At 35.6% G+C, this 121,896-nt stretch overlaps 3 protein-coding genes across 12 annotated transcripts in view; 2 read left to right on the top strand and 1 right to left on the bottom strand.

The window, feature by feature from the left end:
- Positions 1-2,569: 2,569 nt before the first annotated feature.
- Positions 2,570-49,914, top strand: LOC106064969 (alpha-N-acetylglucosaminidase-like). Of its 8 annotated transcripts, none has more exons than XM_056029244.1 (22): positions 2,570-2,727; positions 9,201-9,255; positions 9,874-10,031; positions 10,807-10,988; positions 11,267-11,414; positions 11,878-11,948; positions 13,496-13,657; positions 13,811-13,876; positions 36,369-36,432; positions 38,116-38,186; positions 38,526-38,600; positions 39,554-39,635; positions 39,903-40,052; positions 40,801-40,943; positions 41,092-41,164; positions 41,869-41,958; positions 43,719-43,909; positions 44,201-44,384; positions 45,626-45,669; positions 45,939-45,996; positions 46,561-46,660; positions 47,856-49,914. In XM_056029244.1, the coding sequence occupies exons 1-22, from the start codon at positions 2,605-2,607 to the stop codon at positions 48,011-48,013; spliced, it is 2,448 nt and encodes an 815-aa protein (XP_055885219.1). In that variant the 5' UTR covers positions 2,570-2,604; the 3' UTR covers positions 48,014-49,914. The 8 variants fall into 8 exon arrangements, with proteins under 8 accessions (XP_055885219.1, XP_055885217.1, XP_055885218.1 ...); XM_056029242.1 differs by lacking the exon at positions 41,869-41,958 and adding an exon at positions 42,128-42,220 and having other exon boundaries at positions 2,571-2,727; XM_056029243.1 differs by lacking the exons at positions 36,369-36,432; positions 41,869-41,958 and adding exons at positions 14,005-14,068; positions 42,128-42,220 and having other exon boundaries at positions 2,571-2,727.
- A 1,985-nt stretch (positions 49,915-51,899) lies between these two features.
- LOC106064993 (neuropeptide-like protein 30) lies at positions 51,900-74,265 on the bottom strand. Of its 2 annotated transcripts, none has more exons than XM_056029284.1 (3): positions 74,173-74,265; positions 52,937-53,116; positions 51,900-51,996 (listed from the first exon to the last, which is right to left on the bottom strand). In XM_056029284.1, exons 1-3 carry the CDS (start codon positions 74,218-74,220, stop codon positions 51,958-51,960), a joined length of 267 nt encoding a protein of 88 aa, XP_055885259.1. In that variant the 5' UTR covers positions 74,221-74,265; the 3' UTR covers positions 51,900-51,957. The 2 variants fall into 2 exon arrangements, with proteins under 2 accessions (XP_055885259.1, XP_013079159.2); XM_013223705.2 differs by lacking the exon at positions 74,173-74,265 and adding an exon at positions 54,716-54,904.
- A 44,292-nt stretch (positions 74,266-118,557) lies between these two features.
- Positions 118,558-121,896, top strand: part of LOC106064992 (tetraspanin-18-like) — a 252,594-nt gene continuing 249,255 nt past the window's right edge. The window contains exon 1 of one of the 2 annotated variants that reach the window (XM_056029265.1): positions 118,558-118,874. In XM_056029265.1, coding sequence (XP_055885240.1) covers positions 118,815-118,874 — 60 coding nt within the window. In that variant the 5' untranslated portion in view covers positions 118,558-118,814. Of the gene's footprint in view, positions 118,875-120,896; positions 121,149-121,896 lie in introns of those variants that run through there. The other variant, XM_056029259.1, reaches the window with a different exon arrangement.

Genomic DNA, 121,896 nt, shown 5'->3' with positions numbered 1-121,896 from the left:
ACATTCGTTGTAAGTAGGAAAGCAGTCCTTTCTTGATCTTACTTTGCCACAAAGACAACTTTTCACCAAATGATTTCAGTTTTGAGGATGCAATGATGATGGTTTCCGATGGTCCTTGAAGACTTAAATTCAATGAATTTAATTTGTCAAATAAATCAGAGAGAAATGTCACCTTAACCCACCAGATCAGGTCATGAATAGAAAATCCAAAGTCTTTTTTTTCAGCCTCCAAGAATGAAACCAGCTCAGCCTTGAGTTGGATGACAAGCTTTAACAATTTTTCCCTGGAGAGCCAACAAATGTTGGTGTAATACAGGAGACATTTGTAGTCTGAATCCATTGCTTCACAAAGCCCGGAGAAAAGTCGGGATACAAGCGGTCGAGATTTGAGGAAGTTTACAACTTCAATCACTTGATCCAGAACAGACATCAAATCTTTCGGCAAAGACTTGAAGGCAAGAGCTTCTCTGTGGATCATGCAGTGAACAACTAATACATTTGGATTTTCTTGACGCACAAGAGTGACGAATCCCTTTCTATTTCCCTGCATGGAAGGACAGCCAACGGTGCAAACGCTTACAAAGTTTTTCTCCACTGTACTTTGAATAGCAAAATGTTTTCGTTCACCACTTAAAAATATCTTCGCCTTTGGTCGTAGTTGGTAAGTCTTTGCAAAATAAGAATTCGTTGACACATTTTTCATCCTTTATGAACCGAATAAAAGCTAGCAGCTGGGCTTTGCCACTAAAATTAGTGGATTCATCAACTTGAAGAGACCACAGCAGAGACACTTCATCGTCAGTCACGTCAAAGTGTTCGCAGATTTGAACTTGTAAATCTGACGATAAGTCTTCAATTTTGCGCAAGATAGTACCATTTGAAAAAGGAACTTTTTAAACTTTTTTTGGCGGCATCTGGTCCAAAGATAGTTTCAACAACTATTGCTAAAGCTGGTGCAATGACTGATTCAGCCTCTGTGTGCGCTTTCTTGCGTTTTACTAATAACTGAGCAACCTTATAACTTGCTATTAATCCCTTTTCTGTCAGCTTTAGGTAGTTCGTAAGTTTCTAAGCTTGTCTATTTTGTTAAGCCCTGATGTTTTCGACGTATTCCTTCGGTTGCGCTTTTACAGCTGGATGTTTTGTTTCCAAGTGTCTCTTCAATTTGCTTGAAACAAGCGCCTCATTCGACAGAATTGCATTGCAGATCAGACAGAATGGCAATGCAGCATCTTCAGGTCCAGAAGATATGAAACCATATCCAATGTAATCTTCTTTGTACCTTCGTTTGGTTCCTTGCTTTTCATTGAACACTTCCGCAGTTTCATTCTTACTAACGTATTTCTCCATGGATAACAATGAATAAGGCTTATTGATAATTTGTTATTATTAGCATACACCTAAACAATTTACATGAAACACATCGCTTACTATTATCGTTACCAATTCAAGAACTGCTGTGCGTCTGCTAAGGCGGCCTCCATTGAGTCATTATAATGATATATGTATAGTGGACAATTCCATAACCTGAAGAGCTAACACCCCTTTCCGTCAATATGGGGCGACCCACTACTATTACTGGTCGTTGCAAGTGGGGATGTCGTCGCAATGTAAAATAAACATTTAATAGTAGGCAGACCTGTGTAACGCTGCACGTGTGGCGTTCTGAAAACTCCCGCGGCACACCTGCAAATCTTCGGCGGCACACTAGTGTGCCGCGGCACACAGTTTGAGAAACACTGATATATAGGGAAGAAGGAGTATTTGTACAAATTTGTCCTAGCATATGGGACGAGGAATGTGCCTTTATCTTTGTGTCTTTCAGAGTATTTTATTAAATTTTGTTTTTGTATTTGAAGATTATGGTTCAGTGTTTTATGTATGATTGCTACTTTACTTTTGAGCCTTCTGTCCTGAAGACTTTCTAAATTTAGTGATTTTACTAAAGGTGTTACTCTAGTCAAATGTGAATATTCGTTTGTTATGAATCTTACTGCTCTATTTTGTGTCTGTTTCTTAATGTTTTCTTGAGTTGAGGGGTCCCAAACGGAGGATGCATATTCTATTATTGGTCTAACCAAGGTTAAATAACATTTTAGTTTTATGTTCTTATTTGATTTATAGAAATTTCTTTTAATAAATCCTAATGCTTTGTAATCGTGCAATGCATCACTTTTGCGCATGTGCATATAGGTAGATTTTTAAAGATTCCATGATATCTTTTCATTTATTATAGCAAACCATTTTGAGTTTTTACTCTGCATAACCCATCCGGATTACAAATTAATTACGAATCTTAATCACCAATTTTAGTTTTCTTTTAGTTACTCTTAATAATTTGCATTTTTCTGGTTGGAAGGACATACAGGACACAGTTTGTCGCTCCCATTCTTCTCCCTAGCCTAATGAGTTGGAAAAAACTACAAACTGCTACACTACAAGGTCTTTAGTCTATAGTAGGCCTACTATACGATTAGTCTATTACTATACCGATCCATGACATATGGAGAAACGCTGTTGTAAAGCCCCAGCCTTCAAAGTATTGGAAACCGCTTTCACTTAATCACATGACACTTAAATCATGTGACTTTAGATGCATTGAAAATGGCGACAGTTTTATTGTTGGATAGTTTTACATCTAGACCCCCTATATATAGGCCTACTATATATAGATTACATTTCATTGTTTTCAAAGAGAGATTCGTTTGTTGCAGGAAAAAAACAACAGTGAGTCACTGAACAGTGTCAACAGTTAAAAGTTAAGTTATCTAGATCTAGATAGTCATACTCATAGTTACTCAAAGTTTAGTCAAGTGATCATAGTCACTCAATTCACTCATAGATCTAGTGTCAGAATCATTCATACTCATACTCTCTGACTCATACTAACAATAACATAGTGACAGTCAGTAGTAATTACTTACTACTATTACTAGTAGTAGTAGTAGTAATAGATTTATAATAGTAGTAGTTATACTTATAGTACTACTAGTAAATAAGTAAATAGTAATACTTAATTTAATGATAATTAACTTAATACTAATTATAACTAATAGTCTACTAGTAAACTAATAGTATGTCATATACTATAGACTATAGTATAGTCTTAAAGTCATACTCATCATTACATATCATTTTTTTTAATCGGAGCATAGATCTAGTAAAGAAAGTAAAAAATATATCATGATGATATTGATACAGATTTACTCTAGATCTAAATCTAGATTCTAGTAGATTTAGTTGATATACACTAATATCACTTATTAGACTTAGTAGATCCATAATTTATTCTACATCTATATTTATTTATATATTGTTATGACATGATTAGAATTTAGTATTTGTTTCGGGAATAAGGGGAAAGTTAACTTTTACTTAGCGACAAGTGACGTGACAGATCTTTAAAAAATAAGAACGCTCTAAGTTACGCTACAAACAAGATGTTTTGTGTAGAACAGTAGGAATAACAGAATAATAGATACACGGCTTTACTGAAAGACATTGGACGGATCCCTTCTTAAGTATTAAAGTGTTTATTATTGTTTGATACTAGCGTCGACTACTTATATTGATTGTTTGGCATGTCGCCGGTGTTCCTGATTTAGTTGAAGGTTACCTCCTGTTTTACTGTTTATTTATTGATTGGATTCGACACTGCGGAAAAGCCATACCAATATATAGACTCATATACTCAACACTTATTCTATAGTTATACAGTTATATTATTACTGTACACACTGAGTGAATGAATAAAAGTAATCTTAATAAAAAAAAAAATATTTAATAATAATTTTAATAATTACAAAATTGTATAAATGAGTAAATAGACTTAGTTAGACTTAGCTTAGTTTAGAATAAAAATGATTAGATATACATCTATATTATATTATAATATAAAATAATATTAAATCTGTACAGAACTATTAACGACTAGATTTTTAACTAGATCCAGATACTAGTATAATATAGTGACAGTATAGACTATACTAGAATCTATAAAATCTTCAGTAACAGAATTAAACAGATCTAGATTCTATATATTTAATATTATAATAGAGAATAGAGACTATAATAATAATATAGATTGTCTAAATGTAGTCTATACACAATTATAATATATATATATATATATTATAGAGGGATAAATATAGATAGATATATATTATAGATAAATATAAATATAGAAATAATTCTGTTTTCTAGAATAGTCTGAGACATTCTAGAACTAAAAACTATCACTTGTATCAGTGTATCATGGTGTGGTGGAATAAGTCCGCCTATCGGTTCTTTTGTACTTCCCGATGGGGACGATGGCCTGCGACTCCTAGGGGTAAAGTCTTAGAGCCACAACGTGGTAAATATTTTGTTGGTATTATATAGGCACATAGACAGGCACAAGCAAAACGCAAAGCTTAATGATTTCGTAAAAGAACAAATATTTAATAAAGATTAATTAAGAGGAAATACAATCAGTGAGTGAGGGGGGGATGTACAGGAAGATTTAGGATTTATGATAACGTTTAAGATAATATCATCACTGGGATATTGCTCATAAAGATTCGTGTATGGTTTGCTTATTCGGTTGTCTCTCACTTATCTGTTATGCAAGGTTCTCCTTCGGGGTTGGATAAGTTGAAGCTCCGTTGTGTTGTAGCCAGTTGCTGGTGCCCTACAGGTAGGCAGGCACTAGTGTGATGAATATGAGGATGCCACGCGGTGAGCTTACTCCTGTGGTAGTTGCAGACCGGTCCTGGGACGTCAGCCTGGAATGCCTTCGGTTCGGGTCGAGGGTGATGAGTGACTCACCCTCAACGGGAATGTGTGGAGAGCTGCTGAGGTCTGCCTTCAGGCAACAAAACACGCCAGCCCTGGTGTAGGAGGCCGCTTTGCCTTACACAAGTTCCCAAATGAATCGTTGACTTGAGAGTCTTCTGACTTCTCAGTGATTCTGATCTAGAATGGCATTAACCTGAAACTTTCGTCTCCGGCTTTTATAGGTTTCCGAACGGTATGTTAAGCGTAGTGATGATCCAATGGCCAGCGAGTCTTTTGAGTTTAGAATTGTTAAATTGGACCAATCTTTTCATTTGGGGGTCATTCACCTGACTTCTTTAACCCGCGACCCGGGGGGGGGGGGGGACGAAGGAGGATGAAAGCGGAACCATACCATAATTATCAGGCTGGACCATCGCTCGACGGTACAGCGGACGGAAACGATTTGAATAGCCCTGGGCGTTAGGAGTGTCGACTCAAAGGGGACTTTACGGTTGCGTGCTTTTGTTTCGGCGTTTGGGGCGTAACTTTCAATTTTAATGTTCCTGAACTGAACGGCTGCGTACGTTTGTTTCGACGTCTGGGTGTAACTTGGGATGTGTGTTTATGGCCTATAATTTGGGGGTTGGATCTAACCTTGGTGTAATAGATTGTTTGTGTTCTACCCTGGTCAGTTTAGTGTAAAAGGGGCCATACAATGCTAACTAGTGGTTAAGAGGGGGGGGGTTTAGTTCCGCACTGGTCAGTTCTGTATTGAGAAGGGACGCGTTTCGTCACACATGGATACCAGCTCACATACAACTAGCAGGAAATGAGAAGGCTGACACACTCGCCAAGAGTGGGAGAACAAACTCACAAGTAAACTCTGCACTCTATCCAGAAGAAATGAAGAAATTAATTGTAGATAAAATAAATGAGAAATGGACGAGCTCCCATCCAAATCACAATACCAACGTCTAATCTTTCGACTCAGGACCGGACACAACAGAATGCGACAACACATGTTCCGGAAGCTCAAAATTGGAACCAGTGAAATCTGCCCATGTGGAGTATCACCAGAAAATGCCGACCACGTCCTCCAAAACTGCTCTCTCTACCAAGAGACCTGTATAAGACATTGGCCCCAAATCACCCCAATAGAAAGAAAACTATATGGAGAGCTCCCTGATTTGGAAACCACTGCGCAGTTCATCTCATGTATTGGTCTAGTCATATGAACACTCCAACATAACAATGAGAACGATGAAGAAGAAGAAGAAGTGTATCAGACTATGTTTGCTAAGAATTAGGAACAACTGTAATTGATAAGATCTATAATAGACAAAAACATTGTCAATAGAATTGGCCTTTTCAAATTAGGATGCCCTCCCAAACTACTGAAGTTCATTGAATGTTTTTATGAGAAAACAAAATGTAGAGTGAGATTTAATGAAGCTCAATTTAATGAACCTTTTGAGGTGAGCATAGGTGTCAAACATGGATGTATGCTCATACCTACTCTGTTTGGCATATTCTTGTCCTACCTACTGCATTATTCTTTCTTCATATAAGGTCGGGTAGAAAACTCTTCAATGTATCAAGAAGGAGGGCAAAAACCAAAGTTATAATGATACAAATCAGGGAACTCCTCTGACGCTGATGATCCTAGTGGACATGACTGTCTGCTGCATGCCAGATGTTTGGCTTAAATGTTAGTAAAAGCAAGACCAAAATAGTAGTCCAAAACACAAGCTCTCCCTCATGTGACCATTAATGGCAGTCTCTGGAAATAGTTGACCATATTTGTTATCTTGACTCCATCATCACAACCATGTCCAGCTGGATAAAGACATCCACAACAGGATAGCCAAGGCAATGTGCTCCATGTCACAGCTGCAGAAAAGAGTGTGTGGGACAATACCTTGCTGACTACCAATACCATAGCCCTAGTCTGCTGAACATGAATGATGAGCACTCTGCTATGTCCTTATTCCTTATACTCTTGACAGGAAAAAAAAAGCTGAATATCTTACACCTCTGATACTTAAGGCAAATTCTTAAAATAAGGTGGTGTGACAGGTTGGGGAAAGTGACATGTGTTTGGCGCGTTTAATGTCTAGGGGATAATTATTTTTAAAGCTATCACACAACAACCTGTCAGCATATAAATCGGGAGCAGGCACACAACGAGACAAGCAATAAAGAAAGATACAAAGTTAAAAACGAAGAATATTTATTTACCTAAATATTTACATAAAAGAATAAAAGGGGAGGGTTTGCATCTATCTCTAAGCTATAATGGATATAATCACCACTCTTGCACTTAATAAGAGAGTATGTCACTTTGTCCTCTGACTTAGCTGGTTGTCCTGTTGATGTCGCAGCTGGCTGTGTCCTGGCTTGAGGTTCTGCAGCTGGAGGTGGCGCTCTAGCGGATAGAGGGACGCCGGTGATTCAGTTCTTGTGGAGTCTCAATCCAAGTTCTGATATCTGTAGTGGGCACAGTAGGGCGAGTGGCCGGCTACCGTGGGCACAAGGTTACTGCGGGCAGAGCTGATCTGCCATGGGCAGCGTAATGAGCAGGATATGTCCAGTGAGTTGCAGAGGGTTGGCGTAGCTATGACGTCTCACACAGATCTGGGTCTATAGGGACGTCGCACCTAATAAGTTGACAGGTGGGCTGTCGAATAGGCGGGCAAGGCCGATAGCGCCAAGTAGTAGAGTTGAGTAGTGTCGAGTAGACACTGAACAGCAAATAGGCAAGTGCAGTGCTGAATAGCACTAAGCACAAAGGTAGTAGGGGATTCTCGATATCAAACAAATAGGCAGATCTCAGTAGGAAAGTGCAGTGCTGAAGAGCAGATACCTGAGGGAGGCACCAGGTATTCCTCTAGGAGGGAGAATAAATGATATAGTCCAGACTCGATTGCTCAGATAGAATGAGAAATGAGTGAGTGTCTATTCTGCCTTACTCTACCTTATATAGGCCTGGAAGATATGGGCGGAAACCGGAAATGTCCTAGGCTAAGAATTATCCTTCACGTGGGTGAATTAGATTTGAGATGGGAGTCGCACCTTGGAAATGTCAATGGGCGTGTTGGTCAGCGTGGTCTCCTAGATCAAAGAGAGACGTGGGAGAAGGGGGGGGGGGAAGATTGGTTGCGTTCCACCTAAGGTGGTGTCAACTGCGCCCGTCAGATATCCGGCCGGTACGATCAAAGAGAATGTGTCTATCTTTACCCCGATCAAGGGAAGATAAGTCGAAAGACGCGGCCTATGTGCTCAACTAAGTCTAGCCTGGAGAGGAAAAGGTGGTGCGGGTGAAGAATTTGGGGGTAGGATGGGGAAATAACTAAAATAAAATAAATAAATAATGAATAATAATAATTAATGCTGTGATAAATTTGAGTGACTCTGACAGCAAGCTTTTGACTTGTCACAGGTGGCAAGATAAAATAGACAACGAGGAAATGCTGTGAACATGGTACCAAGACTTCAACACTGTTTTCAATTAGAAACTTTATTAAAAATTCCAGAGCATCTACTTTTTAACCCAAAATATCACTTTTGAAGCCAAATGCCTAACCCAACTAGTTTTATGCAGAATGAATATAAATAAATAAAATTGCTTTACACCTTGAGTTCTTACTAGCTCTTATAGTTGAAATATTTACATTCTTTTGCCTTTAATTTTATACTTTATATTTAGTAAAAGTATTTATACTAGCTACTAAACTATAAAGTGCAGATTTGAGTTTTTAATTAAGAATTTTAAGATAAATAGACTTGACCCAGCTCTAAAAGGTATATAATTACCTGATATTGGTTAAGGGAAGTAAAGGGAGTTAAACATTTTTCTGGTCTCAAATATTTTTTAGATTCCTATGCATAGTCCCATACTAACCAATAGCTTTAGAAAGACTAGCATGCTAAATAGATAAATAAATATGCATTAGGAGAATAAGCATCTTGCCTTATTATAATCAAGTAGACAGCATGGGAGACATAAATGTTAAAAAAATAGGAATCAGAAGCTATTAACCAACTTAAAAACCAAGTACAGCTTCTGGATCAGATGACACCCTTGCTAGGCTATTCTAAGAACATTAATGTCTATGCAAAGTGTGCTTTGGACTGTCAGCACAATGATGTTTGAACCACCTCCAATGTATTCTTCTGCCATCCATCATGGGGTTTAAGCTAGGACATAAGAGTCTACATTTCAGAAGGAACATCCCAAACTTATAAAACAAAAAAAAAAACAAAGCAAGAAGTTATATAAAGTTGGACTAAAAGATTCAGAAGAAAACAATTTTAAACATGATTAAAGATTTAGGGATGAATATTTTTATACAATTTCTTTTTTGTGTTTTTTTTTATGATTTCATTACAATCATCTACTACTATAACTTCATTTAACTTTTAAATTTCAAAAATATTATTTCCAGATGCAACTCTTGATAGCTTTCATATTCTTGACTGTTTCTGTGAATGCTTTAGTGGGTAAATAATTTTGAATGAAATAGTCATCATCATCATCAAACTCCATTTAAGTGAGGGCTTGAGAGGCTCAAATCCTTTCTTGCAAAAGCCCTGAACAGACACCCTGCTGTCTTGCATAGTGCATACATGTCACCATACAGGTCAAGAATTTTTGTTTCCCAGAATATGATGCACAGTTTCCACTTCTTCCCCTCAGTGGGGGCACCGTGAATTGAAATTTGGCCATAGACGGCCGTGAAAAATATGAGCCAAACAGGACAGTGGCATGTCCTGCACTGTGCTATAATAGCTTGCTCAGGCCTGGACAGCCTCCACCACGGGGAAGTGTGCACATGCACTCCCAGACTCCACTGGCTTTTGGGACTTGTCCCAGCACTCAAACCACTTTTCCATTTCTGTTTTTTTAATTATAGAGAATAAAATAGTAGCTTTTACTATGTATATATGTTTCAAATTAACAGTCATTATTCATTTGAACTATTCAATTTAGGCTTGCATAAACATTTTTATGGCAATGGGAATGACATTTTTCAATGGAATGCTATATCTTTAAATGTCACAGTTCAGATACTTATTTTAAAATACTGCTATTTATAAATTGTGTTGTTTTGTTCCTAGAATTTCCTGAGCTCTCCCATTTGAAATCAAAAACATCTCCTAAAGTACAGGCTCAAGCTGTCAAAGATTTAATTCAACGTTTAATTAATAACAGATCTTCAGAGTTTGAAGTTTACATTGATGAAAGCATTGGACCTAAAAACAGAAACACATTTCAGGTTGCATTATCATTGTTTTTTTTATATATCTATATATTGACCATGAAAGCAAAAGATAAACAGTCATTAATTATACTTGAACTTCAAATAAATGTCAATGACCTTAGATAAACTTTTAAAAAAAAATTACATTGATATCTATTGATGGTTTGTTTATTCTGTTAACCTTATGATAAGAGTAGCTGATAACTTAAATGAGCATGTCAGCAAAAGAAAGTAACAAGTAGGCATGACTTTTGAAACAAACTTATTTTGAAAACATATAAATTATTAAATATTATTGTAGACAGTTATATATCAAGCTATTCTTTATCCAAATGTTTCTCACCAGATCTTCTTGTTCTGACTGGTCAGAGAAAAGTGTGTTCTTTTTTCACATTGTATTCCAGTTGATTTACAAAAAAAATCTTCTCCACCTATATGTTCTTTCTTTTTAATATAATGTCCAACAGTAGGCCTATCTTGATCTGAATTTGAATTTTTAAAGTCCCTATTCTCTACCATTAATCATTGGGCACAGAAATGGACACATTTTATTGCCATCTTAGAAATATTTTTTTGCTTAATTTCTTTTTACACCTCGGTCAACACAAGTGTCATGCAGTTAGTTAAAATGGAAGGAATATTTTCTAATGTAGGCATTGCTAGTGTCATCAAATCAGAGTAAAATTAGATAGAACTATAATTAGATAATCTTATCAAAGAACTATAATTATATAATCTTATCAATTAAAATATACTTTCTAACTACTTTCATGTATTTGTTGTTTTATAGTTAAGTTCTACAGAAAATGGGATACAAATTATTGGTACTAGTGGCGTGGCAGCCTCTATGGGTTTCTACTATTACCTCAAGTATTACTGTAACGGCCAGCGTACTTGGGCTGGACAGCAGACCGAATTGCCTCCACTTTTACCAGTGATTACAAAGCCAGTAAAGGTGACAACAAATGACCAGTAAGTTTCTTTTTAGACTTATTTAAATAAAAAAGCTAGAAATGTATTTCTTATAAATATAAATCACATGTTACTTTTGAATGAAATTAGTGTGAATGTACATTTTGTTTCTATAGTTATAATGTATTTTTTAATGCACAAATTGTAGGACAAATTTCCGCATGGATATTAAACATTAAAAAATGTAATTCATATAAATTATGTTAAGCATGAAAGTAACTTGTGCTAACCATAAATGAATTTTAATGGAAGATTTTACACAATTTTGTCCAACTCAGGTTTAGCTATTACCAGAATGTATGCACTTCAAGCTACACTATGGCATTCTGGAATTGGGACAGATGGGAAAAAGAAATTGATTGGATGGCACTTCAGGGAATAAATCTACCTCTTGCCTTTGTAGGACAGGAAGCCATTTTCCAAAGAGTAAATATAAACTATTTATAAATAATGATGTTTATTATTGACATAAATTTATTTAAAAGTCTTTTTTATTCTTCTATTACTACTTTGCCCACAGAATATGATATAAGACAATTAGACTAATGTAGAAATATTTAGAGTTTTCTAACACTAAAAACTAAGCTCTTTATATTCACAAGTATATTGAAGATAAATTGTTTATACTGTTTCTACAACTGTTGTTTTTTTTTTTAGTGTTTTATTTTTGTAATGTTCACAGACTTTTTCATACATACCATGTCTTATATTAAACACTTCAACAATATAGATAATGTTTCTGAACAGAAATAAAACTTATTCAATTTAATTATGTAGTTTTGATGTAACCATAACAATTTTCTTACTTTTGTTAGTAATTCTAGGAAACCTTTTGTTAAAGTTATCTGTACCTGATATGTGATAGAATTATTTTGATTCTATCTTGTAGGTCTACTTGAGTTTAGGATTCACTCAGGCTGATCTAGATGCACATTTTGGAGGTCCTGCTTTCTTAGCTTGGTAAAATGATAGAAGATATATAACTCTATATCTTATGTATAGAGACATTTTCTCCACAGTTAACCCTAGTGAAAATTGTGGCTTCAATTACATTCTGCTTTAGTTTTTAGTTTTGCCAGTTTTTGGGGGTTTAGATTTCTTAACAGCATTATTGGAGTGCCATCCTTAAAGCAAAACATATGAAGTGGTATCCCTGGTGGATCAAGAGTGTGCAGGAATTCCAGAAGGTAATAAACTGCATCATTCATTTCTACTACTGAAGCAATGAACACATATGCGGTTTCTGCTACAGGAAATTGTAGATCTAGTTTGCTGAGACATTTTTCTCAGCTTTGAGGCATTATCTGTCCAAGCACTTTCAATGTGTCACTGAGTTAAAGCAGTAAATGAGAAACGTTTAAGATAATCATGCGTGTTTACTGTGAAAGACAGAACTTTTCCTTGAGGCCATATGCAGGAAGACTTGAGACATGCCTAGACTTAATCAGCACATGTTCCTCCAGCCAAATTCACTTTTAAGTCCACCCATCAGATTTCACCTTATTTCCTACATAGTCCTATCCAGAGCCTATAACCCATTCTTGATTTTGTAACAGAGATGGAAGTCCTACTTCTGGCAGAGGTTTTCCTGACTTCAAAGTGACAATGTCCTTAGAAGAATTAGGTATTGATTATAAATAATTTCAAGGCTTGATCATCACCACCCCATTTGCCACCTAAAATCTTCCACAAAACTGTCTCAATATTTCTCCCATCACTTTAATAAGTATCCAACTTGTCAAAAACCAGAATGATTGCAAATATCTCACAACTTTTGCTAGGATTGTCTTAAGGCGTATTCCAATGTAAAGTCCCAGTTAACATTGTCCTCCAGCAAGCCAAGAGCTCTCTACACAGGCTGCAAATCATGGAGGGCTGGGTCTTTGTTAGGATCAATTATTTCAGCGATTTACAAATGGTCGAGCAATGTGTAAATAAGCATGTAAATATAAAAATATACCTATCTGGTTAACGATGAAACATAAACAAACTTTAGGAAAGTGTTCAATGTCCCGAAAATTTAAAAATGAAAATTTAAATCATGACATTTTGCTATTAAAAAGATATTTATTTTAGATATTTCTGCTTTATAAAAGCTTGAAAGCTGTCCTAGTTTTGACTGCCAAAAATAAAGAATGTTTTCATACAATGTCTACTAAAGATAGATTTGCACCAAGCAGTGCTGTTGAAAGTTCTACTTAAAAAGAGTTTCAATAATCCTAAAAAAACAGAAGGAAGTATAGTCTTGTACTTTTTACTATGTTGGCTATAAAACTAATATTGGGTCAAATTGCGAATAAAAAATCCAATCATTTTCGGTAAATTTAACCGCTGCTGTTTTGATCATGAAAATGGCTTAGTTGTTTAGATGCAAGGCAAGTAATAGCGTGTTAAATTGTGTTACATTTTTTTTGTCCATGGCAAGTGGGAGAATCAATGATAGGTATGTGTGTCTAGGCTTTTAGGAATATATATACCTGTATAACAGCATATCTTATAACACCTAGGGCAAGGATGGGCAACATTCAAGGTTGGGGTGGGCCTCTGCCTCAAATGTGGATTACTAACAAACTGGTCCTACAACACAAGATCCTCGCTCGCATGCGATCTTTAGGCATGATTCCAGTGCTTCCTGCATTTGCTGGACATGTTCCTAAAGCTATTACAAGGTTTGCTTTCATTTCCTTTAGTATTCTTTTTTTGGTAGCTAGTTCAGAACAAAAATATTATTAAAGTTGACATTACATTTTCCCTAATTTTATTACATTTGATGAAAATGTCCAATTATAATTGCCTCATTGTTTTACTTATCAATATTTTAGGGTATTTCCAAATGCTACAGTCACTCGTCTCAGTAACTGGAATAGCTTCAATGATACATACTCTGGGTAAAATACTTTTGTTCTAAATACTATTTTTGTTTTCATGTTTCCTTCATTTAAATTTTTAAAAAGTGAATCTTTTAATTTTATGTAGCCTTTTAGCTTAAAACTTATTCTTTTCATTGCCCACTTAGGCTATATCTACTAGATTTTCAAGATCCACTATTTCTTAAAATAGGCCAAGCCTTCATTGAAGCAGTAAGTTATGAAATTATGACTTTTCTGAAGATAATTTAAGATTTGTTTTTCTAAATGTGACAGTCTGCTTAATTAACATTTTATATTTGTGTTCAAATTTATGACTTCCTAATATTAAAATTGGTCACATTTTTAAATATCCAGTTCCAAAAATATGTTGCAGCATTTTTGCAAACCTTAAAGGTAAACTCTGATGGTTTTGACAATTTTTGATATAATATGTGTTTTGATTTATAGATAATGAATATATTCTTCTTTTTTTTTTATTTGCAAGAATAACTTAGTAATTGATGTTTTTGTGACATAATTTTTCTGCGCATCCAAAACAGTCAGATTTTCACTGAATTTCTGTGTGACGTCACGAGTGTGCACTCAAATCCTATAGATAGGGAGGCGAAAAAAAAAATTATCTTTGATAAAAAAAATTTTCTTTAGTACATCATTAAAATACTTTTAAAAAAATTTCGAATGGTGTATAAATTATGACTGTATGTTTGACCGTAAGAAAATTATGATTTTTTTGTGCCATTTTGACCTAACATTGGTTGACATGGAAAAAGTGATGAGAGAGCTTGACGCTGGCTCAGCCGGCGAGACACACCCCCAAGGTCAAAAGTTAAAAAGTTGGAATTGAGTTTCGTAGACGATAGATCTACTTATTAAATAAGAAATTTAATAGTAGATCTAGTATTCGTAGTAAATTTCTAGCTCACAAATCTGATTCAGTTATATTTATGAACTTCAGTTGTTTAAAATGTCTCAGTAGTATCATTAATTGAATTCTTTGGCCTGGAAATCCAATGTATTGTTGGTACTGCACCTGGTATTAACTTCAATTTTTTTCAAATTCCATTTCCACAGCAATGAAGTTGCTGAAACAGCTTCTCTCAAAATGGTTTGAGCATAAACAGGAATTAGCTAATGCCTTTGTAAAATATTTGCTCTTCAGGCGAATAAATTTTCCCCATTTTCCCATTAAAACTTCATCTCTTGGAAACAAATGAAAAGAGACACTAATTTCTGTATCAGCATACTTGCTGATTTTATCTTTGTGCAACAAGCTGAAGAACAATATTTAATTTTCATCAAGTAGAAATAGAGGTTTATATCTAGAATATTATTTAGAAACAATGACCGATTATAAATCAACGTGGAGACACTAGCTGTGAAGCGTAACATTAAATGCGATCCGATAGGTCTAGATCTAGACTAGAGAGTTTATCGGTTATATAGGTCTAGATCTATATTTAGCCAGCACCCTTGTGACGTCACGTTTTTAAAAACTAAAAACATCTCGCAGAACCCCGTTTTTTGGGGGCGTGGAGAATTTTCTGTCTAATTTATTAAATATAAAATTTTCCGAGCATTTAAATAAAAAATGATATAATGTTTACTATTACAACTTTTTACGCAGAATTTAAATATGTCAATAACTAAAATTTGAAAAACTATCGGAGTTTCCCTTTAATTAAATGGACTTAACAAAGTTTTAAAAAAACATAAAAGAATTTTAGCTTTATTTCCTTTTATGCTTGTCTTGGTGGTGCATAAAGTGCATAAAGAAAAAAGTATGACAGTAATTAGGAATAAAAAAAATTAAAGATTGCCTGGAGATATTTGAAGTGGTCAGTGAAAAGTTCATTCAATTTACAATTTACTTACATTTCACTTGTCTTGAAGCAAACTAATGAGTTTGGCACTGATCACATCTACAACACAGATACTTTTAATGAGATGAAACCAGCTTCCAGGTACTATATATACTTTTACTGGCACTAGGACAACTAACTTACTAGTAGTAGACTATTTATAGTTTGAAAATTGTGAAAAATTTTTAGGATGGAAAGGAATTTTTTTTTTTTTCAATTTTATCTATAGCTATAAACAATTTACAAAAAAAAAAAAATTCCTTTGATTTTTTAAGTATTGACTATAATTCTGGTGTTTCATTACAAAATTTAAAAACCTTTTCAAAACATAATAATTTTCTAAGTAAAAAAGATCATGTCATAATTTTGAAAGGATTAAACAGCAAATAAATGTTTATACAATCTTATCAAGTACATTTTTATTGAATAGAAAGTATACATTTACCAAATCCTAGTTTTAATATATAGCTTTATAAACATATAAAAAGGCTACTTGCTTGCTGAAACTTCCAGTTACATTTCTTTCAGTGACCCTTCTTACATTCGAGCTGCTGGTCAGACTGTGTTCAATGGAATGGTGGCTGCTGACCCTCAGGCTGTATGGTAGTTGTTTTATTTTTAAATTCTAGCACTTGTTTAGTTGAATAAGGCAGTCTATTTGATGATGATGTGCATAGGGACCTGGTAACATCAATAGCAGTAATAGAAGTAGGAATATGATAAAAACATTTTTTATTTTACTTGTTAGAATTAAAAGTTAAATTTTTAAAAATTTAAATAACTAGCAAACTTATAATTAAGAAAACTTCCATTAAGTCCTAATGGCTTTTTGGTACAATGGTTCTGGGTCATTAGGCAGGTCAAACAATTCCTTTGAATGAAGTTGACTTACAAACCATGTAAACCTAAGTTTTTATGAATGAAATTAATCTGATTTCGGCCTTTCTGTGTTTGTATATGTGTTAATGGTTTCATTTTAAGATAATATTCACAATACATTAGAAAAAGTTCAATACTATTTTGTTGATGATATTAAATTTAAATTTGATTATATTGACAGGTTGATGCAGGGTTGGCTGTTTTTAGATCAAGGCTACTGGAAACCTGAAATTGTCAAAGCTTTAGTGACTTCAGTACCACAGGTTTTAAGATTTTAAAATTTATTACTAAGAAAAGTTACATACATCTAGTAAATCTGAAGATTAAGTATTTAGGGATTGTTAAACATAAATTTACATTAAAAACAAATTTTCATTAACAATTATTGTTATAAAATACCATAGGTTAGTAATTAGTAATAACTGTTTTTGTACATTTTAAAATATTTTATGATTGTTTCATTAGTTAAATGTCTAAAGAACTTATGTTTATAATATATGTCATTTGAAACTTAACCATCACTGCTGACTCTACATAATGTTGCTTTACTATAGCTGCAGCAAAAATATATTCATTATTTTAGGGGCGTATGATTATCCTAGACTTGGCTTCAGATACACTCCCAATATACCAGAGGCTAGAGTCTTATTATGGACAACCCTTTATCTGGTGCATGCTTCACAACTTTGGTGGAACAATGGAGCTATATGGTGCAGTGGAACAGATAAACAAGGTCATTGAGGAAAAACTATCTATAGAAATATAGGTTACATTTTATTAATGTTCAAGGAGTAATCATTTCACGATCAGCTTTGTGTAGATAAAAAAAACTACCTCTACAATTGTTTGATTGCTACTGTTTAAAGAGAAATATTTTATTATATATTATGGCTCCATTTGTCTTGAAAGACAATGGATGCACTTCCAGTATAAATCCCTAGTGTAGATTGCTTCTCCTTAAGTTGGGCAGATTCTCCTGTGACGAAAGATGCCATTTCTGGAGTAACAGCTTTTGCCAAAGTTTCTGCATGAAAATGAATCAATCTTAGACTTCAGTAAAAGGTGGTGTAGTAAAAAGTAAGAAGAGGGGCAATAAATGCAGAAGATAAGCATAATAATAATAATCTTTATTGTCCGTAAGGAAATTTGTCTTACACTTTGTGCATTACACCCAACAAAACATTATAACTATAAAAAAAACAAAATGTACATTCACACCAGACTCACTCATAATTTACATGTGAAAAGTTTAATAGAATTCAATTTGAAAGCACAAACTGCATGTTGCCACAGTGCAGCGCCATTTTGATATATATTGAAATCATTATAATAAGTACAGTTAAAACAATTTTGAACATACTGATTAAGAAATCTCAGTTATTTTTAAAAGTGAAGTTTAACATAACAAAATAGGTTGTTTTTTTTTACAAATAAATACATTTATAAAGGTCATTATGTATATTGCTTAAACTTAGTTGTCAGCAATTTATTTAAAATATTTTGAAAAACAATTTGGTACATTTCACAGGGTCCATTCATTGGTCGTCAGTTTGCCAACTCTACAATAGTTGGTATTGGCATTACACCTGAGGGCATTCATCAAAATGAGGTCATGTATGAATTTATGTTGGAGAACTCTTGGAGATCACAGCCGCGGGATGTCAATGATTGGTTGAGTACACTTTCTATTTTATTAAATAACAAAGATAAAACTTCTGTTGATGTTTGTTTCTTTAATGTGACTGTTGATAGGATTTTATTTTCCTTTAAATTCTTTCTTTTTGAACATATCTTTTTTAGGATTGTGAAATATGCTAGACAACGTTACGGAGCAGACAGTCCATCAGCCATTACAGCTTGGAAACTCTTAATGGTTAGTGCAATTCAAACTTTAAGAAAAAACAAGTTAATTATTCTAAGGAATTTATTTTATTAAATATTTTTAAAATATTGATTTAATGATAGTTATGGACATTTAATTTATTACATCATTTATGTAATAAAGGAAAACATTTAATGCAGAGTATTGACATGTAAAATTGTATTCAACCTGGGAAAATAGCAGGTGAACCTCAAGCCTTCTAATTTGTTCTATTGAAAGTTTATATTATTGTTTCCTTGGCAAGAGAAAGTCTCATTAAAAGTGACAAAAGTTTAAAAAGTGAAATAATTGACTGAGAAACCTGACTACTGAAATGTTTACAGAGAAGTGTTTACAATGCAAGTGATAATCATAGGGATCACAACTTTATTGTCATTGCCAAACGGCCATCTTTGACTAATGAAGACCAGGATGTAAGACAAATTACCATGTTTGAAGTGAAAGGTCAAAGGGAATGCTGGGACATTCTGAAAAGGTGTCACAAAATTTCCAAAACTTATGACATATATCTCGCATAGTTAATTCATGCTTTCCTTCTACCTATTGCTTCAGACAAAAAGATGTTTTTTTATCTCATGGAATGTTGAAAGCCATCTTTGTGTGTTCTTTTACTATTAGAAAGGTGTATACAATTGTTCCACCAACATACGAGACTTCAATCATGTGCTAATTACAACCCGACCAACACCCACTTATAATATAAAGATTGATGTAAGTAAAAGATGAAATGTAATTTGCATTATTCTTAAGTATATTGTACATCATAAATAGTGTGTCAGTGTAAAATTGCACATCTAAGTTATTTTTTTTTTAAAGTCTGACTTCAAATGAAAAATATATTAATTTAGTTCATTTATAACATGGAAGAGATTTACAGTTGCAGCATCTCACATTGATTCAAAGCATTCTAAACATTAATGTCAACTATCTTAAGACAAAATAAAGATGAAAATAATGGTTACTTAATTTATTTACACAATGTTCTAAACTTTTTAAATAAAGATGAAAATAATGGTGGTAACTGGAATGGAGGATATGTTTCTGATGTTCTGAAATGCTTTTATCTTTATTAATTTAACATTTATTTACACAATGTTCTAAACTTTCTTAGACTTGAATCTCGTGATATCCATTCTTCCTGCCATCACCCATTGTGCTGACATAGAGGTTCAGGCTACAAGAAATAATTATTTACTTTAATAATTATTTGTTACTTAAAAAAAGTAATTAAATGTTTGACTCTGGTTTTGATATTTTGCATATAGACTTCAATGACTTGTCAATTTTCCCTAGGTTCATACTTTAGTTTCATTATAAGCTTCACATTTTGTACTAACTATTTTTTAGATTTGGTATGACCCTGAAGATCTATTTTCTGCCTGGGACAACATGCTGAATGCATCTTTTGACTTGAATGGCAGTGAGCTCTTTCTCTATGACATAACAGATGTTACACGTAACTCACTTCAGATTATAGCACTACAGTTTTATTCTGCCATGGTCACTGCTTTTCATAAAAAGGACATAAGTACTGTGAAGTACGTAAGGTTTATACATCTATTTAAACAATTATATGCCTCTTATATTTTAATTTTAAGGTGCTTATAAATTCATCCTAGTCATGTAACACACTCTGGACTTTCATCCAATTCAAGGTTCAAGATCATGCCTGTGGCCATTCACTGTTATCCTTTTGGAGTTTTGTTCTTTGATTTAATAACTTCATTTTTGAAGAAATGTCCAAAAAAAACAATGTAAAACAAAAACAATCCAGAAAATTTTCTGATCCAACTTTTAGAAGCTAAAATTTAAAATGTTTTCTTTTCAAGGTTGTTGTCAATTCAGTAGCTTTAATCCCTGTCAACGTAGGATCTGGAGGCACTGGGGGGGGGGGGGGGGGGGGAAGCTGTGATGATAACATACAGCTTCTCCTTTCTTCTTGGACAGGTGTTAACTAAACAAATCTTATCAAATGATAAATAATTTTTAGCTGTTTGCTGAATTTGATGTGTTTGCTGCTGCTTTACACAAGTTACCTTGTTGATTTATTTTCTATATAGTTTCATTTAAAACAAATAGTTACATCTTTTAAAAAAACAACAAATACCTACGCAAGTGCATAATACAGGAGACAGTTTTTTAATTGAACTTTTTAGTCATATTAAAGCCTTTAGAATAGACTCATATTATAAGCCTACTGACCTATCCAACTTTTAAATTGATTATTTAATAATACAACTGGTGTGACGAAAAATGAATCATTGCAGGGCAAATTTTTTTTATATTTTATTTTATTTACTATTAAATATTATAATAAATCATTCTGGTTTTAGGTATTTACTATTCTAATTACTAATAAGTTAATGAATTCTGTAGCTTAACTTTTTTTGTCAATGTGTGCAGAGAGGCTGGACAGAATATTACAAACTTGTTGGCTGACCTTGATCATTTGCTGAGTTCCAATGAGCGCTTCCTGTTGGGACCTTGGATAGCAGATGCCAAATCTTGGGCTACTGATGACAACGAGTCAAAACTTTATGAATACAATGCCAGGAACCAGATCACACTGTGGGGGCCTTCTGGGCAGGTGAGAAAAAAAAGTGAATAGGTTAGTCTCAATTGCATTTGCTCATCATTATTCTTTCATAGAGAGGATAACTTCAAATTTGAAACGTTTGTGAGTTTTATGGTGATAATATACAGGAAAGACTATTTATGAAATACGTCTGAATTGTTCTTTGATATAGTCATGGCATTTTTAAAAATGTGTTACCATATTCTCCAGATCCATGATTATGCCTCCAAGCAATGGGCAGGTGTTGTAGCAGAGTAAGTATATTGAAAGATACATTTTAGAATAAAATATAAAAAGAAAAAAAAACTCAGATTAACTGTGTGCGATAGTATATTTAGGTCAATCTATCAATTAGATCCAATTATACCTATAGGTATCATAACCTATAGCTTAGATCCCCCCAAAAATGTTAAGCACTGTCATATAATATATGGACTTATAAAGGGCTTCATATCTCAAATAGCTTAGGGCATTTTTCAAGTCTAAATTCAGCACTGCAATCAATACAGAGAAAATAAAACTAGCAGACTCTTATGCAACATATTTTCTTTCAAGGTTTGTGTGTTTGTGTGTGCATGCCTGGTAATTCATTACAATTTACCACCTGAACATTGCAGCAAAAACTGTTTATATTGTCATCTTTGTTTGTTTCACTTTGTTGTAGCTATTACAAGCCAAGATGGCAGTTTTTCACTAACTGGCTGGTACAACTTATACAAAATGTGAGCATAGATTTCATGTGTTTTGTAGTTTCTATATTTATTTATTAATACAATACATTTTTAATTAGGTTTTTGCTCTTAGTTAATACAACCTTTACATTGATACTTGTAAAGCTCATGCTTTTTTACATCAATACATTCTTTTTGATGGCAGTTTTGTCTCACAAAAAAAAAATCCAAATAGTGACAACTTCATTAAAGTCACATTCTCACTGGGAAAAAAACACATTTAGAACAATTAAAAACTTAAGCAGAATATTTTTTTGTAAAACTAAAACATCTCTTCTGTGTCTTATGCCAATTAAAAAAAAAACAAACAACTGATTATCATTGTATTTTTAAAAGCTGTAATGGTGCACATTTAGAACACATTTTAGAACAATTTAAAACTTAAGCAGAATATTTTTTTAAAACCTGGTTATCATTGTATTTTAAAAAGCTTTAGTGGTGCTGAGACAGAAAATGGTCAAAATGACATGAGTTTGTGCATTGGTGGGAGTATTTGAAATGTCAAAAGTGCATAGCTATTCCAAAAGCTATATATTTGTATAATTTTGATCTTTTTCCTTTTAGGACAGCCAGTGGGATTCAAATATATTTGAAGAAAACATTTTATCTACTGTAGAAATTCCATGGAACATTCAACGTTATCAGTATCCAACTACACCTACAGGTAGGCTATCAATATCCAACTACACCTACAGGTAGGCTATCAGTATCTAACTACACCTACAGGTAGGCTATCAGTATCCAACTACACCTACAGGTAGGCTATCAGTATCCAACTACACCTACAGGTAGGCTATCAGTATCCAACTACACCTACAGGTAGGCTATCAGTATCCAACTACACCTACAGGTAGGCTATCAGTATACAACTACACCTACAGGTAGGCTATCAGTATCCAACTGCACCTACAGGTTGGCTATCAGTATCCAACTACACCTACAGGTAGGCTATCAGTATCCAACTACACCTACAGGTAGGCTATCAGTATCCAACTACACCTACAGGTAGGCTATCAGTATCCAACTACACCTACAGGTAGGCTATCAGTATCCAACTGCACCTACAGGTAGGCTATCAGTATCCAACTGCACCTACAGGTAGGCTATCAGTATCCAACTACACCTACAGGTAGGCTATCAGTATCCAACTACACCTACAGGTAGGCTATCAGTATCCAACTACACCTACAGGTAGGCTATCAGTATCCAACTACACCTACAGGTAGGCTATCAGTATCCAACTACACCTACAGGTAGGCTATCAGTATACAACTACACCTACAGGTAGGCTATCAGTATCCAACTGCACCTACAGGTTGGCTATCAGTATCCAACTACACCTACAGGTAGGCTATCAGTATCCAACTACACCTACAGGTAGGCTATCAGTATCCAACTACACCTACAGGTAGGCTATCAGTATCCAACTACACCTACAGGTAGGCTATCAGTATCCAACTGCACCTACAGGTAGGCTATCAGTATCCAACTACACCTACAGGTAGGCTATCAGTATCCAACTACACCTACAGGTAGGCTATCAGTATCCAACTACACCTACAGGTAGGCTATCAGTATCCAACTACACCTACAGGTAGGCTATCAGTATCCAACTACACCTACAGGTAGGCTATCAGTATCCAACTACACCTACAGGTAGGCTATCAGTATCCAACTACACCTACAGGTAGGCTATCAGTATCCAACTACACCTACAGGTAGGCTATCAGTATCCAACTACACCTACAAGTAGGCAATCAGTTTCTATTCAACTGCTAGTAGTTGCTTATTATTTCTAATGTGTGCCATTAAACAGAAAAGTCAATGAATAAACATGTTTATTATAATATAAAAAAAACCTCTTGAACTTAAAGAGTTAATAGCTTTATGTTTATTTTTTTTAAAGGCCAAAAACTAGACTAACATTTGAAAATGTTAGGCCTTGACTATTGTATATCATTAGTAGTCAGGTAGAATCATTTTGTTTTAGCATACAGCTAAATTTAATTTTTTTGAGAATTGTTTGTTTATGAGAATTAAGATTAATTAATAAATAATGATAAAAATATACAAATATTGCCATGGTATCCAAGCAAAATATGTTGCACATGTGATCAGGGCACAATATTTTTAGCAAATCATGCATAGTTGGGAGGCAGGCAATAAATATTTTTTATTGTTTTTTTTTTCTAAAAACCTACAAAGACCTGTCCAGAAAGGTTTAAAAAAAAACAGCAAAATATATACCAATAACAAAATTGATTTTAAGAAGCTATAAGAGATATACACATAGAACGTTACTGTATACTAGAGTGAATGAAATACATTAATTAGTAATAATTTAAACTTATACATTTATTTTTGTATTCATTTCAGGCAATCCCATCGCCATTTCAAAGACATATCATGACAAATATCGGCCTCTTACTAAGGGTCTATTTTTTCGCAAACTGTGGAAGGAAGCTCAAACAATTGAAACAAACATCTGAAAGTTTGTATTACAGAAAAATGAAGATACTACAAAGACAGTAGTATTTGTTTGTACAACTAGCTCAACGGAAGTGCCTAGAATTACAACTAAAATTTTTTACATTAAAAATTGTATTCAGTGACTCTTTATATTGTTTACATTCCTTTAATAAAAGAAATTCTCTAATATTTATGAAATTTTCTAATATTTATGTAAAGTAAATCATTTAGTCATTTGTACATATTTAGTATGTTACATGGCTATTTCTATAAAATCTTGCTTAGCAATGCCATTGCTGCTAGGCAATTTTTGTTGACATGAATAACTATTTATGTCAATAATAAGGCTTGTCTTTGAGGGAAGATTAATGAGGAATGCAGTATTTCCCGTGGCTACACTCTAAATATAAAAAACAGCTAATTGATATTTATATTTTTGCAATTATGTTTAAGAAAAGTCAAAAGTATTAAAAATCTTATCCATGTTTTTATTAAATGATTTTGACTTTTAATTTATTTGATAAATTTGCTCTGCATAAGAATTAATAAATATTCAATGTCCTTGAAATTGTGAAGATTTCAGGGTTCTGAGATACAGAAATAATGCTCTTGTACTTTATATTGACTCTAGAATGCTTAGCAATGTTTACCAATATGATGACTATTTTAATGAATCCCCCACTCTCCCCCACCCCCTTGTGTCTTTGATGACTATTTAAGATGTAAAATAAAGCTCATCTGCATATACCTTATTGCAGGTGCTGTGGCTGAGCGGTAAAGCGCTTAATGCTGGAGGTCCCGGGTTTGAAGACTGGGTTTTTTTATTTTGGGATCTTTTGGGCGACTTTAGTCCACCCAGCTCTAATGTCTTTTTGTGTCATAAAAATTTCCAAGATTAAGACTTTTTCATTGATATTATTTGCACATGAACTCTTTTTCAATGTAAAACAAGAATAACATTCTACAAAAGAGCAGACACACAGATAAGGTCATTGTGTCGATCTTTTTCTTGTTCTCAAGTCAACGAATAGCGCTGGTATAGTATCACTAAGAAAAAACAACTAAAATTTCTTTCATTAATAATAATAATGAAACAGTAGCCTTGAGTCAAGTATATTTTATCATTAGCTTATAAAATCTAGATATCATGTTTCTCATTTTTTACTTATGATCTCCCACCACCAAACTAAAAATATAGTTGCCCCACCCCCCTTGGGGTTCTAAGCTGTTTCCTGCATTTGAACTGCAGAAATGTTTTTTCCAGAAGTCTGCAGCGAACATTTCAAAAAATAAATAAATAAAAAGATTGCAGTTTAATAGAAAGAAATAGGCGATACTGAAGTGTGATTCAAGGCAATGTAAAGGAGAAATATTCTGGCTTGCTAGCATGGGTCAGAAAGCACTGCTCATGTGTGTGCTAATACTGCTAAAAATAGTTTTTTTTTCTTACTGAATCCACTAACAAAATGTTACTGAATGATATGGCCAAGGTAATGCGACTACTAAGAAGAGGAAGGAACCACCTCACTAGATTGTGATACCAGATACACTGGTGGAGCGTTACGATGTGAAAACATGAACACATTGATTCTATTGTTTTGTTTTCACATGTTTTGGATTTCTCTTCAGATTTAAAGATTATTACAACCTAGACCAAACCTCCCAAAGGATGGGGGATGGTGGCGGGCACGGTCCCAACCCAGGATCAACGACATCATTGCTGGACAGTCCAGAGCGCAAGCCACACGACCAGGGAAACATGTATCATTTAACGTTTCAGCACTATCCAGTTTTAGGCCTTTGTTTCAAATATTGAAAGAATTCGTGACCGTCAAAGGAATTTTAGCCATTGATACAATGATAAAAGAACTTACCCCGCATACAACAACAGCCCATCATATCAATAACAGCCCATTATTAGAAAATACGAAAAACATGCATATATGTAACCCTGCCGGACTAAATTAAACAAAAGGACCCCTTTCGATTTCCCGCGCTTTTACACCAGCGTAGCCCATTTCTTTTCTGCCTCAATAGAGAACAACATCGGACAGATAAGTTAACTTAAGACTATTTTGTGTTAATTGTTTGTCATTTTTTTGTTTGTTTTGTAGCTGATGAAAGCCTCGTTGTCCAAACGTTCTTTGTTTTACTTGGTCCCGCAGGGTTACATATATGCATGTTTTTCGTATTTTCTATACAGTCGTTTACCCCTGCAGCAGTAAATCTTTGTTTTTTGAGTCTTTCAGCCCATCATTAGAGGAACTTTGTAATAACCTGTATGAGCTTACCTTACCTTTACCTATCCCTTAGTCTGTTGGACCGATGGGGCACCAGGCAAGATTTGTCGACCGTCTTTCTCCATTCCTCCCTTTTTTTTTGCTTTGTTTAGAACCTCTCTCAATGGCAGGCCCGTCCATTCTTTAATGTTGTCCTCCCATCGCTTTTTATGTCTGCCTCTTCTTCTTTTTCCCTGGCACTGTTCCCTGAAGGAAGGTCTTTGCGAGCCCCGTAGATCTTGTAATGTGGCCAAATGTTTTAAGCTTTCGTCTTTTTTACAATAGTTATCAGGTCGTCGTGGGCTCCGATCGCTTATACAGTAACCCTGTCTTTGATTTCTTGGTTTGTGATGCGGTCTTTGAATGTGATGCCTAGGATCCTTCTGTAGCATCTCAACTCCATTGCTAGGATCCTCCTCTCAAGCTCTGCATTCAACGTCCACGACTCGCAAGCATATAAAAATGTGCCTAGACCAGAGAGCGCATCAGTCTGATTTTGGTGCCGAGGGCTAAGCCCTTATCTTTCCATATTATTTTAAGTTTTGAAAGGGCTGCTGTGAACTGTGCTATTCAGGCCAATAGTTCGGGTTTTGTTCCCTCATCTGAGACAATAGCTCCGAGGTATTTGAAGCTGTTAACACTAGTTAGCTTTTCACCTCCAATACTGATGCCTCTTTTAAAGCCCTGATGGCTATTGGTCATAATTTGAGTTTTTTCGGCATTTATTTGCATGCCATATGATGCGGAAGTCTTGTCAATGCGCATCACCAGGTCAGCTAGTTCTTCTTCTGTCCCTGCTAGGCCGTCAATGTCATCTGCGAAGCGCTAGTTAATAATTCTTCTTCCTCCAATGCTTACAGTACCTTCATAGCACTCGAGGGCATCTTCCATTATCCTTTCAAGGAAGATATTGAAGAGTGTTGGTGACAGTAGGCAGCCTTGTCTTACTCCAACTGTGGTTTTGAACCAGTCCCCAATATTATTGTTGAAGTACACCGCACTGGTGGCATCCATGTAGAGGTTCTGGATAACTTTGATTATGTTTTTATTAATGTTGTACTTTTCCATTGTCGCCCAGAGTGCTCCGTGCCATACTCTATCGAAAGCTTTCTTGAAATCAATAAAGACATGGAAAAGATTCGATCTCTTGGTGTTGGAGATATTTCTCACAGAGTATCCTGAGGTTTAGAATTTGTTCAGTTGTGCTGCGACCTTGTCTAAAACCTGCTTGTTTTTCTGATATGATGTTGTCTGCTATCGGTTTAGCCGGTTTAATATGATTTGATTTGATTAAACCGACTGAATGAGCTATGCTAGAACAAAGCATGCTGTAAGAAAAAAAAAATCCATGCTTATTTTTTAGTCTGTAATGATGTAGACCTACCAAGATTGTATATTTGTAGTTCATAGACTTCTTACAACAGAAGTAGTTTTGTTCTTGATAGACATAGTCGCAGATTGCTTTGTGCATGATTTATTTTGTCCAACAAAAATCGGGAATTTGTGAAAAAAAAAAGTGGTCAACAGTATGAAGTAGGGCCACACATGGCCACGCAAACCCAGTTGCGACTTGCATATTTTTCCACACCTGACCTGATGCAGACAAAACTGTTGTCCTGTGGGGGTCTATTTAATTAGTTTTCTTGACATCTTCTGCGCTTGTCTTGCACAAGGGCTTTTCTATGGGCTTTAAATGTGTGTTCCGCGGCCTTTGTGTCTATACTGTATACTTTTGATAATTTTGATATTTAAATCAAAGACTTTTTGTAATGAGAATCACATTTTAATTTAGATCAAATTTAAGGCTATTTAATGTAGGCTGTCGGATTTAAAAGGGAAATTGGGGCTACTGCCTCATGGCGTCCACATTTGGGGGGCCCCCACAATAAAGATTAAAACAAACAAAATATATAAAATCCTTTTTTAAATAACAAATTTAAGCTTATATGAGGGAGAAACTCCGCACTAACAACTATATCTTTCAATAGTGTAGAAGTATTTCCCTTATTCAATATAAAAAAAATAAATAATTACCAATAATTAATTGACTAATTGGTTAATTTTTCTTGGTTCATGTCTTGTCTATGCCTCTCTATGCCATGTGCAAAGTTTCAACTTTTTATCTTATAGGCCTATAATGAAATTGGCCTACAGAATTTACTTAAAAAAAAAGAAGATGAGTATGTCCTATGTAGGCCTACGTGTGTTTCTATGTCAATCTAGTCATGCATGTTAATCAATTACTTAAATTCTACCAAGTCATTGGTTTTCCTGGCTGACTCAGGCAACCCATATCCATGCTTTTAGTAGCATTTAGTAGGAAAGAAGGATCATTTGTACAAATTTGTTCTAGCATATTATAAGTGTTTGGAAATAATAAATAAATAAATTATAATTAGCGGATTTTATTAAAAGTTTTTTCAAAAAGTGTAATAGGGATAATCACAAAAATCCTGCAGCACCAGGGCCTCCACTTACACAAATGTAAAATTTGCAAGCAAGAGTGTTTTTTTAAACTATAGTAGATTCCATGTTTATTTCTACATTCTACGTATAAGGCCTATGGTTGTCACGAGACTTAAGAGATGTTTGTTTACGATCGGTGAATGAAAAGATTTGAACCACTGCCCAGACTTTGTTATTATCACATGACACAATAATCATGTGACTTTCGTTGCATCAAAAATGTCTGCGGTTTCAATCTCTATGCAAACAAACAACATTTATTCTAGTATTTAGTAGTGTATATAGATTATAGATCTAGAGCTAGTGGGTATAATTATAATTCGCTTGTTTACAAGAAAAGGAATGCGGTAATTCTGAATGACGAATTACCGAAACCATTATATAGGCCCACTAGTCTTGATTTTATCCATGCTACTCAGTACTGTAGTGTTAGTAGATCTACTCTAGTGTCGTGTAAACTGTAGAGTCAAAAGTGTTAGTGTTACAAAACAGCAGTTTCAAAGTCAAATTAAAAAATTGTAAATTTGAATTTTAACATTATAATTTCATGAATTTGACATTTAGTGCAATTTCAATCAATTCATCATCATGAGATCTTGATTGATTCATATCGACATATGCGATCTTGTTGATATATAATCATATAGACATAAATATAGATCTTATAGAAATCTAGACCTGGATTCTGGATGTATAATTAATTAAAATATACTCAGACTCAGGCATAGACTACCTAATAACAAATAAGTAAGTTAAGCAATTAGAATTAGGCAAGTTGAAGATGATCAAAGTCTTTTACTTTTAACTATTTTTAAGTCGACTAACTAAGTCTAAGCGTATATATAGATCTACTAGATTTAACTAGATTCAACTAGATCTAGAATCTAGCATCTATACTTTTTAAAACAAAAATAGATCTAGAATAGATTAGTAGATTAAGTAGATAGATCTTGAGTCTAGTCTAGAGGTCTAGTAATAATTATAATCATTAGTAATTAGATCTATATTATAATCTTTATTATCCATAAGGAAATTAGTCTTACAATTTGTGTTTGACACACACAAAAAATGAAACAGCAGAAGTAATTGATTAGCCTATTTACCGGATTTACTTGGATAAGATTTACTCAAAAGTTACCAGTGGAATGTTTTTATCAGTTGAAATGTATTTAATGATTTATTTGCCAGGGGAATGAAGGAATTTTTGTGTGTTTATCTTTGTAATCAAAGTATCTTTTAGGCCTATCTAGTCTTAGTTAATAATTTTTTGTAAATAAAAAATTATGGTATTAAATTATTTTATAGTAAGTTATCAAGATAGAGTCCGGTCCATTCTTTTACATTGTCCAGCCAGCTTTTTTTTTTATGACTCTTTCTTCGTGCTTTCTTCACTATATCTTGAATAATGACTCCAGACAGTGAGTCTTGTTTTACAATGTGACCAAACCAGCTCAGCTTTTGTCTCTTAACTGTATTGCAGAGTTCCTCCTTTTTGTCAGCCAGAGTGTTAACATGTAACAATACAAATTAACTCATTTGTCTTCTTTTCCTGGTATCTGACCCAGCATTTTTCTGTAGATTTTCTCTCAAAGGCTTAAATCTGTCTTATTGGAAGTGCAAAAATATATACATCGCCTGAGAACAAATCTGTGGGTGTAGCCAGTTGGTAATGCTAGTAGAAATATATTCTGTCAAATGATTACTAAGATTTCATTACTGAACTAGACTGCTGTCTATCAATAAAGTAGTGTCTGTAAGTTTTAAAAAATTTATTTATTAGGGGGCCTTTAGTTCAACTTTCATGCTCATGAAGGTTTCACTCTAACACACTTTAGTTTAGAGATTTCAATAATAATACATCTCTCTCTTGGTTTATGTCCTTTCTTTCAATTGGAACATGCACACTAAGTAATGCTACTGTAGTATAAAACTACAACTATCATAACATCTAATCACACTTTTAGCAACAACTTTGAAACTCAGTCATTTAATGTGGCACTATAATAACAAACAAAACTTCTGATCTCAAATTTATTAGCAACAGATTCTGAAAGCCAAAAAAAAAATTTTTTTTTTTTAAATTTGTGACACGTACATTGCCACAAAGTAAACTTTAGCCTGAAATGTTTTTTTTTAATATACTTTTTAAATGTTTTTATTTCTATTTCCAGATGAAACAGTTCATTTCCTGTATTTTCTTAATTGCTGTTGTTAGTGCTGTAATAGGTATAATAAGTATTTCTGAAAATCCTATTTTATGTACAGTGTTCATGAAGAAAAAAAAAATAAAGGAAATAAAGATGCACTTTTCAGAATGGAGAACTCTAACAAAGACTTTGGCAATCAAATAAAGGCATATATGAAATGAGAGCTTGCTTATTAATTCTGAACAAATCAGAAGAATTCAATATTTGCTACAATTACCAGTTTTTATTATTAAAATTATGCAACATATTTTCTATTTAACTTTCTGAAATATCTTTTAAATGGTAAAAGACATTTGTTAGTATATTTTTCAATGTCACAGTTTAACTATTCATTTCACACAGTTGCTATTATTTAATTTTTGTGTGGTTTTTGTTCCTAGAATTTCCTGAGCTCTCCCATTTGAAATCAAAAACATCTCCTAAAGTACAGGCTCAAGCTGTCAAAGATTTAATTCAACGTTTAATAAACAACAGATCTTCTGAGTTTGAAGTTTACATTGATGAAAGCATTGGACCTAAAAACAGAAACACATTTCAGGTTGCATTATTAAAATTTTATTTATTTGAAAGTATGATTAGTTATTTTATATTTCTGAATTTTTAAAAATTGTTTATGCTGGCTTTATATAATTAAATAGAAGGCCCAGTGCAGTTATCTTAAAAGATTTAGCTAGCAGAATATCTAGACTCGTACTTGAACTCAATAGCTGGTGATAATAATTTATTCATACTTGACCTTGAAAGCAGAACATTATCAGTTATAAAATGTCAATGACCTTAGATGAACTCTTTTTTTTTTTTTTTTAACATTGCTTATCAACAAATGTAGCATTAGAGGTCTGATAGGCTCATATAATTACTGTTTAGAGGAGCTGATAGATTAAAGAGGTACAAGTCAGCTAGGAGTATTATCAAATAGAAAAGTATTTTTACAAAATACAAAACTCAATATTTGAACTTTTTTTTTTAACACATGAAGAGAGAATCAAACTTGTCTGTCTGTTCTGTTCTATTTATGTGAATGTTTCTGTGTGTTGTCTTTATATGAGAAGAGAGTCCTTGTAATCTAAACAAATTTCCATAAGGATCAATAAAGAAGTCTTAGTCTTTTAACTTTGGGTTCTTATATCATCAAACAATCTGCTCTTCAACTACTCAACAGAACTCAATAAAAAAGAAAAATTCATTTTAAAAGAAAAAGCTGCAAACGGAGTATAGAGTATACCTTACCTGGAACAAAGATTTGAAATAATTGCTTGTGCATCAGTTTTCTTGAATATTTATGTCTCAGCACTAAAAGTATGACAGTTTACTAAAATAACAAACACATGATCATCCCAAAAACTAAATGAAAAAAATTGCTTGCTATTATGTGCTCAAATGATTCACTTGTAGTTTCACAATTTCAATATTCTTTCATTATAAATTAATATTTTGCTGTAATTTGATATTAAGGGATCTATTTAGTGAACATTTACACTGCTATAAGCAGCGGTGTTGACCACTAAATTAAATTGAATGACTATCCATGATTGATCTAAGCAGTTACAATAAAATCAAAGGAGAGAAGATAATCTAGAATCAGTTATTCTTATAGAACTAGATAAAGAGTCTGTGACGACATGGCCTAAATTGTGCCGATGTGCCTCAAATAAAAAAAATCAAAGAGTCTGTGCTTTTTAAAAATATCCTTTCTGACTACTTTCATTTATTTGTTCTGTTATAGTTAAGTTCTACAGAAAATGGGATACAAATTGTTGGCACTAGTGGCGTTGCAGCCTCCTTGGGTTTCTACTATTACCTCAAGTATTACTGTAATGGCCAGCGTACATGGGCTGGACAGCAGACCGAATTGCCTCCAGTTTTACCAGTGATTACAACGCCAGTAAAGGTTACAACCAATGACCAGTAAGTTGTTTTAAAATTTATAATTATATTCCTCATTAGGTTTTCTGTAATATGAATAATATTTATTTGAAATAAATTATTTTGAAGCATGAAAATAAGTTAAAAATTATTTTATATAAATCAAAGTTAGAAATGTATTTCATGTCAAAGGTTACTTGGTTGGGTTGTATATGCTCTGGACTGTTGTCTTAATGGTCCTGGCTTGATTGATGGAACACCAGAAATACGTAAAACAAACAAGCAAAGTCAGAAATGTATGTCATATAAATGATATAAATATAAATGATAGTTAGAAATCTCATTTAAATTATGTTAAGCTATTTTTCCTTGACTGCAAAAGAACTTACAGCTCAGCAGCAATAAGCTGGCTAGAAGAAGATGAAGAAGCATAAATAGATTTTCAAAGTGTTAGAATAACATTTATTACAAAGCTTATTTTAAATCACTAACTCTGTTTCTGGGTGGAATCTTTTACACATTATTTCTTCCACTTCCCATTCTAGGATCAAAACTAACTCTGTTTCTGGGTGGAATCTTTTACACATTATTTCTTCCACTTCCCATTCTAGGATCAAGTTGAAACTTCACACAATTATTAATCGTCAATGACAAAACATAAATCAATAAAAAAAAAAAAAGCTAAGCAACCAGTTAATCAATGAGTCGCAATAATTTGTTTTTAATAGAAAATGTTCTACGCTGAGGGGAGATAAGCCTTGTGTAGAGAATTAGGTCATTCATTAACAATTTCAAACTAATATAATTACTTGAGACTAGCTCAGTGGCTAACATGTCAGCCTTCCATCATTGAGACTTGAAACCTCCAGTTCAAAAACAGACTTGAACAAGTTTAAAAAAAAAACCTTTTCAAAATGTAGCACTGAATCCTTTTCTCTGAAATATATTTGTTATGTTACTTGTTATCACAAATTAATTTGATGTGCGAATTAAAATTACTGTGGATACTGTGAATGTTTAAAAGTAAAATTATATGTGGATAAATGAACTCATAATGTGAGATATTATATTTGGGAGATTTTACACAATTTTGTCCAACTCAGGTTTAGCTATTACCAGAATGTATGCACTTCAAGCTACACTATGGCATTCTGGAATTGGGACAGATGGGAAAAAGAAATTGATTGGATGGCACTTCAGGGAATAAATCTACCTCTTGCCTTTGTAGGACAGGAAGCCATTTTTCAAAGAGTAAATACAATTCAAATTTTCGTAATCTTTGGTGCAAATTTATTACTTATTTCTTTTATCAAAAAAAAAAACAACAACTTAAAGTTTATTTTTACTAATACAGAAATTTACTGATTTTTCTAAAGAGTTTGCATACATTAGTATATCATAGATATATTGGGAAGCGTGGTCGAGAGGCTAAGTACGCTTGAACTTGGCTTGGCTACCTACGAAGGAGGCTCGAGGTTCGACACTTGACTCGAGCAGAGTTGTGTTTACTGAGCGCCTAAAGGCAGCACGGAAAACGTTCTTCCAGATACCCCCCCCCCCCACTGGTCAACAGATGAGATTGCACCATAGCGCTCTGAGCATGCTATAAGCTATATAAAAGCTATAATTATAATTAGTATAATAGACATTTAACTACCTTCTATGTCATTGATAATACATTGATTAAATTTTAAACTTGTTTGATTATTGTCTGTTATACTACTGTTGCTAAAAATATTAAAAATTTCAATTATGTAGTTTTTAAATTCATGGTTAAATTAGATTAATCACAAAATCATACCATTGTATGGCTCCTCATGTTAAACATCAATGATTCATATATTTTATTATTTGTTGCCTTGATTTTTCATAACAACACTATAAATAATCTAATTTTGTTGTTTTAATTCTATACATTTAAATCAATGATTTAGTCCATTTTGACATGCTCTTAAAAATTACCTTCTATCCAAATAATTATGAGAAATAATTTATCAATATTTGTTGATAAAATTTATTAACATATTCTCCATATGATATAGTTTATATTGGATTCTATCTTGTAGGTCTTCTTGAGTTTAGGATTCACTCAGGCTGATCTAGATGTACATTTTGGAGGTCCTGCATTCTTAGCTTGGTAAAATGATTCTTCATAACAAGTTATTCCTGTTGTTTTTGTATGTAATACTTTCTATGTTTAGCAAATAATAGTTTTCGAAGCACATGTTTATTTTAAAAGTTCAGTTCATACAGTTCAGTTTTCATTCAGGTCTAAAAGTCAGTAGAGGTTAATTCTTTCAGTGAACACCAATTGTAATGTGCACTCATGACAGAGAGGAATGAAGAGAGAGTAGGTCAACAGATCATATGTGGTGCCTCAACAGTTCACCAGACTAAGGAGCAGGGGGACACTATTTTCCACCTTTCTATTACTTATTAAGCTTTGTGGACTAAGGAATGTTTTCAAATCTCCATCAGGACACTTAACTTTTGACAATTTATTTGTGATCCAATCCATAGTAAAATATATACAAGCTATGTTGCTGAAGGAAAGTATGCAGCCGTATAATGCAAAGGAAATGTAGAGATAATTGTTTATCACACAAAGCTACAATCATTTAAACAATATACAACCATGTGCAAATGTCTACAATTTTAATAAAAGGTGTTTTTTTTTTTTTTTTTTTTTTTAACAACAATGCATTGTCTATATTAATTTATTAAATTATACACCAATTTAAAAAAATTTAGCTTATCAACTATTTTTTTTAAACCACCTAGGGCAAGGATGGGCAACATTCAAGGTTGGGGTGGGCCTCTGCCTCAGATGTGGATCACTAACAAACTGGTATTACAACACAAGATCCTGGCTCGCATGCGATCTCTAGGCATGATTCCAGTACTTCCTGCATTTGCTGGACATGTTCCTAAAGCTATTACAAGGTTTGCTTTTTTTTAAATTTTTTTACTAATTATTTGAAAGCTTGGAAGCCAAAAAAGAAATCATCAAATTGAACAATATAATTGATCAGTTTCATAGTATGTGAAAATACCCTTTTTGTTTTAAAATTATTTCAGGGTATTTCCAAATGCCAAAGTCACTCGTCTAGGAGATTGGGCTCATTTCAATGCTACATACTCTGGGTAAAACTTTTTTAGTAAAAGAATACAAATTTTAATACCTATACTTAAGTTTTTCATGATAATAAATTGAGATATGTTTATCACAAATATTTTAATTTCTTTGTGTGTTGTGCAAACCTGATTCAAATCTTTTATTTTGCATTGCATCTTTAGGCTATATCTACTAGACTTTCAAGATCCATTGTTTCTTAAAATTGGCCAAGCTTTCATTGAAGCAGTAAGTTTATACAATTTTTATTCTAACAGAAAATTTAGCCAATTGTTTGTAAACTTGTCTCATTTTACTTTATCTAGCATCACACACAGACTACACCCTATTATGGCTTGGAATTCCTTCATTTTCTTTTGTTTAATTTTCTATAACCGGGCCAAATTTTAATGATCCCCAACATACTTGGTAATAGGGCTGATGATGTAAAGGTCATCTGTTTCTGTGGCCTACGGTTAACGAGGGTGTCATGTGGCAAGCACAACAACCAACTGCCTTTACTTATCCCCAACTAATGTCAGGTACCCATTAGAGCTGGCTGAACTTAGAGGCGCCCGAAGATCCCGAAATTAAAAATCCCAGTCTTCACCAGGATTCGTACCCTGGACCCCAGTTCGGAAGCCAAGCATTTTACTGCTCAGCCACTGTGCCTCCTGAAATATTAATGGCCCACTCTCTTTCTCTTTTCATTTCTCTCCCTCTCTCTCTGGAATACCCATTTGTGTTAATTTTTGTAACATGCACATTGTAATTTCTCCAACATATACTTTTGACTTGATGCAGATAGACCTGTTTTATAATCCACTTTGACACACACTAATGCACACGTTTTTGGTATGTGAATTCTAGTATCACTTTTACTTATCCACTTCCCCCCCTCCACTCTCATGGCCTCAACAAAAAAAGTTAGCCCTACTTAAAATCTCTGACTTTTCAGCTTCACAATTCACACACACACCCACACCTGCTTTTGCTTTTTGTGGCCTTATCTTTACAATGACAACCTTTAACTTTTTTAGCCTTCTCCCATGATTGACCCTTCACACATGTTAAGCTTTTCTTTAATTGTAATTCTATTGGATTATACCTTTTTTTTTTCATCCTTTAATCATAAGGCAAGAAATGTATGGTATTGGACACCACAAACATTTCTTTAGTCCATCAGTTTCAAGCCTAGAGGGAAAAAAAAGGCATTTTACAAAGGCCACAATGATGAATGCCCTATTCCCGTTCCCCAGACTACATATATTTTGTTTTTCTATATTCTAAGTATAAGGAAATATCTATTTGTTTATTAATTGTAATCACTTATTCCCTTTGAATGTAAAGAAATGACAGTGCTACAAAATATCATTTCTTGCTCTCTCTCTTTCTCTAGAAAAAAACAAAAGAAATAGACTCAAGATCTATCTTTTTTATGGTATTAGGATTATTATTATTTTTTTTTTATTTGGAGCATGTCTAAAAGGAAGCAGAAATGGCATAAGGCATATTTAAAAATTAGTAGAATGTAGAAACAAAATATATTTGTCTATGAAGAAGACTTAGGGAAAAAGAAATTTTTTTTTTAAAACATGGAATTTGTGTACTATTTCTTTTTTTTGTTTTATATATGAACTGTAGAGAAATAATGAAAATAAAATACAAAGGTTTGATAGAAAGCTTGTGGTATTTCATGAATAGTGTGGTCAGGCTGCGAATCTGTCAAAACAGGTTCTTAATGAGCGCCTAGGAGGTTAAAGGAACCTGTGTGCGAAATTTGATTTTGATCAATCAGTCAGTCAATGGTATTTTGTGCTTATAATAAAGATTAGTTATTAAACACAACAAGGGGTGTACAATAGTGCCCTAAGTGATTCTATTTCATATTGGTTCACTAGTAAAGCATTGGAATTTCATTTATATTTTCAGCAAAGCAATGAGTATGGGACTGATCACATCTACAATACGGATACTTTTAATGAGATGACGCCAACTTCTAGGTACTAAGCCAATACATTTACTCAACTAATCACAACTTTCTTTGGAATTAGAAAAATTAAAATTGAGAATACTTAAAAGAAAATTAACTTATGGAATGGAATCTTTTTAATTCTTAATAATTTTTTGTTTAATCTCTCCTACCTCCATATTTTCTTTAGTCAACAAACATTTTGTAAATGTTCTGCACGGTTAAACAAATCAACCACAAACTCTCTCACTAGCCAACCTTATTTAATTGTTTATCCCAATTAATTTTAAAGTTTTTTAAACAACTTTGTAAATAGTCTAAATTGGCAGTATGCTAATTGAATTTAACTCACCTTTGACATTTATTTCAGTGATCCCTCCTATATTCGAGCTGCTGGTCAGACAGTGTTTAATGGAATGCTGGCTGCAGATCCCCAGGCTGTATGGTAAATGTATTTTATTGTTACATTTCTATAGTCACAATTGCTTAGTTGTATGAACCCGTTTATTTGTTGATGATATGTATAATAACAAGTTAATATTGTTATAAACCTGGTGGTGGCACAGGTGGGGGTAGTGGTGTGTGTGTAGTCAGCCGATGCAAATCACCCCAGGCCAGCGCTAGACGAGCGGTCAACCGTGACGAGTTACGACGATCGGCCGAGACGATGATGGTTCGGGAAGGATTGACGTCGTGAACAGAGCTCAGGAGTGTTACGAGGGATGTAGTCATCTGACCACCCAGAATGGTCGAGCGACGTTCTGTCCGGTTCTAGAAGGCCAGCAGGAACCCTATATAAAGAGCGAAGGTATCAGAGACCAGTCAGTGACAACTTCCCGATCTACAGTTCGTTACAACGGCTCAGTACAAGTCCGAGACGAGATAGAGAGACCAGTGCAAGAGTTGATATGGCGGAGAGATATTTGTACAGTCTTGTGTTACGTGCTGCCAATTGTACAGTATTGGCTGTTATTTATTGACATTAAACTATTACGTTATTTTCAAGCCCAGAGTTGTCAAGTTCTTTAAGTTGGTGCAGTCGTTTGGTGCAATTAGCAGCGAGCTTGGATAGGGAGATTCGTAACAATATTTTTTAAACATCAGTGTCATAATTGAGTAGGACAAAAAAATACATTTTTCATTTGCCTGTTTAACAAAATTTGCTGACTTCAGAAAAATTCTTAATGGCCTTAAATGTGGTAATTTTTAGTCATTAGGCAGGTCAAACTATACCTGATTGATGCTGACCTTAAGTAAATGTTTTATGATCTTTATATGTGTGTGTATGTTAAAAATGTAATGACAGGGAAATATATAATTTGTTATTTTGAATAAATCGGTTCAATATTGTATCTCATCATGTTTTAAATGCAAAGTAAAATTTCCTTGTACTAACAGGTTGATGCAGGGTTGGCTGTTTGGAGATGAAAGTTACTGGAAACCTGAACTAGTCAAAGCTTTAGTGACCTCAGTACCTCAGGTTTAAGATGTATTTTTTAAAGGGAAATAAGTAGAGACGATAAAATTGAATTTGATCAAGAATTAATTAAGTAATTAAAAATTATTAAATTAAAACTTCAAAACTTTAACGTTGAAGTAAAATTTCAAAAATTTTCATAAATATTTTTGAGGAAAAGATTAAAAAAAAAGAATGTTTTAATAAATTGCTCAGTTTTCCTTTGCTGTATTCTCTTATCCATGATTGTTTTTCTATTGATGAAATAATCCTTATTATATACACATTTAGGGACGTATGATAATCCTAGATCTTGCTACAGAAACAAATCCAATATATCAGAGGCTAGAATCTTATTATGGGCAACCCTTTATCTGGTGCATGCTTCACAACTTTGGAGGAACAATGGAGCTATATGGTGCAGTGGATCAGATAAACAAGGTCATTGAGAAACTACTATCTCTAAAACTATAAGCTATTTTATTAATATTATAAGGACTCTAGTTTGAACAAAGTTTGAAGTATACAAGTTTCTATAAAAGTCTCCTCTTGCTGGAGGAAAAAAGTAAAAAGAATTAAGAGATACAATGTTAAATCTGAGGTTTACACTCATAAAGGAGCACAAGAGATGATCATTAAAATACAATAGTTGTAATTACAAAGTTATGGCAAAGGGGTTGTATAGAAACTCTATTATTTGGAAGTTTTTATAATCTAAGGACTAGGTTTATAATAACATTTTGAATCTATAGTTTTCTTTGATTGTATTGAACATCAAGAAATTTCTGTTGAATGCAGGCAGACATGTGAAATATAACAAAAAGACTTGTAGCGAATTTAAAATTAACTTTTTACAAAGCTTATATTAACTCACTCTGTCCGTCTAGTACAATTTTTTATAGCGCTACTTTCATAATTTTTCATAGTTGATGACTTGAATCAATAAAAAAAATTAACCAATTAGTTAATCAATTAGTGGTAATTAATTTTATTTAATATACAAAAATGGAGCTTATTCCAGCAAATATATGGCAGTGATTTTCAGTTCTTTTCCTTAGATGCACTTTGTATTTTTTAAACATATTTTTATATTTTGCTTGTTATATTATAGAGTATTGATATAAAATTGTCGCTAGCTGTACATTAAAGTATGTTGTAATCTTGAAAAAAAAATTAATACATTTCACAGGGTCCATTTATTGGTCGTCAGTTTCCCAACTCTACAATGGTTGGTATTGGCATTACACCTGAGGGCATTCATCAAAATGAGGTCATGTATGAGTTTATGCTGGAGAACTCGTGGCAATCACAACCTCGGGATGTCAATGATTGGTTGAGTAGACTTTCTTATTTTATAAACATCAAAACGATTTATGTTGATATGTTATGTTTTTTTTTAAATAATATTTGTTAGTCAAAAGGGTTATTCTAAAAAAAACACAACAAAAAGCTTCTTTTTGATCAAAGAATTTTTCTTTAGGATTGTGAAATATGCTAGACAACGTTATGGGGCAGACAGCCCATCAGCCATTGCTGCTTGGAAACTCTTAATGGTTAGTACTGAATGAAATACATTTTTTTAAATAATTTATCTTTGTTATTCTAAGGAATCATCTTCTTTTTTGAAGTAATGTCTGTATTATATAAGATAAGATAATTTATTTGCAGAATTGTAGATTTTAATGTATATATATTGATGATTGTGAATTTTTAAAGTAAAATATTTGTGAATTGAAGTTGAATATTATCTATCTGATATTTGGAGGCTGGTGAGCCTTGACCTTCAAGTATGCTCCATAGAGATTTATATTAATACTGCTAACATTAATTTTGTATGTCAAGCAGAAAATCAAGTACTTATTGTTCAAATATCTTTGTTAAAATATTAACTAATTAAATTGCACGTTTTGTAAATGAATATTTATTATAAATATTCACACATTCAGTTCTTGTTTTAATTGTTTTAGATAATAGTATTATATTTAAACATAGCATTGTTTATATTCTTCAAGTAGAAAAAGTTGATCTAATTTTGCCAATTGGTCTGCAATCTCTCCCCAAATCCCTTTAATGTTCTACTATTGAACTATTTCAGTTACCTATCAAAAATCAATATCTACATAGCCAATACATTTGCAGTTTTTTCATAATGATGAACATGTTTCTTGTTACAAATGTTTCCATGGCAATGTTTAGAAAAATAATTGAGATAAATGAAATAATTAACTGAGAAACCTGACTACTGAAATGTTTACAGAGGAGTGTTTACAATGCAAGTGATAATCATAGGGATCACAACTTAATCGTCATTGCCAAACGGCCATCTTTGACTAGCAAAGACCAGGATGTAAGTTCCATTAGCATGCTTGAAGCAAAAGGTCAAAGGAATGGTGTGACTTTCAAAAGAGGTCTAACAAAATTTCCTAAATTCATGTCATTCCTTCTGCCATTTGCTTCTGACTCTGTATCTCAATGAATGTTGACATTTTTTTGTGTGTCTTCTGTCTGGCTATTAGAAAGGTATTTACAATGCACCCACATCTATACGAGATTTTGACCATGTACTAATCACAATTCGACCAACACCCACTTATGATATCAAGAGTGATGTAAGTAGTAGATTACTGTTTGACATTTTCCACTCTTAGTAACACTTTTTGTTTCAACAACCTCACTCTACGTGTGTGAATACATTTTGGTCAACAAATGCTTGAAACATATCAGCTAAAGATTAGAACAAAAGAAATATTGAGAATAAAAATCAGACATATAAAGCTTTTCATATTAATTAATTTTTAAAAGTCTGATTAAAGTATAGCTTTGAATTTAAACAACATAAACTATAAAAATGCAAGTGTTGTCTTAAAACTTATTGCTGAAAAGAAAAAAGAAAAACAATTTTGAAGGAAGTGTATATAAAACATTAAAAATAATAGATATACTTTGAAAGAACTGCATGCTTTGTTTGACTTTTAAAATAACAAAGTAACAAAAATAATAACACATTACTTGAGGCGAGAGTAAAGTCAGAAAATAAAGAGGGAAAGAATGAGCTGAAGGATGTAACTAACTACTAATGAACTCTAGTCAGATTGTTGTATTATTTCAGCAAAATACTGAATCAAAAAAATTTGTGCAAGATCTTTTTTACTTCAGAAATTTACTGTGGAAAAAAAAATTTCTTTTAATTTATTAAATTTTTTATTATTAAATCTTCTTTTTTGAGAAATTAATTTGTAAAAAAGATATCTTTTTAAAAAAGCAAAACTTAACTAAGAGAAAGAACCACTAATTACTTCAATTGATCTGAAAATGGCTCATTCTACTATATAAAACAAAATTATTAATAATTACTAATTGATTAATTAATTGGTTAATTTTTTGATTGATTTGTTTATTGTCATCGACTATGAATAATTATGCTAAATTTCAACTTGATCCGAGTACAGGAAGTTGGAAAAAAAACATGTTCAAACTTTTTACCAGACAGACACACAGACAGACAGAGTGATTTTATATAAGCTTTGTAAAAACTTTTAAACGGACATCTCATAAGACTTTGTACTTAATAAGTTGTTACCTTCTGAATGCCCTGGCCTATTTCCATTCCTTCCTTCCTATTCTATGTGTTGATATCCTTGTTCAAAAGCCAGGTATACATTTGGTTTTTTATCTTTCCATATTCATATATTTTAAATGTAAATCTTCAAAATAATTATTATATATTAAAATAATAAAACAATAATAAATACCAATAGCTGAACTTCCTTAAAAAAATAATGTCATCCTATTTTAGAAATCTTTTAGTACTTCATTAGAACAATTGTTATTTTTGCAGTTTAAAATATATTATTATTTAACATCTACAAGACACAATTTGTCAGCCTTAAGGAAAAGTGTCACCAATTTCTTAACTGGGAGGTTTCCACTTTGTGTAAACATAAGAACTGTTTTGCTTGTTTTTATTATCTGGCCATTGGTCAATGTATTTATTCAGCCCTTTCTCCACAAAGGTAAAAAAAAATTCTCTTAAATATATAAATAAACAGTTGTCTAACCTTTAAGTTTTCTCTTAAGCATCACAATTTGTACAAAACTATTTTTTAGGTTTGGTTTGACCCTGAAGATCTATTTTCTGCCTGGGACAACTTGCTGAATGCATCTTTTGACTTGAATGGCAGTGAGCTCTTTCTCTATGACATAACAGACGTTACACGTAACTCACTTCAGATTATAGCACTGCAGTTTTATTCTGCCATGGTCACTGCTTTTCAAAAAAAGGATATCCCCACAGTGAAGTGAGTAAATAGTACACACTAATTTAAGCAATAGTTATATGCTTCTTATATTTTAAGATACACACTAAGAACATATTCTGACAACTTTTAGCTAATTAAGTCAAATATCTCTGCTAGAAATATTATAGTTTTGATCATCATTTTTGAGTCCTTTTTTCATTGAATTGTGTTATTCTGAATATTTACACATTTTCATTTCCTTTTTAAAAACTTCATCAAATATCTAAATATATCAGGTTTTTTTTATGTTTTTATTTTATTATTTAAAAGAAACTTGGTATTTATATGCAGAGAGGCTGGACAGAATATTACAAACTTGTTGGCTGACCTTGATCACTTGCTGAGTTCTAATGAGCGCTTCCTGTTGGGACCTTGGATAGCAGATGCCAGGTCTTGGGCTACTGATGACAATGAGTCAAAACTGTATGAGTACAATGCCAGAAACCAGATCACACTGTGGGGGCCTACTGGGGAGGTAAAAGCACTTCTTTGTTCTCAGGTTTGATGAACAATTTGTTTATTATAAGTTTGAATAAAGTGAGGAGCATACAAGTAAACATATAATAGCAGCAATACATTTTTTTTATTGTTTACTTAAAATTATAAGAAAATATAGAAACATATAGAAAAGACTAACTCTAGACTCTAGCATATCTTTCTCTCTAAATATTTTAATGTTTTGTTAATGTTACTGATCAGAAAGATTTATGTGAAAATGTGGACTGCCAGGTTCCTATTTCCTAAGGTAATTCCCCCTGGCCTCAGCATTGCTCATGGGTGGGAACTATTAGTGGAAACTATTGGCAAAAAAGTGTAGCAAACCTAGCCTACTTCTACATAGGCACTGTTTGTGGTGGTTACAAAATATGAATATGAAGAAATTCACTGTGGTTTGTGTGGCCTGCAGTTTATGGCACTAACCATTAATAGTAATGATCGCTGTCATGATGGGACCTTCAGACAGGACTTGGAATGAAGAATGTCTGTTTATTATAAAAAATCCCTCCTGACAACAAGATAATGAGTATGCATAGATGCTCCAGTTCCATAATGGACCTTTTCAAAGGTCCCTACTTCACTGCTAGGCAGTATTGTTAAGTTAATCTCCAGAGTTCATGGCTTGGTCAGGTTTTGTCTATATTTATTTATATTATTTTATTATTTCTAGTGCTGGTATTTTATGTTTTATACTTTTGCTATAGTTAATGGATTTGGTCTATGGATTCTTTGTTCACAAACAAGCCAAATACAAATCCTTAGGGACTAAAACACAAAACACTCAGTTAACTGAAGCCTGAAAACTTTAATCAAATAAACTGGACAAGTCTAGTTGTATCTTTGAGATACAATATTCAATTAAATGTAATTATTTCACCATGGCTTCATTTATCAAGCTCAATGATGAAACAACTAACCCCAGATTTAATCTTGCCTTACTTTATTTAATGTCACCTTTCACCATCTTTTGGATAATTCTAGCAGTGTCTATATGTCATATGGAGTAGTCCTATTTAAGTCTTACTAGAACACCACTAGAGCACAGAAGTAAATGACATGATACTTGTTTAAATCTCCACTGTTAACAATACCAAATGGTTTTCATTATCTGTGAATTTATTGGTGATAAAATGCAGGAAACATAATATAAGGTGAGAAATAGTATTTTGTGTCATATCATAGCATTAAAAAATATATATCTTTTTCCATATTTGCCAGATCCATGATTATGCCTCCAAGCAGTGGGCAGGTGTTGTAGCAGAGTAAGTTGATGAAAAAAATAAGATTCAAATACATTTTCTTAAGAAATATCTAGAAACCTGAACTTTAATGTGTGTTAACCTTTCTAAAGAGCAGTACAGAAACAATAAAAATCTTCAGTTATTGTAATACAGTTGTTTTTAAATTCATGTTTCTTTGTGTCTTAATAATTAATTAATTACAATTTACCAATTATCATTCATACATGTTTAAGAAACCTTTTCTTCATTTTTCTTATTGTCTACATTGTTTTTGTTTCACTTTGTTGTAGCTATTACAAGCCAAGATGGCAGTTTTTCACTAACTGGCTGGTACAACTTATTCAAAATGTGAGAATAAACCTGATCTGTTACTATATTATTATATATTTAGATATTGGTATTTCTATTATTACAACACTTACATCTGTGTCGTAGGTATTTATTAATTTTAGATTTGTATAGATCTACTAGACCAGTGTTTCCCAAACTGTGTTTCGCGGAACCCTAGTGTTCCGTGAGGCCTGAATAGGAGTTCCATGAACTATTGGAATAATTAACTAGTAGGCCACCACGTGAGTTAATCTCTAAAAAATAAGCAAAGTGTTTCACTAAGTACTCAGAATGTGCCAAGTGACTACTAGACTATATTGGTAGACTCGAGCATCTTTCCCTTACTTTATGTGTTTTTTCATCCATACTAGTTTTTATTACTGGGATTTCTTTGGCCTGTTCAATAATAATAATAATAATAATCTTTATTGTCCGTAAGGAAATTAGCATTACAATTTGTGCATCACACCAAACAAAACATTATAACTATAAAAAAACAAAATGTACATTCACACCAGACTCACTCATAATTTACATGTGAAAAGTTTATATTTATTTTAATATTTGTGTTTGGTTCCTCAGGGCAGCCAATGGGATTTCTATATATTTGGAGAAAAAATTTTATCTACTGTAGAAATTCCATGGAACATTCAACGTTACCAGTATCCAACGACACCTACAGGTATAGCTGAGATATAGTTTGTGTTACACCACTAATAGCTACCACTTACGACTTACGTTTTTTGTTCCCCTTTCAAACCATGCAGTCTAAAGGGCAGATGGTGTAAAGGTCACCTGTTTCTGTGGCCCACTGTAAGTAAGGGTGTCATGTGGCTAGCACAATGACCTACTGCCTTCACTTTTCCTCAACTAATATCAGTTACCCATTAGAGCTGGGTGGACTCAGAGGCACCCTAAAGATCCCAAAATTAAAAATCCCAGTCTTCACCAGGATTCAAACCCAGGACCCTCCAGTTTGGAAGCCATTAGCTTTACCACTCAAAGACCATGCCTTCTTTTTAGTAAAAAAGAGAATATTATTTAACCAAAATTTTCATTCTGATATTAAAATATTTTTCTATTGAGCATAATCTAAAAAATAATGTTTTTTGAAACAAAAATATTGTTGTTTTTTTAAGTCAAAATAAGTAAAATAATAATTGATTTATTTCCATTGACATTTGTGTATCAGAAATATCTAAAAAAAAAATTATATGAAATATTAGATTACTATTGTGAGTAAAATAATGAGGTTGCTTCAGATAGCTTATCCAATGTCCCCTTGTAGGTGTTGAAATGAATTTGGAACATAATTTGAATTATAACTCAAAATACTTCCTTAAAATTAAATAAAATAAATTTTGATTTACAATTATCTACACTTATTTACACCAATATTCAAAATATGAAATTAAACACAACAAGGTACAGGATTTTCAATTATCTTTCAAGTCACTTAATTCTACTTACCATCACCAATTAACCTTTGGTTCATACTTCCATATCAGTCTCTACATACACACAGTCCGCAAGACTGACCAATTTAAAAAAAAGAGAAAATGAGACATTGTAATATAAAGAAATTTATCCTCTAGAGATGGACATGTTAAGATAAAGAGACTTATTCTTTAAAAAATTTAGTTATTGTAACAAACTCAAGAAATCCCAAATGTATGTCTAATAGAAACTATTTATTTAAGTTTGAGTTTGTCATTTAATACAAGTTTCTGTAAACTATAAATTTTCCAATCTGGACAGAAAAATTGTATCACCGAGCTGAAACCAGTCAAATGTAGCTTACAATAATCCACCATTCTGTAATTAATTTATTACTTGGACAGTACATCATAATGCATTTATTTTTGCTTCCTTTTCAGGCAATTCAATCGCCATCTCTAAATCTTATCATGACAAGTATCGTCCACTTACTAAAGATCCTTTCTTCCGCAAACTGTGGGGAAGGCAGCTAAAAAAACAACAATTGAAACAAACACCTGAAAGTTTGTATGACAGGAAAATGAAGTTTTTCCAATGACAGTAAAAAAAATTGTGTTTTCTTGATTTACACTTTTTTTAAATTTTACAATCAGCTCAGTCAACTGATGTGCAAGTGCCAATAACTCCCTTTTAAAGTGTTATTTGTATATATTATTGTTGGTTGGGATACATTCTTATTATTTCTCTTTGATGTGAACATTCCATTAAAGACATTTTCTTATATTTATACTTTTTAATAATTGCTTTCAATACAGAGCCTTGCTATCTCTTTTTTTTTTTCCTCTAACATTTGCTGTTCAGGATTTTTCTTTAACCATTTTTTTTCCTTTTGTAGAACAAAATGGGGGATAATATCTTTTTTTTTAACTTTGATATTGATTTAAAATTTTGTTCTCTGTAATAAAGAAAATTCTACTCAGATACAGCCAAAGAATATTATAACCCTAACCCCAAACAATATGCAAGGACAAATTGTACAAATACTCTTTCTTCCCTAGTGCTATTAGAGCATGGAATGGTTGCCTTGGCAGAATTTAAGTCATTGGTTAATATGCATGACTGAATGCATGACGCGTAGGATGTAATCATCTTCTTTTTTGAAGTAATGTCTCTATTATATAAGATAAGATAAGATAAAGATTTTTAAAAATGTATTAATAGCCATATCAATGTTTTCAATAAATTATTATAATAATTTTTAACTATTCATTTGACATCCAAGTGAGTTAATTTAGTAGAACTAATAAGTATTAAATGTCAAGGAGATTATCTATCAACAAATCGTATCCAATATGTCAATAGGGTTCTCATGGATGATAGAATTTATTTATTCCATATATATTTTTACAATGGATAGATTGACATGCTAAGCAATGTTTTAAAGATTTCATTTCTTTTAATTAGTGTAAAAATAAGGTGATAGCTCATATTAAGTTAATACCCCCCCCCCTTTTTTTTTTTTTTGTTGAGACTTTCATGTCTATTGGGAAGGTAAAGTTAATTAACTTTGACCTCAATTGTTTTTATTGGCAAGTGATTTATAAATGTGCCACTCCTTTTAATTATATTAGGTGCATTATATATCTGTATATTGGGGCAGACATCTTATTAGACAATCAGATGACATAAAGATGACACAAAGATGTATCAGCTGTTCAGTATTGACATTTAAGACCAGAATTATTATGTCTGGGGTATTTGGTTAAGCAGCCATTTGACCACTTTATGAGCCCATCCATATTAAAATAAGGGAAGTAACTCATTTTACTATGTTGAATTAATTCATTAATTACTATCTGATCTCAGTTTGTGAAAGTCAAGGTGAACAAAATAAGTTCATTTGACATAACTAGCCATCTGATCTCTGGATATTACTCTCTTGATAGACACCTACATTTTGATATGAATGTGGTACTGTAACTTTCCACTTTGTGTTGATATTATTAGAAGTTACTAATAAAAAATCTAAAATGTGTTTTTTCAAAATTGAAATATTCATGCAGTAAACACACACACCAATACTGAGGAAAAAGGAAATACATTTTTCTTTGTAAATAGTTTTAGCATTCTGAAACTTCACAAATCTAGCAGGTTGTAGCAGGTTTTGGGGTTGTGAGACAGCACAAGTAGAAACTTCTGCACAAACTTCATTTCAATATTGAAGATGAGGGAAGAAATGGGTCCTTTGAAACTTATGGGTAGGGGAGACCAATCTGAAGTACGAGGTTTAACTGTAAATCTGATCTGTCACTACTTGTCAATCATGTCTGTCACATCTCATGACAAACTTTCTGATGGCTCATCCCATCTCTTGTATTTGATTACTTTTGAGAAATGAAATGCATGTAAATATAATTTTTTGATAGATGTGCTGACAATATTTCATTTGAAATGGTTTATTGTTTTATAATTATAATACTGCTTCATGTGAAATTGTTACAGATTAAAGTTACTTTTTTTTTTCTCACAGTAAACTCTTTGTCACTTGCCAAAAATAATTTTTAACTAATGAAAGATCACAAACATATGATACAGTAACTCATAGCAACTAACTTTATTAATACTATATAAAACATGTCCACAAACAACTCATTCTAACCATAGTCATCACTGGCCAAACATTCTCTTAGAAACAGTCCAGCCAATCAGTGTGGTTGTTGTGGTCACATAAGCACTAACACTTGGTCAGTTTGAGAGCTACTCCTACTGTCACCAACTAGAAATTCAGTCTGATCAAAGTTACTGTGTTCTATCTTCGATGTACGACTTTGCTACACCAGATCACCTGGTTGCTAGGGTAAACAACTTACAATTTGACCAACAAGATGATATGCAATCCTGGTTACCCTAGCAACCATGACTTTAGAGCTAACATGGAAGACATCACTTGCCAGGGCGGTGAATAGTTATGAAATGTCTAGCATTCAATCATTCCTTCTTGTCTATTGCCTTTGTAGTGGCCAGAGTACATTGTTCGGACAACTTAGATTCGCACGCCTTGATAAATAATCCGTAACATATTAACATAAAAAAAAAGTTACCGTTGAGACGCACCTGGGTCTGTGAACAAGCTTAAAGACTAACGTTTTGACCCGACAAGATGGGCTTGTGTAGATTTGTTAAAAGTTATTCGTTGTTACCGGACTAGACTTGATTAAAAAACGAACTTGGATTTTGGTTTATTTCATGAAGCTCGAGCGTTCATTCAGAAATATTTTTGTTTATTTATTGTCCTAGTCAAAACGTTCAGCAGAACGGCAGGGGTGAGGGGGGTGGGGGGGGTGTAAGCGGGTAAAGTTCAACTTTGAACTCGGTTCCATCGTCCTATCCACATAGTCCAAAGCACATCTTACACAAGCTGACAGACAAAGGGCAAACCTTTTTTTTTGACCTGAATACAAATGACTGACAAAAGAACAGCAACAAAAAAATGTGAATCCCTCCATTGGCTTGATAATTGCAGCCTTTTCTCTACTTTTACCCTTTTTAGTCTTGAAGCTTACAATTATGACTCAATTCTAATTAGACAGACACCGGCAACTCAATCAATCAAACGACCCACATTTATTTTCTTCGATGTTAGCCGATGTTATAAAAAAAAATCATGCAGAAATATTTTCAAGCCGCTCGATGGCAACCCAAAAATGTCGAACTATTGATTACAGTCAGGCTAGAATCAACTAGAAAAACATACAATATTAATTTTAAAAAAACACACCAAAACTTAGACGAAGTGTAGTTGTATCTATTGGTTTGGATCAGTCATGTAATTTTGTAATAGATTTAGATTCTAGACCAACAATAATACATCTGTGCGATTAGAAATATCTTTATCAATTGTTTCTGTTTAGTTCTACTCATGCTTTTAGCTTTCTCAATACGCTATGATCCTATCACTTGTCTGGACCAGTTGGAAAATTTTGGGTGTGGCGGAAGGGGGAGAATGAAAAGGATATCAGGATGAATTTTACCCTAATCATTTTTTAGAAGCATTTATATATATATATAAAAGGGTGGGAACGACCTGAATTCAAACTCACGACTCAAGCCGACATTCTAACCACTCTGCTAGTGAAGTGCGTATAAAAAATAGAAGATCGTATATATGTTTATTGCTTGTTTCAAACTCACTTTAAAGCGGCGACCTATAAAGGGGACTAATTAAACTTATACCACCAGTCAAGTACAATGTCTTTCCCGTGTTCGTTTTACCAAACAAAATAATTAATTACCAATGGTTTATTAACTAATTGGTTAACTTTAAAAAATTAAAAACAAGAAATAATTGTGCGAATTTTCAGCTTGATCCGAGATAGGGTGCCGGAGAAATAACGTGAACAAACTTTGTACCAGACAGACAGAGTGAGTTCATATAAGATTTGTAAAAAACTGGTTTCATTCATACTAAAACATTAACACGTGAACACTATTTTAACATTTTATTAGCCCTATTTAGGTCAGTGCCAGGTCAATGCTGACTCTTTAGTCCCACCAGCCATCATCCCAGTCATCACCCCACCACTGTGGAATAAAAGAAAGAGAGGAATATTTATTACACTGTCTCTATCTATTATCTTTCATCGTCAAAAATGCATAAACACAACCTTACGTGTTATAAACAGAGTATTTGGACGAGAAGTTATTGTTTGTATTCTGGCGAGGTAACTCAACTATGGAGGCTGCAAAGGTTTTAAAAAAAGAAGCTTAAAGATCTTATTTTCTTCACCAGCTTTAAAAAAAGGTAAATATATTCTTTAACCAATACATAGTCATTTGTACTTTCGACATAGTGTCATAGAATGATTAACATTATCGCTAGAGTAGATGAGCTTAAAGTGTTTTTTTAAAACAAGAAAACGAAACAAGTTTTTTTGGCAGTTGTTGAGATGCTGCGATCTATCCATAATCACACATTTTTCACCCTAATCCCTCTACTAGACCTAATCCCTCTACTAGACCTAATCCCTCTACTAGACCTAATCCCTCTACTAGACCTAATCCCTCTACTAGACCTAATCCCTCTACTAGACCTAATCCCTCTACTAGACCTAATCCCTCTACTAGACCTAATTGTCTGAACAGTTTCGACCTAACAATAAAACATCTCCAACCGGTCCAAATAGTTGGCCTATTTAGCGTCTTTTGTAAACTCTTCAAGTTGCGCTCGGTGGTCAGATGTTTTGATCTAATGAGGATGCAACACATTTTGTATACAACTAGTTTCTAGAGAAAGACGCTAATTACTATTGGGACGAATTTAAGAGGTTAGAAAATTATATTCTTTTATATAGAGATTATGTAGAGAAATACCAATTAATTTGAATTAAAAAACAAAACAAAACAAGTAGCAGTGGTTCCATTTTTAAAGGTTTCATACTATGAGTAGGTACACACCTCTTTGAGTTCAGCCCAGGGTGTACACACTAAATAAAGAGACTAACAAACACAACAAACAACTTACTCCTCGGCCCCAGCCGCCCCATCCTCCACGACCGCCCCATCCTCCACGGCCGCCCCATCCGCCACGGCCTCCCCAGCCTCCACGGCCTCCAAGACGCAAGCCGTTCCAGTACTGTGCTGTGGCCAGAGCCATGAACAAGGCAAGAAGCAATACGATCAAGAGGGAATTCATCCTGGATGGCTGCAGAGATAAACAACATCATGAGTTTTATTAGACTTAAAACCTTGGTTTGCTGGTAGCAGAGATAAAAACAACATGAGTTTTATTAGACTTAAACCTTGGTTTGCTGGTAGAAAAAAGAAGAAAAAAAAACTAAATATAAAATTAGTTTTAAATGAATAAACAGATAATTACAAACTCAAATGTTTACAGCCACAGACCTAGATCTATAGGCCTATATTTTTTAGAGTGGAAGAGAAAGAGGTAAAGTATTTTGTTCAGTTCGAAACAAAAATGTAAGATTGTTTTCTATAACATATTGTAGGCCTACGGTGACTTAGCCTATATTACAACAAAGTTGTTTTTAAAAAACTATATTTAGATGTTTAGTTATATATCTCGATTTTTGTAGTTTTGATCTACGCGAAAATGAGTGTTAGCAGTCCTTAGCACACTATGATCATAGATTTAGCAATGGACCTCCTTCACCAATCGTAAACAAACAACTTTTAGCCACGTGATTCTCTATCTCTTATAAACAAATTACGATCTAATTTTTAATACACAATGGCTATCACGTGACAGTTTTTTTCCGTTGTTTTATTAATATTATCACGTGATTAAATGCTGTTTGTTTACGATTGGTGAATGAGGTCCAAAGAAGAGATGTCTGGTATATTTTATTTTACTATTATCCCGGAAATCATAAATATAATAGAATGGTTAAAGTAATTTCTAGTTCCTTCATTTTACTGTCAGGATGCTCTATCTCGGGCCTATTTGTATTATATTGCACGGAAAGGGTTAAAACTGAAGATCACGAGTTTTCTTTTGGGTCAAGAGCGAACTCAAAGATTCTTTAACAGCCAGTCCGTTATTAGCAAGTATTAAAGTAAGCGACTACAGAACGTCTTGTTACTATGTCCTATGTTAGCATCATTAACGTGAATTTCATGAAAATCTTAAATGTAATTTTTGTTTGTTTGTCTTGATTTACTCATTACACTATTGCCTAAGTTATTTTACCAAGTTCGCGGCATACATATTTGAGACCAAAAAGTAAGCTGTAGCCAAAGACAGGCATATGGGTCTTATCTGTGTTTGGTTTTGACAAAATAGGAAGCTCATGGCTAGATCTGTGTAGTGTTGTAAATACTGCATTTTACTTTAATCTTGTAGCCTACTCTAGGTCTAGGACAAGTCTAATTACTTTAATTAGTATTTAACTTTCATAATAATAGCTAACATTAGTCTTTACCTAAATATTCATATAAGATCTTTGCAATTCCGATGTTAAAAGGATTTTTTTTTTCTTTTCTTATCTTATAAATTACAGATTCTTAGCAAAGATAATAGCGTCCAATTGGTATTCATGTGAAAATCTAGTCATGCATGTTAATTGGGAACGCTTAAACTCTGCTAAGTCATTGGTAATCCTTTCTGATTCAGGCAGCCCGTTCCACGATGTAATTTTTTAAGCATCGAAAAGAAAACATTTTAAAAGCAATCAGTTTCAGTTAACTTTATTTTATAGTGAACCAATTAGGAAAGAAACCCTATTGTTTAAATCAGCCCAACTACATCACCATAGCAACAAATAGTAAAAAGAGGATCATTTACCTTGACCTTCTTGGGACGCAAGCCACGGAATAAAAGTTGATGGTCTGAGCGGTTTACAGACAGACTTTTATAGTTTCGAACGTGGAATGTGGGTGTGTGCGTGTAGATATGTGTGTCTATGTGCGTGTGATGCTGCATTTCAATTGTCACAAAAATGATTGCAGTCTGGTTCATAGTCACAGTTCGACTCAGGACAAATTGTCACCGTGACAGCTTGGGATCAGTTTGACAGCTCTTTGACACTTGGGTTATTAAACCAGAAAAAAAAAAAAAGAGATGATTTTCTTAACTGGATAGAAACTTCAATGGAAAAACAACATGATTGAGCCATGGGGAGTGTTCAATTTTGTACAAAGTTTATATCAACTCACTCTGTTTGTCTGTCTGGTAAAAAGTTTGTACAGTTTATTTCCACCGCACCCAATTTCATATCAAGTGGAAATTTTGCATTATATTGCATTTGACAATACAAGAATCAATTTAAAAAATAAAACAATTGGTAGCTAATTATTTTGTTTGGTATCTCGAACAAGGGAAAAATTGTAGGGCCTACTTGGCCCATTTGGTGGTATTAGTTGAATTTAGCCCCCTTTACACTTTTGTAGGTCACTGCTTTAAAATTTGAAGGTAACAATAGATAACTATAAAACATTTTATTTTCATAAGCGATTCAGTGGGATAGTGGTTAGTGTATTCGCTTGAGGAGGCTTTAGCCAGCGATCACCCAGATACACCCTTCTTTCTCCCCCTACCACTTTCCTATTTCAACAGGTCCAGAAAATAATATGATCAAGCTTATAGAGAAAGCTAAAACATGAAATTGCGCTTAACTATTGGTAAAAATATTTATAATCGCGCAGATTTATTGCTGTTGGTCTACATCTGTTACAAATTTAATAACATGACTGATCCAAACTATTGATACAGTTACATTTAATAAAAAAAATTTCTAAAGTATTTTTTTTTTACATTTAAAAAAATTCTTCTGGCTGAAAATAAATACTGAGTGGAAGATATAGACAAATTATTTATATTTTGAATGGGTGATAACTCTAATCAATTAAGGTCTTAAGGTCAGAAGAAAAGTATCCATGGCCAGGCTACACTGAAAATACAGCTCAGGACACAAGTAAGTAGAAAGTTGAGTTTTTATTAAATTTTAATCAATTTCTGCAATAAACGGATGCCAGAATATGAAGAAACATTTCCACTTAACATGACATCAAACGCCTCTTAAGTTAACCCCTGACAATGGGTGTGTTTTTAGCGGCCCCCGAAAGGGGAAAAGACGCTATTAGTTTTGTGCGAAATGTCTGTCCGTCTGTCCGTCCGTCCCGTGTAGATCTCGTAAACTAGAAGAGATATTGAAAATCCGACTTCACAATATTTTAGACCATTCAAAGTTCTGATGCAACGGCTACTTTTTTTTTTCCTGAAAGCGAAAATTGTAATTTTTAAAATCAATTATGCAAGCAGTTTTTTTATAAGAAAAAGCTAATTAGTATGCATTATATGTTAGACCTAATTTAAGACGAATAGTAATCTTATAAACATCATTTTCGTGAACATTTTTTTCTAAATAGCGGAAATTTTTTTTTTTTTTTTTTTTTTTTTTGAGGATTCGAATATGAGTTTGAACCTTTTCAAAACAATTAACTTATTTAGTTCGAACCGAGGGTCCCGGGTTCGAATCCTGGTGAAGACTGGGATTTTCAACTTCTGAGTCTACCCAGCTCTAATGGGTACATGACATTAGTTGGGGAAAAGCAAAGGCGGTTGGTCGTTGTGCTGGCTACATGACACCCTCGTTAACCGTAGGCCACAAAAACAGATGAACTTAAAATCATCTGCCCTATAGACCACAAACTAGTTAGGCCAGGTTCACATCTAACTTTACATTCACTTTCACGTATCCTTTGATCTGCGGGACGGTTGGGGCACTACACAAGATCTGTTAACCTTCTTTCTCCATTCTTATCTCTCATTTGTCTTTGATATAATTTCATTCGGATGTTCTTTCTGAAAATATTGAAGCCTACCTGGGTGGACCACTGGTCGTGCGGTTTGCGCGCTGGACTGTCGTTTGGATTTATCGACGATCGAAGGTTCAAACCCTGCCTGCTCCCATCCCCCGTCGTCCTGCGGGAGGTTTGGACTAGGAAGTAAACTATCTTCAACTCTGAAGGATTATCCGAATTATGTAAAACATTTTACTTCGGGGGCCGATTTTGAGTTTGTGTTTCCACACAAACTGTCTTTTGTAACCTTGTTTTTTAATGAATTAGCTCAAAATATCTCTCTAGTAGTGTGAAGAATGGAACAAAATAAATATCCATGATTAAGCAATGGTTTAGTATCTCGTGTGACAATGTATTAAATTCTTTTCATCCTAGGCATCAGCTGTCGCGCTTTTAGCAAGGGTACTAGAAATGAATATGTTCATCTTATTGGTATTATTCCTTGAACAAGTTCATTTCATTTATAAAAAATCTTTCAGTTTCCATCTTTCCAGTATTCCTTGGTTTCACAAACTGTCACAACATCCTTACTACGAAAGTCAAGGGACAGACAATGACAAGAACATTTCCTAAATGTCAGGATGAGCTTGCTTCGGAATCTATTGTTTAGTCCTTTGCATTAGGGGCGAAAATGAGGAAGTGGGGTTTGAACCACCGGTAAATCCAGAACTTTTGACTGGAGGGCGCGATTTTTTTTCTAAACCCTAACCTCAGTGAACCTCAACCCTATAAAATATCTATCTCTCTATCTCTCTATATATATATATGTACGTGTGTGTGTTTTGAACCGAGTTTGTTGTGGGACAATAAGATTTTCCCCAAAAAATTCAAGTAGTAGCCCTATGATAATCTTATTAAAGTTTCCCAATTGTGTCATTGTACTTTTATAATCCATCAAGTTACTTCGACTCAAAGTTCTGTTTCAAACACAGATGGAGGCACGAGCCTATGGTTGGTCTAAAAAAGTACCACAAGAGAAAATGCTCCCTCCTTCCACCTGTTCCTTTTGCCACCCATGAAACAAATTCAACCTAAAGTTGGATGCGCTATGGATTAACAGAACTGAAGTATTGAACTAAATGTTAATATATAACTTTAGAATTTCTGTTGCAAGGTTTAAATCCTTATCAATCAAATCAAAGAGTTTATTGAGATGTCTGCCCCAGGCTGTTTACATTTTGACTGCGTTCTCTTTGAAATAAATGTGATTTAGATTTTAGTCTCAATGGTATGTAACGGAATGTAGGTCACTACTCAATTAGGTAACTAGAGATATATGTTTGTTTTGTAAATTTCGGACGTTCGTCCAGAATTGAAGTTTTTAAAGGCCTAGCCCAAACCTTCTGCAAGACCACACGACCAGGCAGCCTTCCACCTCCATATCACATGGCCAGGCAGCCTTCCACCTCCATACCACACGACCAGGCAGCCTTCCACTTCCATACCACACGACCAGGCAGCCTTCCACCTCCATACCACACGACCAGGCAGCCTTCCACTTCCATACCACACGACCAGGCAGCCTTCCACTTCCATACCACACGACCAGGCAGCCTTCCACTTCCATAGTACACGATCAGGCAGCCTTCCACTTCCATACCACATGACCAGGCAGCCTTCCACTTCCATACTACACGATCAGGCAGCCTTCCACTTCCATACCACACGACCAGGCAGCCTTCCACCTCCATACCACACGATCAGGCAGCCTTCCATCTCCATACCACACGACCAGGCAGCCTTCCACTTCCATACCACACGACCAGGCAGCCTTCCACTTCCATACCACATGACCAGGCAGCCTTCCACTTCCATACCACACGATCAGGCAGCCTTCCACTTCCATACCACATGACCAGGCAGCCTTCCACTTCCATACCACACGATCAGGCAGCCTTCCACTTCCATACCACATGACCAGGCAGCCTTCCACTTCCATACTACACGATCAGGCAGCCTTCCACCTCCATACCACACGACCAGGCAGCCTTCCACTTCCATACCACACGACCAGGCAGCCTTCCGCCTCCATACCACACGACCAGGCAGCCTTCCACTTCCATACCACACGACCAGGCAGCCTTCCACCTCCATACCACACGACCAGGCAGCCTTCCACTTCCATACTACACGATCAGGCAGCCTTCCACCTCCATACCACACGACCAGGCAGCCTTCCACTTCCATACCACACGACCAGGCAGCCTTCCACTTCCATACTACACGACCAGGTAACCTTCCACTTCCATACTACACGACCAGGCAGCCTTCCACCTCCATACCACACGGCCAGGCAGCCTTCCACTTCCATACTACACGATCAGGCAGCCTTCCACCTCCATACCACACGACCAGGCAGCCTTCCACTTCTAAACCACACGATCAGGCAGCCTTCCACCTCCATACCACATGACCAGGCAGCCTTCCACTTCCATACTACACGATCAGGCAGCCTTCCACTTCTAAACCACATGACCAGGCAGCCTTCCACTTCCATACTACACGATCAGTCAGCCTTCCACCTCCATACCACACGACCAGGCAGCCTTCCACCTCCATACCACATGACCAGGCAGCCTTCCACTTCCATACTACACGATAAGGCAGCCTTCCACCTCCATACCACACGACCAGGCAGCCTTCCACCTCCATACCACATGACCAGGCAGCCTTCCACTTCCATACTACACGATCAGGCAGCCTTCCACCTCCATACCACACGACCAGGCAGCCTTCCACTTCTAAACCACACGATCAGGCAGCCTTCCACCTCCATACCACACGACCAGGCAGCCTTCCACTTCCATACCACATGATCAGGCAGCCTTCCACTTCCATACCACACGACCAGGCAGCCTTCCACCTCCATACCACACGACCAGGCAGCCTTCCACCTCCATACCACACGATCAGGCAGCCTTCCACTTCCATACCACACGACCAGGCAGCCTTCCACTTCTAAACCACACGACCAGGCAGCCTTCCACTTCTAAACCACACGACCAGGCAGCCTTCCACTTCTAAACCACACGATCAGGCAGCCTTCCACCTCCATACCACACGACCAGGCAGCCTTCCACTTCTAAACCACACGACCAGGCAGCCTTCCACTTCTAAACCACACGACCAGGCAGCCTTCCACTTCCATACCACACGACCAGGCAGCCTTCCACTTCTAAACCACACGACCAGGCAGCCTTCCACTTCCATACCACACGACCAGGCAGCCTTCCACTTCTAAACCACACGACCAGGCAGCCTTCCACTTCCATACCACACGACCAGGCAGCCTTCCACTTCTAAACCACACGACCAGGCAGCCTTCCACTTCTAAACCACACGACCAGGCAGCCTTCCACTTCTAAACCACACGACCAGGCAGCCTTCCACTTCTAAACCACACGACCAGGCAGCCTTCCACTTCTAAACCACACGACCAGGCAGCCTTCCACTTCCATACTACACGATCAGGCAGCCTTCCACTTCCATACCACACGACCAGGCAGCCTTCCACTTCTAAACCACACGACCAGGCAGCCTTCCACTTCTAAACCACACGACCAGGCAGCCTTCCACTTCTAAACCACACGACCAGGCAGCCTTCCACTTCTAAACCACACGACCAGGCAGCCTTCCACTTCCATACTACACGATCAGGCAGCCTTCCACTTCCATACCACACGACCAGGCAGCCTTCCACCTCCATACCACACGACCAGGCAGCCTTCCACTTCTAAACCACACGACCAGGCAGCCTTCCACTTCTAAACCACACGACCAGGCAGCCTTCCACTTCCATACCACACGACCAGGCAGCCTTCCACTTCTAAACCACACGACCAGGCAGCCTTCCACCTCCATACCACACGACCAGCCTTCCACCTCCATACCACACGACCAGGCAGCCTTCCACTTCCATACCACACGACCAGCCTTCCACCTCCATACCACACGACCAGGCAGCCTTCCACCTCCATACCACACGACCAGCCTTCCACCTCCATACCACACGACCAGGCAGCCTTCCACTTCCATACCACACGACCAGGCAGCCTTCCACTTCTAAACCACACGACCAGGCAGCCTTCCACTTCTAAACCACACGACCAGGCAGCCTTCCACTTCTAAACCACACGGCCAGGTAGCCTTCCACTTCCATACCACACGACCAGGCAGCCTTCCACTTCCATACCACACGACCAGGCAGCCTTCCACTTCTAAACCACACGACCAGGCAGCCTTCCACTTCTAAACCACACGACCAGGCAGCCTTCCACTTCTAAACCACACGGCCAGGTAGCCTTCCACTTCCATACCACACGACCAGGCAGCCTTCCACTTCTAAACCACACGACCAGGCAGCCTTCCACTTCTATACCACACGACCAGGCAGCCTTCCACCTCCATACCACACGACCAGCCTTCCACCTCCATACCACATGACCAGGCAGCCTTCCACTTCCATACCACACGACCAGCCTTCCACTTCCATACCACACGACCAGGCAGCCTTCCACTTCCATACCACACGACCAGGTAGCCTTCCACTTCCATACCACACGACCAGGTAGCCTTCCACTTCTAAACCACACGACCAGGTAGCCTTCCACTTCCATACCACACGACCAGGTAGCCTTCCACTTCCATACCACACGACCAGGCAGCCTTCCACTTCCATACCACACGACCAGGTAGCCTTCCACTTCCATACCACACGACCAGGCAGCCTTCCACTTCCATACCACACGACCAGGCAGCCTTCCACTTCTAAACCACACGACCAGGCAGCCTTCCACTTCTAAACCACACGACCAAGCAGCCTTCCACTTCTAAACCACACGACCAGGCAGCCTTCCACTTCTAAACCACACGACCAGGCGTTTATCCACTTCTAAACCACACGACCAGGCAGCCTTCCACTTCTAAACCACACGACCAGGCAGCCTTCCACTTCTAAACCACACGACCAGGCAGCCTTCCACTTCCATACCACACGACCAGGCAGCCTTCCACTTCTAAACCACACGACCAGGCAGCCTTCCACTTCTAAACCACACGACCAGGCAGCCTTCCACTTCTAAACCACACGACCAGGCAGCCTTCCACTTCTAAACCACACGACCAGGTAGCCTTCCACTTCCATACCACACGACCAGCCTTCCACTTCTAAACCACACGACCAAGCAGCCTTCCACTTCTAAACCACACGACCAGGTAGCCTTCCACTTCCATACCACACGACCAGCCTTCCACTTCTAAACCACACGACCAAGCAGCCTTCCACTTCTAAACCACACGACCAGGCAGCCTTCCACTTCTAAACCACACGACCAGGCGTTTATCCACTTCTAAACCACACGACCAGGCAGCCTTCCACTTCTAAACCACACGACCAGGCAGCCTTCCACTTCTAAACCACACGACCAGGCAGCCTTCCACTTCCATACCACACGACCAGGCAGCCTTCCACTTCTAAACCACACGACCAGGCAGCCTTCCACTTCTAAACCACACGACCAGGCAGCCTTCCACTTCTAAACCACACGACCAGGCAGCCTTCCACTTCTAAACCACACGACCAGGTAGCCTTCCACTTCTAAACCACACGACCAGGCGTTTATCCACTTCCCTCTCGTTTCTGAAACAAAATATTTATGTATTTCTCTGTTTCTTTGGAGGCAAATGACGTGACATTTATTTTATTTTTGATTCCATTTATACAACAACTTGAGAAAAAAATGATTAAAGAAAAATAACAACAAAAATGAAAATTATTCTTTAGCTAAAAATTATCATTAAAAAAAATTAAATACACATTAATAAACATGAAAAAAATGTGGAGAAAAAAAATGCAATTTAATTTTTTTTCTTTTATAACGACATAGCACAGATTAAGCCTACATACACATTGGCCACATACACATTGGTCTACATACACATTGGCCACATACACATTGGCCTACATACACATTGGCCACATACACATTGGCCTACATACACATTGGCCTCATACACATTGGCCTACATACACATTGGCCACATACACATTGGCCTACATACACATTGGCCAGCAGATACAGACATCTTAGTATTCAATAAAAACAAAACAACTACTTATACACGGGAACATGGTTTAGTTTAGACACCCATACCTACTAGAGATTGGAACCTTTTTTAAATGTAGGGCGAAGCTGGCAGAAATTCAAGGCTTTGAACAATATAAAATCATTTCAGTTTCATCTTATTTAAGGGAGGGACTGGAAAGAGAAAGTTCTAGGCGTTATTTTGTAAAATGCATGTATGCCCCCATGTTTACAGATACCACTCTTCTTTCTTGAAGAGAAATATTCTCCTGCGTCTGCTTTTGTCTGTCCTTCACTTGTCTTCCGTCTTACAGCCCCATCTTTCATTCCCGCCAAATTGAACTGACTCAGATCTTCCCTGGAGACCACATGGAGGTCTGAAGGCTCGGTGACAGGTCAAACGGAGGCCAGTCAAGAAAATATTTGCAGTCGGGGATCAAACGACCAAGCGGGTTATTTCCCTTGGGCGCAACTAGAATTCCTAGTTTTGGAAGAAATTAATTTGTCCAGAAGAGGAAACGATCGAACAAGGCGGGAAACTTTTGAATGTTTTCAAGTTGTGTATTAGATCTATAGATTCTCCATTTACCTTATGCTAAGTCTTTATTAAAGTATTTTTGTACTATTAATAAGATATTTATACTTCATTGTAAGCATACGATTAAAGTAATTGTGTGCTACTAATAAGATATTTGCGGGTTACGGTATCTGAGTGGTTGAACGCTTGGCTTCCAAACCTGGAGTCCTGGGTTCGAACCTCGGTGAGGACAGGGATTTTGAATTTCGGGATTTTAAGTGCGCCACATGACACCCTGCTGGTTGACCGTTGGCCAAAGAAACACATGACCTTCACATCATCTGCCCTATGGATCGCAAAGTCTGAAAGGGGAACTTTACTTGATTTATCAAATATTTCTATTTTATGCTAAGTCTATATTAAAGTATTTCTGTACTGCATGTACTCATAAGAAAATAAATGTCTTTGCAATCGCTTCTAACTTTCAACGCCAGTTTATGAGGACTTGTTGACCAGACGTATCTGGACAAGAGAAAGGAGGCCTTACAGCAGCGGTTCTCAACCTTTTAAGCTCGGCGACCCCTTTTTACAATCACTCACTCTGTCTCGACACTCCCCCCCCCACCACACACACATACAGCAATAGAAGAATGGACAAAACAATCCATATTTTCGATGGTCTAAGGCGACCCCTGGCAAATCGTCAATCGACCCCCAAGGGGGTCGCGACCCACAGGTTGAGAACCCCTGTTTTAAACGAAGTAGCCTACTGTCCTCTTTGTATTATGATTCTTAAGATCCGGTTTACATTTTTAAGTAACAAAATACAGAAACTAAGTAACATAGGAAAAGGAGAAAAATAATCGATATGGTAAAATTTGGTAGCCCTATGAGGGAACCTAAAAAGAAAAGGGGGAAGGTTGGTACAGATCTCGGTATAAATAGATAAACTAAAAATGTTATGGACGTCATTTTGAAAGATGACGTCAATTAAATAATAAAATTATTTTGTGCTACATAATTGACATATAGATCTATGGTTACAAGCAAAAGAGATAAGAATTTGGAATTTTACAGAGCTAAAGAATACACATGATTTATTGTTTACTTTTTGAAATATACAGTTTATCAACGCTTCTTATGTTCTGTAAACCGGATACCCAAAATAGTTTTTAAAAAAATCTAAACACATCCTAGAATTCATTCATTCATAAAGCATGCTCAGCACGTTCTAGTCCAATCTCTTGTTACAGACGTTTCCGTGCTGCTTTTAGGTGCTCACTGAAATCTGCACGAGGTCGGGATTCGAACACGCCCCGTGCGATTTTGGCCTCTCCGTCAAGTATAAAAATAGCCACTAGAGTATATGGGTCTCAAAATGAAATCCATCTATTGAAATCTATCAACAGATTCAATGCCATTCCCGAGAGCATGCTGGAACTTAGGTCATAGAGTCAGTCAGAATTATGTGTACATAGAAGTAGCTAAAGACATCACGTGCCAGTTTTCTTGCTGAGAGCGCCCCCTTCAGTGATAGTACAGTTAGTATTTTGGGTAGTGCATATTGAAGAGTAAGGAAAAAAAAATGTGTTGTATTTTAACCTTGAACTCATTTAATAATGATAATAATAATAATTTTTATTAGCCTATCCATAATGAAATTTGTCTTACAATTAGTGCATTACACCAAACAAATTATTATAAGTATAAAAAACAAAATGAACATTCACACCAGACACATCTTTCATTATCTTATCATCAATTTCTTATTAAATAATCTTAGTTCAGAATATACAGAGCCTCGGCACAATTGTTAGGCTATGCATCGAGGCCATTCGAGGGTACATTCTAGGCCTCATCGAGGCGCCCTCATGGAAAAGTCTTTGAGGAGGGGACATCTGACGGAAACAGGTCCTCCAGTTGGCTTTCACAGAAGGTTCTAGCAAACAAGCGTTGTACGTGAAGATAGTTTTAAGGAAGACTTTCCACTAAATCGCACCATCCACCACGTCGTACCTCAACGGGGCAGTACGCCTGCTGTGACTGCTCTTTTGCAACTTTGGCGCCATTTCTATGTCTTGATGCACTTAATTATAGCAAAACATTCAATCACTTTTGGGAATGTTTCTCTCGTATGTCACAGCGTTTCACCTCATAGAATATTAAAAAAAAAAGATTCTGGTGCTTTAAATTTGGAGATTGTAAGGAGAAATTAGCAATGTCAAAGACGCTAAATTAAACATCAATATTGCCAACTAGATAAAATAAAATTGAGTGGTAAAGCGTTTGGTTTCCGGACCGGGGAGTCTCGGGTTCGAATCACCGTGAAGATTGGCATTTTGAATTTCTGGATTCTTAGAACTCCTTTGAGTTTACCTAACTTGAATGGGCAATGACATTAGTTGGGAAAGTTAAAGGCTGCTGTACTGGCCACATGAGGCCTTCGTTAACAGTTGGCCACAGAAACAGATGACCTGTTTACATCACCTGTCCTTTAGATCGCTAAGTCTGAAAGGGGTACTTTACTTTTAATATAATATATATCATATTAAACAACATAATATAACGCAATATATAACCTAACATATAATAAATAAAAAAAGAAATTGAAACTTGACAATGCATCTAATCTATGTATCAAACATTTTCTGAATGTATTGCTGTGACATAGGACGCTTCATGGTACCACGGGATCACCTCTTCTTTGACAAGTAACTTAGTCAATCAAGCAACCAATGTCCACGTCTGGTCACGATCTGTCACAATTGGGAGATTTGGCTGGAGCGAGGACACAAGAAATCAAATCTATCCTTTACTAAATGTGACTCCAAGTGAGGAGGCATTTCTTTTTCTCTCACTCTCTTTCCCCTCAGTTAGTCGGCCATTAGCGAGAATTGTCCTGAATGCTGAAAATATCCAGTTGATCCTAGGGGGCTTTTTACATTGTGGCCAATGACCCAATTACCACTATCATTGGTGTGAGAGCTACAGACGATTCAAGGGAAGTAAGTAAGATGAAAACAAAGTAGTTTAAGAGCAGACTTGTAATCGATAGGTAACTTTTCTACTTTATGTAAATGTTTATTTAAATATTTTTTTTTACGATCAAATTTACATTCATTTTTTTAATCGTAATTTGAGACATCAGAGTTTTTAATCCATTTATTAGGATTTGAGCCATTAATTAATCCACAACTGTATTAACGGATCTGGGGGCTGATGTGGTAACCAAAAAAAGGTTAGTTTAGTAGATACAAGTAGTATAGAAATAGAAGGAACGAGTTGTTGTTTTGAAATATACCTTAGTAATTGGAAGTGACCTATTTTAATGACGACATAATTTCTTGAAATATTTAAAAAAAATTGCTTCGTATTTTTACAAATGTTTTTGAACTTACTCTGTCGGTGTGTCGGTTTCAAATTCTGAACACGTTATTTCTCCAACTTCCCTTTCTCTGATCAAAACAGAAATTAATAAAAAAAAAAATCAACCAATTAATCAATTAAATAGTGGTAATTAATTATTTTGGTTTGTTAAAAAATCTTACATTGATGAGATATATAACTGTAAATGTGGAGTTATCTCCCACATATATATTTTTTTAAAGTATTTTAAAAAAATATTTTGCTTGTTTATTTCTTTAGAACCAATCCATTAATTTTCAATACAGAGATAGTAAAATAACTAGATCTTAGCAGACAGTAATAACTATGTACATGAATGCAAAAGAATGACAACTACCTTTTTGCGCGCTCGCGCACACACACACACCCACACACATACACACAAACGCCGGACAGTCACCTAACGAAAAATAATAATATAACAGTCAACTAACTAAATATAACAATACAACAGCCAACTAACTAAATATAATAACTCAACAGTCAACTAACTAAATATAATAATACAACAGTCAACTAACTAAATATAATAACTCAACAGTCAACTAACTAAATATAACAATACAACAGTCAACTAACTAAATATAATAACTCAACAGTTAACTAACTAAATATAATAATACAACAGTCAACTAACTAATTATAATAATACAACAGTCAACTAACTAAATATAATAATATAACAGTCAACTAACTTATCTTATCTTATATAATACAGACGTTACTTCAAAAAGAAGATGATTACGTCCTACGCGTCATGCATTCAGTCATGCATATTAACCAATGACCTAAATTCTGCCAAGTCACTGGTTTTCCTGGCTAGCTCAGGCAACCCATTCCATGCTCTAAAAATAGCACTAGGGAAGAAGGAGTATTTGTACAAATTAGTCCTAGCATATAGGATGAGGAATGTGCCTTTATCTTTGTGTCTTTCAGAGTATTTTATTAAATTTTGTTTTCGTAAATAATAATATAACAGTCAACTAACATACTCAACAGTCAACTAACTAAATATAATAATACAACAGTCAACTAACTAAATATAACAAATCAACAGTCAACTAACTAAATATAACAACTCAAAAGTCAACTTACTAAATATAATGATATAACAGTCAACTAAAGCAATAATCAAGTAAGTATGTTCACCAAAGTGACAGACAGCCATCTAACTATGGTTTTAAAAGTGACAGCCATCTAACTATGGTTTTAAAAGTGACAGACAGCCATCTAACTATGGTTTTAAAAGTGACAGACAGCCATCTAACTATGGTTTTAAAAGTGACAGACAGCCATCTAACTATGGTTTTAAAAGTGACAGACAGCCATCTAACTATGGTTTTAAAAGTGACAGACAGCCATCTAACTATGTTTTTAAAAGTGACAGACAGCCATATAACTATGGTTTTAAAAGTGACAGCCACCTAACTGTATTCTTACTATGGTTTTAAAAGTGACAGCCATCTAACTGTATTCTAACTATGGTTTTAAAAGTGACAGCCATCTAACTGTATACTAACTATGTTTTTAAAAGTGACAGACAGCCATCTAACTATGTTTTTAAAAGTGACAGACAGCCATCTAACTATGTTTTTAAAAGTGACAGACAGCCATATAATTATGGTTTTAAAAGTGACAGCCACCTAACTGTATTCTAACTATGGTTTTAAAAGTGACAGCCACCTAACTGTATTCTAACTATGGTTTTAAAAGTGACAGCCACCTAACTGTATTCTTACTATGGTTTTAAAAGTGACAGCCATCTAACTGTATACTAACTATGGTTTTAAAAGTGACAGCCACCTAACTGTATTCTAATTATGGTTTTAAAAGTGACAGCCACCTAACTGTATTCTAACTATGGTTTTAAAAGTGACAGACAGCCACCTAACTGTATTCTAACTATGGTTTTAAAAGTGACAGACAGCCACCTAACTGTATTCTAACTATGGTTTTAAAAGTGACAGACAGCCACCTAACTGTATTCTAACTATGGTTTTAAAAGTGACAGCCACCTAACTGTATTCTAACTATGGTTTTAAAAGTGATAGTCAGCCATCTAACTATGGTTTTAAAAGTGACAGACAGCCATCTAACTATGGTTTTAAAAGTGACAGACAACCATCTAACTATGGTTTTAAAAATGACAGACAGCCATCTAACTATGGTTTTAAAAGTGACAGACAGCCATCTAACTATGGTTTTAAAAGTGACAGACAGCCATCTAACTATGGTTTTAAAAGTGACAGACAGCCATCTAACTATGGTTTTAAAAGTGACAGACAGCCATCTAACTATGGTTTTAAAAGTGACAGACAGCCATCTAACTATGGTTTTAAAAGTGACAGACAGCCATCTAACTATGGTTTTAAAAGTGACAGACAGCCATCTAACTAAGGTTTTAAAAGTGACAGACAGCCATCTAACTATGGTTTTAAAAGTGACACATTTTTTCTTTACATTCCATTCCGCCCCCTCTCTAAGAGATAACTTAAAGGCTCGTTTTCTTATTCGGGTTTCAAAAAGCATTTCTGGCATCCTACGTTCCTAGGCTTGTGAAAGAGTTGAATAACATTTGAGTTTCTTTGTTCTTCTAGCCTACTGATACCCGTCGGTTATTTTGAATTCTGAGATGGCCTATACCACAATGTGGAAAGTTTGAGTATTGATTTTGTACTCAGACTAATGTAGACGTGGGAATCACAGGAATTCTTAGAAGAGAAGAACTCCAAGCTTAGTCTGGAATACCTGGACGACTGGTTGTCCCCAATGGCGGAAAACAAATGTTTTAGTCTATGATTGAAGACATCTCTTCGAATAAGCTTGTCTTTAAAGAAGTCGACATTGATAGACATAGCCTTTCTCACTAATCTAGATATTTGTCTATAATAAAAAAAAAATTAGAGTTGATAGTTTCCATGTTTCCATAGCTAACTCGGAGACAATAAACCGGAAGTCTGTAGAGACACCGCCGATCATGATGCCCCGGAAGTGGAATCGCTCGAATTGTGTCCAAAAATATCCAAGCGAAAGGTCCTTTTTTTTTTTGTTATCCCAGGTTCAAGGTATATCCTCTTATCTTTCTTGATTATCTGTGTGTGTAAATTGAAAATCTCCTGTGCCCCGCTCTTTTCTTGGCCAATCATAAATGTTTGCTACGCCATGAAATTGTTTTCATGGATCTCGAGTAGGCCGATATAATTACTGAACTGTATTACTTTATTCGTCATTACATTTTTTGTATCCTCGCCCCTGACAGTGAGAGGGGGAGGAGAACGACGCAGTGTTCTTACGTGAGTGTTTGAGCGATGAGAATATTAGGAGTTGGGGGGGGGGGCATTACTTTCCTTACAAAATATCCACTCCGTCTCTCTGCCTAACCCCACTTCTCGTGACATGCCCCCGTCCTCTTTTTTTTTTTTCCACCACTCGGCCCTATCTTTTATTGCCATCTTGCCTTTGTCATGTGACCCTCTCAGCCCTCCAATCAGAGCGTACGTTACATTAACGCGAAGTCTCGCAGCCACATACATATGCAATAAGGGCGTGTCATTTTGATGCACCGGTAACGAGGAAAAAATATTACCCGCGACCAAGAGGAGAGAACTTCTTTGATAAATGATTCTCCCCCCTTTGATTTATTTCTTGGCATTATTCTAATGGCTTTTTTTTTCTCCTTCGCCATTTTCTATTTTATTTTTGTATTTGAAAGTTAAAAATAAACAGAAAAGGGAAAAAAAAAAATTCTAGCGTCGGGGTTGATTCAGACAACTTCGGATCCACACAAACGTGGTGACATAAGATTGAGGACAGGGCGAGATTATTCTGAGGCCATGACATCACGATGGCTTTAATTATCACACAATTATGACAATTGATTGGCAGATGGCTGCTTCACGCTGCACGCGGTGGTCATTGAATTGAGAAAAAAAAAAACGAACGAACCTTGAGAACATGCTGTGAAACATCATCTGACAGGGGCAGATAGCGTCTGGAAAAGTAGAGGGGTACGCGACGTTTTGGCGCAGCCGTTTTGGCGCGATAGTCGTATTGGCGCTGCCGTTTTGACTCAAGAGGTTCTGACGATTATTTATAAAACACACACATTTTTTTAATAATAAACTTTGGTTTTCACTCTGCTTTACTAAAGTCTATCTATATACATATAATGTACATTCTCTCCCTCCAACATCCTGAAATAAAAGTTTTAATAAATTTTATTCTTTCTTGAACGCGAACTATGGTCGTGTGGTATGTGCCTGGGACATGCAACGATGGTTCCGGGTTCGAGCCCCGCCCCGCCCCCTCCATCCTGTGGAAGGTTTGGGCTAGCTAGGATGTTATGATCTTAAATAATGAGGGAACATCCTAAAAAAGTAAAACCTAAACTATAAAAGGTCATATTCCTTCCTACCTGAGACATTGATATTGACACCCAGACACAGGGATTGTGTGCAAGACACACAGGATGACAATAATCAGTACTCTCAATATTTTTCTAGTTTTCATAAATTAAATGAATCATTTTTGTGTGCATCGATAGCGTCTGGAATAGTGGAGGCTTCTGGTTTTAGATTGAATCTTGAGTTTGGATAGAAAGAAGTGACTAGTTTGGGCACAAAGAAGTGACTAGTTTGGATAGAAAGAAGTGACTAGTTTGGATAGAAAGAAGTGACTAGTTTGGATAGAAAAACTAAATTTCTCCTCTAGTGAATGTCTCCCTCTTCCCACAGGCACATTGACTTATCTCTAGGGTGTTCCAAGACAATGTGTACGATGAAAGTTCTCCACTCCTACCTGTAAAAGACCATCCGCAAAGTGTATTACAATTCACGCTGGTTCAACTCCTATTAAGGCATTAGATAGTTAAAGGTTAGAATTAAGGATGCTTTCATTATCTAGTTGTACAGAGACTGACGTAAGGTGAGGTAGTGTCAGCCTGTAGTGGTGCTTTATGCTGAGGTTAGAGAAGTTTGATTAATAACAAGGGCAATGGCTAATTAATAATAATAATATTTTTTTTTATCCCTAAGGAAATTTGTCTTAGAAAGAATGAGAAAGTAATCGTTCACTAGCTAGGGTCAGCGTTGAGAGACAGATTTATGCATTTTTATGTTTGTGACACACAAAACTTATCGCATGGTTCTAATTATAAATAACGCTAATTGTAAAGCGAATCACACTTTATCTACTTGAATTTGAAAAGTTTAAGTCTTGTTGACCTTTGTCGACTCTCATCATTTTGTAGGTCTACTTGTACTGTTTCGGATGTAGGTCTGCTGGGACCTCCTGTAATTAGACCTTTGAACAACTCAAGGTCATTGCCATATTAAAGTAACCTCAAGGTTTTTTTGCCCACAGTCCAGTAACGTGTATGGGTCTGCTTGTGAGTGAGCGCGTTCCTGTGTCACCTATTTTACTTCCCAGAGGGGACACATTTGCATAATGTCCGTCTGGCCGTCCGGGGCACAATTTGAACCTGCGAGTGACCGTAGGAAGATGGCTAGTTAGTGGGCAAGAGGAAATGGGTCAGAAGTACGGACAAGAGCAACTACATTTATGTTTAGACAAGTAGAGATCTTTTCAAGATCAAGAAGAGCCCAATTTTAGGTCGCCCCTGAGTCACAGTCTCTAGCAGATGTTTAATGTTTTTTTAGTATTTTTTTTCTATAGACAATGTTTGACTTCTTAAGCCTTGTATATGGTGAATTTAAAATCGTATTAGTTTACTTCCTTAGCAAAACAATACCATTGACATGACAGCTCTCGTGGGGTTACTGGCGTGGAAATATTGAGACAAGTTCAAATATAAACACCCCTCACACTTCATTGTCTGCTAATCACTAAGGAAGTGAAGCCATCTTTCTTTATTTAAACGTCACGAAACTCACGCGTTTGTTGTTTTTCCTTGTGAGAAACTTATCTGCAAACTTATGACAGCACTCCAACATTACATCCGGGCGTGGTGGCTGAGTAACAAACTCAAGGCTCCCAAACTGTAGGGATCCCGAGTTTGAATCTTAGTGAAGTACCTAACATTAGTTGGGGAAAGTAACACAGAAAAAGAGTGCCAACATCCAATAACGCACATGTGTTAATATACTCACACACACACACACACACACACCCTATTGGAGTAAAGTTTATCACCTGGTAAATGACATATACAATATCACAATTAGAATAATGTGCAGAATTTAATCATACAAAAAAAACAACAACAACAACCACAACATTAAAAATACTTTTGTAAAAAAAAAATACCTACTTTATTAGAGCAATTGCTAAATGTTAATACCTATTGAATGTTAGATTAAAAAACAATGAAATATATATTTTTTTTAAAACCCTGCCCCATTCCTACTCTCCCCCCCCCCTTTTTTTTTTTGAGAAAGAATCTTGGTTAAGCGAATGTAAACATCTAATAGACTCTCTAATATTTCAATAATGGGCCTTTGGCTCTAGACATTGAAGACGATAGGCACAACTTTCCTGAACATTAATTTATTACATTTTCTAGTGTCGTTGATAGACTACAATCATACAAGGCGAATATCTCTTCTGTGAAATGTTAAAGTATTTTTATGTTGGCTTACCTTTGAACAACTCCGATTGACGGACTTGGACTTTGCTGATGATGTTGCACTACTCGGGGCTACAAATAAATGCATTCAAGAAATGACGGAGAGCCTAGACAGAGAGGCACCCAAAATTGGCCTCCGCATAAACTTGGATAAGACTAAAATTATGCGAGTGGGATATAAGGCAAAGGGTGTCCCCGTCAGACTTGGCGAGTCAAAGCTTGAAGAGTTGGACAAGTTCACGTACCTTGGCAGCATCATAACAAATGATGGAGATGCTTACCATGATGTAGCGTGCCGAATAGGAAAGGCAGGGAGCATTTTCCAAAGGCTGCAGCCTATTTGGACTAGCCAAGCCATTGGACTCGAGACAAAAATACACCTTCTCAACACAATCGTCATTCCAACTGCTACATATGCATGTGAGACGTGGAAGTCATCTGTCAAAATTGAGAAAAGACTAAATGTGGCTCAACAGAGATGGCTGAGACGGATTTTGGGAGTCAGTTACACAGACCGGATCTCAAACAAGGAAATCCTTTGCCGAACTGGGAGTCGAACACTTAGTGAGGTTGTGACTGAGCGTCGCATGAGGTTTGCGGGACATGTTCTACGTCAAAATGAATTACGCACACCAAGAGTTGCGATAACATGGAAGCCAAAACGAGGAAAGCGCAAACAGGGACGTCCTCGTATTACCTGGCGACACACCTTCATGGAGGACCTCAGAACAGTGGACACCAGATGGGAAGAGGCTTCAGACATTGCCAGTGACAGATCATTATGGAGACAGCTTGCCGCCCAATGCGCCGAACGGCGCGGGAGGACCTAAGTCTAAGTAAGTCTAAGTTACCTTTGGCACACCTCCAAATTTGTGTATGCATTTATTCCCAGAACACATGTTTCCATTTATTTGAAATGTGCAGTGACCTGACCGAAGTCCAGAACGTATAGTTTGTAAGTGATCTTGGGGAGGGAGAGGGTGTACCTGTATACAATTACGTGATGCTGACGTCACAGATGTGAGCCTATTGTTGAGTCTGTGCTCACAGGTTATGATCTTGGAACATTTCTAGCTTTCCAAGCACTGGCGTAGCAAGATACCAGTAGACCTGGGTTCAAGACTGTGATGGTTGGTCCTCTCTCCTACCCCAAAGAACTAAAAGTCTGTGATGGTTGGTCTTCTCTCCAACCCCAAAAGAACTAGAAGGCTGTGATGGTTGGTCCTCTCTCCTACCTCAAAGAACTATAAGGCTGTGATGGTTGGTCCTCTCTCCTACCCCAAAGAACTAGAAGTCTGTGATGGTTGGTCTTCTCTCCTACCTCAAAGAACTAGAAGGCTGTGATGGTTGGTCCTCTCTCCTACCTCAAAGAACTAGAAGGCTGTGATGGTTGGTCCTCTCTCCTACCCCAAAGAACTAGAAGTCTGTGATGGTTGGTCTTCTCTCCTACCTCAAAGAACTAGAAGGCTGTGATGGTTGGTCCTCTCTCCTACCCCAAAGAACTAGAAGTCTGTGATGGTTGGTCTTCTCTCCTACCTCAAAGAACTAGAAGGCTGTGATGGTTGGTCCTCTCTCCTACCTCAAAGAACTAGAAGGATGTGATGGTTGGTCCTCTCTCCTACCCCAAAGAACTAGAAGTCTGTGATGGTTGGTCCTCTCTCCTACCCCAAAGAACTAGAAGGCTGTGATGGTTGGTCCTCTCTCCTACCCCAAAGAACTAGAAGGATGTGATGGTTGGTCCTCTCTCCTACCTCAAAGAACTAGAAGTCTGTGATGGTTGGTCCTCTCTCCTACCCCAAAGAACTAGAAGGCTGTGATGGTTGGTCCTTTCTCCTACCCCAAAGAACTAGAAGGCTTTGATGGTTGGTCCTCTCTCCTACCCCAAAGAACTAGAAGTCTGTGATGGTTGGTCCTCTCTCCTACCCCAAAGAACTAGAAGTCTGTGATGGTTGGTCCTCTCTCCTACCCCAAAGAACTAGAAGATTGTGATGGTTGGTCCTCTCTCCTACCCCAAAGAACTAGAAGTCTGTGATGGTTAGTCCTCTCTCCTACCCCAAAGAACTAGAAGGCTGTGATGGTTGGTCCTCTCTCCTACCCCAAAGAACTAGAAGTCTGTGATGGTTGGTCCTCTCTCCTACCCCAAAGAACTAGAAGATTGTGATGGTTGGTCCTCTCTCCTACCCCAAAGAACTAGAAGTCTGTGATGGTTGGTCCTCTCTCCTACCCCAAAGAACTAGAAGGCTGTGATGGTTGGTCCTCTCTCCTACCCCAAAGAACTAGAAGTCTGTGATGGTTGGTCCTCTCTCCTACCCCAAAGAACTAGATGGCTGTGATGGTTGGTCCTCTCTCCTACCCCAAATAACTAGATGGCTGTGCTGGTTGGTCCTCTCTCCTACCCCAAAGAACTAGAAGTCTGTGATGGTTGGTCCTCTCTCCTACCCCAAAGAACTAGAAGGCTGTGATGGTTGGTCCTCTCTCCTACCTCAAAGAACTAGTTAGACTTCAGTCCAAAAATAAAAAGTCATGTTGCATTTAAATATACAAAACATTCCAGTAGCTTTTTACAAGTAAAACAACTCAACCGCTGTAGGCATATAATATCTTAACTTATAAAAACTTGAAATAACTTCAAAAAAAAAAACGTAACTATGAACAATACTATAAATAACTTTTATTACAATATAAACAACTTCAACTTAAGATGAAATGAAATGAATGTAGTAGACTTAGTAGTAATATAAAATGGTAGTTTAAATAACATTCAACTCAATACAAAAACACGTCTTTTCTCTCTGGCATTCTGGAGTCGTCTGATCTACCCAAGACAGCTGACGACAATGCCACTTACCTTGCATCATTCACACCGCAAAGCCACCAACTTATCGCTAAGTAATTCTCTTCATCACCATAGAAACATGCACACACACACACACACAATCTCCTAGAAGACGTTGAGGTGTTTGGTCCTTTCCCCCCGCGGATACTGCGTCCCTTCTCTCTAGTAATGCCATATATAACAAAACGACTGTATGTTGAACTTATTGTGGTGCTTTGTAACTGCTTAGGATCGCTAAACATGAGAAGAGAATTCTCCACAATGTACAGATCTCCTGCAAATGTGTATTTAAATATGCGTGGGTGTGCCTACAAAACAAAAATATGTAATCTTTTGTTTCTAAATAATCTCATGCTATTGGCTTCGTTGTTTCTTTTAAACTCTTAAAGCTATGATTTTGTTTTTCTCTAGCACATCAAATCAACGACATTGATAATAACTACATAACTGCATCGATAGTTTCTTTACTTTATTATGAGTTATGGCTTATATACCTATGTATACATGAGTTATCATGTGGGTATTATTAATTATAACGTATTTTTTGTGGTTCTTGAAACGAGTATAGAATAAAAAGAGAAGTAGGCACTGTTGTCTGAAAATATGACAATCATTGAAGAGGCTGCCGAAGATAAACTAAACTTGTAAAGGAAATTGTGAGCCTGGTGCTCTACAAATAAACAAATCTTTTTTTTTTCTTGATCTTATATCATAGTGCGATGTTTGTCTCCCCTGTCTTACCTAGATACACTCAATTTTGTAACCTAGAAATTTGGAATCAGATTTATCTTTCTCATAGGAGCATTGCGGTGCTAAAAAGTTTGTGTTTCTTATATAAACTCCATTTGTTAGCGAATGTAAGTTCTAGTAGGCTTTTCTGTGGGTTTTCTATTTTAATTTTTTAAAACACTTCGACAAAGAAAGAAAACGTCCACTTGTAAATATCAGACTATGAGGGTCCGACAACAATGTCAAATTACTGATTACACTTGACTAGATATCTAGGTGTTTTTAAAGGGAAACTCCGAAGGTTTTTCAATTTTGAGTTATTGACATATTTAAATTCTGCGTAAAAAGTTGTAATAGTAAACATTTTACCATTTTTTAGAAACATTTATATTTCATAAATTAGTCAGTAAATTCTTGACATCTCCAAAAAAAACACACAAAAAAACGGGGTTCTTTGAGATTTTGTTTTTAGGTTAGGCATACGTCACTTCCCTCAACAATACTGAAAGGGAAACTAGATTTGACCAATCGTATCGCTTCATTCTTACAGTAGCTGTTAGGCTGTTAGGCTTAGTGACGGCCTAGTCAAGCGCTATGGTACAGTTATAGGCCTACATAGATAGATTTAAAAGCATTAGGACAACCAACTCGAGAAAAAAAGTAATATTTTCATCTAAGCCCCTCCCTGTCCCAAGAAGTAAATAGATCGCAGGTCTGACTGATTTGAACAAATTGGTCAGTGTAAGGCTAGTCCAGATTACGTGTAGTCGGTCATGACAAGACAGCCAAGCGATAGTGTTTGTTGTGTTGAGTGGTCAGGCGAGAAGATACACTCTGCCGTGGTTAGTCAAGCATGTAAATCTCCTTTAACACGCATTTTCTTTTTTGCTTACAAGATCTAGATCTAACTGCATAGACGAAGATATATTTCTTTTTTGAGAATGTAAACGTTACTGTATGGTCTCCCGTTATACAGTAAGTCAATAGATTAAATTAATAGGCATGCGTGATTTCAAATAGAAACCTGGTGAAAGTCTGACCGTTTTGGATGCGCAGGAAAATTACGTCAGAACAATATCAATTACTAAGTTATTATTGCAAATAAAAACAAAATATATTCATTATCTGTAAATCAAATAACATATCATATCAAAAATTGTCAAAACCATAGGAGTTTCCCTTTAAAGACTTTCTATTTTCCAAATCTCATCTCAAAGTGTCGGGGGCCCTAGCTAGACTGTTATGGTTTTAAATAAATAACTCAGTCCAGAAGAGAGTGCAAGCTGACCACGACTAGATGTCCAGACAAAACATTACGCTTCAGTTGAACTCGTGGTGTCCTTCATTACATTAGTAGTCTGTTGACTCTTAAGACATGGTGAGTTAGGACAATAGCAATTAGCGTAAACTTATTGGTCAGCCGAGTTATAGCATGACCAAGGTTATGAACCTTTTTAGGAGATGTCCCATGTTGGGTTTAAGTCCATCCCCTGGCCCCCCCCTTTTTTTCTCCGTCTCATTCACATTTTTTTGTTGCTAAGTTGAAAAAATAGTAACATCTAAGGGTAGTGTGCGTGCGGTACAAGGGCGAGAACTGTGGAAGATTTCTGTGCCAGAGTTAAGGTCCGCGACAGAGTTATGCTTAACGACAACAACAATCGTGGAATACAAGGCAGAGGGGGGACGGCGTTATTGTTAGTCTAAGTGTAGATGTGGTAGAGGTCCACTCCTGGAGACTTGGATTACATGTGTGGATACTTTCATGGATGGATAGAAGAACGTAATGTTCTGTGGACCTGGATAACTGAATGACTGACTTTTACTTGTGGTGATTGGAATACTTGAACAACTAAGTCAAGGTAAAGACTTTGAGTGGCAATAAGATCTAGATCTAGTTCGTTTCTAGAAGAGAGTTATAGTGCCCTATGTTTAGCTGGATCTAATCTATCTTCTTAATCTTAATATTATATAATACAGACGTTACTTCAAAAAAGAAGATGATTACGTCCTACGCGTCATGCATTTAGTCTTGCATATTAACCAATGACTTAAATTCAGCCAAGTCACTGGTTTTCCTGGCTAGGGAAACGTTTAGCTAGTCTAGCATTGTACTGGCTACACTCTGCCTTAGTTAACAATGTCTACACGAACTAAGCTTTTTGTCTACATTTATCAAGACATTTAATAGTAATAATAATACTAGTAATAATAATCAGCTTTAATATGTCAAAATAAATTTTGTTTTTACAATTGTGCGTTTTACAAAACAATTCAACATTTACTCCAGAAAACAAGTTTATATAGATAGTTTGTGTAGAAACACAAACTCAAAATCGGCCTCCTAAGTGGTCCATTCAGGCACGTAAATAGGCAGGTTTCAATATTTTCAGCATAAATATCAGAAGCTATGAAAACTTTCAACAACCACAGCCTCATCTCTGCCAATAGAAAAAGAAGAATCGTGTACGTATCGAAGGTGTTGCAGACACTATTGTAATGTTAAGCCGACTGACGACATGATACCACATGATACGGTGATTTAATGCTGCTATTATCATATCTTATAAATTACAATAACTAATGTTATTGAACGATTATTTTATGGATGGTTTTGCAAAGATCTCACATTTAAGGAAGAAACCCCCCCCCCCCCTCCTTTTGGTTAAGTCTTCACTATTATAATGTAAATTGCTACATGCAAATCATGAGGTACTAGTTGGTAATTGTTGTTATACATTATATTCGACTTATATAGATCTACATACTTAATTCATTTTGTTCTCTTTCCAAACAAAAGTAAACACTTTATTTAAACTGTAAGTACGTTGTATACCAAAAAAAAAACACTTCATTCAGTAATTCAAATATCTCTTATACAAAACCTATACATATATGTTTAAAAAAAATACATTAGTGGATAAGTTTTCCTTTTCATGGAGTTCTCCGTGTTGTTTTTTCTGTTAATATTGAATAGTTGTTAAAATGGTGTATTTTTTAAATGAAAAACTGCTTGCACAATTAATTTTAAAAATTAAACATTTCATGTTCAGAAAAAAGGAGTTGCACCAGACCTTTGAAAGATCTAAAATATTATGATTTCAAATTTTCAATATCTTTTTAGTTGTTTTTTTTTTTTTTTGATCTTAACATGACGGACGGACAGACAGACTCAATACTAATAGTTGCTATCCGCTTTTCGGGGGCCGCTAAAATGAAATATTAAGGTACATGAGCTACAATATTAATTTATTAAGCACAAAGATATATATTGCCTATATATGTATACAAGTATGAACAGAAATTCGTTTTTATTGGAAAATTTAAGCGCGAATAAAAGTTTGGCTTGTATTGGCGACTTCTTATCTTATGAAATACAGACGTTACTTTTATCTTACAGATGACGACCTGTTTTTTTACTCGTATCTTTATATTGACAGCTTGTATCTTGTAATTGATGACTTATACATGGCTTCTATTTTTGTATTGAAGATTTGTTTGTGATGATATTTAGAACAGATAATTTGTACATGACTTCTAATTTCTCAGTGGTGTATAGGTGACTGGTATCTTAAAATTGGTGACTTTTTTTTTCGCCTACAATACATTATACATTTTGTCCTATAGGCACAATTCATCAATTTTACATTAATAATATCCATGTCTTTAGCATAATCATTTTAGGATTTAGTGTAGACCTTATCATGGACATTTTAGTGCATTCCTAAGTTGTATGTTTTATGTTGGACCTCAGTTCTTCATAAAGGTGCTGTATATATATATATATATATTATCATACTGGTGAATGCTAAGAGTGAACAATGAATTCAAGCCTTTGAGAGTAAATGGTACAGAAATATGGTTTGGCAATTTTGTAAGGCACGATTCGCGCCAGAAATCAGTGGGAGGAGTCTCGAAGAAAAGGTCGTGCAGCCAGCTGGACCAACAGAAATGAGCCCATCAAGAAATCTCAGTTGCATACCGGGAAGAGTGGAAGGATATGGTCACGTGAACTGTCTCAGCACCTCTACGACGCCAGTTAAGGGACTGACCATGATGTTTTAGCGCAGAATTTATTTGTAGCATGGACTTGTGAAGTTTTAGTGCAGACCTTACCGACACGATACGAGATTGACAACAGTCAGTAATCTGACTACTCTACCAGGCATTGACAACAGTCAGTAATCTGACTACTCTACCAGGCATTGACAACAGTCAGTAATCTGACTACTCTACCAGGCATTGACAACAGTCAGTAATCTGACTACTCTACCAGGCATTGACAACAGTCAGTAATCTGACTACTCTACCAGGCATTGACAACAGTCAGTAATCTGACTACTCTACCAGGCATTGACAACAGTCAGTAATCTGACTACTCTACCAGGCATTGACAACAGTCAGTAATCTGACTACTCTACCAGGCAGCTTCCAAATAAAGGTATATAAACAAACAAACAAAATCATTCACCTATTATTATTAGGGAGGAGGGGTGGCTGAGCGGTAAGGCGCATGACTTCTTAACCGGGGTCGCGGTTCGAATCCTGGTGAAGACTGGGATTTAAAATTTCGTGATCCTTGGGCGCCTCTGATTGCACCCAGCTCTAATATGTACCCGACATCAGTTGTGGAAAAGTAAAGGTCGTAACACCTTCAATAACCGTAAGCCACAGAGACAGATGACCTTTATATCATCTGCACTATAGACCACATAAAGGGGAACTTTACTTACTATTATTATTATTTATTACGATCAGTTAATGTTTCGGCGCCTGATGTATGTCAACGCTTGGGGCTTGGTTCCTAATTTGTAATAGCTGCAATACATTCTAAGCTCAATATTTTAGAGTTTATATATGACGTATATTTTGGACATCCATTTCCCGTTTTATTAGTAAAAAAAAAAAGTTGCAGTAACTAAAAAGTATTGACGTCGTGAAGTCTTAGAAATAGTACGAAACAATAAATGAAGTGTGATTTCAATAGCCATCATATTGTACTGACAGCAGACATCGATATCTATCTATGCACATATTGGGAGATGGTTGAGAATGAAACCAGTATGCCACTTTATGATAGCTGGCAAGGGGGAGTAAGTCCGGGGATTAATTCTCGCTCATTCTAACTACAAAGCGCGTACATGGGATATGAAATGTTCTACATCAAGCGATGCAGTTATGTCCCTTTTCTCTTCAGGGATATTAAACTGACATTCTCTTAAGTCAGCGGTTTCTCTTTAAGCTCAACTCAGAGTGTCCCAGAGGGACCAGGCATGCCAATATGTTTGTGCATATTTACATCCACCTAAAATAATTTCTAAAGTAAGATCTAATAGAAAGAAACAAAAGTGCATTAGATTACGACTATGAATCATGACCATATCTTCTTTTAAAAAGGCTATAAACAGCTTTCAGGATATTCCAGTGTACCATAACATTTTTATATCACAAATTAGTTAGCATAACTTCACCTTATTTATAACAGATTGAATGTCCTATTTCTAGAACTTGACAACTAATAAAAACAATGTACACGGAAATTACTTCTTCACCTTTATAATGGTGACAATGGTCTTGAATTTCTCATTCTTTTTATTTCTTGTAGTGCTTCAATATTGCAAGAACCATTTCTAGTGAGCCTGCACAATCATGTTCTTCTATGAAAGTTCCCCCTTGCCCCTTATAGACCTGGCGATCTATAGAGCAGATGATGTAAAGGTCATCTGTTAACGAGGGTGTCATGTGGCCAGAACAACGCCCAACCGCCTTTACTTTCCCCCAACTAATATCAGGTACCCATTATTAGTTGGGTTGACTCAGAGGCGCCCTAAAGATCTCGAAATTAAAAATTCCAGTCTTCACCAGGATTCGAACCCGGGACCACAGAAGCCAAGCGCTTCACCACTCAGCCACAGCGCCCCTTCTTCTATAACAGTTCATTTCTTCCTACGACGGTGAGCAAAGTGTCGTCTAATTCTTTAGTCAACTCTTCACCGACTACAAAGAAACATTAGAGAAGAGTGCGGGAATACCCGATGAAAGTCTGATCAAAAGAACTAAAACTGGCTGCCTGGTCGTGCGGTTTACGCGCTGGACTGTCGTTTGGATTTATCGATGGTCCCGGGTTCAAACCCCGTCGTCCTGCGGGAGGTTTGGACTAGGAAGTAAACTACCTCAACTCTGAAGGAACAACCGAAAACTTAATTTTAAGATGATTGTATTTTGCAAAAAAAATTTAACGATCAAATTAGAGTTTTCATTGAGTGACCAATGAGCTAGTATTTTTCCCAAGGTTATACAAAACTGTCAAGGCTCTAGGAAAATCGTTAGACTTTGAGATGTTTTCGAAATCTTCCTAAACAAACATACAAGATGGCGCAGTGTTTATGCGTCAGGTGGGGAGCGAACAAAATATTTATTGGCAAGTCCCAATCAACAAATATTTCACATCTTTAGACAACACTGCCTTAAAGTGACTGAGTCTCATGAAGCTCTATAGTTGTCTGCTCCTGGATATAGCGTTGACGTTTTCTCTCTGACAAAAGAAAATTTAAGTATTCAATTTTTATTTATCTGTTCCCCAATTAAAAGAAAAGTTGTAAGACATTTTAAACTCTACTATATGTCCCTATCCCTTCTACAGCTTCTTGTGTGACTTTAAGATGCCTTTTCATGATACACATTAGGTGTCGTGAACTTGGCATTTCTACATTCCATTCTAAAGTCATTTTGACCCATTATCTGACCTGCTGTAAGTGCTGTTAGTTTGAATATGATTCAATAATAGTATTTGTCTAAGGGGAGACCATTCTTTTGTTTTATTGACACAGAATGGTCTCCCCTTTGTTTTTACATATTGTTCGACAATAGTACCATTGAGTCCCAGGAGAGATAGATGATGGGTTGATTTTATAACATTAATTGGCTTCCTTCTATAGAGTGACACTGTGGCAATGTGTTTCTGTTTCAACAACATTCATGTACCAACGTTTTGATAGGTACTAGTTATTGAAACATGGCCACCACCTTAGCCCTATTTTCTCTCCTTCCCGCGTATTGATCATGTATTGAGAAACATGCTTCTATGAATTTTTAAATTCTAATTTTTATGGTTCGCTCAATTTTTTAGTTGGCAAGCAAACACTAACCTTGTCTGTACATGGCCATGAGAATTATTATATGAAATACTCGTTAAAAAACAAGAGATTTTGTTTTCATTTAACCCACTTAAGACATATTGCATTCATTTGTGTCAAGTGAGACGGATGTAATATTAATGACCAAACTCAAACTCAAAACAAAAACAAGTCTTTACTTTTTCGACTCTCTAAATCGTCTGCCGTTCATGTTGCGATTTCATCATTCTCAAAGACCAAAAATGAATGCTCCCTAAGTTCATCATCACCTTGGAAACACGCACACACTCATTTATTTTGACTGCCGTTTTACTAACTTGTTGATATAGAAAGTAAAACAAGAAGACATACTTAAAAAAACAAAATTTATATTTAGCGATGTGGTATTAAGTAGTTTGGATCAGTCAAGTAAATGTGTCATCTAGACTAACAATAACAAATCTGTGGATTATAAATACTTGTATTAATTGTTTTGGTTTAGCGCTTTTTCATGCATTTAGCTTAGTGAGAGCTTTGTTTAAAAATATTTTTTTTATCTTCTTGTTATAATATACATACATTTAACTTGATATGGGATCTGAATCTAATAGTAATGAAATAAATATACATTTTAACAAATCTAATTCACAACAAAACATGTCTTTACACTGTCATGTCTTTACACTGTCATGTTTTTACACTGTCATGTCTTTACACTGTCATGTCTTTACATTGTCATGTCTTTACACTGTCATGTCTTAACACTGTCATGTCTATACAGTGTCATGTCTTTACACTGTCATGTCTTAACACTGTCATGTCTTTAGATCATCTGCCGTTCTTAACATAAACTGTAACAGACCCTGTCGTGATTTCATCATTTTTTAAGACCATAAATGAATGCTCCCTTTCTTCATCATCACTTCGGACACACACACACACACACACACATCATAACAAAGGTCACCTATTAATTAAGGAGTTTGGGGGAAAAGGACATTTCAAGAAATGTTTTAAATTTATTATTATTTAAAATGTCCCAAGTGTTAGATTACAATATTACTTGTTCTTTTCTCTCTCTCTCTCTCTCTCTAACCATTCACTCTTTGTCTCATCTTTTTCTCTCTAGCTCTCTCTCTCTCTCTCACACGATCTCATTTTCATCTCTCTCTCACTCTCTTTCACACACACACACACACATAAATTCACCACGATCATGCTTTGATTAAAAAACATCACAAGTACAAAACACACACACACACACACATTCCCAAACAAAGAAACGCAAACACAACGCCATGAAAACACACACACGCTGGCACTCTTTCAACTTGTCTAGTTTTTGGTAGTTTTGGCCATGAATACATATCAAGCTAATTGCTTTGCAATTTAAAAGGACAGATTACAATTTACATTGAATTATCATACAAAACATTAGAACTAAAAAGAAATAATATTGATGCCAGATATTTTATCGACAAGCGAGTTAACTCTCTCTCATTTGTCGAAATGAAGGAGACAAAGAAAACTAAACAAGAGAAATGATCTTTTCACTACAAAAGACTTAACAGAGTTAAATGTTGAAAGCAAAAAGCAAGAAAACACTACAAATAAATAATACAAAATGTTAGCGCTGCACTCTGGGATATGTGACAGAAAATACAGGATGCAGAAAATGTGTAAAAGAGATCGGGAAGAAAGTTTTGAGTCCACTGCTCCTTTGTTTACGTATAGCCTGCAGCCAACTCTCTAATTGAAAGAGATGACCTCTAGATGACAACTGTTATGTGTTGAATGTTATTGATGTTCAATTCAATCTTTTTTATCAAGAGAGCTCGTCAAATAATAACTAACCAAACCACATGAAACCTAAACGACTTGAAAGTATCCACAGTCCTGGACTTGTTTGTATTTCATGTGCAAAATACATATTATTATTATTATTCTTCGTTAAATATTTAATAACTAGCCGAATTTGACCCGCGGCCTTCGGGCCTTGTTTACCTGATTTGTAACAAAATTTCGCTTTTTAATATAGATAAATGTAGGTATTTTCTTTTAATTTTACTCCTTCCCTGACGTTTGGGGGGGGGGGGGGGGCATTGAACATATACTCCGCCATGATCCAAGGAACATTTATGCCAAGTTTTATCAAGATCGGTCAAATGGTTTTGATTTTTATTTGGGACATACATGCATACATACGCCTTACATTCTACTTTATATATTAGATTATTGATTGATTTTTATTTACTATTGATGCTTGTTTAATTTCATTTTTTCATCTCTGCAACAAAATTGAATTTGATTGTTAAAAGGGGTATTCACGATAAGCTGCACAACAGATAACTGACTCTGTTTGCTTGTATTACTGGCTAGATCAAGTCAAAGCTACTTCAGCAAGTACTTTCTAGGAAATGTTTGGGAACATAAAATGATTTACAACTTTATAATCAGCCCCACTGTTTTTATGACAAGATTGTTCAAATATAGAGGCCGAAATATAGCTCACTATCATAGTCCTAGCTTAATATAGTTCACTATCATAGTCCTAGCTAAATATAGCTCACTATCATAGTCCTAGCTAAATATAGCTCACTATCATAGTCCTAGCTAAATATAGCTCACTATCATAGTCCTAGCTAAATATAGCTCACTATCATAGTCCTAGCTAAATATAGCTCACTATCATAGTCCTAACTAAATATAGTTCACTATCATAGTCCTAGCTAAATATAGCTCACTATCATAGTCCTAGCTAAATATAGCTCACTATCATAGTCCTAGCTAAATATAGCTCACTATCATAGTCCTAACTAAATATAGTTCACTATCATAGTCCTAGCTAAATATAGCTAACTATTATAGTCCTAGCTAAATATAGCTCACTATCATAGTCCTAGCTAAATATAGGTCACTATCATAGTCCTAGCTTAATATAGTTCACTATCATAGTCCTAGCTAAATATAGCTCACTATCATAGTCCTCGCTAAATATAGCTCACTATCATAGTCCTAGCTAAATATAGCTCACTATCATAGTCCTAGCTAAATATAGCTCACTATCATAGTCCTAGCTAAATATAGCTCACTATCATAGTCCTAGCTAAATATAGCTCACTATCATAGTCCTAGCTAAATATTGCTCACTATCATAGTGCTAACTAAATATAGTTCACTATCATAGTCCTAGCTAAATATAGCTAACTATTATAGTCCTAGCTAAATATAGCTCACTATCATAGTCCTAGTTAAATATAGCTCACTATCATAGTCCTAGCTAAATATAGCTCACTATCATAGTCCTAGCTAAATATAGCTCACTATCATAGTCCTAGTTAAATATAGCTCACTATCATAGTCCTAGCTACATATTGGTCACTATCATAGTCCTAGTTAAATATAGATCACTATCTTAGTCCTAGCTAAATATAGCTAACTATCACAGTCCTAGCTAAATATAGGTCACTATCATAGTCCTAGCTAAATATAGCTCACTATCATAGTCCTAGCTAAATATAGCTAACTATCATAGTCCTAGCTAAATATAGGTCACTATCATAGTCCTAGTTAAATATAGCTCACTATCATAGTCCTAGCTACATATTGGTCACCATCATAGTCCTAGTTAAATATAGGTCACTATCATAGTCCTAGCTAAATATAGCTCACTATCATAGTCCTAGCTAAAAATAACTATTATAGTCCTAGCTAAATATAGCTCACTATCTTAGTCCTAGCTAAATATAGCTCACTATCATAGTCCTAGCTAAATATAGCTCACTATCATAGTCCTAGCTAAATATAGCTCACTATCATAGTCCTAGCTAAATATAGCTCACTATCATAGTCCTAGCTAAATATAGGTCACTATCATATTCCTAGCTCAATTCCACCTAAACCGTGAAGCTATGTACACGTGCAACTTGATCAATTCAATTCACCACTGGCCATGAGTCTGAGGTAGATGTACTAAATGTTAAGGCCAGAGAAGATAATCCATAATTTAATCCGTATGGTTTGTCTCCCTTCTTACGTATTTAATCTTAGGATCGTGGCTGTAACCAGTATATACTTCAAATAGTAGAGGGGGCGTGTTAATGAGACCATTGGGAGATAATCTCCAGAGGGCCAGAGGCGATATTGCTACCATACCAGGTGTCCCGTCACATGTTAGGATGTTTTATTTCCCGTTGTCTACCATCTCCTCTAAAATTGACAATATCTTTTGCTCAATGTTTGACCTCTTACTAAAGAAAGTAACACGTAGTTGCTATTGACTACAAGTTGCCATTCACAGCTTCAGTTTTGTCCAACCTACGGCCCGCGAGTCAAATTTGGCACTCAAAACGATGCTATGCGGCTCACTAAGCTTTTTAAACCCACAAGACAGAATGAAGTCACCGAGGCGTTTTTTTTTTTTTTGGGGGGGGGGGATGAAGAATGATGACGATATGACAAGAAACATGAACAGAAGAAGGCACAGTTTTTGGGTGCCTCGTAACGCCACTGCCAAATGGACTTTGGCCGTCGCCACTTTACAGATGACGTTTCAGGAACGGGTGCTACTACAACACAACACATTACCAGGAAAATCTTCCACGTCCCATGAATGACTTCCACGTCCCAGGTATGGCTTCTACGTCCCAGGTATGACTTTCACTTCTCAGAAATGACTTCCACGTCCCAGGTATGACTTTCACTTCTCAGAAATGACTTCCACGTCCCAGGTATGACTTTCACTTCTCAGAAATGACTTCCACGTCCCAGGTATGACTTTCACTTCTCAGAAATGACTTCCACGTCCCAGGTATGACTTTCACTTCTCAGAAATGACTTCCACGTCCCAGGTATGACTTCCACATCAAAGGTATGACATCCACGTCCCAGGTATGACATTCACGTCCCAGGTATGACATCCACGTCCCAGGTATGACTTCCACGTCCCAGGTATGACTTCCACGTCCCAGGTATGACTTCCACGTCCCAGGTATGACATCCACGTCCCAGAATTGACTTCCACTTGCATTTCATTTTGAGTTACTTGTATGTAGACGTTATTTATAGTTAGATCTAAACAATGTACTACAGATACTAGTTGTGATCTAAAACATATTAACAGTTGGTGAGACGGTGTTTAAAACTTGTTGTGCTGGTTGCTTTTCACATTTTTGTTTTAGGTCAGTGTGATTGATAGACTCATTTGCTTTTATCCTGTTTAAAAACAACCAACGACCAAAATGTTTTATGCAATCTTAGGTCCAGAAATAGGAAGTCGACAAAAAGGACAATTACTATGCATAATCTTAGCATAAGTGATACGTGGAAAACGACATTTTAAATGGGCGCGTTTTGTTATGTAAAGTTTAAAGATTAACAAAGAGTATTCTAAGATTACACACACACTCTTACACACCTACATGTGCACACACCCATGTGTAAATATCTTCTGTTTGTTAACGTGTCAGAAAAGTGTACATACCTTCTGTTTGTTAAAGAGTCAGAAAAGTGTACATACCCTCTGTTTCTTAATGTGTCAGAAATGTGTACATACCTTCTGTTCGTTAATGTGTCAGAAATGTGTACATATCTTCTGTTTGTTAATGTGTCAGAAATGTGTACATATCTTCTGTTCGTTAAAGAGTCAGAAATGTTTACATACCCTCTGTTCGTTAATGTGTCAGAAATGTGTACATACCTTCTGTTCGTTAATGTGTCAGAAATGTGTACATATCTTCTGTTTGTTAATGTGTCAGAAATGTGTACATATCTTCTGTTCGTTAATGTGTCAGAAATGTGTACATACCCTCTGTTCGTTAATGTGTCAGAAATGTGTACATATCTTCTGTTTGTTAATGTGTCAGAAATGTGTACATATCTTCTGTTTGTTAATGTGTCAGAAATACTTTCTCTATTATCATCAGTTCAATGTGTTGCTCTCGGGTCATATTATGATCCTGATTTTTAAATGAACTTTTTGTTGACTCAGGTCTGCCAGGAATCACCGTGTCTGCTTAAGTGAGGCCATGTTTAGATAGTAGGCTCATGTCATCAGGATGCCCAAGTCTTATTACTTTTGGGGGGCTTCAAAGGGACAGCACTCGTCTTTATTTGTATTCTATGAGCTTTTCGTCTCTGTTCGGCCTGGTCCATTAATAATTGACTGCCATGTACAGCAACAGCCCGATAGATCGCAAGATCTGATAGGGGAACATGACTTAATGTACAGTTGGAATGACTAAAACACTTACATACACATCAATAAATAGAAGTCCGTCACCAGAGAGGACAGTATGCGACTCTATCACCGCCACTCATTGATCAGGGAACATGAAATGCACCAAGATACCTGTTTGTAGTCGATGAATGAACTCTGTATGTTGTCTGTTGTATTTATGTGTATTTTTCTGTTGTGTTGTCTTTATATGAGAAACGAGTCCTTGTAATCAAAACAAATTTCCGTAAGGATCAATTAAGCAGTCTTAGTCTTAGTCTTAGTCTTTACTTACTAGTTGCTATAGTAACAGTTCTCACGCGACACAAAGGGTTGACAGACACTTTTATGTCAACGGGTTTTGACACAAGATTCAGTAATAAGGAACTAGAACTAGAACCCTCCAGCCCAACCTCCACACGCACACATAACCCTCGAGCGACACAAACAGAGAAGGAGTGTGACAGACAGACGAACAGAGAGACTACAAACAGAATGAGAAAAACTAATAGACAGACTGACATTTAGAGAGAGAGAGGGAGAAACTGGCAAACAAGAAGATAGGCAGAGAGAGAAACAGTGAGAGGGGCACAGAGAGAGAGAGAGAGAATGAGAGAGAGAGAGAGAGAGAGAGAAATAGGCAAACAAGGAGACAGACAGAGAAACAAACAAAAAGAGAGAAAAAAAAACGAAGAAATAGACAAACAGTGAGAAAGACAACCAGAGAAATAGACAAACAGTGAGAAAGACAACCAGAGAAATAGCTAAACAAGGGGGAAAATCATAGAAATAGACAAACTAAGGGAAAGACAATCAGAGAAATAGATAAACAAGGGGGAAAGACAACTAAAGAAATAGACAAACAAAGGGAAAATAGAGAATTAGAGAAATAGAGAGAGAGAGAGATAGAAATTGTCATTTATAGAGACAGACAAACATAGAGAGACAAACAGAGGGGCAGACAAAACGGAAAGACAGACAAGTTCCCGAAAGGCTGTGCCAAATGTAACCCATTTTTACATCATGCAAAAAAAAAAAAGTTCAGATCTAGATTCTCCAACACTTATATAGACCTAGGTCTATCGTATTGTAAACAAATATTTCCTTCATCACAAAAGATGTGACCAGTGATTGTGCACATCAGTGCATAGATTATGAATGCAGTGTTTCTCAAATCTTTGTCTTCGTTTGAATCTTACTTTTTCTTTTATGTTTGACTCCTCATTAAGACAGTCTCACCTTCACTTGCAAGTAAATATACACTTCTGAAAAAGATAACTCTTAAGTCAATGCGTTTTTTCTTTTAGATATAAATGTAGAAAAAAACAACAACAGATTATTCACAACTTATTAACTAATTGTATAATGGGTCAAAAAGAATAACTAAATAACTAAATAATAACTAAAAATGCCAAACTAATCACGGTAGATTTCCATTCGTTACAAGTTACAAAGAATGTGTGCTATAATATCTAAAATAATTAGTGGATTTAAAATGGTATATACATATAGACACTCTGAATTACCAAACATATAAAAAGAAACATTACCTACTTAAAGTTTTTTCCGCCACATATGTAAATCTCTATCAATTCGCAAATTGTCTTCTATTCTAGGGTCCAAATATGCCAATAGCAATTTAATATACTGAATAAGTTGAATGTTGCTGTTATATTTTAGCCAACATCATTTTCCTTTGCATTAGATTTTGAAATGAAATAAAAAAAAAAATACCTACAAGCACAAAAAATCACAACTCTACACATTTAAATTATCCTTAGTTATACCTCACCAGCCTGCATCCAATCATGTCGTAAATTTCAAAACTCTGATAGCAGATGTCGTTAACTGATGAATTAGTCTCTTGATGCAGGACGTCAGATGTCTTCTTTGATTGCCCTGTTGGAATTCTCAAGCAACGCGCTAAGGCCACAAAGTTTCCCAGAAAGCATCCAGAAGCTGTAGGACGAGGGGCCGAGTGCGAACTTTTTCGAAGTCTTGGTAGCAGACATAATGAACGCCCCTATCAAGTTTTCGCCCAGACCGGAAATGAAAAAACTTGCCAGGGGCGACCACCCCTGGATGTTGTTAAACCGAAGAAAATTATTTACTCTTGACTTCTCCATTGATTCCACTACAAGTGGTTGTTTGTTTCTTCATGGCCAGTAGTCTCCCTTCCATCAAATTGCAATAACCAATTCTTGCAGAGTAAATTTTTCATATCCAACTATTTTAGAATAAAACTTGATGTAAATATATTCCTAACGTTAAACAAAGTGGGATGCGTTGCATCGTAGATCAGGAATAGAGTCTCTTCGATACGCTTGTAGAAATAGATCAAGCCTATCAGTGCACTACTAGAAAAACGTTTATAGAACTGTCACTGTAATGACAAGTCAAACGATCAAAGCGTACAACTGTTTCTACACACGTACAGCTGTTTCTGTCTAGCACTCTTTATGTTCTCTGACTCTCATATACGCAATGGTTATGTAAAATGCGTTCTGTCAATGTGAATGATATCAAGCTTGTTAAGTGAGAAAAGTCAAAGTAAATCTGGTGGAATATTTCGCCAGTTGACTATTGAAAAGTTGGTTTACTTTAATCAAAATTACATCGAATTGTATTTTGTCTTCATATTGATTTTTTTTTTACATATAGTATCCATAGTTTCCATATTGTATCCATAGTTTTCATATTGTATCCATATTTTTCATATTGTATCCATATTTTTCATACTGTATCCATAGTTTCCATATTGTATCCATAGTTTCCATATTGTATCCATAGTTTCCAAATTGTATCCATAGTTTTCGTATTGTATCCATAGTTTTCATATTGTATATATAGTTTTCATTAGTCTATATTTATTATTATATCCTTAGATTTTAGATCTAGTCTGTCTAGTGTTAGACTTAGACTTTAATTAAGGCTTTAGATCTACTAATCATCTACTAATACTACTAATAATAACTAATAGTAATATTCTATGTAGTTAGTTATACACGTAAATATATTGATCTAGAAATAGATCTAGAATCTAGATCTAGTCTAGGTCCACATTTTGAATTTAATAAACCATTTGATTTGATTTAATTGTCATTGTAAACTAGCTTTCACTTTAGATTTAGACTTAACTTAGGCATTGTAAACCTTAAACTAGATTTAGACTAGACTCCTTTAAAAACTAAAATCAAGAACAGTCATCATGAAATTGCTCTGGCTATTTATCCTAGTAATCACTAAATGCACACTAGCTGAACACAAAACTAGATCTACCTTTGTCAACACTAAACTTAAAAAGGAAACAACAGTCATAATCAATCATCACACTTTAGAACAATGCAACTTCAAAAATAACCTAACATACACATCTATAACATTAAAGAAGATTACCCATCACAAATGGAAGTTCTCAATCAGACACAGCAGAAATAAATACCTATCACTGTTAATATTAATAGCAGGAGATGTAGAGTCAAATCCAGGGCCTAGATCTAAAGATAGATGCAACATCTGCAAAAAAATATGCACCCTGAAACAGAAAGCCATTCAATGTGACACCTGCGATGAATGGTACCATGCATCATGTCTCCATATGAATACACCTGTGTATTATGCCTTAGGCAACAAAGACGCATCATGGCACTGTGTACCGTGTGGGTTACCTCAGTTTACATCAGGACTGTTTGATTCCTTTGATGCGGACACTTCTAACCCATACAACATCCTAAACACCATCCCGAACCAAACTCACCAACCACTAGCCAGATCCACTCCTGTTAAACCTAAATCTACTAAAATTAATACAACAGCCTCACTAAACAAACCTACTAAAGAAGTAATACCAAAATACCTTAAAACCTTAGTTATAAATTTTCAAAGCATTAGGAACAAAACAGCAGACTTAGAAATTTTATTAGAATGTGAGAAACCAGACATAATTGCAGGAACAGAAACTTGGCTGCATCCTGAAATTTATAATGCAGAAATTTTCAATAGTAATTATGAAATTTTTAGAAAAGATAGGGCTGATAATCATGGAGGAGTTCTTTTAGCAATAAAAAACACTCTTATAGCAGAAGAAATTACCTTACCTAACTCAAAAAATGTAGAATCAACATTTTGTAAAATTAATACCACCTCAACATCCCTAATAATAGGCAGCATTTACAGACCACCAAATTCTAGTTTAGAATACATGCAGGAACTATGTAATCAGATTACTACACTTAAAGAGACAAATAAAAATGCAGTTTTTTGGATTATGGGTGATTTCAACCTACCTGATATAAATTGGAAAACACTAACCATAGATAAACACCAAAACCTTAAGGACATAAATGAGCTTTTTATAGAAACTTTACACAACCTAAGTTTAGATCAAATCATTAAAAAGCCAACTAGATTAAACAACACATTAGATCTCTTCTTAACCAACAGACCTGGATTAGTAGTTGATTATGAAATTATCCCTGGTCTATCAGACCATGAGATCATAAAAATACACAGTCAGATAAAAGCAGTAGCCAATACAAAACCCAAAAGAAAAATCTTACTCTGGAATAAATGTAACCTAACACAACTACACCAAGCTGCACTAAACTTTCAACAAACATTCTTATTAGAAAAAGACATTAACCAACCAGTCGATGACCTCTGGAATTTCATTAAAAACCATCTTAAAAGCATTATAGAAAATCATATACCAACTAAATACACATCAAACAAAATAAATAAATGCTGGTTTAATAATAGACTAAAGAAGCTTTGTAAACAGAAGGAAAACCTCTATAGAAAATTTAAAGAAACTAATGCAGAAAGAGTTTACAAAAAGTATATAAAAATTAAACACTTAACCCAAAAAGTAAGCAGACAGCTGCAGAGTGAATACATAAACAATGTAATATCTAAAGATAACAACAAAAACCTATGGTCATACATTAAGTCTAAGAAAATGGAAACAACAGGCGTAGCGCCATTAAAAGATGAACATAACATAATACATAATGATAATGAAACTAAAGCAAACATTCTAAACAAATACTTTGCATCAGCATTCTCAGCCCCAGGAGACAAAGACATATTACTGAATTTGAACCAAGTAGACAACATAGAAGATATAGTAGTACAAGAAAATGGAATTCAAAAACTATTAGCCAACACCAAACCAAATAAAGCTTCTGGACCTGATGGTATTCCAGCTAGATTACTCAAAGAACTAAGTAATGAGCTGGCCCCAGTGTTCAAAATACTCTTTCAGGCTTCACTTAACCAGGGCAGAGTACCAAAGGACTGGAAAGAAGCTAATGTCACCCCCCTATTTAAAAAAGGAGAAAAATCTGACCCAGGAAACTACAGACCAGTTTCACTTACCAGCATCACATGTAAAATCCTAGAACACATAATATGTAGCAACATCATAAACCACTTAGACAAACATAATGTCCTCACACCATACCAACATGGCTTTAGGAAATATAGATCATGTGAAACACAACTAATAGGACTAATTGATGATTTTTCAAAAGGTTTAGATAATAGTGAACAAATAGATGCTATCTTACTAGATTTTCTAAGGCTTTTGACAAAGTTCACCACCATAGTTTGCTTAAAAAATTAAAATATTTCGGCATTAATGGTCCACTGCATCAGTGGATTCAAGACTTTCTGATAGGGAGAGAACAAACTGTAATAATAAATGGCTCTAAATCAACACCGATAACAGTAAACTCAGGTGTACCTCAAGGTACAGTCTTGGGTCCACTACTATTTTTAATTTACATAAATGATTTACCAAATTGCATTAGTTCAGGAACAAAAGTCAGATTATTTGCAGACGATTGCATAATATATAGAACAATAAAAACAACACAAGACACAGATATTTTACAAAGAGAATTAGATGAATTACAGAAATGGGAATCAAATTGGAGCATGTCTTTCCACCCAGAAAAATGTCAGTTGTTAAGAGTAACAAAAAAACTAAAACAAATTAATTCCACTTATCTTATTCATGGCAAACCAGTATCACAGACTAAAAACGCAAAATACCTAGGTGTTATAATAAATGAAAAACTATCATGGAATCCACATATTGATGAAACTACAAAAAAATCAAACAAAGCATTAGGATTTATTAAAAGAAATTTCTATAAATCAAATAAGAACATAAAACTAAAATGTTACTTAACCTTGGTTAGGCCAATAATAGAATATGCATCCTCCGTTTGGGACCCCTCAACCCAAGAAAACATTAAAAAACTGGAACAGACACAAAATAGAGCAGTGAGATTCATAACAAACGAATATTCACATTTGACTAGAGTAACACCTTTAGTAAAATCACTAAATTTAGAAAGCCTTCAGGACAGAAGGCTCAAAAGTAAAGTAGCAATCATACATAAAACACTGAACCATAATCTTCAAATACAAAAACAAAATTTAATAAAATACTCTGAAAGACACAAAGATAAAGGCACATTCCTCGTCCCATATGCTAGGACAAATTTGTACAAATACTCCTTCTTCCCTAGTGCTATTAGAGCATGGAATGGGTTGCCTGAGCTAGCCAGGAAAACCAGTGACTTGGCAGAATTTAAGTCATTGGTTAATATGCATGACTAAATGCAAGACGCGTAGGACGTAATCATCTTCTTTTTTGAAGTAACGTCTGTATTATATAAGATAAGATAAGATTTTCCGATTGTATCCATAGTTTTCATATTGTATCCATAGTTTCCATATTGTATCCATAGTTTTCATATTGTATCCATAGTTTTCATATTATATCCATAGTTTTCATATTGTATCCATAGTTTCCATATTGTATCCATAGTTTTCATATTGTATCTATAGTTTTCATATTGTATCCATAGTTTTCATATTGTATCCATAGTTTTCATATTTTATCCATAAAGAGAGAGAAAGAGAGACAAGGTCGGTTGCTGATATTTTCCAGAAAAAGCTCAATAGGGCTTCGACTGGAAACCTACATAACTTAAATGTCCCACTTCTAGTATTATCCATGCCTGCTAACCTTGGCTAGGTGAAGTCCGGCTAAGGCATCGTGACCCGCGGATGGGGGATGTCACTGGTCAGCATGTCCCCTTGGCAAGTAAAAAATGTCACTGGGTTTTGTCACGTCTGCAAATGATACTTGGACATTTTCTATTACCAAAAGTGAGACATTTCTGTTTAGTTTATGTTCCACCAAATATTCATACTTTCATGTTACATTGTAAACTTCAAACAACAGTGTATAGTATTTACTTCAAACAACAGTGTATAGTATTTACTTCAAACAACAGTGTATAGTATTTACTTCAAACAACAGTGTATAGTATTTACTTCAAACAACAGTGTATAGTATTTACTTCAAACAACAGTGTATAGTATTTACTTCAAACAACAGTGTATAGTATTTACTTCAAACAACAGTGAGTATGTGTACGTCCTATTAGAAGTGTAGACAAAAAAGGAGGATGTGGGAGAGTTCCAACCAAACTATCTATGGCTTGGCTACTATTTTATTGGCGTAGCCGGTGGATAAAACTAGCCATACACTTTCTTATCTAACGAACAGGAGTTTCCTTTTTTTTTTTTGGAAGGGGGCGGGGGGGTGGGTGCTAATATCCCATGCGACTAGATGAGAGCTTAACATTGCACAAGATTTTCAAAGCTATTCAGACACACGTTGAAATGAAACTCTGTCTAGATCCCAGCACTCGTAAGACAGGGGAGTTAACATTTCTGTTTCTTCATTATTTTGTCTGTCTTGATTGATCAAAAATGTATCTGAGTTTTTTAAGTCATTTAATGAAGTAAATCTCTAATCAAGTTCAAACAGGTACAAGTGGTGGCCTTGCCCTTGACACGGCTGGTTTAAGATTCAACCTTGAAGACCAGAACTGAATAGAAGAGAAACTAGACTTCTAATTCCAATGGAAGAAATTGAAAACTTAACTAGACGCTAGCCACTGAAAGTTTTCTTTACTAAAAGGTTCAAGGGAGACCATGTCTACTATAATTTTAGAAACTTGAAACTGTCATGGACATAGATTTCATGGCTGTTTGAGGAATTCTACTTTGGTTTCAAAGTCTTTGAGGAATCAGACATTTTCTGTATCTAATGGCGTTGGATTCTAGACATTCACTTCAAAATTCTGTATGAATGTGAACTAAAAACCAAATGATTGGAAAGAAAGCAATAAGAGATAAGAAGGTCTCATGGTAAGCCACGCAAGATTCTATTGGAATAAATACTTTCATAGTGCCATGTCTTAATAGTTTTGTTGTGTCTTGTCATGTAAACTTGGTTCGCCACTGAAACCTAGTTTCGTTAGGAACATCAAGTGAGTAGAGTGATGCTAGTCCTTGACTTACAATTTATCTTTTCCATTACCAAACTAGACAGAGAGGACTCTTGTTCTACTGACAGCTGTCATTGGGATACTTCAACATTGGGAATCAACATGGGAATAGCAGTTTATTTGAAGAGTACATAAGAAAATACAGAAGAAATAGATAGATAGATAGATAGATAGATAGATAGATAGATAGATAGATAGATAGATAGATAAATAGATAGATAGATAAATAAATAGATAGATAGGTAGATAGATAGATAGATATGCAGACAGACAGACAGACAGACAGATAGATAGATAGATAGATAGATAGATGGATAGATAAATAGATAGATAGATAGATAGATAGATAGATAGATAGATAGATAGATAGATAGATAGATGATAATGAGTTAGAAGATCTAATTTCTAAAATTAATTGTTTGGGCAGTTGAAAACTATATTCATTGTCCAAAGCTCCAGAGATCAAGTCTCAAGAGAATGTCGTGGTAGAAGGAAGCAGATTGTGTTATTCCTCTCACATCAGCTTTGGCTTGTCTTCTGACGGAGTGACAGACTTGGAAAGGAATCGCCTGTATCTCTATAGCGTGAACAAGACATCCCGTTATTTATGTGTTTGAGAGACAGCGAGAGAGAGAGAGGGAGAGAGAGAAAGTGTGTGTAAAAAGAAAGAGCTGTAAATTAGGTCAAGGTTAGATATTTATGTTGTTTTTTGGCGATAGATTGAAGTAATCTCTACCTCTAGACAAACAAACTCTGTGTAATTTTTTCACTCACTTGTACAGTTATCTTAATACATAAATCATGTAAATATCTAACCCATGCTAATACATTTGTAATGATTACCAGGGAGGAAAAAAAGTGAAGACAGCAGATGACATAGAAAATAAATAAAGAAAAGAAAATATCACTTAAAGCTAACGAACGTAGGCCTGCATGGCTCCCTATTGTGACTAGTGAACCTCACGGCATTCAGTGAATAGCTGCTCATTAGCTGAGGACAAGTTTGGCTCCATGTATTGATTGATCTGTGCTGTGTTAGAATAACTGGGGGAAGATTGCTTGTTCTAAACTCAGGGCGGCATGGCGTAGATTGCTGGTTCTAAACTCAGGGCGACATGGTGTAGATTGCTGGTTCTAAACTCAGGGCGACATGGTGTAGATTGCTGGTTCTAAACTCAGGGCGACATGGTGTAGATTGCTGGTTCTAAACTCAGGGCGACATGGTGTAGATTTCTGGTTCTAAACTCAGGGCGACATGGTGTAGATTGCTTGTTCTAAACTCAGGGCGACATGGTGTAGAATGCTGGTTCTAAACTCAGGGCGGCATGGTGTAGATTGCTTGTTCTAAACTCAGGGCGACATGGTGTAGATTGCTTGTTCTAAATTCAGGGCGACATGGTGTAGATTGCTTGTTCTAAACTCAGGGCGACATGGTATAGAATGCTGGTTCTAAACTCAGGGCGACATGGTGTAGATTGCTTGTTCTAAACTCAGGGCGACATGGTGTAGATTGCTTGTTCTAAATATGGTAAATAAAATATGAATGTTTACTAAAATAATTCGACATAAAGTTAGGATTCTATTTAAAACATGTACACAATACATGTGTAATATGTGCACGGGTTGAGACATTAATTGAGCAGAATGGAAATAAAAGTCAATTTTTTGGGGGGCGATTCAGTTCCATGTAGGAATATTGTATTCAACCCGCGGGCGTCCATATTTCTCACCTAATCTTCTCTCATTGCTTTACAGCTAGGTGGTGACGTAGCTAGCAACATTTTAGTCTCCGGACATTCCCGCATGTCCCTTCCCGAAGTTCCCTTTGGGCAAAATGGATTCCAGGAATAGAAGATTCAGTAATGATGAATTGGGGCGGGGAATAGAGATAGAGAAAGAGATAACAAAAAAAAAAAAAAAGAAAAACAAAATGTCTGAACAAATAGAACTCCAGGTTTTTATAGTCGCAATTAACCATCTTGGGAACGGGCATCATGCAGCACTATTAGCACTGATTGTAGAAAGTCATTCTTGGCTAGTTCAGAAAGAATTCGAAACTATTGTAATAATTGTTTTTCGGATATTGTGTTTTTTTTCTTTTTTCATTTCCCCCTTCAGCTTGCAAACTCTTCATGCAGGGCCGGCCTTAGGTAATTAAAGGCCAGAGGCGAAGTGAAATGAAATAGAAAAAACAAAACAAAATTAAGACCACAAAAAATACCAAAATACCAACAAAAAAAAAACCCACAAGGAATTAAAAAAAAAACTTCTCTCATCTATATCATAATCAAGAAATAAAATAAATTCATATAGTACTAATGTGATTCATGGACTTTTTATGATGACCAGACTAGAATAACGTTCCGACATTTCACCAAATAAAAAACAATGGTCTTATAACAAATGTTGTGTAACACTCGTGAATAAAACTTGAATCCTACTAAAGACTTGGAGTTAGGCCGCTGCTAGGCTAGTAGATATAGAGCTATAGACTTCTATGTTTGACATTTGATCCGTTTTGCAATATTTATCTCTAAAAAAAGGCCTGTGCAAGGCCCCTAACAAGCGGAGGCCCTAGAATGCTGCCTAATTTGCTAGGCCTAAGGCCGGTCCTGCTTCAAGGGTTACGTGTGGGAGGGCGGTACACTGTGTAGATTCATATAAAGGAGATAATTCCGATCCAGGAAGCTACAAAACAGTATATGACTCAAAAGCATCACATAAAATGTAGTAACGTCATAAACAAAGTGATATATAGAATATCTCTACTCAATACCGAAATAGCTTTAGGAAATATAGGTAATGTGAAACTCAACTAATAGGTCTAATTAATGATTTTCTAAAAGGCTTAGGTAATGATTAGCAAATAGACCACTCTAAGGCACATGACAAAGTTCACCACCATCGTGTATACAATTAAAGTATTTCGGTAGAACTGTTCCATTACAGCAATGAATTCCCGCAGCTTTCGTAAAAACTCTCCAACTGTCTCTTTCATACATTATCGTACTACAATACACTTGGACACTTTCAGCACCATAATATTTCATTTGTGTTCTACACTAAACACCACAATACATGACAGCTAATCACTACAACACCTTATTCCAGTTCTACACCAAAACATTACAACACTAGAATACACTTAAACACTACAACAATCCATTTCAGTTCTACATTAAAACACAACAATAAACGTCTACGCTAAAACACTACAATAAACTGCTACTCTACAATAAAATACACCACTGCAATGGACTACGACATAACACTACACTGCTGCATTACATAAAATTAAAAATAAACACTATACGTTACTGACACTAAAACCTTTTACTGCTTAAGACATTTTAATAGAACTAAAAAAAAAGGCCCTATTAGATAATCTTCTATTTTAGACAGTAAAGAAACGCGTGGAACTGGTAAGCACATTGATTTAATTCATTGCAGTTTATCTTTACACCTTCTATTGACACCAACCGCAGGTTCCAGAGGGAATCCCCCACACACTGTAACTAGAACTGTCTTTATTTAGACTCTCTCTGTTTAGTAATTACATTTACTGAGACAACAAAGAGAAGAGATGGACAAAGAAGAACAAGAAACGGAAAAATCCGTTCTTTTAGAAGTGACAAAATGTTCTCCAAGCTCTTGCTGTGTTCTTAAGTGGTCAAATACTTCATTTTCATTATAGAGTCTTGTTGTTTAAAATACAATAATAAAAAAATGCTTAAATCTACGCAGCTATTTCAAACAGAATCAAGTCATAGGCTGTGGTAAAATATCGAGTACACTATAAAAGCACACTGTTCTAATGTGGTTCACACTTGACGTCATTGAAACTGAGTGAAAGTATTTCTATATATCTAGGTAACAGCGCATCCAGCTTTACATTATCGATGTTATTGGTGTTAAGTATGAAACAAAGACTCAAGCTAAAAGACTAAAGCTACTTCATACCTATACAAGTGAACTCATATATAGACATTTGGGTAATCCCTTTAGACAACAGACTTTCGTTGACACTGGCAAAGAAAATGGCACAGCGGCTATTTGACTTATACAAACGTAACAGCTTTAAACCACATAAGAAGATCCTGGATAATTTATTGCTTGCAAAATCCTCTAAATATGTAATAACTTGTTGGCAAGACAACGCGTCATCAAAACTGTTGCGTCGCTTGGACAGACTTATAACAAGAGCATCAAAAACACACACACAACACGACAACATTTAAATAAAAAATGAAAATGTCTCAGCGAAGTCTGAAAAATCTTATAAGACCACCGCCACCCGCCCCACTACAGCTACGTCATGTCGTCGAGACGTGGGCAACTTCTGTCCATCAAGGCTCGAACCGAACGGTACAAAAACTCGTTTGTCAGAGTGTATCAGCGCTACTCCACGACTAGGGAACATGTAAAGAATCGAAACGTCTGTGTGTAGTCATTCAATGAACTTCTCTGTATGTTGTCTGTTCTATCTATGTGTTAAATAGTTTTTGTAATCACAACAAATTTCTAATAAGGATCAATAACGCAGTTTTTTTTTAGTCTTATGTATTAATCTTATGTCTTACCCACTTCAGAGTGTCTGGAAAAAGAAAACCAAAGCTCAAGTCGACTGAGATGAATGTGATTTCTAAAATTTTACAAACACCAGCATCTATAGAATGACTACACTTATCTACGTTTTGACTATGCAAAGGCGTCGCTCGGGTTGGTGTCACCTAATGTGATAAGCTAATGGTGTCACCAACCACTTAATTACCATTTACACAAAACATTTCCCCAACAAAACCTGTCATTTGCTAAAGCAAACTGTGGTATCCACTGGATGCGCTACATTTGATATATAACTGACACAATCACATTATCTTTTCCCTGTTAACATACAAACAACCTCATACACACACATACACACAACAGAATGTCAGTGAAAGCAGCTACCAAGGACAACAAGCTGTCGCTGTTTCCAGTCTGAATGAGACGCCAACACTGAAAACTATGGTCAAGACACTCTTGCCAACTCTGAAACTTCAACCTTTTTTTTTAACAAAGCTTATTTCAACTCATTTTGTCTGCCTGGGTTGAGTCTTGTACACGTTATATCTCCCATTCCTCAATCTTGTACACGTTATATCTACCATCCCTCAATCTTGTACACGTTATATCTACCATTCCTCAATCTTGTACAAGTTATATCTCCCATTCCTCATTCTTGTACACGTTATATCTCCCATTCCTCAATCTTGTACACGTTATATCTACCATCCCTCAATCTTGTACACGTTATATCTACCATCCCTCAATAGTGTACACGTTATATCTACCATCCCTCAATATTGTACACGTTATATCTCCCATTCCTCAATATTGTACACGTTATATCTACCATCCCTCAATATTGTACACGTTATATCTCCCATTCCTCAATATTGTACACGTTATATCTCCCATTCCTCAATCTTGTACAAGTTATATCTCCCATTCCTCAATCTTGTACAAGTTATATCTCCCATTCCTCAATCTTGTACAAGTTATATCTCCCATTCCTCATTCCTTGGATCAATTTGAGACTGCACAATTATTCATTGTCAATGACAATACATGAATCAATAAAAAAAATAACTAATTAGTTAATTTTTATTATTAATTTTGTTTTATATAGGAAATCTACTAGGCTAAGAAAAGATAAGCCTTGTGTAGAGTCCTGTAGAATCTTCTATTTTCATAAGTGCTTGTATAGCTCAGTGGCTAACACGTCGTCGCTTTTCAAAAGGCAGCGCGGAAACCTTCTTCCAGATTCCCTCTGACCTCACCACCCCATGCTCCACAAAACTGATTGTATCACAGCGCACTGAACATTATATAAGCACGAAAGCTGCGCTAAACAAAAACGATTGATAAAAATATTTCCAATCGCACGCATTTATCAGTATATGATAGTGCGCTCCTGCGGAAAAAAAATGTACATCATTGATTCAAAAAAATTGATGAGCTTTCACTCGATCTAAGCTTTGTTCTTTAAAAAAGTTATGTTTATATTTGACTTGTTATTAGACTAACGTCACGTGGACACGCGCGGTGACAGAATGTCCACCTTTGACTCTTTTCTTCTTTGTTCTTGTAACAAGCCTGAGAGATTCTTGGACTCTCACACCATTCTCTTTGGGAACACACAAACTAGAAGCAGTGATAGAAACTAGTGTGTGTATGTGTGTATGAGGGAAGAGAGGCAGAGAGAGATAGAGAGAGACAGAGAGAGATAGAGAGAGACAGAGAGAACAAAAAGAAAGACAGACATGAGACAAAAGAGAGAAGGTATAATATAGTCCCTAAAAATTCTGTAATTCAGTTGATTAAATTTTTTAAAATAAAATTTCATGACCCTTTGAAAATTCCTTTTATAAAATCAAATTTTGAGACTAAAAACGCCTTATTCTTTTTTTTTTACCAGGATCTCTTAAAAGTACATTACTTAGACTTAGACTTAGGTCCTCCCGCGCCGTTCGGCGCATTGGGCGGCAAGCTGTCTCCATAATGATCTGTCACTGGCAATGTCTGAAGCCTCTTCCCATCTGGTGTCCACTGTTCTGAGGTCCTCCATGAAGGTGTGTCGCCAGGTAATACGAGGACGTCCCTGTTTGCGCTTTCCTCGTTTTGGCTTCCATGTTATCGCAACTCTTGGTGTGCGTAATTCATTTTGACGTAGAACATGTCCCGCAAACCTCATGCGACGCTCAGTCACAACCTCACTAAGTGTTCGACTCCCAGTTCGGCAAAGGATTTCCTTGTTTGAGATCCGGTCTGTGTACATTAGTGGGCGCCAAACTCTCGGGAATTAAATGATTTATTTAGTATCTATCTATTTATCTATCTATCTATCTATCTATCTATCTATCTATCTATCTATCTATCTATCTATCTATCTATCTATCTATCTATCTATCTATCTATCTATCTATCTATCTATCTATCTATCTATCTATCTATCTATCTATCTATCTATGTCTATCTATCTATTTCTTATGTATTTTCTTATGTACTCTTCAAAAAAAAATCCTATTCCCATGTTGATTCCCAATGTTGAAGTATCCCAATGACAGCTGTCAGTAGAACAAGAGTCGTCTCTGTCTAGTTTGGTAATGGAAAAGATAAATTGTTAAGTCAAGGACTAGCATCACTCTACTCACTTGATGGTCCTAACGAAACAAGGTTTCAGTGGTGAGTTGGGGACCATAAAAAACAAACAACAAGAAAGTGACCACAATGTTAAAGAGGAGCCTTATTAAAATAAGAATTGTACGTGTCTTACCCTGACCACTAGGTAGGTCTTAGTTCAGCCATTCTCTGGTCAATGCGTAGCAGAGAACTTAAAGGTAGAGATCTTTACAGTTGCTATGAAGCAACCATTGAACACTTGCACATGTGTAACCATTTGCTTTGTGTCTAACCTGTTTTTAGACTCGTATAAGGCAGAATCATTCTGAAAGTAGCAATTACATGAACTTGAGAATGCACCCTTTTTATATTCATTGCATAAGAAAGCGTGATGTGCAGGCACTACTTTGAAAATGTCTCAGTTTTTATACATAGATCTAGATCTAACACCCCGAATGATATCTACTGTCACCTTGTGAGAGAAAACCAAGCAGAAACCCATAGCCCAACACATTTAACTCTTTCTCTCCTAACTGACGATACCAACGTTGATTTCACTACAATGTGATAAATAATTACGGAGAGAAAGAGTTAAAGGCGTTAGTGGAGCACTTTTCAAAAAGGGAGGCACATGAGTGGAATCCGCAGGGAAAGAGGGGCAGGCCTAAAGACACCTAGAGGTGTTGGGTCATCGGGGAAGCTGAGGATACTGGAATGACAGGAGCCGATGAAGAAATCTGCTCAGAACCATTCGTTGGAGAGATTTGGTTGCAGCTCTAAGCTCCACTGGAGGTACACTAGACAAAGAGAAGAGAGATCTAATGAAAACTATTTTATTACAGTGTAAAGTTTCTAATCATTGTCTTGACTGATCATTTTCACATGAAAGGAATAAGGGGGAATACTAAGCTTACATCTAGTCTAAGGTAGTTATTTTTGAAACGTTTGGCATAGAGTATTATGTAACAAAATAATTCGTTAAATCCATTGACCAAAATAAAAGTATTTTTTTTTATATATATAACAAAAATAGAAAAAAAAAATGAAATTCAAAATATATGAAAGCATTAATCTTTCTTTTTAAAAAAATTGTGGTTTACCAAAAGCATTTTAAAAAGTATATAAAAAATGAAGAAAATCTTAAACTTCGAAATGTGAAAATCAAACAATGAAAACTTTTTTTTCTTAATCTATTGATCGAACAGAAATTACACGTTGGAATACATTTTTTTTTTTATTTCTAGAAGTTGACAACAAGTTTCTTGTGAAAGAATTAACTTTTTTTTTTCGTTTATTGATTTGTAATTTTGTGTTTTCCTCTTTGTTGAACTAGTTCATAACAAGGCTGTGAGTGGAGAATGTTGAACTGGACAATGTTATGCTTTTAGCCTGATGTATTTATTCTTTGATTAGTTGTATGCACTTTAACTAGCGATTCGTCAGTAGATGTAGGTCAATGGAATCTAAAAATAGATTAACGTTTTTTTAAATTTCAAGAAATTCAAACCTTCACCTTCCCCTATCCCTTAGTCTGTTGGACCGTTGGGGCACCACACAAGTTCTGTTGACTGTCTTTCTCCATTCCTCTCAGTCTTTTGCCTTGGATGTAATCTCTTTCAATGACAGACCCGTCCATTCTTTAATGTTGTCTTCCCATCGCTTTCTCTGTCTGCCTCTTCTTCTTTTTCCTGGTACTGTTCCCTAAAGGAAGGTCTTTGCGAGCCCTGATGACCTTGTGATATGTACATAGAGTTTTAGTTTGCGTTTTTGTTACAGTAGTTTAGCATTATTTCATGCTTTGAGCTTTCTCAATGCGCTGTGAACCTATCGCTTCTCTGGACCAGTTCTCAATGCGCTGTGAACCTATCACTTCTCTGGACCAGTTCTCAATGCGCTGTGAACCTATCGCTTCTCTGGACCAGTTGGGAAATTGTTAAAATGTACTAGAAATCAAAACATCAAAAGATGTTCCATTACAGCCTGCAATAAGATACAAACATTGGTCTGATGAGTTGAGGGTCAGACCTTAAGAAAACTAAACGCAGTGTGTACAGTTGTTACTATATGTGTGTTTGACAGGCAGTCTGACCGAGAAGTTCAAAGTTCAACTAAGACTGACTCAGTGAGAAGTGGATCTCTGACAGTGTGGAGATGATTCAAGTGAGTGGCTCCTGGTGACGGCCCTCACTGGCTAACCTCGGAGCAAGGAGCGAGTCAAGAAAGTGGGTCGAATTTAGTCTTGGACAGAAGTCACATAGTAGTCACTTGACTGGATGACTTTGAGTGACTGAGAAAAGAGTAGTATCCAATAGTCATTAGTTTGGTTTTTGTATCGGATTTGTTTTTTTTTTTGCACTCGACTCTAAAACATCTAAAAATTGTGCTATAAATATCTGGCTTTGTTCTTACACATACCAAAGTAAGGGAACGAATTAACACAAACCTAGTTAATGTCAGGTCAGAGGTCAGAAAATGTTTATAGAGACAAATATTTTTTTAAACAAAAAATTTAAATTTAAATTAAAAATGATCACTTAATTTTATTTTCACTGTTACAAATCGACCACCAAATGTTTACATTGCTTTGTATAGAATGGACATTTTTGTGCATATTCAATGGTCACCACGAACACCCAAATGTGTTTTGTGGTTTGTCAAAAATTGAACTCTTTGTATTTATAATGTCACAAATTGACCACTCCACGTCTACTTGTTTTGTGTAAAATACATTATTTAATGGTCACATTCACCAGGATATATATATATATATATTTATTTATTTATAATGTGGTTTGTCCATAATTGAACTGTTTGTTTATATTTTGGGTCTTCAAAAATTGACCACCAAATGTCTACTTTGTATTGTCTAAATATAAACACTAACGTGCATTATGTCTTTTCCAAAACTGACCGACCAATGTAAACTTTAATTTGTTTTATACTGTCCACTAGTTTGTGTTTTATTTCCACTAAACGCTACCACTATAATGTGTCTATACCGAAGGCCAAAGGATAAGCCTGTCGTCAGCAGCTAATACCAGAGCTCAAGTAATCTCTCAGTCTGTGAAATTGTCCTGGCAATGAATCACTTAGGCTCTTCGGCCTCCCCTTCAGTACCGAATAATCTGTATGGCTTTGATGGAGTGGCTGGAAGGGTCCAGATGTTGTGTCCGAGGGACTCGGTCAAGAAATAGGCTTCGTGTTTGAGATTCGATCGTAACCACAAGATTGAGACAATATTCTGAAAGATGAGTTCACAATACTAAAAACTCGAAGCTATCATTTCTTTACAAAGACGAAGCTTCTATCCACTCATTCCGCCTGTCTGTCTGTCCGCCTTTCTGTCTGGTAAAAATTTTACACACGTCATTTCTATCTTTTCAGAGCAAGAAACTTTGCACAATTATTCATTGCTTCTAACAAAACATGAAGCTAAAAAGAATTAACCAATAAATTAATTAACTAAAGATAATTAATTAATTTTGTTTCCTATAGAAAAAGATAAATAAATATTACTAAAAGGCACATATCTAAAAATGTTTCCATCAATTTTCTCTTTGAAAAAGTAGACTTACGGTTAAAACAAGCACAAACTTTATGTACAGTTTAATTCAGCTATTAGGATATAACTTAAAGTTCCCCTTGCAGACCTTCTGGTCTATAGGGCTGATGATCTAAAGGTCATATGCTCTTGTGGCCTACGGTTAACGAGGGTGTCACGTGGCTAGCACAACGACCAACCGCCTTTACTTTTTCCCAACTAATGTCAGGTACCCAGTAGGATTGGGTTGACTCAAAGCGCCATAAATATCCCTAAATAAAAAACTTCCAGTCTTCACCAGGTTTCAAAGCCAGAAGTCAAGTGCTATACCGCTCAGCCCCCGCGCCTTCAGGATATAACTCGATTGACTTTTATTAGTCATTACATTATTTATTGAAGATTCTCTCAGATAGTTATAATCAGCTAGTCATTTATTTTATCCGGTGTAGACAAAATAGAAAGTGTTGATTAGATTGTAATTTAGAAGACATATATATATATATATATATACGATGACTTAAGCGCACTTTATAACATAAGTTTTGGAGTGCTTTCCCTTGTAGCCTGAAACTAATTTGTAGTATTCAACTTGTAACTGTAACTGTTTGATGTAGTGTCCTCGACATTGTCAAAATCGAAAATTCTTGTTGAAAATCTATACTGTTCCCTCCCTTACATCGACAAGTCTGATACGCCTACGTCAGGAATGTTCGGTTCTAGACAGATATACCGATTTACTCTTGTGTGCATTCCAATTTTAGCATTAGTCCTTCCCATTGAAAGAGAATCATCTGAAAATCATAATCTAGTCGTTTCTCAGAAGTCATGTCAATGGTATGCCCCAACAGAGTAGAATGATATTATCCTTTATTGAAGACTTACTGACCCGGAAATTTTTCCGCTCGACTAGTAAAAGATATATTAGAAACCGTAATTGCCAACTTTCTGGATTTTTTTTTTAAATTTCAAAATGTTTCATTTCACAAACTCACACATTATAATTCATATTACATAATTAATATCTTGTTATACTTTCTAATCCTATTAACCATTCTATTTAAAAGCTTATCAAGATTTTCAATGTGCACTGTTACCTCCCATACCAATATTCTATAAATAGATTCTGTCTCGAAGTAAAGGCCGTTCAAATTGAATAAAAGAAAAGTTTTGAAGGAACCATTGCGATGCTTACTACAAGCATAAGTAAACATTGGACCATGACGTCACAGCTGCCTGTTGTCTAGTAGGAGATCTCCAAGATATCAAGTCAAGCAGACATTGTGAAACACGAAAGGGTCAATTGGCCTTAAGTTTATCAAATTTCTTGAGGCCCCACTCCCAGGTAATCAGTTTTACGTTTCACTCGGACATATTTGTGCACACGAGGATTGTGTTAACAGCCCACTTGCCAGATTTAACCAGATTTATAGAAACCATTACCACAACAGAGGGAGGGGGGGGAGGGATAGACGGTTAGGGGGAGTGGGGGGGGGGGAGGGTGGAAGACAGAGTAGACAGAAAGAAGTTCGACTTAATGTTGGGAGGAGTTCTGTTTTGCCAATCTCGATTGATTCCGTCTGAACTTGTTGTAGAAGAGTTTTATGACAGCTGACATAGTGGACAAAGGGAGGAGAGGACTAAGGAGGAGGGCGAGTAGTCAGATGACCAGATGAGGGACGTGAGGCGAGTAGCCCCCAGACCGCGTCTCAAAACAAGACTGGACGGTGTAAGAAGATTTATTAACGCATTCTATCAACAGTTGGTCTGGGCAGGAGAAACGCTAGTCCCGCGGCTCTTGTTATGGCCAGCATGTAACCTCCATGGGCGTATCTGCATATAAAACAATAAGTGGGTGAATGATTTGGAAATAAAATGTAGTGAACACGCTGACCTTAGTGAGACCGAAGTCGTAAAATATTTTCAGAATTAAGTCTGATATCACGTTAGCAGCAAACGTTTTAAAATTTGCATTAAGATTTTTGGCTGAGCTGTAATGTAAGAAAAAAAATACGCCCATGGATGATTTCAAGTTATATAAATTATTATAAATACAAAAGTGAATGTGTGTTTTAATGTATATGTTTGGATATCAGAATACAAAGTGTTAAACAGTGATATGCACATTTTTTCCCAATATGTATGTTTGACTTGTATGAGTGTGTCGTGAGTGTTGTTAACATTAAAATGACAATTATTTTTTAAAGAACGTCATCTTGACAAAAGAAGTGTGGACATAGTTTTTTTGCTAAGTAAAAAGAAACAACGAAACTATTCAAACCAGCGTATCTGAAACTGTGAAGTCTATGACGTGCTGACAAGGTTAGGTTTTGGGCATAAAGTCGATCTCACTTTTTTTTTCTTGTACAAATAAGTAAGTTTTATTACTATTGCAGTTATAAATCCATATTTTAGTCATAATTAAAAGTGTCATCATTAGGCATAACAACTTTAAATAAATTAAATTATTAAACTAAATGGTGCAGTTCCCTAACCCTAACCTTGACTTTCATTCTGTTTTCCAAGAACAAAAAATATTCAAATATTCGTTTGCTACGTCTTTCCCAATGCGATTCTAAAGGAACAGGCCGCACGACGATCTTAGACCATCACAAACATACTACTTCGATTATCTTTCACACGTCAGTATCGACTTGTGACACAAGGATAAGGAATTTCTGAAGCTCTGAAGTAATGAAAACTCTTGGCACCGGGGCTTCGTCCCGGACCCTGTGTTGTTGTCGGTAGTTGACTATTAGAACTAGATTGCTAGTTCAACTAAACCGATTAGGCGTATTATTTTTTTAAATAGTAGAACTTGAAATAATTTAACAAACTTCTTAAAAAAAAACAATTAAATATAGCTTTTATTTCAATATAGACGAATTCAACTTGAGATCAAATGAAAAATATCTAGCAGTAATATAAAACGATATTTTAAAAAATCACAACAAACACTCATCTTTCTTCATGTCTCTAAATCATTATTATTATCGAAGACTCCAAAGGCTGGCGGCGCGAAAGTATTTTTTTTTTGGTTTGGTTTGGGGGCCGTCTACACTAAAACATTGAGAAACTCTTCTCTAAGCCAATGTCTGTTTCTGACCGTTGTACTTTAGTGCTGTCAAATTTGTTTTTCTTTCGTCCTTGATAATTCTTCGTTCGGACAATGTAACATGGATACAACTGCAAGGACGATTTGTTTGACATCTGTCAGCATGTGGCAAGTCTCATAATTCAACTTCTATTCAAGTTCTATATATCTGCATGATGTTTTCAGGGGAGTTTTCATGTAGACTTTAGATGTGGGCGCATGATTTAAAACGACACTCCATAAAAAATCTAAAGTTCCTCTTTCAGACCTTGTGATCTATAGGGCAGATGATGTTAAGGTCATCTGTTTCTGTAACTTACGGCTAACGAGGGGTGTCATGTGGCCAGCACTAGGACCAAACGCTTTACTTTTCCCTAACTAATTTCAGGTACCCATTAGAGTTGGGTGGACTCAGAGACACTTAAGTATCCCGAAACAAAAAATCCAACACGATTCGAACCAGGGACTTTGGTTCAGAAGCCAAGCACTTTACCACTCAACTACCGCGCCTCCCGACTTTCCTTAAAGCATGTACAAAATGTGACATATTCCCAGGAGCCCTGAATAAAAAATTTTATTTGCTGTTAAAGGCTTTTAGTAGTTAGCACACAAACTTAGTTTGGTATCCTCGTAACTCTGTGTTTTTAAAATTGTAATTAGTATAAATTTTGTTAGCTTCATTTCTAATGTACATTACTACATTTATAGTCAAAAGAAACGTCCAACTCTGTACAAGACTGACTATACTTCCGCGTTGCTATGACGACGACGACCCTGGTAGAGAACGTCTCTTTCCTCTCCCTACCCGCAATAACTTTTTTTTTTGACTTTTTCGACCGATTTTTAATCTTCCTGTTCCTGTTTAGCCACATTTATGTACGTCTGGTTAGTCAAGCGTGACACAGTGCGAAGATATTATCTTCTGCTACAAATCAGGACACTATTATAAGCAGCTCCATAACTTCTACCACCATTAGTAGCGCATTGTAGCTACTCTCACTATACTAATGGTGTCTATTTGTACTATATACTTGATAGTAAATACTAATCGAAAATGTGGTTAATGGTATGCTTTATAGTATATACTATAGTAATACTGTATGCATTATACAACTTGTTATATATAAATAAAATATATTATGCTTTTTTTCTATTTCTTTTTATTGTATTTAGTCTAGTAGAGAAGTAAAATTATGGCATTACAATATATCTCTTATCTTATCTTATAAATTACAGACGTTCGTTCAAAGAGATGATCATTACGTCATAATCTTAATCTATCTCGATCAAAGCTCTAATGTAATTTCAATTGTCTGTCATCGATTGTCCATCTGTCCACTGTGTCCAGTCTTGTTTTGGTTAAAAAAAAGCTGAGAAAATGTACAGTGCACAAAAATAGGCAGCTGTGTGATTCGTACCCATACTAAGACATGTACTGATACATACAACTAATGCCTGTATTTCTATACTAAGACACGTACTGATGCATACAACTAATGACTGTATTTTTCATATAGATTTCAATTACAGACAGAGCTAAACTAATCGTATTCGTAAGATCAATAAATAAATAAAGAACAAATCTAATAAAAATGTATATTCCACAAAACTATTGTTCTCATTGGTCAGAATTCACTAAAGAGGCGAAACATTATCAAATGAAAAATATATTCTAAAATAAACAAGAAAAACATAGAAATGTTTCTAACATTCATTATACTTCATTATGAAGAGAAAAACAATTAAAAAAAAAGACAAAAACTATGTGCCAATGAAAGAGTTCGAGACCCGGCTTCATCTAAAAGTTTTTTTTAAAGTAAAGTTTCTTTTTTTTTTTTTTTTCAATTGACCTGTAACCTTTACAAAAGACGTATTCATTGGAACATGTATTTAAAAAAAAATGTTTTTCTGTTGGTTATTTTGTTTTTAATATGGGCTTCTTGCCTCGCTTTCATTGTTTCTCATACAGTTTTGTTTGGTGAAATTCCCCTATAACGGGTATTTTTTTTATGTCGAAGTAAAATTTGCTCATCAACGAAGCAGAGTTAGTTGAATTGTCATAAAATTAATTCATGTATCTTAACGAGTCAATACATACAGTAATATTAAAGAAAGAGATTACGAACAAAAAAGAATAAGTATATTGCTATTGTGTATTACAATTTGAAAATCGATCACGTTAGTATTTCATAATTAAGTGTAGCCGACACTGTAAGAGTTACCATCTTTTAACAGATCTCTTAATACAGTAACAAAGTTTACATTCGTACAGTGGCGTAGCAACCATGGCGCGAAGGGGTTAAATGAACCCGGACCCACGACCCTAAGGGGCCCACAGCCTGTGGCGTTGTAACCATGTCGCAAAGGGCTTCATAGCACATGGGACCATGACTCATGATCAGTTGGGGCCCACATTAGCACTGAGTTCGAGACCAAAGTGGCAAAGAATAATGAAACTGCTGTGCATAGTACAGATTGGACGTCTTTTCTCATTTATCAAGACATTACTTGAAGAAAACTACCAACTAACAAAGGACAAGTTTCGTACGATACACAACTTTGGAAGTCATGAAATTCATTGACAAACATGAGTTCCGTAGACTGAATTTGGATTTCCCAAAACGACAGTTCAGGAATAAATAAAAGTTGGGATTTTAGCAACTTTATGATTATGTCAGCTGATATTGCAGATTTCTATGACTTGGTTCAAAATGTGTATGTTTTGGGTCATAGAATGTCAAATGATCGTCAAGGAATAATGCTGAAACAGCTTTGAGATTCAATTATTTTGATGTGCTAACGATGTTAAAACAAATTAGTTTTTGTTCCCCAAAGGAAAAAAGAATGCCTAGAAGCTGCAGCACTTATGTGAAAACTAAAATCATTCGATACTATTGTTCTGCTGATTTTGTGGAGTACAAATTTGTAAGCGCAATCAACGGTGTGTCCAAAACGTGAGCAGCAAAATCTGCGTCCAGCTGTGAGGCTGCTATGGTAGCTTCACCTTGGGATGTTGATCCAGTTTTTTGGCTGCACACGATTATGGAAAGGTAAAAGACAATTTGATAAGTCTATCACTGACTGCTGCTCATAGAACATTCAAGAGGCAAAGAAAGACTTTCAAATCAGCGGATTATCTTCTTATATGATACAGACGTTGCTTCATTTTACCAAACTATCAATGTCATTGTTTCACAATCACATGACATTTATTTACTATCACAAAAAATGTCAACATTTTTCAGTCATTATTGCCTGATTTCATTTCAAGTCCAATTGACAAAGTGTTCTGAGATGCCAATATGCTGCTAGTCTTTTCTTACCAAATTTGATACTGCCATAGAATATTGTTCAGAGATGCAAACCTGCAAAGAAGCTTTCCTGAACGACACATTAAATCAGTATTCAATACAAGATTAGCCTGTTTTTTTTTTTAAATTTACACCATTGGATCATTAATTTGTTCCAAATATTGTCACAGCCAACAAGTTATTTTTCCCTTTGCCAGAGACAATATGTTCGACACAGCGGCCATTCTCGAAGTAGAGACTCATCAAAACTTATTGAAGAAGTTCGTTTAATACTGTTAAGAAGTATCAATATTAAGTTTTAAGACACTTTTTTTTTGGTATGTAGTCCTAATTAAATATATGATATTATTACTTACTATTCGATTTTTCTTGTCACACATTAAATTTGTCTTTTCGGAGAGGGGGGCCCACCAACATATTTTTGAATCCGGGCTCACGGGTATCTTGCTACGCCACTGCATTGGTATATGTTATATTTGTTTTGACGATCTCAATCAATCAATCAATCAATCTGTCTGTCTGTCTTTCTATCTATCTTAACTATTGGCAATTAATTATTTTCTTTGGTATCTTGAACAAAGGAAGGAAATCGTACTTGACAGATGTGATGATAAGATGGGAATTAGTCCCGGAATCTTGAGCCCCGAGGAAGCATTTTTGTTATAATGTCAAAAAACGATCATGTAAACATTCACCTTTCTTCCCTCCCACTTTCCCAACTGGTCTTGACAAGTGATAGGATCATGGCGTATTTTGATTTATTGTCACGTGCATAGTATATTTATTGCTATCGCATTTATCAACACGAAGAATTAAACTTAAAAGAGGTCTCAGCTTACATAATTAAAATCTTCTTTCAATTATAAAGTGAAATATTTTTACGGGTCGTTTATTAAATTAAAATTCTTGAATGCAGTAGTTCCGTTTGTCTCTTTTCTCCAGCAAGACATTTTTTACGACCTGGCCCAAAAGTCCTGCATGACGGCAGCGGGCGAGGTTCGTATTCCGGATTATCGTGATGGCAGTCCAAAGCACATACCACAAGGCAATGCAGCCACAGTTCTCAAGGCGATCTTTCATTCAACATTACTGTTTTATTTCCAATATTGATATACCATAAACATCATCTTTGTTTTCTTTAAGTGTTACACAGTCTTCAAACAGCTGACAAAGAAACACAAAATACATTAAAACAGAAACTTTTAAAAAATATTTATTGAGGAAGAGAATGTTTTTATTTTATCCAGCAGAAACAAAAATTGAGCTAGCAACAGATTGGCTTCAAGTCCACGTGCTGTCTTTGGGTTTTCTTGACTTCTCTGAGTTCCAAGGATTTGTGTCACAACTTGAAGAACACAAGTTTGTTTCGAAAGATTTTTACAAGTTTCTTTTTATTGTCTTAAAAAATATTTCAGAGATTTGTTAGACACGTCGAGGTGGGAAGAATATCAAGATGTTAAAACAATTCATATTCTTCCTGTGGACTTTAATTAGACTTCTCTTTCCTCTCTCTCTCTCTCTCTCTCTCTCCCTCTCTCTCTCTCTAAAAGATTACCCGATAAAAAAAACGCAATTTTTTCTTATGATCCAGCTCATCGGTTCTCAACCTTTTTAGCTCTGCGACGCCTTTTGCGATTCCTTGCTATGCGGCGACCCCGAACAGTATGATTTTGTTCGTAAGCTTAAGTCTTTACTAATGTTATACAATCGTAACAATAAAATTAGTATCTGATATGCATTTGCCAAATCTTTATTTGAAATAATATTTGATCTAAAATATATTTCTATTCATACTTACAGTTAAATAATTGAATTTTAATCTGTATGCCTTGCATTTATTGATTTTTCTATTGCGTATTCAGCTTTTATGACACTTTGAAATGATTCTAGTTTTGTTTGGGGAAATGAATAATTGTGAAAACTGGTGCTAGATTCGAGAATGGAAAGTTGGAGAAATAACGTGTGCGAAATGTATACCAGACAGACAGACAGACGGAGTAAATTGATAAGAGCTTTTTAAAGCATCAACTTGATACTTGGCTATTTCTGTACTCTCATTAGAAATTTGGGACTCAATAATAATCACAGTTGTGTCCCTTTGCTACGTGAAGTCTGTTAGGACCTGTGCTCATGATTAATTGCAGGTACACTAGTGGCCGTTATTAACATAACATAGGTGGCTACAATACATCTGCTGAGACAGTTACAAACCAGTGGTGTAGCATCCATGGCGCGAAGGGGTTCAATGAGCCCAGCCCCATGACCCATAGGGGCACATAATGGCACTTTAAATCAATCAAAATTCTTATATAATTTACTTAGTCTTATTATATATCTAACATAGAGATCTAGATATAAAAAAACAAAGGAATGCAAATGCGATGATTACCATTGAGACCGATTTCTAGGCTAGGATATAATGATGTTCAATTCTTATGGAACATTTGAAATACATTAATCCTATACCCCCTCCCCCCCTCCCAAAAAAAAAAACTTTTGTAAAAACTCATATTGTTCATTTGGGAAGAAGTCAAATGAAAGAAAAATTGTTTGGTACAATCTATCTAGATGTATAATGCTGATAGTATTCATTCTATTCATTGGGATGTATTACTATGTACTATGTGCTAGGTTGAGCACACTTTTTTTTTCTATCAATTTATTAAGTTAAAATGGTCAAACCCTTGATTAATTTTTTTTTTTTTTGTTCTTTGTAGAGGGAGACAACTGATACTGTCAAAATATTCATCAGTGACTTTCCCCTGGATACAAAAAGGGCTGTGTATAAAATTGTTCGCAAGATGGGTTCTAACAAGCAGAGAATGGGCGCTTCTGTTTTAATATCATCTGTAGATGTTGTTACACCAGCGTGAGTACATCCCTGGTTCATTTACTCTCGACTTTTTGTCTTCAACGCTCCTACCAGCTTGTGCACGTGTAATGTTTGGCGCCCCCTAGCGATGCCTTAGAGTCAGTGCAATCTGTGTGTTAAAGCTCGCTCTTCATCTATTGGGCTGATTCGTTCCCGCAGGGTCGGAGCCACCGCGAGCAGGTGGCCCCCAAAGTTCAATTGTGGCGCCCACACAGGAAGAGGACGAGGACACGGAGAAAGAGGAAGACATCATGGGGATTAAAGAGGAGACGGCGGAGGGACTGGACGAGATTCTGGACATGGAGTTGCAGGTAAACTGTCGGTCTGTCTTTTGGTCTGTTGATCTATCGGTCTATTTGTTTCTTGGTCTATTAGTCTCTCTATTTGTGTCTTTTTTCTCTTTATTTTTATCTTGGTCTATTAGTTTCTCTATTTGGTTTTTTTTTTTCGTTTTTTTTCTATTTTTGTCTTGGTCTATTAGTCTCTCTGTGTGTGTCTTTTTCTATTTTTTTCCCTCTATTTGTTTCTTGTTCTCTTTGTTTCTCTATTTGTTTCACTTCTGTTTTTCTTTCAGATTTTAAATTTTCGGTATTTCCTTCAATTTAGGAACTTCTAATATATAGTTCAGTGCTTTTCATAATCTTCTTATCTTATATAATACAGACGTTACTTCAAAAAAGAAGATGATTACGTCCTACGCGTCTTACATTTAGTCATGCATATTAACCAATGACTTAATTTCTGCCAAGTCACTGGTTTTCCTGGCTATCTCAGGCAACCCATTTCATGCTCTAATAACACTAGGGAAGAAGAAGCATTCGTACAAATTTGTCCTAGCATATGGAACGAGGAATGTGCCTTTATCTTTATGTCTTTGTGAGGATTTTTAATAGATTTTGTTTTTGTATTTGAAGATTATGGTTCAGTGTTTTATGTATAATTGCTACTTTACTTTTGAGGCTTCTCTTCTGACGGCTTTCTAAATTTAATCCTTGAATGTTGTAACTAAAAAACTTCTAATATCTAGTTCAGTACTTGTCCTTATAAGCGATCCATAAAGAATTTCTAATATTTAGTTAATTGCCTGTCTTATAATCTGCAGATATGCAGCTGGGGCATGTTTGTAAAGCTAGATATCCATGAAGATACATAAACTAGATTCTATATTTCTATTTCAACCGAGTGTCCGATAAAAATTCGCACAATGATAACTCTCTCCTCCTTTTTTTTTTTGTTCTTCCCCTAATCTCACCCAAGGCAATGTGTCAAACAAAACACGTTTGAACCAATTTCCTTCCATACGTAATATTTTGTTCCCTCTCGACTTGGCCTGGATGTATTCGTTCCTGTGATACAGATCTAATTTTTGTGACCAGTTCAGCGTGTGCTGACAGTACACCATACCCATGTGTAAATCATTGCGAGGTGCTAATTGTCTGTAGGACGTTCTGCTGAAACGATTGAATGTCTATTATTAATGACGGTAATTATATATGACCATCCCCCTCCCCCCTACTAGCTAGCCCCCCCCCCTTTTTTTTTTTCATTTCTCCCTGCTGGGGTCATGAATATTTCAGTCTAGACATCAACTTCATCTAATAGTTCTTTAAACACGCTTTTGTTTAGGTCTGTAGGGTGAATATTTTGTTTCTATAGCCGACTATACCATTTACTCTTGGAAAGCAAAATGCTAGGACTCTAAAGAAAACTAATCCATTGACTGCTGCGACTGTGACCTCATCAGATGTAGATCTAGCTGTATAGACTGCGAAAGATAAAACAATAGGCATTGAGAGTTAATCCAGCAACTGTGGCTAGTCCACGCTGCTGGTCGGACCAACCAGCATTGTTATTCATATTATCATCGGTTCGATCATATCATCTTTCGAGTTCCATGCTACCAGCGTTTAACTTTCAAATGGTACAACGGCTGAGACGGCGTGTCTGACAAGTGAGATAGACTTCTAGATCTACGTTTGGCTATTGTGGTCAAGAAATAGAAACGAGACTTCTTATGTGGTCAAGAAGCTGAACTGAGACTCTCTTGTATAGACTCACAACCGACTCACAACCGACACTGGATACAAGTACTACATGTGGTTACAGATTGATTGAGATACTTTTAGATTCAGAGTGCTATCATAAACTTCAAGTGTAAGACAAGACTTTGTTCCAAACTTGGTGTGTAGTTCATTATTTCACATAGGAGCCACATGACAGCCCAAACAAACATTAGAGAATTTTTGTATGATTCCAATCAGTTCACAGAAGATAAGGCTCAAAACTCTAAAAAGAAAACAAAGACCATTGTAGCTGTATTGCTTTAACCAATCATAGGCGAAAAAACAATGTCTGACGCAGAAATAAAACATGTCGACTGCTGTGAACTTCCGGTGTGTGATAACCTTGTGCAGACGATGATGGCGGATCTCGACACGGAACTAAAGGTTATCCCAGAGGCGGAGGAGTTACAAACATTTAATGAATTTTCGCAACCCGCGGATTTCGGATTAAATTATGTCATTCATGACGAGGGGATTGTAAGCGTAGCAAGTGTTGGGACTTTCTTTTATGAAGACACTTCGGTATGTAGAACTTTTCACTGACATTTTCTTGACATCGATCTAGTATGTATATGTACTGGTGTCTGAGTAGGTGTGAGTATATGTAGATGAGTTTGTGTGTGTGTTGTGAATGCGGATGGTGTGCGAGTGTTTAATAGCTATAAACACTCTAAATTTAAAAATATATTTGCCATTACTCTAAATTTAGAAATATATTTGCCGTTACTCTAAATTTAGAAATATATTTGCCATTACTCTGAATTTATAAATATATTTGCGATTACTCTAAATATAGAAATGTATGTGGCCATTACTCTAAATGTAGAAATATATTAGTGAATTGCTTATATCCATTACCACTTCCTGCATTGACAACCTTACGGAACGAGAGAGGATGAGATCAAAGTGGAAACTACAACTTTCGATTTTTAGAGTTTCTCTCTCTCTCTCTCTCTCTCTGTTTGTGTGTGTGTGTGTGTGAGAGAGAGAGAGAGAGAGAGAGAGAGAGAGAGACATTAATATTGAAATGCTTTTTGAAAAATGGATCTAAGGGTTATCTCACTGGAAAAGGTATACAATTTTTATCTTATAAATTACATAAGAGATAATTACGTCCTATGCGTAGAGTGTGTTAATCTAGTCATGCATGTAACTAAATATTAATTAAAGCATCTCCAGGAAGTGCATGTGTAGTGATTAAAACAAAATCGGTAATAAAAAATCGTTTTAGGTCAATTTAACCGCTACGGTTTCGATCGTGAAATGTGCT

This window comes from Biomphalaria glabrata, chromosome 5 (assembly GCF_947242115.1).
Source record: "Biomphalaria glabrata chromosome 5, xgBioGlab47.1, whole genome shotgun sequence".
In the NCBI taxonomy this organism is placed as follows: domain Eukaryota; kingdom Metazoa; phylum Mollusca; class Gastropoda; family Planorbidae; genus Biomphalaria; species Biomphalaria glabrata.
The sequence above is the reverse complement of the archived record's forward strand: the minus strand, read 5'-3'. Positions and strand labels throughout refer to the sequence as shown.

Coding starts and splice junctions, on each gene's coding strand:
- LOC106064993 (XM_013223705.2), bottom strand. CDS start 54,889: ATGAACCAGACTGCAATCATTTTTGTGACAATTGAAATGCAGCATCAC. Junction 53,117..54,715: donor TGCGTCCCAAGAAGGTCAAG/GTAAATGATCCT, acceptor TTATCTCTGCAG/CCATCCAGGATGAATTCCCT. Junction 51,997..52,936: donor GGGGCGGCTGGGGCCGAGGA/GTAAGTTGTTTG, acceptor TTTATTCCACAG/TGGTGGGGTGATGACTGGGA.
- LOC106064969 (XM_056029242.1), top strand. CDS start 2,605: ATGGCGACAGTTTTATTGTTGGATAGTTTTACATCTAGACCCCCTATA. Junction 9,256..9,873: donor TTCTGTGAATGCTTTAGTGG/GTAAATAATTTT, acceptor TTTTGTTCCTAG/AATTTCCTGAGCTCTCCCAT. Junction 45,997..46,560: donor TGGTACAACTTATTCAAAAT/GTGAGAATAAAC, acceptor TTGGTTCCTCAG/GGCAGCCAATGGGATTTCTA.